The sequence below is a fragment of the Balaenoptera ricei genome, chromosome 3, assembly GCF_028023285.1.
Source record: "Balaenoptera ricei isolate mBalRic1 chromosome 3, mBalRic1.hap2, whole genome shotgun sequence".
Lineage (NCBI taxonomy): Eukaryota > Metazoa > Chordata > Mammalia > Artiodactyla > Balaenopteridae > Balaenoptera > Balaenoptera ricei.
The window spans coordinates 37,354,875-37,499,053 of NC_082641.1; the positions used below are offsets into that span (position 1 = coordinate 37,354,875).

At 36.1% G+C, this 144,179-nt stretch overlaps 1 protein-coding gene across 2 annotated transcripts; it reads right to left on the reverse strand.

The window, feature by feature from the left end:
• Positions 1-9,096: 9,096 nt before the first annotated feature.
• On the reverse strand, positions 9,097-88,413 carry FGF10 (fibroblast growth factor 10). Of its 2 annotated transcripts, XM_059919271.1 has the most exons (4): positions 88,199-88,413; positions 87,403-88,107; positions 13,800-13,903; positions 9,097-9,575 (listed from the first exon to the last, which is right to left on the reverse strand). In XM_059919271.1, the coding sequence occupies exons 2-4, from the start codon at positions 87,731-87,733 to the stop codon at positions 9,378-9,380; spliced, it is 633 nt and encodes a 210-aa protein (XP_059775254.1). In that variant the 5' UTR covers positions 87,734-88,107; positions 88,199-88,413; the 3' UTR covers positions 9,097-9,377. The 2 variants fall into 2 exon arrangements, with proteins under 2 accessions (XP_059775254.1, XP_059775253.1); XM_059919270.1 differs by having other exon boundaries at positions 87,403-88,413.
• Between the last annotated feature and the right edge of the window lie 55,766 nt (positions 88,414-144,179).

A 144,179-nucleotide genomic window follows, 5' to 3' on the forward strand; every position in this document is an offset into this window, starting at 1 on the left:
TCAGTCCCTCTTGGTTCTTAAACCAAACTTCCCACAGACAGTGTCATCTCCATAACTGAAGTAAGAAAACTATGTCCCTTTCTAAGTTATCTTGGCCTCCTTCGTTCTGATGCCTCAGAAAGCCCATCTTTCCAGGGGAGAAAATTGAGGTTCAAAACCAAAGTACCTCCTCATGAGCTTGCCTAGGACCCAGTAATCCACAGTGCTGAGAGAAGCATGATTTTAACATACATTGATGGTGTAGTCGATGGTCAGAAAAATGTTTCCTGGGAAGAAAGAAATAATACACGAACTGAGCCTGAAATCTGTGTAAGGAAGTAATCTCTTGAGAGAATGTGGAGATTTTGAAGGTGACTCAGACATTATTTTAACACATTAGGAAATTTTTTATAAATATTTACCATCGACCAGCAAGAGGGCAGAAAATCAACATGTACTGAGTACTTACTGCTTGCCAGTCATTATACAAGACAGTTAACTAATATAGTAACATTCAGTCCTTACTACTGTTGCAAGTGTTATGAACTATTATCCAAGCTTTTTGTTCATTCATTTTTTTTTAAATTTATTTATTTATTTTTGGCTGTTTTGGGTCTTCGTTTCTGTGCGAGGGCTTTCTCTAGTTGTGGCGAGGGGGGGCCACTCTTCATCGCGGAGCGTGGGCCTCTCACTGTCGTGGTCTCTCTTGCTGCGGAGCACAGGCTCCAGATGCGCAGGCTCAGTAGTTGTGGCTCACAGGCCCAGTTGCTCCACGGCATGTGGGATCTTCCCAGACCAGGGCTTGAACCCGTGTCCCCTGCATTGGCAGGCAGATTCTCAACCACTGCGCCACCAGGGAAGCCCTGTTCATTCATTTTTATCTTAAAAGAGGTAACTTTTCTATGTTTGCACTGCTAAAAAGTGGCAGAGCCAGGATTGAAAAATAGTCTCTCTGATTGAAAAGTACATGCCATTCCTCCCAAAAGAGTACCTATAAAGAGAAACGTGTCATTTAAAATAAAACACCTTCATTATCCTTAGAATTACATTTCTGAAAAGAATTGATAAAAAAATTGGGTTGTAAATGGTGTGGATCTGATTTTAAAAATTAATTTTTATTTTTTATTTTGGTAGAGTGCCCATATAATAGAGAGAAGAGTAATTTTGGAATCAGGAGATCTGCATTCATTTCCTGGCAGTGAGCTCTGGGAAAGAAAATGAACTTCAACTTTATCACTTACAAAATTAGGGTGTAAAAGTAGGATGTAAAAGTAGAATGTCAACTAATTTACTGCATTTCATACTGGAGACAAATCTGAACAAATCAGAACTATGTTGTGTCCCAGAACCAATCTGTGATATTTTGAATGTCAGGTACTCTTGTGGTTACATGAAACATTGGTTTAGCATTGGGTTATCCCAGAGTGATTTTATCTCTGTAGCAGACATCTATTTTTTTGAAGGCCTGTTAGCTTTTTGCTTGTTTATTGTACAAAAGAAGATGGAAGTTCAGATGGTAAAGAAAGGAGGATAAAACACTGAACACTGTAGAAATCCTGGATATTATTGGCTTCGCCAGTAAATGATCAGAGAAGGAGAAATAATTGAGGAAAGAAGGGTTGGCAAATGTGACAATAGTTACAAAATGTCCTTGTAGTTTTTTGGTACATAACACAAGCGTTCCATTGTTTTATACATCATTGATTCTGGATGGATTTACTAAAATTTTTGGAGAGGGCACCCGTTTTACCCACCCATCTTGTAGTTGCACACAGTAGGATGACAGGAACCTATTCAGTCATGTATTTGGATTCAAAAGTTGACTCTGCAGTTCTACTGGGAAGATTAAGATTTAAAAAATGGAAACTAGGGTTATAAATTAGTGTGTGTCCAGGTAACTACCTCTGGTGTAAACTGCTATATATGGGAGGAAACGGAAAGTCACTTGGATCAAAACATGCTTGGAAGGAGGTAAGAGCTGGGTAAGAGAGCAGCTGATTTCTAAGGTGAAGAATATTATTAATAAAAATATAGTCTCCTAATGTTCTACTCTGAAGTGAGCGATATTTATTTATATATATAAATTTTGATATATTAGCCAATTCCATTTAACAGTCATGTCTCCTTTATAGTCTAATTCCAAATATTTTTGAAATAAATATAATTATTTAGATGTTAACTCATAAAAATTGTTATAAATTACCAGGCATTAATGGAGGCTACCATAAATAGGTTTATATTTGTATGTACTAGTTTGATTTTGTTTTTTGTTGTTTCTCTGGTTAACAGAGAAGGTCAACGTTTAAAATTATAAGAACTCCCAATAGAATATCTATTCATCACTAAATTTTCTGGCCTACATAGAACTCATCTAAATTGCATATTGAGACTTAAGTCAGAGATAGTTATTTGATTTCTGTCATATTTGGGGTCATTAAGAAAACGATAAAATAAATTTTGTAGAAAAGTGTGACATGATTCTGGGTATATTACAATCTATGGGTTGATTAAGTAAAGATTTATTAAGCAAAACTGTTTATTGGATTTTGTGGTGACATGGCTTAGGAGTTTGTTGAGATTGCTTGATATGAAGGTTAGTGTCAAACAATTCTGTTGTATTGACAAGAAAGCCTTATGGTTCCAGATGTGCCAGAGCACCTCCTAAACTTGAGTTCTAAGGGTCTTAAGTTACAGACTCTGTATTAGTTTTCTCGGGCTACCGTAACAAAGTACCACCATCTGGTTGTATTAAGCAACAGAATTTCATTGTCTCACTGTGCTGAAGGCTAGAAGTCTGAAATCAAGGTATTGGCAGAATTGATTCCCTCTGAGCACTATGAGGGGGAATAGCTTCTAGTGACTTGCTGGCAATCATTGGTGTTTCTTGGCTTGTGGACTCATCACCCCAATCTCTGCTTTCATGTTCATATGGTGTTCTCCCTGTGTGCATGTCTGTGTTCAAGTTTCCTGTTTTTATTAGGACATCGGTCATATTGGGTTAGATGTTCACCCTAGTCTAGTTTGACCTCATCTCAACTAATCACATCTGCAAGGACCCTATTTCCTAATAAGGCCACATTCTAAGATCCTGGGACGTCAAACTTTACTAGGGCCTATGTTTAAATTTTGTTTTAATTTTTTCCCAGTAGTAGGAATGAATAACTTAAATGATTTGGAACCGTTAATTTTATCACTAGGGAATATTCATAAGCATGGAGAAAATATAACTTAAAAAAACCCATAGGAGTGTGCAACAATAATTTCAGGTACTCAATATTGTCTCCAACAATCTCTACTAATATTACTGTGGAGTCTATACTCATTTGATACAGCTGAAGTAGGTATTAGTTTAAATAAAGCCTATATTTTTCTTGTGAGTCTAATAAGGAAATAGATTTGACATAGCTATTTAATGTCATCTGGAGTCAAAAATTAGAAAGAAAGATAAATTCTTGCAGTTGAAATATGGTGATTTGACTATTTCTTAGGAGATCTTGGAGGATGGAATGCAGAACTCTCCTAGGGTAAGATGAGGAAGGATCACAGATACTGACTTTAAAATACTAGTATTTTTTTTTTAAGAGCGTGTTTTATTTTATTTTATTTTTTTAAAATTTATTTAGTTTATTTATTATTTTTGGCTGCGTTGGGTCTTCGTTGCTTTCTCTGGTTGCGGCAAGCGAGGGCTACTCCTCGCCGCAGTGCGTGGGACTCTCATTGCGGTGGCCTCTCTTGCTGCGGAGCACGGGCTCCAGGCGCGTGGGCTTCAGTAGTTGTGGCTCGCGGGCTCTAGAGCGCAGGCTCAGTAGTTGTGGTGCATGGGCCTGGTTGCTCCGCGGCATGTGGGATCTTCCCGGACCAGGGCTTGAACCCATGTCCCCTGCACTGGCAGGCGGATTCCTAACCACTGCGCCACCAGGGAAGTCCCCAAAATACTAGTATTTTAAAAAAAATACTACTTAGTTTCATTTGTTTCCTACATGAGGGTAAGCTTGCATTGTAAAATGCATTTTACATCCAATTTTCAATTTATCAGGAAAACAAGTAAGATGTTGTTTGTATCTTTACTTATTTGCGATACCATTTGTCAGTGTTTCTCTCTCATTTTTCTCAGTTGGAAAGCTCCCTAATAAACAGATATTTTAAATATCATTTTTATAGATATTGGCTTAAATATTATTGTTTAACATATTGATAGTGTCATGGAAAAAATGGCAATTGAAAAGTCTTTTAAATACCAGGTGTTTAAATACCAGATGTTAAAATATTTTTAATGTTGAATTGATAACCCTTAACCCAAATGCCTCCTGTAACCATAAGAAGTAGTCTTTTTTTGATTTATAATACCTCACGAAACACTGATTTTAATTTACTGCTCCTTGAAAGACCTCTCTGAGAATATTTGTATTGTCAGCAGCTTAAATTGACCACAGAAATGATCACTAAATAATTTCAAAAATTGTGAGATTATTTAGGCATTTAAGATGTGTATAAAGTAATTAAAACCAAACTTTAGGAGGGTTAGGGCCTTACCATAGTTGGTTATTCTACAACTGGGGTCACTGCCTAAGTTGTACGAAGGCCTATGCTCAATTTACAGTTGTAATGAGGAACATGGGATGTCTTGATTCTTCATTTGCTGTTCTCATCTCTAGAGGATGCAATTGCCTTTATTAAAACATGAACATAGGCTCTTTTGTGGAGGATAATAAAAACATGTAAGGTAATACATGCCACATGCATAGATGGTTGGCATATGGCTTTTCTCTTTGAGTATGGAATTGTTGCCCTTAGCTGCTATCATGGAACAGCCACATGGAAATGTTCATTATTAGTCACTTAGGAATGAGACCAGTTCCTTTGATCTCATTAGTTTGATCATGATTATTCCATTTTAACATGGTGTTTTGTAAAGGTGCTTTCAGTAGATTATTCACTTGCAAGGGCATTTTGTGTTTTATTATTTTCTAATCATCCGAAGAAAAGAGATATTGATGTTATAAAGCTTTTTTTCTCTCATACTGAATATATACAAGACATAGTGAGAGACATAGAGCACATTTTCACTTTTTCTTTTTTATTTTACAATTTTAAAAAAAACAAATGGCATGTGAGTTTCAGATTTTTCTCTTCACGTTGATATATTTGAAAATACTAGTACATACTCTTGGGATAAATATAAAGAAATACTTATAATGTCATGTTGTGATATAGACTGATATTCAGTATGAGAACCACCTTTTGATTCAGTGCAAACTTGCATTCATCTCAATGACCAGTTTGCAGAATTATAGTGAGCGTGCCTATATTCAGGGCCCTATTCTTGGCTTTAATACAAAGCAAAATGAATACAATTTCTCCCTTTTAAAAAATGCCTTTAAAAATCTTGATCTCTCTGATTTGAAGAAAAAGATGACGCCTAATTAGAATTAGCAAAAAATGCAAGATTGTCAGTAGTCTCATTTATATAGATGTAGCTAAGAACTGTTTTTGTTTTTACACCTGCTCCGCACCGCCCTTTCCTTGGTACACTGTTATTCACCAGTTCCAGTGGTATGGGCTGCCAAAATCCCCACGGTGTAGCTCTGGATCATGTAACTGAAGCTTGGCCCACCATAGTGCCCATATGCCTTGTCCTGCTGTTTCCTCTGAAAGTTGGTATCTTATCCAAACTTGGCCAATAAGAGGCATACCTTGGATGTTTCCGTTTTGGAATCTTGAGAAAAGGAGGTATGAGGTTTTGGGCTTTGGAGTTGGAAGAAATGAATTGGAGGCAAGCGGTAGCCAAGCAAATAAAGCCAATCAGCGGTAAGAGTGCCGGAGAGGAAGAGGATTTTAGTTGCTTCATGTCTCAGTTCTGGTGGAACTCAGAATTGCCCTTTTCCTTCCAGTATCTTTCCAAAATACCCCTCTTTTGTTCTTACAGCTTAATTTGTTTTAAAAGTCCTGTCTAGTGAAATAGACAAGAATCCTTAATCAACAGGATACTTGTTTGCATGTGAATGCGTTACTTCTAATGCTCTAGATATCTTCTCTTAAATATTTCATGGCTTCCTACAAATATCTATATTTAAACAAAGTTTGGATCAGCTAAAACATTCCCTGATAAGGCAAAGGTAATTTTTATTTTTGCTGAATAATCATAAAACCTGAATTAAGAAACATCCAAATTATTAGAACTGTGCATATTAATGATGATCTATTTAAATAGTGTCCACAATCTTGCTTGGACCCTGGACCCAACTTGCATTATTATGTATTTTTTTCTCTCTACTTTTCAAATCAAACTCATTGGCTTACTCTATCCCCTTGAAATCAGATTTTGCAGCCTCCTGGCTTTCCTCCAAAAGTCTTTCATTGTTTCACAAGCTATCCTTGTTTTTAATTCATCCTTCTTTATCCACTGTGCAAACTAGGTGGACCTGAATACTTAAGGAAAAATTGAAAGCATTTGTTTGTTATTAGAGTACGGATAGCTGACTCACACATGTAAAACATTAAAGAAACCTTACAAATGTTTGAGTGATTTTTTTTCTGTTGTTGTTGTTTGGGCCTGTGGGGCATTTAACCACATCCTGCCAAGCACACAACACATGAGCTTCTCTCTTTATTACCAGGTATAGTTTTAGGCTAATAAAACAAACAAGGCCAATATTTTCATTTTCTTTTCCCAGCATTTTTATTGATTCACTTAAATGTAACATACTATACACTGTTCAGCCTTTTGGGAGGTAGGAGGAGGGAGGGAATCTATATCTTTATGAGGAGTCTCCTCGAAAATCAACACTCAGACGGGCAAACATTTGTGGCTGACGCACCTTGACACTGTAGCCAAGGGTCACACTTCCTACAGAGACAGAACTCCCAAAATCATGATTTTCTTTTTAAACATATGACATTTAGGACTGGAGCTGCTTTTCCTTCAGTAGCACAATCCAGCTGCAAAGAGGACCAGAATTCTATCCCAATACCAAGCAAAGATGCCATTTTTAAATGTGGAGAATATCATTACTCCTTACCAAACGGTTTCTGTCTTTCTCTCTGTCAATGTGTGTGTTTTGGGGGTGAGTCAGGGGAGAGGTGAAGGAAATGTTTTCTATTTTTGGCTTCTGCAAGCTTTGATACATTTTGCTAGAAGCTGTTTTACTGTTTTGAGTACTATAATGATGACTGTTTACACATAGTCTCTTGGTAATCTAAATGGCTATGTGAAATACGAATCCAGTTTGTGCCCTATTTGCTGTTACCATGGTCATCTAATACTGTATTTGTCTCACCAAACATTTAATTTTGGTTGTGGGTGGTCCATGTTCATGTTTCAGGTGCAATTATTATTTTAAAATAAAACATTAAAGATAATCTAGTTCTCCTAGGAATGCATTACATTATAGCTCTCAGACTCAGTTACCAATTAAATTTTAACATACAGATTCCAACCACAAAATTAAACATTTTTAGAATCCCATTTGTCAAAAAGCAAGTTGGAAGCCAAGTACCATAAAATGCAACTTTAGCCATAAGGCAAAACACTCTGCCTCAAATGCATTTCCTTTGAAATCCCAACTTTTTAAGGAATGAGAAAAATATGACCTTTTATGGGATTACTTTATGGGAAAGTTTCTTAATAAAGCTAATTCTTAAATAACAGATTAACTGGAAGTGCTGGTTAAGCATTGACACAATTAAGTTATTAGAGAAGATCACAAAACACCAGCCTTTCTAGAGGTTAAACTTTAGTAAAAAGACACATTTAGTGAGTCTTTCCTTTGTACCAAAATACTGTGTCCAAACAATAAAAATAAACAGACCTTTTCAAAACAAGAAATATGAAGATAAAACTGCAGCATCAATATAATCTTATAGTTATCACTTAAAGTATTTAGAGCAAATAGTATTTTTCTACACTTTTAAAAATCACTACAGACACTGCAAATAAGGCTTATGTATTTATTTAGTGGAATACTATGTGACGATGACTGGTACGCTCTTATGTACTGTTTTCTATACCTGCTCTAACAAAGTGAATTTCAATAAGGTTACAATATGGAACCTTTCAAAGCTCTTTAAATTTACAGAAAATAAGTTTTATTGGGTTTTGTAAAGACTAGATCATACAGCTTGAACAGCTTGAACAGGTTTCAGTATATGGTTACACATATACCAGAATATATTTGCTCAGTTTAAGCCCCTTGGAGGGTTGCACTTCATACCAAATTCTTTGATAGTTCCTTTGGGGGAGATTCACTATGTGAGACTTATAAAGTGTTCTTATATATGCAGACAGCCTCTTCATCACTTACCAATGTGACATATGGCCAAAAAATCATTAGTAAATAATGAGGCTAGGCTACTAAAATGTATGTAACAATTAATTTTCCTTCTTTTAATATCTTGGAGACCCACTGATGTATTGAAAGAGAAGAATTTGGCCTTCTGGTCTATTTCTTAGGAAAGGAAGCCTTAGGAGTGATGTATGCTTTTAAATGATGGCAAACATCTCTCACTCAAGCCATGCCATAGCACTGTCATATTTATTGTTGATGGTTCTTATGGCAGAAGTGCAGATTAAGTCAACTGATAGCACATGGGGCACTCACACTTTTTCCCCGATTTTATCTCCTACTCTTGAAGTGTTTGCCAAGTTTTAAAAACACTTTGCCATGAACATGCATGTGGTGTGCTAAAGAAAAAGAAAAGGTAAATCAGAGGGCAGCTGATGAGGATACTCTTTAAAACCCCAAAGATATTTAACATCCTATTAAATAAATAACTTAGAAAGAAATAGAAAGGGATGAAGGCAGAATGCACAAGCATACCATACTATTTGTTTTGTTAGAATAGTTTTACACTACCATGTTTATATTTTTTAATCCTATCCAATTCTTCCATGATGCCACGCCCAAAGCTCCTTTGGTTGTGCATATGATATGACCCAAGTGCTTTCCAGTAAATGCTTGCGTGTCTTACTGCTCATTGAATCATTAGGCTTGAATGAGCAATGAAAGTCTTTGATATGAGTTCGTATTCCATAAATAACTTTCCCGAAGATCATTCAACAGACTGTTCCTTGTCCTTTAAGTTCTATCTCAGAGGTTAAAAACAAAAACATAAACAAAAACTTAACCCAAAAACTCAGCCACAATATTATTCACTTAGGAATAACTTCCATCCCATTTGATCTGCTTATATCTCAATTACAAAGCAGGACACAGAACTAATTAAGAGAACATCATATGTCAGCAGAGAATACAAAAACCTTCCAAAGCCTTCCTTTCTTTCAACCAAGCAGATACTTGCACTGTGTCTTTTCCTTCTGAGCTACTATCTTCACGAAGAATACCAACTATGCCTGGTAAAAGAGCCTTTGGTTATACTGCATCCACAAACCTTGCCTTCCTCTATGAGTGTACCACCATTGGAAGAAAATGAGCTGAGGTGTTTTTCCTTCGTGTTTTCTGTCCTCTCCTGGGAGCTCCTTTTCCATTCAATGCCACATACATTTGCCTCCCATTGTGCTGCCAGTTAAAGGATGCATAGGTATTGTATCCGTTTTCCTCAATCCTCTCCTTCAGCTTACAGTCATTGTTAAATTCTTTCTGCAAGGGAAAAACAAAATCTTTTATTCCTATAGTGATGATACTTGATTCTATTTCACACAAACCATCCAGAGAACTCCAGTTCCTGGGCTTTATTTACTGTTGCCATTTGTACATAAGTTGTGCACTTAATACAAAACGTCAACAACAGAAGAGTAAAACTCATAAAGACAAAACAGATTCTACATTAGAAGGCATGTGATTTATTTTAATCTGTCATCATAACCACATATTGGGGCCCTTTTAAAAAGCTGATGGGCTTTGAACATGACATGTTTAAGTGCCTAGAATGATTATTAAGAAGCAAGCATTCCAGTAACAATATTTGTGATGAGCCAATGATAAAGAATGTTGTTATAATCCTTTTTTTCAGACTAATAACTGGGATTCCATGGGAAAAACAGAATTACAGGAAAAAAGTGGTCTTATCAAGTTTGCAAATGTTATCTACCTATAAATCCACAATAAATACACACACGTTGATAAGAAAGCAGATCTTAAAGCAAAACCATAATAGCTCTAGATAACCAAGAGGCCCTGGGAGTGAGGGATGTCCCTCTCTTCCAAATACCAGATTTCTCAATTTTGTAAATTATTTACAATTTTCCGTAACTTGGAATTTTGACCAATTTTACTCTGAGGTTTAGGAATAGTTGAACAGTAGGACATGAGACAACCTTGCTTTGTGAATTTCCATGTCAAAGAAACTATAAATCTGGTGACTAGCACTGCTTATATTGTATAAGCCTGAAGACTTGGATCCTGGGAAATTCCACTTTACAGACAGTCCTTTGGCTTTGTTTCAAGTGGCCAAGTTTTTTAAGGGGATCTTTTGTGACAAAGATTGATAACTCATTCATTTTAGAAATCCAGATTCTCACTCTGGAGTTAATAACAAAGAGGAGATACCTCACTAATCTCAAAACTCTGACTTCAGAAATATCCCTTTCCCCTTATACCCAAACTAAAGCAGTTAAAAAGCTAAGGAATTGGGGCTTTTGCTCTTCTGGGTCTATCTTCTCTATGCAAACCAAGGGCATTGTAGGCATCTTTCAACTGAAACTTCTACTAGGCAGTTCAGTTTTTCTCACCTCAGCACTTTTGGAAATTTTGACTAAATTCCCAATTCCTGAACGTGTGTATATTTAAATATCCAGGTTTCTGCAGGCTAGATCCTAATTTTGAACATTATCACAACTGTAATGAGCAGGTATATTTTATGTTAATGTTACCAGTTTAAGCTTTGTTTTCTGGAATTTATTTATCTTCTGTGCTTCTCTTCTATAAAGAATATTTAAATGTAATGTTCAAGTAACGACTTATTTGGTTGAAAGTAAGAAGAAAAGGTAAATTATTTAAGGTAATGATTTTAAAATAAAAATTACGCCTTAGAGAAGATTTGAATCCTTAATTTGAGTTTATTTTTTTCTATTTATTCATCCTAGTCTGTCTAAAACTGTATGGTTTTCAAAGCAGAGAGGGTTTTATTTACATGAATAATTGTATTTTTTCAATAAAGAAGGCGTATTTTAGAGACTACAGAAGGATTGAGGTTATTTTAGCTGATTTTATATTTGAAAGGGAGCTATGTATAAAAAAGGTAGGAATGGATGCTAAATTATTTTTCCTCCCGAAAATTAATTTATAGAACAATGTTTCTGAAAGTGAATTACACCTGTATCAGACTCCTCATCTCAGGTGTTTTGAATATTTAGACCATTGGTCAAATTTTTGTATCAGAATCTCTGGAGGAGACCTAGGAATCTATTGTTTACAGCATTTAGGTGAATCATAAATATTAAAGTTTAAAAAAAAATCTAGGCTAGAGCAAGATCTCAAAAGTAGGGTTTTGGTAGTTTAGAAAAAGGTTTTGGATTTCCTCAGGATACCAGGGAAATTTCTTCGGTTTTTAAACCATGCCCTACAAGGGCTTGTCCTCTATACTTCAGTTTTATAATCTATTTACTTAATTCCATCTGTCAGAAGAAAACTCAGAACTCAGTATACAATAGTATACAATAGACACATTGCTCAGAGGGTGAATAATGAAAATATAAGAGAGAGAAATTTCCCAAAAGGGAATCAAGGAAAATATTCAAGAGAATAGAATATATAGCGTTGGTTTAATCAATCCCTCTGGGTTTTTGCCTAATTGCTATTTTCAAGAAGGCTATGGAATCAATGGAAATTATCTGAAAAAAAAAATAGGAATTACAAGAGTTGTCAACTGATACACAGAATATATAGGATGTGTACTCATGAATTTTTTTTTTTTGGTATACCCTTTAAATGCAAAGTTCCTAGTCCTATTCTGCTCTAAATAGGACACTGAATTTGAGTAGATTTTTAATTTAATTTTGAACAAGCCATACTTTTTTACTCTTCCTGGTGGTAATGCAAAATTACAATAACAGTACACTATGGTTAGAGAATGAGCTTCTTTCTGAGACAGGCTGAAAGTGGAGTGCATCGGCTACGATGGGCTGAGCTACTTGGAAAGGTAGTTAGGTTAATGCATTGCGCTATTGCGTGCTGAAGAAATCATGTGGGACAAGGCAAACCCTGTACTCTTGAAGTCCACAGTCTACTGGGAGAAGACAGTCAACAACCAACACATTATTGAGAGACATATCTGATAAATGCCATTGTAGATCATTAAAATGGTATGATGTGATAGAAAGCAACTGAGCATCTACATAAGAAATAGAGAGAGAATGAAATAATTCATAGGCCTTAGAGCTCAAGAAGAAGAATAGGCACAGTGTGTGAGCTATGTTGGGATAGAAGAAAAAAGTGGGGGAATGGAAGGAAAAGTATTAAATATTTTTATGACAGTTCATTTGAGAGCTATCCATTTTCCCTTGATGTCACCTTTTTAAAGAAATATACTTTATCAATTAAAAATTATTTCAATATTTTTTTGCAATTAAAACTTTTACATTTTCTCTCTCAATCTAAATTTTTATTAGGTTTTACTTTAAAGCATTGGTTTTGACTATGCATCAGTATCTCTTCAAAGAATATGTGCCTGGACCTCTTACTCAGTAATTCTTATATAAGAATTAGGGAGGGAAGGGACCTCAGTATGTTTATTGAAAAGAAAAACAAAAAAATGTCTCTAAAGTGGTTATGCTGTGAACTCCCAAATGGAACCACTTTTTAAAATGGTCCATTACTCTTCTAGGCTCATTAGTAGAGCTACCTATAATGGAAAAATTTAACTAAAAATTTTCTGACCCCTTCACCCAAAAAGCATTTATCCTAGTCAAAGAGGCTCACCCAAGGTATGCCTGACTCCCCAATTATAAGTGGATCTGATATGAATGAAATACAAGGCTATTGTATGTCCAGACCAATGATGGAATCAATTTCCAGTGACTCTCAAATTGTGGGTACCATACCAGGAGCATTAGGGAAACCTGGGACCTTGTTAGAAATGCAAAGTCTTACAGATTTGACTGAATCAGAAAATCTGGGAGTGTGTTTTAACAAATCCACTGAGTGATTCTGACACTTACTTAAGTTTGAAAGCTGCTTGCCCTAGGCAGGCACTGCAATCATCCTTATATAATCAACACAATAAGTTTATTTACACATTTTAAAGTGATATTCCCTGATACTTGCTATGGAACACAGGGATGTATGTACTCAAAGCACTGGCTGGGTACCAGCTCCGTAACTGAATTAATCATTATTGTTTAGGTAAATAAAATTCTGGAGTTGATTGAACAGCACAGAAGATGTGGAATTTCCTGACGTGTCTCCCCATTTCAGATTTTAACGGAATACAAAACACCCATGCCCTCGTTTTATCTTCAGCTATAACACATACACACAGAGTATGTGGTTTTCTACTCAATCCAAGATCTTTGTTTTCGATGATCCTTCCCCAAGTTGTCTGCAGCAACCATGACAATCTGACCAGGTGCTTCCGTGAGAGTCTGACTGGTTAGCTCAGAGCATTCAGAATATTAGCATTCAGAGCACTGACTGATGAATGCCAGCAACAGTCTGCGTGGTAGACTAATGGGTGAACAACAGAGGAGATTACAGAGTTGGAAGAGCTGCCTTGCCAGCCCTTGAAACGCTGGTGACCAGCCCTCTGTGGTTCTATTTACTAGCAATAGAATGATAACAAAACTATTTAATGTCTGGGGGAAACACTGCAAAACTGTGGTAATAATTTACTGAATTGGATTTTTCAAATAAAAGCAGAATACTTACTGAGCCATAGAGTTTCCCCTTCTTGTTCATGGCTAAATAATAGTTGCTGTTAATGGCTTTGACGGCAACAACTCCAATTTCCACTGAAGTTATCTCCAAGATACCTAAAACATACAATTTAAAAAGGCTAAACTTAAAGAGTCACATAAATTTAGTTGAAAGAAAGAAAAATCAGAAGAAATTATTGTTTATTTTTTGATGCCTCCAAAATCAAAAATTAAAATAATTGGGGGAAAAAACCCCAGCCTTTTCCACTGTGCATAAAAACACAGCAACAATATGGAAAAAAATAGTAAGTCTTTAAATGAATTCCCTTGCATTTTACTCTGTGCATATAGGGGAAAATATTGTTTTAATTAAAATGCTTCCTTTGCTAACTCTGCATTTTCAACCCCATAAATATTGAAACAGCTCTGCTCATCTTAGCCTAGGTTTCACAAAAACTTATCAGAGCACACATCTGTACTATGGTATTAAATTAAACCTATAGCATATGTCAATAATATGTCAGATTTACTTCAACCTGTAAAAACAGTGGTAAACTGTTTCTTCTTTGTAGGACTCTTAGATAAACTAAATCTCTTGGCTACATTTAAATTTATAAATTTATTTTTGGCAAATGTGTTGACATTCTGAAATACGGAGAGACTAATCCCAATATACACATTGTCTTTAAAATAGCAGAATCACTACTCTGGGTTGGGAGAAAATCCATTAGTATTTTTTAAAGTTTTAGTGTCTTGTTTCCTAGAAGGAATGAAAAACTAAGGGAATTAGGAAAAGATAGACAAGAGATCTTTTCCCCTAATAGACAAGTTTTGGTTGGTGCATCTAAAGATAATTTTCTCTGAAAAGTTGGTAGGTAAACTGTCTACTTAAAATGCCCACCTAGTTTAGGTTAAGGAGACCTCAGGTCCTAAACCTACTTCTTATTTTTAAACCCTTGGGAAAGCTTTCTCAGGGCAGAGAAGCAGCACTGTGGTTAGCAAAGTTCTCTGAATCCAGACTGAATTTGAATCCTGGCTTTGCATTTAGTAGTGAATGACCACAGAAGTCACTGAACTGCTTATGTCTCAATTTCATTTGCAAAATGAGCAGCATATTAGTATCTCCCTTATAGTTTTGTGATGATTAAATGAGATAGTACATATAAAATAATTAGAAATTGCCTAGAGCTTACTGCCTCCTTAATTATTATGAGAGGAAAGTTTTCCTCCAACAGTTACAGAGTTTGAAGCTTCTTCAACAAACTGTGTAAATCCTGAAGAGAACATATAAATTCCCACTGGCTTAGCCCATAAAATCTGAAAGCCAATATATGTTATCATTTATCCTGTACTTACTATCGTAAAAAACGCCATCCTAAATGTGGTCCACAAATTATGTTTATACTCTCCCTAGAGGGAAAGAGTGTCTTGTTCTTAAGACATGGACACCTTCTTTCCTTTCTTCACAGGTTGACAAGCCATGTCATGGCCAATAGAAATGCTTTCATGCCCCCAAAGCAAAGCTGACATCACTAGAGAGACTTGTGCCAGAACTACATGCCATAGAACATTCTGTTCTTATATCCTACAGCAAGCCTGTGACCTAACACAGCATACCTCCTCATTAATAGAGTGAGACAGATCTCATTTGGCAAGCTTAAACAAGGAAAGATTGTGAAGAGTGAGGGAGACAGTACCTGTATTTTTTTTGTTTTGTTTTATTGGAGTATAGTTGATTTACAATGTTGTGTTAGTTTCAGGTATACAGCAAAGTGATTCAATTATATGTATGTCTGTGTGTCTGTGTCTGTGTATATGTTCTTTTTCAGATTCTTTTCAGTTATAGGTTATTACAAGATATTGAATCAGTATCTGTACTTTAAACATCCCTTTTCCTTATACTGGTAGTTGCCCTCAAGGTACAAACACATACACACATTTATTTGCACATTTAAAAAAGTACTTTCTTGTACTTTATTTCTTTAATTCTCCTAACAGTCATCTAAGGAGGTATGATTATTCTCAATTACAGATGAAAAAATGGATGATACTGAGGTTTTGTAACTCACAAGGTGATAAAGTGACATAGGTCTGTAATGAGGGACCCAACACCTAAGCCTCTCACTTTCAGACTATTTTGCTCTCCATCTCTGACTATTTTGCCTCTCCATCATATCTCCCGCTTCTTTCCCATTTACACAAAGGAATTCTGCTAGAAAACCAACTGACATAATGACTCATTGAGATAATAGTCTTTAACAAACTAATATGCTTTTCCTCCCAAGGATCTGGCAGGCCACAGAGGATGATGCCTGAGTCTCAGAGAAGGAAATCTAATATACTTTATTTATGTCACAAGCAGAGGATATAGAACAAGGTAGTGATAAGAATCTGGGGCAAAATATTTAGGCTGCTATTTGCTTTGCCTGCCAAAAAGGCAAGTAAGTACTATCAGTAAATTATAAGGTGTTCCCTATGTATGCTTTTGTAACTGGAAATTGTTAGAATGAAAAAGGTGGATTTCAGCAAAGAATTAAAGACTTTTGAATGTGAACGAGAAGTAGTGGGATTAAGCTATAGTAACAGACTGAGTTGGCAGAAGCAAAAATGTTCTGGTGTAATAAATATTACCGAATCTTTGATTGGTTATTTCTGAGAGTGCGCTGCACATGGTAGATCATATTTATGCTCAGAAACCCTTGGGTTTCTTTCTGCCTTGCACAAAATAGGAACACAATATTCAAAGAATTCATCAATCAATTAACCAATTTTCTTACTCTGCAATCAGTTAAAGCTAGCTTGAAAAGGTTCAGTATGCTTCAAAATAGAAAGAGGAAGACCTGGATGATTTAAGTCCTTTTGAGTCCTGAAGATGAACTTTTGGATACACCATATGTCAGTAAGTCATAATTTGATAATCTCGTGGGTAATGGACAATGACATATCTTTATTGTAAATATCTGTGAATGTGTGACTTTCTAAGGAACTCAGGTCTAAAGGACTTGCCTATTTTTTCATGAAGAATCTCTCCCATATTCTCTGTTCTTCGGTGAGGATGATCAAGTTTGCCTATAAAAGTATTTTTGGAAAGTATGTTTGACAGTTGTTGGATTAATAACTTATAGTTCTATGGGTGTATAATTTGATGCAAAATTGAATGCCAACTGAAGCAAAGCCTGCCAGGGGAAAGTGAGGAACAAGGCAGGAAGTTGTCAGAAGTAAGGTTGGGGAGTTGTCAGTCTCAAGTTATCAACCATCTTCTACAGACTCTAAGAATTTTGGCAAATATGAAATATTTTATCTAAAAATATATAACTTTTAAAAGAACATATTAGAAAAAGCCAATTTTCAAAGCAAATTCCTTTAATAATAGCAATATATTAAGTTTATTTTGAATTATATTTGAAATCTTAAATAATAAAGTTTGATAATCAATATAACAAAAGTGATTGTGACAAAAATCAGCTCCTGTTAATTGGCAAATTCTACCTAATGAGGTAGCATCACCATAGTAATGGGGAGGATTTTGCAAACTGATGAACTCCAAATGGAAATAACCTAGACATCACAATTTTCACGTAAATCAGTTTTTCTTTTAACTTTAGGGCAAGAGTTATGTTTTGATGAACCACTGAGTTGTCAGTCTGAGGACGTAGCCATTCAAAAGCATTTTTCTCAGTTTATGCCTCTCATCCTTCTCCAGAAGAGAAGCATCTGACTTGTTTTCTCTCCAGCAATTACATTTGACCAAGACTACTCTTTTTGGGCTATGATAATAAACAAGCTATTGGCCTAGATGGTAACTTTCTCCTTAAATACCTTTTCATGGATATAACAGGAGAAAGAAAGTAAAAGTCATTTAAGAAAATGGATATATACAGGGGGGAAGTTAGATGTAAAAAATAAATGCAAAATCCCATTATCCTCTCCTAGATAAGCAGAACATGAATATATAAATAAATCCTGGAGATTATTTGAGTAAATTAATTCTGCTAGCATGTACCTAGCACCAATGTGCAGGGCTTGTGTTAGCTCTCACGATGGAGGATAAAAAAACAAACAAGACACCATCTTTACCTTCAAGGAGTTTTAAAACTGGGTAGCATAAAGACAGGAATAATTTAAGTAATTACAGCACAAAGAAAATATATTAAGTGCTCTATTAGAAATAAAATATGTTGCCATGGCTTTAAGTAGTAAAGAAGTCGTCCTGAAGAAGGTGGTTGGTATTTGAGGTGAAACTTTCAGGGGGTAGGATTTTAATAGGTGGGAATTGAAAAGTCGAGGGGAACATTTTAGGTAGAGAAAAGTGAAAGAGTAATGAAAGGCATGGAGGAGGGGAAAGAGCTCAGTATGTGCCCTAGCCACCGTTGGCTCTCCACACCGATTGCACTTTGTGGGGAACACTCAGTAAAAGTAAGGGTTCTGCTTCATTGAGTAGCAATGATGCTCTCCCAGGTGAGAAATGTACTTTTTTAAAAAAATTAATTAATTAATTAATTAATTAATTTGGCTGCATTGGGTCTTCGTTGCTGTGCACGGGCTTTCTCTAGTTGTGGCGAGCAGGGGCTACTCTTCATTGCAGTGCGCGGGCTTCTCATTGCGGTGGCTTCTCTTGTTGCGGAGCATGGAGTCCAGGTGCGCGGGCTTCAGTAGTTGTGGCTCGTGGGCTCTAGAGCTCAGGCTCAGTAGTTGTGGCGCACGGGCTTAGTTGCTCCGCGGCATGTGGGATCTTCCCGGACCAGGGCTGGAACCCGTGTCCCCTGCATTGGCAGGCGGATTCTTAACCACTGTGCCACCAGGGAAGTCCTGAGGAATATACTTTTCAAAAAATTTATTGTGAAACTTGGAAGCAGCTCAATAAATGTCAGAGCCTTATGAATTCAGAATCAGTCACATCTTACTTTTGTCTAAACATTTTAACTCGAAGTAGATATTAATGCTATATATAGTTTGATAGTTTTAGTCAATGTGCTGAAACATATCATGACTAGTATAAGATGATACACAAATCCTGTCCTCTCTAATCTAAGTCTCTTTCTTCCCCATGAATTGTTCTGTGGCCCGAATAGTTCTAATATATACTAATATAGAAAGACCTACGGAGTGCCTTGGCTTGTTGTCATATTTACACCGTATACCTCCGAGATTCTGTGGCCATACCCAATAATGAGGGGCTAAATGGCTCCAAATATGGTATTCAGTTTAGAATCACTGTGGGTCTATCTCCTTAATTGTGTATCTTTCTCAAAGAACTGTAGTAATCATAGTGGTCTTTTTAAGAAAATTATTAGAACAGTGCATAGTTCATAATATGTGCTCAATATGTTTTTATTGAATGAACAAATGAATCGTAAGTGGTCAGTCCAATGACTGGCTGAGGAAAGAAAAACTGGGTATTCATTAAATAATTTTTTTTTCTTTTGACTGTAATCATCTTTGTAAAATCTTGAGATGAATTAGCAATTCCACATCCAAATAAAATGAAATTAAAGTTAGAGGAAATGCCAAAATGTGTGCTTCAAATGAAAAGTTGGTGAATTATAAAATATAAATGCTTATTATTCCTTTTACGTAAATTATAACAAAGGCAATGATAAGGATTGTTTTACCTATTTAAATACTTTTCTCCAAAGTACTATTCTATTCTCAAAGTACTATACTATTCTAGCAAACACTTGATTTTTAGATTTCAAAAGTATTTTAGAGAAGTATACCTTTTAGTCCACACAAAGGAATTCACTTCCATACAGACTAATTTTCTAGGTAGCTAAAGTTTTTCAGCTCTCAGACTTTATTTATTAAAAAAAAATAACTTGGCTCCTAAATCTTCAAGTTCACTCATTTCCTTGTTCATATATGGAGATTACTAGTCACAAGTTTGTTTTTCTTGATGACATTAGCACTGATGGCTTTCTCTGCTGTGCAAGTACATTGCTCTCATGAGCTTCTACATTAAACTGCTAAATTAATATGTGATCTTGTTAAAATTGAATGAAAAATATGAGCAAGGTTTGGAGATTTTCTTTTCTGAGTACAGGACATGAGGCTTTATGTAGAAACCTTAGTATTTCTTTTTGATAGGCTCTCAGTTATATTCTGGAGAGTGGATATCTACACAAGTGTAATGTTAAAATTCTGGAGTAAACATAAAATATATAGCTTTAAGTCTAGAACAAACTGCATTTGTTTCATTATAGACATAAGATTAGATATTTTTATGTCTACGATGAAACACATGTAATTTTTCTTATGTAGTGAAAATTATAACAGCTAATTCACAAATAACTTAATGGAGCATAATTTTGCTTTATAAACACTAGTGTTGAAAAAATTGTACAGAAATTATTTCACCTGGTAGTTCATTTACACCCTGGAATTTGTTGACAACTTGATTCCACTCATGGTTCTTGAGCATAAAATGCTACTTTAGATCTAGAAAGTCCAACAGATTCTAGGTCTGTATGATCATGTCCAGAAAAAATACACAGAGGTTTTCAATAGCTAAATAATTGTCATCATATTAATTAGAAATATTTCAAATAATGTTTTCACCTCTCTTTAATGTGAAACAGAGCTAAATTAAGTGAAGCCTCAACACATTATGTGAACTGTTGAACTCCCGCACAGCACAAAGGACTTTCCTGAACACTCTGCTAAGAGACTCAGTCAAACTTTACCCTGGCTTCCAACCTCACTAGGCTGTGTCCCTAAAGGTGACTCCAGCCACCATGCTTAAGAAAATGCAATGCTGCCAAACTGAATTGTTCCAGCCCCCCTTGCCAAACTATTTTCAGTAATTCTCCATTCCATTCCCTTCTGTAATGTTCCATTTCCACATAGCCACTAGTCTCTTTTTTGTCCCCCCTTTATCACTTCCCCATAATCCCTTTTTGTTCCCTCTCTGTTCTCCCTTAAAAACTTCAGTCATCTTTGTCTTAGTTGGAGTTGAGCTCAGTTAATACTCTAGTCTCTCTCCCTTCCTGCAGTAGTCTAAATAAAATCTGTCTTGTAACCTTTAACAAGCGTCTGGTGATGGATTTTTTTGTTTGTTAGTTGGTTGGTTTGACAGTTATGTGAGATTAAAAAAAATCTCACAAGGATTATGGAGTAGAAAACTGTCACCAAAGTCAGGGGTAGCATGTGCAAGCAAAATAGTTCACAACTGGTATGTGTAAAAGGGAAGAAAAGTATGGTTTTTTGAAAACTGGGAGAGGAAAGCACCTAGCTGAAAGGTAACAGAACTATGTTAGTATCTCTTAGCTTAAGGGTCCACATGCTTTACACTTGTTTGGGATTGCATATTTGCTTGGAGACCCTAGCTTAACTGTATTGGAAGAATGTCAAAATGTACCTGAGTAATTGCTGTATATTGAGAGTAACTGGAACAACAGCAACATTTGTGATATTAATTTTTATCTTGTATCAGCTACTTATTTTCCCATCTCATTTCTCTCCATATACACTCCCTTCTCCCTCTCCATCCTCTCCTCTCTCTGTCTCTCTTACACACACACACACACAAATGCAATAGGCAGCTAATAACCACACACACAAACACACACACATTTTTTAAAGGAAATAGCAAAGTCACGTTTCATGTGATGAAATTAATAGAGGAGACACAGGTGTAAATGAGAGGGAAATATTGGAAGCTCTAAAAAGCAGAACTTGGCTTAATAGCTCTGCTTCTTAACTAGCTGTGTGACCTTGGATAAGTCAAGACTCAGAGTCTTGGTTTCCTCATTTGCAAGTTGAGGCTAAATGCCTACAGCTCATAGGATTGCGTAGAGTCTCAGACAGTGGATATTGAATAGATATTTACTGTCTGCTGAGTCAGAATGGTGTCAAGTTTACCAGTCTTCTACACCAGTGGTTCTAAAACTTGATCATGCACCAGAATCATCTGGAAGGCTTGTTTAAACAGATTGCTTGGATTTTTGATTTGGTAGACCTGGGGTAGGGCCAGAGAATTTAAATTTCTAGCAATTTCCTAGGCAGTGCTGATTCTGCTGGTCCAAGGACCACACAGTGTTCTATATACTACATTCAGAGACAGAGCAGGCCTTTGATATAAAAAAGCATTGACAGAAACATGTGCAAAGAAGCAAAACCACAAACTGGAATAGATGCAAATAATGGTAGCAACTTAACATCAAAGTAAAATTGTTAAAGAATGTGGAAAGAAGTACTGGGTTTTTCTTTTGCTTGTTTTTGATAGGTGTGGGATTCAACATATGCATAACTGAGATAATGTGGATTTGGAATTCGTGTACAAGTATAGTACATTGTTGTCTATAGTCAGTTTTTTGAAGACTTGCAATAAGATTATTAGCAGAATCTTTATTTTCTTCTCCTCAATAAGGGTGTGGAAATGCTGGTGGAAATGTTAAGTGCCTTCAGCTACCCCTAAAGAAGTATTTTATAGGCATTCTCATGGGGCTAATTGTGTTGACACTCTAAGAATTAAATGACTGTATGGCTCCCTTAAAATTATGCCGATGGCCAAGAAATTGCTACAGATCTGTAGGGATTCACTTGATCTTCCACCCTCTAGAATAATCTCACTACCTTTAAAGGGAAGATTCCAGAGTGGGCTAATCATTGATCTAGATCTGGTCCACCTTGTACTATTACAGACTCTGGCTGCCTTTTCAGCATAATGCAATAGAGCTATTTAGTTTTTCTATCAGCCACAGTTCTTTCAGATACCCTTGACATTCATTTAGAATTGCAGACAGAAACAGGACCTACATTAGCAGAAAATCTTTACCATCCCTATATAAGGAGATATATCTTTGGCAATTTGCTACAGTAGAAAATGACCTTTTACATTCTCACCTGGTACTTCAAGTCATAGGATAAGCTCAGTGACTAGCTTGGTCTTATTGATGAGTATGGTGGCAAATTCTAAAACATTTCTCAATTTAAGGCTATATTTTAATTGACCAATACTGTATGTAATTTAACCATTGTCATTGACCTAACATTAAAAGTATCAGAAGCAACACAATCTTCATCTCATTATTGTATTTTTATTACAAATGAAATGTGACTCTGAGATCTTCCACGATGATCGTTAGTCAATAAATATTTGCAGATGGCCATCTAATGTGGCTCTTCATGACACTGTACTAGATCAATAGATTTAGTAAACTTAGTATTTTCTAAGTTTTTTTTCCTCACTAGCAGAGTTTTTTTGGTTGTTCATTTAACTTTATTGCGCTGTGTCAGGACATAGACAATTACTAATATTGTGACAGTGCTGTGTTTTCAGACATTACTTCTGTGTTCTCAGGGTAGATTCACAATGAGACATAAATTACATGTTTCTAAGAATAAGAATTTATTTGAAATTCTTGAGAATTTTCCATAGTAAGTACTGATATAAATTTAATTTGAAAAATGAGAAAAAAATTGTAAGCCTAATTTTGCATGAAATAAAGACCTAGAAAAGCTTGTGTGACTCTGGAGATAGGAACCCTCGCTCTACTTCCAACTAACAGTAATCCTGGAAAAAGAACACTGGAAATACTTACATGTTTGAGTCGTTTGCTGTGACCCAAGATAATTGACATTGGATCCCATTTTACAATGGAATAAATGGTGGAAAATATCATAAAACAGAAAGAGAGGCTGAAGATACACTCAGAAAAGCCCAGCACGATGCATTTGAATGGTAGGTAATAAGGCCGTAATAAGGCAGAGAGTAAATACGGAAAATATTTCTTCTTGAAAGGTAAAGTTATTTCTGTGTCAGAAAATATATTTATATATAAAGTTTTATAAAGCTATTTTTCCCCCCATTTCCTTTAGTAAACAAGTTTTTCAAAAAATTCTAAAATGTTAGAATTCCTGATTTCTTGCCTGGGCATCCAGCCACACCCCACTTTGGCCCTACTCTTATTATGTCTCCTGTATTTCACATTTGGGGAAGAAGCCTGAGGGAATCCTTATGTGGTTTATGTCTCCTCACTGAGCATTGGAGGGAAGGAAATTTTCTTTCTTTCTTTCTTTCTGCTATTCTGTGTAGAAAGGTTGGTCTAAATATCAACCATGTGAAAATAAGGGACAATCACTGCAATCTTATTGCTGCTGGAAAAATCTACAGACAATGCAAAATAATACTAGAAATGTGTTATGTACTAGAAAAAGCCAACCAAGTCTCTAAATTAGATCTATCAAGATAAGGAGGCTTTGGTAAGCATATCAATTGTGATATTCCTCTTCCCCACCCCCCAAAATGAGTTATCATAGATTATTTTGAGAAATATTCTTGGTTCAAACAAAACTTCTGATCAGTCTAATTTAAAGCACAGATTTTAAAGCCTCAAAATCAACTAAAATTACAAAATAAGAAAACTTCATGTCATTTATTTTAGTGAGAAAAGTTCAGGTCATTTAAGGCTTAAGAAAAAGCTGGGTCTTAGCAAATTGTAGAGTCAGAGAAGAGCTTGATGAAATCTAGAGATTGTCTGGTTTATCTCTTTCCCTTCTGTAATAGATGACACCAGGGGACCTAGGGATATCCAGGGACTTATCCAAGCACCTCTAAAAGATTACTTAGAGCCTGAAATAAATAGTTAGTACATGTTCTTTCTACTACAACATGAGCCTCCTATAAACATTTAAAAACTGTTGGCAGCCAGGCAAAAGTTTTCTATCTACTTAATGTTTTATAGGCTAATTTATCTTGCTCGTTACACAGAAACAATTCATTCTAGTTGAGCTTGACCACTGTATATTTTATTTATAAAGGAAGAAAAAATTTAAAAGCCAACATAAAGGGTTAGAGTAATTATTTCATGACATATTTTGCTAAATGATCACCAAGTCAATATATTTACTCTAAAGTTATTCTTATAAAATGTCTATAACATTTACTAAAGTTTTAATGAATTTCTTTAATACAACTAAATGTAATATAGAATATCTTTTCTCCTCAATTTAACGAAAAGCAGAAAATGGGTCAGTAGAGCACATCTTTTTTTTTTTTGAATTTCTGAATTTTATTTTATTTATTTTTTATACAGCAGGTTCTTATTAGTTATCTATTTTATACATATTAGTGTATATATGTCAGTCCCAATCTCCCAATTCATCCCACAGTAGAGCACATCTTGATGTTGGATTTCTAATAAGAAAAAGTCTTACTTGATGCATTGAAGTGTTCACAATGTTAACTAAGCATGAACAGCCCTGAGTAGTTTAAAATACTTAATGTAGAACATATTTTAGAGTTCAAGCTCAAGGCTCACTTTGAACATGTATTTTGTAAATTTATAAAGCTTTTAGCACGATATGGAATGGTATATAATTAGTTTCTTTACTCTTTCAAAGATTCTTCCCATAGTTACTTGGGTAGTGGATAATTATAATACTAAGATATATAAACACAACTATTTAGTAAGTGTATTTTTATTTGATTATGCACAAAGACAATTTACCTATTTATATATCCTTGTCAAATTGAAACATTTGTTCATTTGCCATACACAGAATTATATATTGCAATAAGGAATTCTGACTTCTGCTGAAAAGGCGAAGTTTAATCAAGATACTCAGGGAAGGTCATAGCTCTCTTGACACTGACCAAAAGGATGTCCTTTTTTGGTCAAACACCAAGGTAGAAGTCATTTTGTCTCCAAAGTTCATGAAAATGCCCTGCCATTTGCCACACAACTGGCAAAGAAAACAGATCCCTTAGGTTGGAAATAGAAGACAGCATCACACATACATTTCTAGTCAAACACCAAGGTAGAAGTCATTTTGTCTCCAAAGCTCATGAAAATGCCCTGCCATTTGCCACACAACTGGCAAAGAAAACAGATCCCTTAGGTTGGAAATAGAAGACAGCATCACACATTCATTTCTAGTCACTAGTAAAGCACACAGTCAGTATTTTGCAGAGTACACTGGAGGGAATACTTTCATAGAAATTAATATAAGGGATTTTCCTGGTACTTAAAAAGAGTATTTTGAGACAGCATAAAAATTAAAATTAAAACTTAGTGTAAAAGTCAGACACAACATGGGAAAAGCAACATTGGGCTAGGAAGAGATGTTTTAAGAACAGATGTGCCTTAACTACGGGTAGCAGAAGAGTATTACTCCTTTAGTGAGATGCAACTGATGATTGATATTAGAACCCAACGTATATCCTTTATTATTCTTTGTAATTATACATGGGAAATGAAATATTATGTACGGTTTTCTAACTCTCACTGACTATTTTTGTTGTTTCACTGTCTTGAGTTGACAAGCTATAAAGAAATTACTAGACAGGATGAATTCTACCTGACGCATGATTTATCTTTTCCCATGGTTGACAAAGACCAGGAATTATCTTAATATAACATCTTATTTAAAAATCAGTGCTTAAATTGGTTTAAAATAGTATACTTTTGAGAAAGAACACACACCCTTTAAGAAAAAACACAAACTATTTGACCCAAGTTTGAAAGTGAAAACTGATGGATAAGAGAACGTTATATGTAGGTGCTGGTTCCAAATAATCAACAGGACCATATAAGAGAGCTTTAAAAACTGCCGAGAGGCAAATAAGTAGAGTAATATATAATGTGTGTGTGTATAATATATATGTATTTCAGACAAGTGTTATTTCATACTCATCTTGATGCAAGTCTTAGTAAACTGTTATGAATAAAACATGCTGAACATTCAGCATTTGAGAGTAGAAAATAGATTATAACTATTATGTACTTGAGTTCTCATGCATATAAGACATGCTTTCTGGTATCCAGATTACAGGGGAAAAAACAGAGAGAGGAAACCAAAAACTAAAAGTTAACAGAGAAGAACCACAGAATTAAAATTATTCTACCGACTTGATTTTGTATATCTTGCATTAAAATACATATCCAAGCCATGCTAATTGCAAATGGCTCACTGTATTCAATTAAATTTTATTCAAAATTATTAAAATCTTTAAAAATTTGGAAAAAGTATTCAAAGAAAAGTTATCTTAAACTTCTTTGTAGTATACTTCAGTTCAGCTGGATAAAACTCCATATATTATATTTTGAAGAACTGTTTCCACTTATGTTTATTTGTCAAAATCTGAAAGCATTTCCCCTAAAAGAAAAACTCTCAATATTATTTAATTCATATACTCAATTGCAAGAAAGTATTTGAATTGATTTGCTCAATTCTGACTCGCTTGTTTTGTCAAATAATTGTTAAATTCAACTGAAATAAAATAACTAATTTATAAAATTTATGGTGAGTAAAATTTTAGTGCATGGATATAAGGTAGAGAAAAACAGAAGCTGAAAAGGACAATACAAATTTGAAAATAACTTGTCAAATTGTCATCAGATTGGCAAAACACATTTAGGTAAAGTGGTTGGTTGGTTTTTTAGCAAGTCAGGTTAATAAATTACTGGAAACGTCTATAAAGAAGAATGAGCAACATTCAACAATTTCATACCATTCAATTTCTATTGTAAATGTTTCTTCTCCCACTAATTCTGGTAGGTCAGAAAAAAATTGTGATTGTAATACAATTGGATTTAGTACAAACGTTGAAATATTTCAGTGTATATTATTCTTGGGTAAAATTCAAAGTAAACCTTGTTTATTTGTTTTCATATAAGAATCTTTACAAATAGATGTCAAATATAGTGTCATAGTTTAAGAAGGGTATATATTTGATGCCTCCATATTTTACCAAAACAGACTTAGAAATTCAAGACCCATGAGATGACATACATTTCATAGTTACTGTTATTAAATAGATAGATGAATAGAAACATGTACATCTATCTTACATAAACAAACCAGTGAGAAAAACAATTTTTTAAATTTCAAAAAACTAAAACAAAAATAGACATTCTCTTAAAAAGCTTGAAAAGTTTGATTAAACTATGGCAGAACATGGAAATGGAACTCAGGATTAGAACTCTCAAGAAATTTTTAGTTATAGATAAGTTACAGCTGTCATGTAGCTGAACTTATTTCTTTATGCATTTTGATACAAGGACTAGGCATATTTTTATGTCAAGGAGAAGTTCAGTATGTAGATGAGAACTATGGTGAAGAAAGAGGAGAGTGCCTTTGGCTGGAGGTAGGAAGAGCCTCAAGTTGCCCTTAGTTTATTGAAAGCATGACTCTTCTATTTCTCCAAATGGGCCACATCTGTGCTGTCAGCACCTAGCCCATAGCAGGTACCAAACATATAATCATGGAACAAATTAGTAATTCATCTGAAGGAACTCATGTGCAAAGTACCAGTTTCAACTTATTTTCCTCTGGAAAGAGGAAGGGAAAGCTCTTCTCCATTGGCAGGTATTTGAGTGTGCCAACTCTACCCAGAGTACTCAGTGGGGTAAAATCAAAAGCCAGTTCATCTTCACCTTCCATGGCAGGAATATAGAGGAACATTCCACCCTCTGCACCCCCCATCCTGTCCCAATTTGTCTTCTAACCTCAAACATTATTTTATGGATGTACATTCAACTCGAAGTAAAGCACAGGTATCTTGAGGGACTGATTATCAAATGTGACCCTATGAAAATCACATTGACAAATATTTGATGCTTTCTGTGTATGAAAGCCACCTACTGAGCATAAAACGAACCACTGTGACATGTGTGTTATAGGAAGAGAAAGAATAAAATGGAGCCCCAAGCCTAAATTATTCTGCTCAGTCTTTTCCTACTAAATTCTACTCACTTCAACCACAGCAAAAGCCAAGAACCACTCTGTTCCCTTTCCTTTCATAGGTGTACAATCATGGGAACCTGTTTTAAAAGGTTTAAAAAAGAAGTCTCCTAACCACAAAGTCCAGTGTCTCAGTCCACAACCTGGATGTTTTTTGCCTCAGAAACTTAGTCAAGGATGTTAAGGTAATGAGGTCTGCTGCAAATGTCCAAATATAAACAATTGCTTGCTGACTCTAAAACCCGAGTGTTTTCATCTTGAGTGCTTAACAGCTTTCTGACGTGGTGGGAGATCCTATCTTTATTCTTCTAGCCAACAAAAAGCCTTCTCATCCCTCTTTGCCTTCTCAGTCAACACTTTAAGTCTGGAGGTTTGACAAAGTCTTTATGTGGAAAGTTAAAAGCTACTGAGAAGAGTACAACCATTTCACGCCCTTCCTCTTTCATCATCATCAGCTCCTCTTTTTATTGTTTCTCTAACATGCCAGTTGACAAAAACAGCCGCTAATAATTATGTTTGCAGTACTAGGCTATGTGATCTAATTGCACAGACTTGTGCCACATGTCTTGTCCAGTTACACAAACTTGATTTCCAGAAAGACAGCTTCAGAGACACTTTCTTAGCTGTCTTCCCACTCACAAACTTCAAGGGATGTGCACACTATGCTGTTAAATGGCTGTACCTGAAAACCGTTTTCATGTTTTTTTCTTTCACCTTCATTCAACCCCTCCAAGAATACTGACGTTTCTGTAGAGTGAGCAGTGTACTACTCTTTGGAATCTGATAGTTTTCTTTTTTAATTGCCCTTGCTAGCTAACTACTTTGTAAGGTAATCACATGAAAAGTCAGAGATATTTTTGACCTTTAAATTGAAGCAAAATATCAACACACTAACTTTTTTGGTAGACAAGATTTTCTGGCAAATTTAGTACAGGCAGAAAAAATATATAATAAGTTACTTTCTTTGCAAGATACTTTTTCAGATTCTTTACATTTCCCTTTTCCTTACTATAACCTGAAAATCTCGCTATGTTAATAAATAATTTTAAAAATATAAGGAAAAAGCCATATAAGGAAAATTATCTCAAGTAGATTTCTACCCAGAATAACTTGACTTATTTGAAGAACTGATATTATTGATGAAGATTTTGCTCTTACTGTTGGCAAATAAGTGCACCAGATTGATTTCTTATGACTTGGACCAAGTCTAGTTTTCATTGTTTGTTGAAGCAGATCTTTTCCTAATTGGCTGACATATTTTGATCATAGGCTTTTAGCTTGACATCACTGTCTTCTACTTTGACACCACTGATCTAAACCAGCACCCATTCCACATGATAATCCAAATGAAAAATATCACAAAATGAGCATGTATCCAATATCAGAAACATTTGCTTTGACATTTATGGCTCAGACCTTCTAAGTAGTTCTGGCATGGTCTAAACTAGACCATCTAGTTTCCAACACAAAACAGCTGGTTTAGGTGGCAAAATCTTGTCAAGTTAAAGCACCCAACCCTTAAGAATGAATAATTGGCAAGATCTTGTTCCAATTCATCTTTCGTCTCTACTGAATCTGGACAAATGACTGTAAATTTGCGCCAAATTCCTCTTCCTAAAATGGGCAGCCTGGCTTCCCACGGAGACATAGAGTTTCAGAGCATTAGTGTCCCCAGGGTATCTGTCAGTACAAAGCTGGTCTAGGATAAGCCACATTAATAGCAGTTTCCTCTTGTCATTCTTAAGCTGTCTTTTTATATTTATAAGCTCATCCATATGAGTTAAATGTTTCACATTTTTTTTGCTACTTCAATATTTATCTGATACTTATTCAAAAGCTGTAAGTTTTTTCATCCTTTAGTAAATAGCATTTCAACATTTCCCAAAGTATTGGATTTTCAAAAGAAAGTTGGCTAAAAGAGCATTATAAACAAGGTGCAAGGAGACACTGGTAGTTGATACTTCTCTTTCTCAACATATGGCTTATGTTACAACTGAGCAGGTTCCCAGCTTTTATCTCTGGGAGCTGTGAAGTTGACTGCTTATAAGGTCTCACTGTCTAATTAATCCTTACTTAAAATTCACCTAAGTAAGTCTAACATGGATAGGAAGTTGGTTTCTGTTACTTGTTCCACCTTTCACCCTACCACACATCTGGGAAATATTCAGTTTAAGATCAGGTCCAAGCCTTTTGGCATTAACTACCTCAAAACATTCAGATATCACCAGCAATTTGCCTCTGCATCAGAAAATTAAAAGCATATTTGAGATATAAACATGAGTATGCCACTAATATTACTGGCAATAATTGAGAGCTGTTCTTTTATTATAATGTAAAAAAAAGAATATTCTCAGATAAAATAAGTAAATTAAGTCCAAATGGTAATATTAACCTCCTAAAATAACTGCATATATGCTTTTATATGAATGCTAAAAAATAGTTTATTAAATGCTACTGTTTTTCTTTATTGTTGTACTGTTAATGGTAGAGAAAACACATATCTTATACAAATAGTATATAATTGGTTTATGCCTTAGGAAAATCAAAATTACAATTTAAGTTGTTTAAATTATAGATTATGGATTACTAGCTCAGTTGATCAGACATCATCATTCTTTTCCTAAGATTATTTCCTTTTTAGTTTAAAATGGGAAAGTCAAAACCTACTTAGACCTTTTACTTTAGACTCTGCTCCAATCTTAGCAGCTGTGTTTTGCATTTATATTCTTGATAATTAAAGTGAGCTTGTGGGTAACTCATTATAAACAATTATGATGTAAAATTATGACAGTTGATTAGGACATCATTTATACACTGCAGCTAAAGTTAAGAGGAGAGATGGGTAAATCAGGACTCTGAAAAATTTATTCGGGAGCTAGATTTAAATTTCTTTGTGAAGCTAGAAATTGAGCAAGATTAGATATTCCTTCAGGGAGATGAGCTCCGTGCTTTGTGACCACCTAGAGGGGTGGGATAGGGAGGGTGGGAGGGAGACGCAAGAGGGAGGAGATATGGAGATATATGTATATGTATAGCTGATTCACTTTGTTATAAAGCAGAAACTAACACGCCATTGTGAGGCAATTATACTCCAATAAAGATGTTTAAAAAAAAGTAGATACTCCTTAAAAAATTTATGCTCTTATTTTTGGAGCATTTTTGTTGCTGGAGTCACTCCACCAAAACTTTGCTTCACATTTTTTATCCTGGACCTTTGCTCAAAAACTGGAGCTCTGTCTAAGAAACTGCTTGTATTATATCCATCAACATTCAAGTGCTTATGCCTAACTAATTTTATGTGATTTTAGTTTTTATTAAATAATTGCATTGACAAGTTAGAGAAAGAGAAAAGGAAGAGGAAATTGAAAATGTGGCTCTTTGTGCCTTTAATTGGAGATTCAGAAATTCTTCTCATGCGATTTCCATGTTTGGCTCAATATTTTCTAAAAAGGCATTGATATTTAAAGCATTCTTTAAAAGGTCATTTTGAAGACATGTGAACAAGTTGTACTGAGGGTGTTATATGTGCAATTAGGGTTCATTTTTCTGTAAAGCCTTTCCAGCTTCTTAGGTGAATAAGGATCTGCCAGCTCAGTTTTCATTGCCTTCTGTATCTTTTGGTCTGACATAATGTTGATCTCATTTTGCATGCAAAAAACATATGGGGATTGAGAATTAAAAGCAGTTACCAGCCAAGCTATTATAACACACATAACTAAAGACCACCAAGAGCAGAAATCATGCTAGCATCATGCTAAAAGGAATATGAAACAGTACCATGAATATTATGATTACTTAATACTTAGTGATTGGTTGATATTTACATGTGGACACTTAAGGGACTGGAGCTAGAGACATCTATGCTGTGCTTTTTGTTTTTTTGTTTTTTTGATGTGGGCCATTTTTAAAGTCTTTATTGAATTTGTTACAATATTGCTTCTGTTTTACATTTTGGCCCTTTTGGCCCTGAGGCATGTGGGAGCCTAGCTCCCCGACCAGGGATCGAACCCACACCCCCTGCATTGGAAGGTGAAATCTTAACCGCTGGACTGCCAGGGACGTCCCTATGCTGTGTTCTGACAGTAATACAACTGAGTATAAGTAAGTGAAGGAAAAAAAAGACAAATGCCTCTGTTGCTATCTCCTCCCTCTCAGGAAAAAACTAACAATATTAAACCCATCATCTGTGTAAAGCACAAGTATGAACTCCATTTACCATGAATACTACAGAGATTTGTTTAGCATCTTGTTAAAATCTTTTTACTATTGGTAGGGAGTCTGTTGGTAGTAGTTCCAGCTTTGGCTTGGCAAACTGTGAGCTGTATGAATTTGAAAGGGGCAGTTAACCTCTCAGAGTCTCCTTCCTCATCTGTAAAATAAGGAGGTTGCCCCAGAGGTGATTATCAAAGCCTTTTCCAGCTTTACAATTCTATAGTCTATGAACAAGAGCCAACATTACAATTTAGGATTTGGCACCTGATTTTATACTATGCTAGTGCCATGGAACTGCTTATTTCATTAATCTCACATGTTGGATTTCTCTATGTAACCTGGTTTGACTTTGTTGTTTTTCCTTTAAAGGAACTAAGCATACTATCCCTTTGGCAATTGTGGGTAATTATAAGAATTTTTAATCATACTTGGGAAACACATGCAGTGCCTAGTGGTGCACATGTCCTACTGCCCTCTAGTGGGTGAAACCATATCTTCCCTAGATTACCTACAAGACTGGCTAAGATAGAGCTGCTCAAGCTTTATTCAAATCACCTGAGGTGGGGTTCCAGTTTCTGCAACTCCCAAGTAATTTCACTGCTGCCGGTCTTAGGACTACACTTTGAGTAGCAAGAATTTAAGTGACTAGTGTTCTTTGGCACATACTTGGTTGAAGTAAGGAAGGAAGCATATTCAGCATGGGCTAAGAAGTATGTTTCTAGCTAGTAGAAGAGGAAGGAGGAGGAGAAAAAGGAGGAGGAAAGAGAAGGGCAGGAGGATAAGAAGAAAAGAGGAGGAGGAGGAGGAAATCAATCCACCAGACTGAAAGGGCTCCTGTGGCAAAGCCACATTCCTCTTGCTCACTAGCCATCTCTAGGAAGTTTCTAAGTCTTAATACGACAGTATATGCGTTTGGACTTACGTAGTCTCCTTCTAATATTTTATTATATTTTCGTTAATTAACAGATAGGCCTGCAAAATAATTAGAACTAGTTGAACCTGTCAGGATTTTACAACTCTATAATTATGTAAAAACACACATTAAAGCCAATCTAGATAGAAAATATTCACCATATTTGTGTAACTTATTACATGAGTAGGCTGTATTGATGAAACAATGAGTACATACGGCCAGATGCACTGAACTCTTGCATAGTGGGATTTCTTTCCAGAAAGCAGTGGTCTAAGTTTAGCAGCAAAAAACTATCTATCTATGTTCAAAGCACCGTCCTAGGTACTAAGGGTATAGAGCTGAACAAGGAGGACAACAGTGGTCATGAGTTCATTTCACAGAAGGGAAGAGAGAAAATGAACGTATAACTATGATAAAAGTTAAAACTTATAGCTCCAATTTATAGGTATCCCTATGTACTTGACCCTATGCTTAGAACACTGTGGTCATTAACATTGATGGCTGCATTATATGTCCCATTATATACATAAGGAAGCTAAAATTGAAAGAGCTCAGCGTTAAGGTCCAAACTTATATGACATCAAATGTGCAGGCTCTGAAGCACTAAATGATGTTGCATTTCATTGGTTTTCAAAATGTTAACTAACCAACTCCCTCTGTGTGATTTGATTTCCATATTCTCAACAGCTGCCTCTTTAGTCTGTTAGCAATGGAAGGAGATAATGCTGAGGCTGCCAGTTTGAATAATAAAAGACGTGTGTTGGATCCCACTATCTCTGTGTTTGTATTCTATGTGTTGGGCATGTTATTGTAGGAAGAGGGAGGAGCTGGCAGGAGGAGGGAAGGCAGAGCCTGACACTCTCATCTGTATTTTAGATCTGGTTTCCTACTCCATCAGAGCTTTCCTTCTCTTACACCAAGTCTTCTGGGCCTTGCTCTTTTTTTTTTTTTTTTTTTCAGAAATAAATGGTCACCTGGTGCAAAGGTGATTCTCATCTCTCTTGCTCCTACAACTAGGAAGGGCAACACTTCTGTTCAATAATAGTAAATGTTACTTCCAATTTTTCTTACCAGTATTCCGCTTTCAGTAAACCTCAGTTACTTGTAACTTTGTGATGCCCTAAATCATTTTTCTCAATGAGGATATAAATGCCTTATCACTTTAGTCTTTGCATCTTCTCCCGTTTTACCTTATTATCCCTGCATTCTAGAGTGAGAACCTATTTGAAAAATACTGCTTTCACTGGCCCTTTCCTCAAGTGTGTTTGGAATATTTTTAGGCCACCTCTACAAAAATTTCTTGAAACCCAAAAAGAACATAAGTTTTCTCCCAATTCACTAAAAAGAAATGCCTGTCACTGCCTCACCCCAACTACGAAGGGGAATATGGCCACTTCATACAAGAAGAACTGAATTCAGAAATGCTTTAGAAGCTTATCAATACACATGTTATTAGAAGTCATATTAAAGAATGTCAATCATTTGGATTAGGCAGAATGACAGAATGGTTAAATGAATTACTTGGCTTTATACAACTGGTGGTTAGCCCAGCTGAAATTCCAATGCAAGTTTTTTCAATCCCAGCCAAATGTTCTTTCCACTAGCTCTAGAAAAATGGTGCTCTGCAAGGTAGTTACCATCTGAGGTGGTAATGCCTGGCAAACAGGAGTGCTGATGCCTGGTATTGCTTAGTTGGTTGGAAAATAAAGATACTGGTCATAAACCCAGGGAAAGCTCAGTGGAAATCGATCATAAATGCTGGGGAGTAAATCATAACTGACCATGAGAAAAATCCCCATAACAAGACCTTTTCTTTCTCTCTCCTAATCATTCTCACTTGCACATTCCCCCTGTTAATGCTGTAAGATTTTTAATAATATAATATTGTATTTGGTTTAATTTAATCCCTTCCACATAGTGCCAGACTTAGAATTTAACTTCAATGTAAAGAATGGTGAATAATAGCACGGGGATAAGTTAAAAATCTAAATACCTTGTATTTTTCTAACCATAAGTTATAAGAACTTATGCCTACAGGTGGGAATATGTAGATCACAACATGACAAGGATATTCATAACAATGGTCACTCACCAGGAGACACTCATGCATCTTAATGATGAGAGGAGATGACCTACTCCACTTTCCCTTAAGCAAGTGCTATTTGATTGGAAAAGTCTCCAGATTTCTTTTTTGTATCAAGAAATGTTGATAATTTTGATAATTGAAAAGCTTCCATTTTGGCTGTATCTCCAATCCTGTTCATATCTAGTGTTCTACTTAGTACATATCTTAGTATATAATAAAAACTCTCTTTTTATATTAAAGACACTTTATCAAAATAAAAGAATATTTAAACGAAAGTCTTCTTGGGAATTCTACTGGGAAGAAACATTTAGATTTTATGATCCCAAAGCTACAGGACACATACAACTTTTGACATGCTAAATTTATTCAGTGATTTACATCTTGAACATCGTTAATGGAGATCAATGAAGTTCTATTTAGGTCACTATTTTAATTCATTTTGTAATACAAGCTAATCATAGAAAACAAGTCCTCTATACAAATTCACATAGTAGTTAAGTTATATGCTTAGACTTTTCTTGTATGTTTAGCTTTAATTTACTGTTTTCTTCCCTATTGACTATACATATCAGAAGAGTACAAGTTGTGAAAATGGAAAAAAAATTCTGTAAACAAACTCTAGAGAATATTCTATATTACATATGCATACCCATTTTAAGAACTCATATAACTATTCATATTCTTGAATATTAAAAGCATCAGAATATAATTAATGAATGTTAATAATGATAATGACTTCAACACCAAAGGTGACCCTCAAACATCCTTAGAACCTATTTTCTTCATTACTTGATTCAAACTGAGAAAAAGGTCTACTTTTAATGAAATAAAATACTACCATTACTACCACTACTATTGTAAAACAATTTCTCCAATCCTAAAAATGGCTCTAGGAACCAGTGGTTATATTTGTGAAAGTTATTAAATATTCTAAAACAGGTAAACCCATGCTGTATTAATAATTCCAATTTATTTTGCCAAAAAGCATACCTCTGACACTGAAATATGATATAGTACAAAGAAAGCTACCGTTGAATCCTAAATAAACTACTAATTAGTTGATTTCAATAGCACAGTATAGGAAGATGTCATTATCATCAAGTGAGATTTATCCAGCAATTTAAATATAGTTTGATATTAGGTAAACTACACCCATTGGCAGAACTAGTATTTAACATTAACCAAGAAGTTCAGGTCAATGCAATACAGCAAAATTAGACAAAGATTAGAAGAATATGTATTGAAAAGAGTAAGCAACACAGTTATTACCTTTGAGTGATAGGATTAGCTACCTTAAATGGCAAAATAATCTACTGAAAACCTTAATAGTTCCTTACTTTGGACAATTATAGGATATTTAAAATTAATAGCTTTTTTAAAATATGCCAACCACTATTAGAAAAGAAAATGAAAATAATCCCCTTGTTTACAAGGGGAAAATAATCCCCTTGTTTTCATGAGAAAAAAAGCAAGAAATAATCATAAGAGAAACATGCAGCACTTATAAGAAGAAACATAAAATTTTGAGAGATATAGAAGAAAGATGAGTATAAAGAGATAAAATATTGTAAACATTTCAGTTTTTCATTTATTATGTGCTTAATACAATTTCAATCACAATTTCAACATTTTAATTTGGCAAAGTGGTCTTATATTTCATTGGGAAAAATAAATAGTTAAAAATAGTCAAATTTTCCTTTAAAATATGTAATTTTGGTAACATTTTACTTTCAGATAATAAAATATATTTTATAGATACAATAATTTAATCAATGTGAGAAAAGTACAGTGAGATTGATGGATGGAATAAATGGCTCAGACACTAATTATCCTATGTATAAAAATTTCCTCCAAGCAGAGGATGAGTGGACTTCCATTCAGAAACTTGACATGACCTTTTGACACTCTTCTATTTGCTCAAGAAAATGTCAGTTCTACCCTAACTCTTCAAATTGTTAATACTTGTTCTGCCCTCAGCTGGCTGCATTCATTAGTGGCCCCCCTGAGGTTGAATATTCTTGAATTTATGCCTACTCAATATCTTTCAAAAGCTTGTATAAGAGTAACAGTAATTATGAGGGATATGCAATACATTCTTAGGAATATTTTTAAAACTATACTTGAATTAAACTCATCAGAAAACTAAAGCCATGGGCTTGAAAATAGCAGGTTAATACAATGGAATTTTTAGTGTTGTTCTGTTTGTTATAAAGATATAGTAAAAAATATATTTCACCATAGTACATAGTGTTCTTCTTTATGGTTTCACTGGGCAGAAAATTTGTGATTTTTTAAAATTTGTGATTTTTAAGAGCATTAGCTTTTTATATCTGTGAATTCTGAATCCCATAACACACTAAACTTGCCTTTTCTCCCTAACTTTTTGAAAACCTAAGGGGCACTATTTATGGCCTATTCTTTGCATAGGTATAACATTTGAAGGCAGAAAATTTGTGTTAACTCATTCTTGACTCTATCTACAATTTCAATTATTATTTTTTCTTTGCTTCATTTTACTTATTTTGCCTTTCTTTTATCCTTTATACGTTTTCTTAAGTAATTTGGAACTAGACACAGTGTAAATAAATGATAAATAATAACAGTATGTCAAATATAGTTTACAATTAAGATAGCATAAAAATTAGAAATAGAGTCATTATAGGGTGCTGGATAATTACCTATTTGGGCAAAAAGGGGAGTTATTGGATCCTTTTCTCAAGTCAATAATAAACTCCAAGTTAATGAAAACATTACCTATGAAAAACAATACCATAATATGATCAGAAGTAAAAATATAGGGAAGTAGTCTAATCTCAGGGTATGAAAAACATAAAACACACTGACAAACTGTCAAAGTGAAAATTATGGATTTGAATATTAAAAAAGTTAATGATTCTGTACATCAAAATACATAATAAAAAGAAAAGGTTTTAAAAAAGAGAATATTCTCTACCACAAATTTGACAAGGGAACTAACCTAAGTCTTTAAGAGCTCACAAAAATTGATAAAAAAATGGTAAACTAAAACTCAAGAGAAAATTGAGCAAATAATATAAATATATAATTCAAAAGAAGAAAAATACAGGTTTTAAGCATATAAAATATTTAGTCCTCTAGTTAGTAAAATAAATCCAGATTAAAACAAGGTAAAATATTTTGCTTATCAAATTAGCTAAGATGAAAAAAATATAATAGCCAGTGTTGGTATTGGTTTGGTGAATTGCCGATAGGCCTGTAAACTGGAACATTTTTAAAGCAATTAAGCACTTGCTAGAATAGCCTTCAAACTGTTATGACCTTAACCAAATAATTTCAGTTTTAGAAATCTATGCCGAAGAAATGGTTACAATTGCCAAAACCAGATTTATGTATTAAATGTACATTGAAATTATTACGTAATACTGACAAAACAATCTAAAGTCCAACTAAAAGCGTTAGATAAATCATTCTTCTAACTTATGATTACATATTTTATTTCCACTAGCAATCATAGAAAATGCCAGAAACATGTTAGAAATAACATTATTTAATGATCTGAGGAATTGCTAATAATGTAAGCTTTAAACATGGTACTGTATGATCACAATTCCATAAAAATGACAATTCGACATATATAGTTATATATCAGAAAGGAGGAAGATAATCTAAAATAACAGTGATTATTTCTGAGTGTTGGCTTTATTGGTGATTTTTATTTTTCTTTATAATCTTCTGTATTTTCTACAACCAGTATTTAGAACCTTTTTCCCAAGCATAGAATTGACTTTTGGAAAAGATGACTTAACAAAGTTGAGTGATACTAAAAGAAACAGAAATTATGAAGTTCCATGTAGACCTTGTAGAGTCCCTGCAGTGACAGGACCTCCTGTCTGCCATTTAGAGGAGATAAATGCTATATCTCCATAGGAAGATGGGGCACAGATAATTCAGATTGACAAAAGCATCTGTCCAGCATGCTTAGCTTCCTAAGGCTTTGATGTGTTTAAAAGATCAGCAAAGCTTTCCCTTTGCCTTCCCTCACTACAGCACAAGTTCAAAGAAACATTTATTATGAAGAGGCTAAATTGTAACAGAAGCTTCTCTCTAGCTTTGAATTACAATGTAAAGTTTATCTATAACTTTATATCAGAAATGCCCCAACAGCTGAGTTAAAGTACTCTATTAATTTTCATTAGCAGTTTGTGATTTATATGTTCTGTTTCAAGTATCAAAGACAAATAATAGAGATATTTTATTGTTCTTCAGTGAGGAATGCAAGAAGATAACATAGAGAATTAATGTAGAAAAGCAAGCTATATTTAGGTTGAGATTGTCTAACCATCTACTTAATAATAAATTTAAAGCATGTTAAGAATGTCAATTAGAATTTGGATAGCTGTTCATGTAAAGCCAAATCAATGAATCTAATTTCCTGTTCTTTTAGGGCCAAATATATTTAATTTTAAAAAGCCCCTTTCTGTTTACTATTTTCCTTTCTAAAAGTGACCAAAGAAAACAATGAATATGATTTAAATATGGTATTTTTGAAAATTTCTAAAATATCTAAAGTCTCAAAACAGAGATTAAAATCCAAGCACAAAGAACATTTTAAAAATCTGATTATTTTTATTTGAAGCCTGTACATCTAAGGTTCTAAATGTTGTAAAGTGATGGTTGGAATATCTAAATCATTTTAGAATTCAGTAATACAAGTAAATGTAGATTAACCCACCCCTCAAATATGTTACACATAATTTAAGTAGGGTTTAACTTCTAAATGTACAAGTGATTCTGCCCTTAAAATATATTGAAGAAATGTGAGGTTGGGGAAAATAGAAAAACAAAACACAAAATAAAAATTTAGTATAAAGCATTCTATTATGGAAATTATCTCTTTTTTTTTATACAAATGGCTTGTGCTCTGCTCTAGCAAGAGAATTTTCCATGTCGTGTATTTGCAAATTATCTAAAATGCAGTGATAACCTCCTATCAACACTCTATATGTGAAACTGTAACCTATTCGGCCCATGCTGAGAAATTCCACTTATTTCTTCCTTTTTCACTTTGAAATTCTTTGAAAGGTGTCCTCTTATCTGAAAGGTCTCCTCTGGCCATTTGACGCCTATCTTTAATATCTTGCTTTCTGCTCTTTGTTCTTCAGCGCCTCACTTTCTCACTTTTGACTGCATTCTCCCCCTCTTACAGACTCCTTATTATTTTGAACAAAGGATACCACTTCAGGCCATCTGCCCCCATTCTTTTTACTCTCCTATCAACACCCACCTTTTGCCTCTGAAGACTCAGGTCTCCACTCTTACACACCTCTTTAAAATAAGGTACAACCTTGCTCATTTCCCTCAACTTTACAGGTCTTTCTCCACTATTTGGTTAAGAGGACAGAAAATGGTAAGAAATAAGAATTCATGGGAGACTGGGAGTGAGAGATTTTAGAATGCAGTCATATCTTTGCCCCACTCACCAATTGCTGGTCTTGCCAAAGTGACCATGAAATTTTCCACTTCACACACATCTACCACTTCGGACAATTAAGGAGGAGTGGCAATAAAGATGAGAAGGATATATTAAAAATGACATTAGCAGTTGAGACCAAAAGAGTAGGTGCAGGGAAAAAGCAGAACTATGCACCAACACAGAACTGGAAGGTGAAATGAGATGTGGCCCAAAGAACAGGAGTGACATGCCTTAGATTTGCTTCTTTTCCAATTTCCTCAAGGATTGCCTGAGAGTTATAAACTTGAGTGAGAGTCATTAACCTTTGAAATCTACCCTCTACCCATACAGTTCTCAGCTCTTAGGTTTTTGGTAATCCCCTTTAGCTCTTTAAAAAACACACCCCACTGACATAATATTAAAATATTATGAAACAATAAAATATTGAAAGTTTAAGAACATGGCATATACAGGCATTAAGACAAAGAGTGTTAACCCCAGGACACAGTTAAATGTTTCTTTATCATGATGGCTATAGGTATTATCTTTTGTCAAAGAGATAGTTTTTCTTTTCATTATTCCAACAATAGTAATATATAGATTGCTAGCCTGTAGTGTTCACGTTATCACTGGAGAGTGTTACCAAACATGAAATTCATTTGGGCTCCAATGGAATAGCTGTCCTATTTCTAGGATTTTGGATCTACCACATTGAATAAATTCAGAAATACAGAAAAGAAAATAGAATTAGAATTTTATGTATTCTCCCTTACCCAAAAGGGGAAAAAAAAGACATGGAAGTCAAAGGTAGAATCAGCCCAGGAAGAAGAAAATGCACTTCTCTATATAAATCCTAGAAGTTAACATGAGAACCATCCAAATGGGTTTACACGATGATCTGAAATATATCTTCTATCTAATACGAGAAAAATTTATTCTAATCAGTTCTTCCTTTGTTCTTATTTTTCAGCATCTCTGGGGTCTGTCTGATCTATAAGGTTCCAGAGTAAAAGGTTGCACATGAGTTCTAGGTGAAATAAATGGCAATAAATGTTCGTTAATATAATAACTATTATAGTATAATGTTTTATAATGGAATTTACTTTTTTCCTATTTATATTATACAGATTCATTGAACATGTGTTCTTGGAAATTTAATATATGTAATAAATACTGGGCTAGATAAAAATTGGTTGGATTTAGCTTTTAAGGAATTCTTAGAAAGAAGAATTAAAAAATAATAGAACTACATCACTCAATTCTACTTCATTAGGTTATGGATCTGATTTACTGAATAAGTGAAAGACCAACAACATAGTCCATTATTTTACATATGCAGGTAGGTATATGAATTATAGATAGATAGTCTCAGCTACTCATCATTAGAAAACAATGGCACAACATTTATCAGAGTTTACAAGTAAGTGAGTTATTTTAAAACTCAAGACATTGGACGAAACAATGCAAGTTCTATAATGTCCACATTATAGACCACCCCCACTATAAGGGAGTCATCTTGGAAGGGATTTTACACCATTATTTGAAGACCTAAATCAACTAGGGAACCGTTAGTGTTGCTCAGTACAGTCAGCAGCATGGTGGATCGGCTCCAGGAACCGTTGTAGATACTGGAATCTGTGGGTGATCAAGTCACATAGTTGGCCCTGACAGTTGGTTGGAGCTGACTGTCCTGCTATTATAGGACCCAAATGTAAGAACAGAAACATTTGTGAATATGAGCTGCAGTGACTGGGGGGAAATCATGGGACAGTGGATTGAGCACAGAATTTAAAACCAGATAGACCTGTCTGCCTTCTATTATTATTTGGGGTGATATTAAACAACCCTACTTCATAGGGTTTATATAAGAGAATAAATTATTTAATGCATGGAAAGTGTTCAACAAATAATGGATATTCTTATTTCTATATTCTAACTGATCCAGCAGGCTTTGCAAAAATACCTTTGGTGATGATGAAGGCAGAGCTGGGAAGGCAGCATTGTCTAACATAAGCTTGAAAAACTAGGCACGTATTCCTTAATAACCCCATTATACCTTTAATATTTGTGAATTTAATCCTATTTGGAAGTTAGTGAACTTATACTTTCAGTGGATACCACCTCTTGTTAGTTATTCCTTAGTTAACTGTCTCCTCTATAAAGTTATATTATTTTAGTCTTAAATTTGATATTCATAAGCATCACAGACAAATCAATGACCACTTGTGAAGTACCACATATGTATTACTTACTACAGGATACAAGGAAGTGGAAGTCACATTCTAGCATCTAGATCTTACTTTTAATTAAGCCACTCAAATTCACTGAACCCTGTATTAGGCACATTCTATCAAGGGGCAAAAGAATGTTTGAAAAGTTAATAAATATTAGATACAGATGTCCATATGTAATATATATGATGCCAAGTGAATTGCATAAAGAAGAACTTCAACAGGAGTTCAAGAGAACAAGGATTTTGGATTAGGAAGGTTATGGAAGGTTTTATGGGAAAAACAGAATCCATTATTCAGAGTATTTACTGACTGCCAGCTTTAGGTCAAGCACTCTAGTAAAACACAGGCAGAAGGAGGGAGACAAGGGACCCTTAAGGTAAAGGAAATGAAAATATGATGAAATTCTTTATAACCTCACCCATGTTAAAGTTCATCTACATTTTAAACAAATCAATTACATACTTTGAGATATTTCAAGAATTTTAGGTTGGGGAATGTTTCTCCTTAGAGGAGTTCAGTGATGTCTGCAGACTGAATGACGTCACTCTTTACTCTCCAAGAGTAAAAATGCTGCTGCGTGCAGACAGATCAAGGCAAGGCTATGACCAAGGAATCATGGAGGTGGAAAGATATAAATCCAGACATAGGACCAAGAGGACAAGCTAAGTTGGATGGTCAGAAATCTGGACAGAGAGCAAAGGGACATCTAAAGAGAACAATGAGAGAGGTGAGCATGACAGCACAGAACAGGTATCAGCTCTGAGGCTGAGGGAAGCTGCTTTCTCAGCCTAAGTACTTCAATGCATTCCACTGTCATAGTCCAGTTTTGAGGCTTAACCCAACTTCATCCCTGCGTGGCGATAAATTCAGGTAGATAATGACACCATGTGCAATTAAAGACTAACCATTAGCAGAATAGCATTTGTAAAAATTGTACTTCACACTAGGTTTGCTATAAAACCAAAGGATATATGATTTGAAATTGTTTTAAATATTAAATGAATGGTTTTTGTTTCCTAAATTTAAAACACCGTAAAAATGACAGATTTAAGCTGAGTGATATCTTGGGTAAAAGTTCATTTTTTTCTTTTTAGCAAAATTAGGGTTTTATAGTTTTGTTTTGTTTTTTAAACAACTCCCTGACTGATTTCTTCCTGGGACAAATATTTTGTATTTTCAATACTTAGGATTGAGAGATTACAAATTTTCTTTTAAGATGACTTTCTTTGAAACATTTGCTAATAATAACAGTAAGTTTCAGCATTGTTCTAATTTTATGGTATGTGCTGGGTCAGTGGTTTTTAGGGGTCAGTAGAGGAAAGGAAGTGTTTGGACTTTCAAAGGATTTCATTTGAAAAATAACTTTTTGAATTTGGATAAAAGCACTCATATATTCCTAGTAACTTTCCGGATTCAGGCTACAGTAGTATATACAATTATGTGTTGGCTTCTTTTCATATTGTATATGGACCTCCCTCCAATCTGCATGCCTAAAGGATCTCAGTTATTATGATCAATGGTCCCCTTGCTCATTGTCTGTAACCTGAATAAGCATCGTATCTAATGAATATACACTTTTTCTCAATAATTGTGGAAATTTTGTAGTGATACAATTGATTTTAAAGCATTTTGTAGTGATGAAATTTATTTTAAAGCATACCTACTAGCCTTCCATCATTAGGTAGTTATAAGATTTCATATGGGAGTCTAAAAATATATTAACCTTAAACAGAGTCTGCAAATGTTAAAAGGTTGTGAATTACAGTATATTATTTGATTATAGAAAATAATAAATGATAGAATGAGAAAATTTGATTTGAGAATACTTTGGGGAAAAATAAACAAAGTTAAACTGAACTAAGATTATAGTGCCTGAGAATATCAGATTTCAACCAGATTTTTTTTAGTCTTCTGTTTATAAGAATATTAATACATTAAAATTTTGCATTATCAAAAAATTTTGCATTATCTTTGAACTTCTGCTCATCTTAGCTCAAGCAAATGACCATTACCATCATCAATGTCTGCCCCAGTACAGGATCATTCTCTACAGTATGTCTGGGTATTGCTAATCTTCAAACATTCCTTTGACCTCAAGCTTTTCTCCAATTTTTCTCCATTTTTTTCTCCCCTTCTCAGCAAAGCATAAGTTGTCTACATATACCCATTTTTCACGTTTCATTCTCTTCCTCAGCTCAGTGAAACTGGGCTTCATCTTGGCACCCTTTCATCAGGCACCAACAAATTCCATGCTGCTAAGTTCTGGTGGTCTCTTCTAGTCTTACCCCAACTCCCGTGGCATTTGAAATCACTGTTCTTCCACACTTCTAGAAACAATTTTCACACTTGCCTTCTGAGAATTCGCTCTTTGGATTGTTCTCCTATCTCTTTGGTACTCTTTCTAAGTCATTCTTCTATCCTCTCCCCTTGCTCTACTGAATATGGAGATAATTGGGTTGACTTTGGACTCAGACCCAGCCAGGTATTCTACACTGTCTCCACAAGGATCTCTCAGTTTCATGACTTTAAATTCCATACATATGATGATGATACCCAAACATACATCTCCAGCCCTGACTTCTTTCCTAAACTCATAAACCTCTAACTATTTGCCAGCTGCTCTTAAATTTTAATAGTGATCTTAATATCTCCAAAATTAAACAACTGATTTTTCCTCCCAAAGCTGTTCCTTGCCCCCGCAGATTTCTTCATCTCAGTACAAAGCAATATCATTCACTCTTTCTCTCATCTCTTCACCTCCCACCCCCATTTACTGTCAAACATAAAGATTTGTTTGTTCTGCCTCCAAATTGTGTCTGGACCCTACTACTTCTCTACAGCTCTGTTGTTAGTGCAATCCAAAGCACTAACATTTTTTTCTACCAGCATAACGCTTTCATTTTCCCTCCAACTATCTCTTGTCCACAAATAAAGTGATTAAAAAAAAAAAACAAAACATAAATCCCATGATGTCATTCATATATATTAATTCCTTCATTGGCTTCCTATTAAGTTAGAATAATTGTCAGACTCCCGAGTATGGGCCTCGGGAACCACAATCTGCTTTTTAAACTTCTCCCACCATTCTCTCCTTCACACACCATTCTCCAGCCCCTCTGGCTTTCTCTCTCTTTCTTGAAAATATTGATTTCATTCTTCAGGACTCTTGCACTTGTGTCCTCTGCCTGAGCTTTATTTCCCCTGATGTTGACATGGCTGACTCTATCCCATCATTCAGGTTTTAGTACAAGTATCATTTCCTCATAGATAAATACTTTTATATAAAGAATCGATCTTAAAGTAGCTCCATCCTGAATTTCTGCAGTGACAGAAATGTTTGATAATCTGTGTTGTCCAATATGTAATTACTGAGCACTTAACATGGGGCTGGTGATAATCAGAAACTGAATAATTTAATTTTCATTAATTAAATTAATCTGAATTAAAATAGCTACTTGTGGTTAGCAGCCACCATATTGATTAGTGCAGTTCTAGCACAGCACTTCATTCTATTTTTTAAAAATATAATTTAAAATCATAGTATCATTTTTAAATTTGTTGATATACTTTTGAAAAAATATTTTTCTTCTCTACAGTATAAGCTTCATAGAATAGGAACATTTTTGTCTGTTTGTTTCTATGTACTCAGAACCCAGAAGAGGGCCTAGCATATAGTAGGTACTCAATAAATATTTGCAGAAAAAATAGATAAATGAATGAATGGATGAACCCATCCCCTCTGTTTCTGGCTGAAGTCAGGCTGGTGTTGTAGTATCTTTAGTTCAGACTATTGATAATAGTTTCCTCCCTGGATGACCTCATCCTACTTCTGCCTCACTCAAATCTCTCCTTCATGTCACTAAGTGATGATTTTGAGTTACTTCTGTGATCAAGTGACACACTCCTGCTTAAAACACTTTGGTGTAGGTCACTATCATGAGCATCCCTAAATGATATGGTGACTTCTGCATAGATGGCTCTCCCCACCTCTCATCTTACACTCAAGCAATACTGAGGTACTAGCAGTTTTCACACATGTTAGGCTGGTGGGAACAACCCTTCCTCTTCAGGTTTGGCAAATCCTCACGTATCCTTCAAAAACCCAAAGAAATGTTTTGTATGATGATTCACCTACAGCAAATCTTCCTTCTCTTGCTGAGGATAGCCCCTTTGTGTGTGTACATTTAATACCTTATTCATACTTTGATGGCCACATGAATATATTGTACTTGGTTTCAGGGACTGTGGTTTACTTTTATAACCTTAGCACAGAGCAAAATTCTAGATGTAGCACTTAGTAAGTGCTCCGTTGATAATTGTTAATTAAATTCAGCTCATGTCCTTATAGCAGGGTTCCATTGTACTGATGGATGGGACCCAGTGGGTCTGGCTCAAGGCTTTTATTTTTCCTACAGAAAAGTAATTATTTTCTTCCATTTTTACTACATAGAACAATTGTTTTTAGTGTCTGAGTAATATGATTTTTATTTATGTTGGGGCCATATTATATTTTTATTGAATTTAGAAGGTAAATATAGGAGTCCTCCATACAACCATTCTGCAATATGTCATTTTTCTTAAGACTGTCAGATTTTGGTGTAAAATGTGTATAGAACCTGTCAAAGTGAAAATATTTTACAACTATGAGGATAGTTAGAAGATCTCAAGGATTCTACTTGCCTTCTAGCTATACCATGGATGAGGTGGTTAGTAAGGCATAGCTAGTCTTGCAACATTTCTTTAAGGAAATGTGTGAACTATTCCAAAGAGTTGTGCATTTAAAGGCGGGCCAGCAGTGAGCTATTAAAAATGTAATTTTCTTATATGAAACCACTGATGATAGTAGGATGAAATATTCTATAAGTATTAAACAAAGCTAATGCTAATAAAACGGACTAATGGAATAATCCTACCACAACAGGAGCAGAACTAGAGACAGAAAAAAGGACACTGTTTTATTCTAGCCGGGCTGCTAACAAAACACTACAGACCAGATGGCATATAAACAGCAGAAATTTGTTGCTCACAGTTCTGGAAGCTGTATATCTGAGATCCGGGTGCTAGTGTGGTCGGATGAGGGCCCTCTTTTCAGGTCACAAACTTCTCATGTCCTAACAGCGCACAAGGAGCTAGGGAGTTTCTTAGGATCTCTTCTATAAGAGCACTAATCACATTTATGAGGGTGCCGCCCTCATGACCCAGTCACCTCCCAAAGACCCCACCTACTAATACCATCACCTTAGGGGCTTAGGATTTCAACATATGAATTTTGAGGAGATACATTCAGATCATAGCAAGCACTTAACATGGGATCTGTACTTCATAATAATTGTGACACTAACTATGCATATTTGTTTTTGCCCTATCCTCTAAATTGTAAAGAAAATTCAGCACAAATTTCTATCACTCCTGTCCCAGATAAGGCGTAACCTGTCATCCTTCCTGTTATCTCTGGAGGTTATTAGGAGTAAGTTGCAGATTTAGTAAATAAAAATACAGAATGCGTAATTAAATTTGAATTTCAGATAAACAATGAATGACTTTTTTAGTGTAAACATATCCCATGCAATATTTAAGACACATTACCTATGGCTCTAAATTCTTGTTTGCACTAAACTCTCAATCTTATGTGCCCACTAAAAGTTCAACCACACTTTCCATGAATCTTCTCTTCTTTATGCTCACACTGCTTGTGTGAGCTGTTTCACACTGTGAAACAGGGCTTCTTTTCTGTAATGTTCCTCTAAACTCATTCAAGGCCTTTGTGTATATAGTGGGCTTCACTTAACATTTACATTTGAAACTAGGGAGAGGATACAGGTCATAGCGGTTTAAATAATTTAAGATTAAATAAAAGATGTGTTTATTTTCTAGCATACTTTAATCACACTGCCTCCCCCCTTCCTACTTTTCACTATGACCAGTTGCTCACTACCCACTTGTCTCCATAGTCTTTTGTCTCCTATTTTGTTTCACCTCCTCTTTTTTTTTTTTTTAAATTTTTTAAAATGTTATTTATTTATTTACTTTTGGCTGTGTTGGGTCTTCGTTTCTCTGCGTGGGCTTTCTCTAGTTGCGGCAAGTGGGGGCCACTCTTCATCGCGGTGCGCGGGTCTCTCACTATCGTGGCCTCTCTTGTTGCGGAGCACAGGCTCCAGACGCGCAGGCTCAGTAATTGTGGCTCATGGGCCCAGTTGCTCCGCGGCATGTGGGATCTTCCCAGACCAGGGCTCGAACCCGTGTTTCCTGCATTAGCAGGCAGACTCTCAACCATTGCGCCACCAGGGAAGCCCTCACCTCCTCTTTAATTTCTTCAGCTTTCTCTCCTGTCTTGCTACTCAGCCCAGTAGCGGTTTCTAAGTTCACATGCAATGCAATTTCGCCATCTTATCTTCTTCACCATCACTTTATAGGTCACTTCTTCATGGCCTTAATCTTTTAACAAATAGCAGTTCTTCCCTAAGAGCTACCATACACACACACACACACACACACACACACACACGCACGCACCTTTGGCAAAAATCACTTTATTTCCCTTGCTGGAATGTAGTCTCTTTATTTTGAAATCAAATTAGACTTGGCCTAGGTGTATATGTCATACCAGTTTGACTCATACTAGGTTTTGAAAATAGTTTAATATTCTAATTTTACTCTGGTTAAATATCTTGAGAAAAAACTGAAAAGCTGTTTGGGAGTATGTGTTGGTAACTTTAAAAATTTGAATACTCTTTGACCTAAAAAGTTGGCTTCTACGAAATCATTTGAAGACAGTGAAGCTGAGTGGCTAAGAGCATCGTGTTTTGAATCATACAGACAATCCTTGTTTTGTCATCTACTAGCTATGGAAAATCTAAGTCATGTTTATCTGAGAGATTGGGATAACAAGAATATTAAACTAATAAGATTATTTTGAATATTTTAACTATTGACATATATATTTCCTAAATATATATCTAATAAATATATATTATATGTAAATGGGTAAACTATGATATAGATATGTCAGAATCTTATAGGAGTCTTAAACTAATATTTATGAATATTTTTAATAATATGAAAAAGTGTCCAAGAAGAAACAAAGTTATAACCAGGATAAAATATAGTATGTACAGTATGATATCCACTAGGAATATCTGCATAATATAGAATTATATAATCATAGATACAGAGAAAGGAATGAAAGGAAATTGACCAAAATAAAACAGCAGTCACCTCTGGGTAGTGAAATTATGAGGAATTATTATTTTAATAACTCCTTATCTTATATATTTCTAACAATGGACATGCAATAATAATAGCAATAAGAAAATCATATATGTGTATATATAAACACATGCATAACACATACATATGTAACATGAGTATATATAATATATATGCTCTTAAATTATATATAAGAAATATATTCAGTTTAAAATCATCAATAATAATTTTTGAAAGAAGATTATTTTTATTCTATCCATGGTTCATTACTTGAAAAAAAAATCAGTATGTTTAGCAAATAGCTTATTAAATAACTATAGTAATTCTTGGTTTTGATTCATGCTTTAGATGGCAATGCAGTTATATATATATATTTTTTTAGGAGAATGTTTTTAGTAGCTTACATGTTGAGAAAACTTGTTTATATTTGCATCATTAGGTAGCTTAGAAAATAATGCTAAATGAAAACTGTTATATGTATTACATTGCCCCTAAGAATTTTAAAAGTATCTAAGTAAATATTGAAATTAATATTGAAAATTAATCTTCTCAGGTCAGATTGCTTACTCTGGTTGTTAAATTAATAAAAAATAAGCTAATTCAATTTAGCCCATGTTGAAATTTGAATTCTCTTGGATTTTAAGTACTCCTATTCTATCTTGAGAGAAGATAATCCATGATATGAGTTTCTTATTTACTGACTCCAAATACACTAATCAGCTGCACAAGGCATGCTTTGAAGACATGACAGTGTCTATGAATATTCTTACATAAAAGACTGGCTTAAATTATCATCCAATGATAGACAGATTAGATAGAGAGATAGAGAGATGGATAACAGATAAAATGAGTTAGGGATTTGTTCTTATATTTGTAATGCTTAGAGTCTATGCTCAATGAAAGATAGTCTCTGATTTATTCCATTTGATATGATCTAACTTGTTCGTAAAGTTAAGTGGTTTTCCAAGTATTTAAAAACAAAAATCTTTTAAGAATTGAGACCTATAGTTAAAATTTGAATTAGAGAATCACAAATACCGTGTGCACTTAATTAAACAGAGATACATGCTACAATGTGTGCTTCCCTTCTGAAAACCAGAAGTATGTAATTTCCAGGAGATCCAGAAGATGAATTTCCAATTCATCGTTGGAATCTCATCTTCTCGAGGAAAGATGGCTTCCAGGTTACCACTGGCTAAATTTCTATACCATTTCTATTGATATTTTGCTACTACCAATAGTTTGGTATTTTGCAGATACTAGACTGAATCGTGTAAATTTCCATTTTTTTACATAAGATTTGGAAGAATATAGTCAATAATACATGATTCAACCTAACAATCTGTGCCAAAAGATGCACAACAGGTGTATTGCTTTCTTCAAATTAAAAGACACACACCATTCACACACATACATAATCTAGAGTTAAATATTTATTGATTTATGTCTTTTTTTTTTTTTTTTTTTTACTTTAAGGTGTGAATTTTCCAATAACTAGGAAACTGTGTTTTAATATTAATTCAGTGGTAAAAATTTAGAAGCTAGTGGATATTTGTAGAATCAATCAATTATTTTATTATTACTGATGCCATCTCAGGCTAAGGAGGGCCAGAACTTATAGTCCACGTAAGAGGAGCACATTTGGGGTACACTGACATGCGGGAGGGTAACTGTCATTCAGCCCTGGCCACAACATCAGGCTTGATGAACAAAAAGAACACCATGCTACTGACCCACTTAGCAGGTGAGGGCTTTGGCTTTTAGGAGCTTTTCTGAAGTTTCTGATGCACAAGTGCAGGATGTGTTGGAATCTACTGTCGGAACTCAAGGGTTCAGTAAAAGAACTACCTGTATACAATGCAAAACCTGCCACAGAGGAAACTCATGCCTGACACTCCACGCCCCCATGCAGCAACAATGCAGAGGTGGCATGGCCCTTACCTGGGCCAGGGTACAAGCCAGGCTCTTTGGTTTTGGAAACAAAGTATCAACTGTAGGAACTCTACCTGACTCCTACCAAGCTCCTATCAGAACTTTGATTGAGATAACTGATTTTTGAAATCGGTAGTCTGAAGTCCAGGAGTATCTATCAAGGTATTCTAAGACCCGTCCCTGCATTAATTCAGATCACCAGGAGTATATGATTTGGACATTACCCAGGAAAGTTCTAGGTTCTGTAATTATGGGAACCTAGGCCAGTTGATCCCTCTGTGACTCCTTTTCCTCATCCGTAAAATAGGGATATTAATAGTATCTAACACAAGGATTTTTCTCAGGTTCAAATGAGTTAATGTATAGTATGTGCTCAGTAAATGCTTGCATAAGTTGTTACTATTAAAAATAAATTCTCAGACTTCTTACTTAGGCTTGTTACAAGAATGGATAAGAGAAACTTTCTTAGCAAAAACGTTTTGGAGTTAAAAAGATTTACCCTTAATATGACATAGTGCCATGTGTAGGTAGAATGAAACTGCATAACTCAGTGTTTTCATTTTTCTCATGGAGATAATACTAACTCACCTCCTAGAGATCTTGTGATGATTATAAATTAGATTATGTGGATACAGTATCTAGAACAGTGTCTGGTCAATAGTCTTTTCTCGGTTAACATTAGTTTCCATATCTGTAATCCATCCTCCCTCTTCAGTATCCACAAAAGAATCCAATGCCAAGAAATATTTTTATTGTCCAGATGACCTCTCTGTTATTGTTGTTGTGGTAGTGGTTGTTCGTTTTTGCTCTGTTCATTTTACTTTGGCTTTTTGTTGAGAACTATGTGCTTTGTTCTGTGTTTTCTTTTTTCTTTACATTTTAATAAGTTTAGAGCTAAATGTTATGCTCAATAGCAAGCCCAAACATAGTTTCTAATAAAACTATTGCAACTAAGCCCTTATTATATAATCCCTATATATTCTTATTTCCTTATTTTAATGGTTTTGTTTTGCATTTGTATTTTATTTTAAATTGCTTTGAATCCTTTGGCAATTAGGTAGAAATAATAAAAGAAATCCTGAGGGTACTTTTCAAATATCATAATGAGAGCTTCTCAGATACCTTCTAAATTGGAAGATTCTGTTCGTAAAATTGGATGTATCTGGAAAATTTTTCTTTGGCAGAAGAAGCTGAGGGGTAAGGAATTTGTGGAGGCTCTACAATCTCATCCTATTAGCTTTAGGATTAAGTGAACTGTCTTCTAAGTCATCATTGGGGGAGGAAACTCAGTAATTTATCATGAAGAAAAAGGCTCTTATTTTCCTTGCTAGAATGCAGCTAAGCTTGAAAGGGTACTTTTCAAGTTTATCCAGCTAACTCATATGTTTCCATTTCTAAAATGAAATGAAATTGTAACAAATGCACTTATTCCATAAATAATTTGAGGATTTTTCCCTCTATCTTTGTCTCTCATACTAGAGCAGTACAACTAAGTAATAAAATAAAGAATAAAATAAGATGGTGAATAACAAGCTATAACTCTCTGGGATTCTTTTCTTAGTTTAGGTGGATTAGAGTATGTTGGATCTACCTTACTTATTAAATGTTAGAAAGTTCCCTTTTCTTAGGGGAATACAAAAAAAAAAAAAAAAAAAAGAAAGAAACAGACTGCTTAACAAAGAACATACAAGATTCTTAAATTGCATCTCTAGTAACATTTAAATCTTTTCAAGTAAAACTCGTAATGGGTGATGTGTTAAATGTCTGTGTTCTCAGTTCTTACATGTTTTTGTCTAGCATGCATGTTACCTTAATATTGTAATGAATGGCATTTCTCAGAATGGCTGAGGAAGGTACACTTTTAATTAGAAGTGCTTATTAAATATAAATTTAATATAATCTGTACTATGTTATATTTAATATATCTTCCCTGACTCCAACTACCTCACACTAAAGTGCAATTACATTGACTTTTATAAGTCAAATAATTAATTTGCTCTTAAGTCTAATTGTATCTGAAGACCTTAAGAGCCCTCAAATTTTGTTCATTGTCCTTGCAGAGCTGTAAACATCACCTAATGGATGGATGTATCTAAACTTTTCATTCCTTTCAGAAGGTATCCAAGTAGACCCCGGTCTTCATATAATATTAAAATCTCTAACAGTGGTAGTATGTTTGGTTATAGCACCAGGTTGTGTATGGGGATCTGTTGCATTAGAAAAGTTATATGCAGCTGGTGTTTTAATACTAAATCTGTGATGGATAAAACCCAGGGCTACTGGTTTGGCTACTGCCTGCCCTGAGTCACACTATCTCCTCTCCAAAACACATGTAACACATTAACAATCTGATAATTAGTGCACATTCCTGTCTGCTCCTTAAAACCTCACTCCCAGATGCAGCTTTGGTCAGATCTTGTTTTTATTAGCTTTCATGATTCACTACTGTTGTAATACTAGTTCCCTTTTCCATTCATTAGGCTTTCTATCTGGCTAGGCAGTGTTGATGTAAACTCAGGTCTTAAAAAGGCAATGACTTCATCTTCTTTGCATGTACCCAGTCTCCAAATTATGTGTCCATATAGTGTGGAACTATGGTCTGTCTCAATGGCATGAAAAGGAAAATAGGACTTACAAGAACATTTATTTCACTTGTATTTAGAGTTGGAAAAATGGTGTAGGGAAGGAGACAATTGATTCAAGAAGAACAGCCATTGTCTACTGGACTCTTCAGCATGTGTAAAGCCTCATCCTACCAAAACACTCTCATGTATGTGGCCCCAACCTAATATTACAAATGATCTTCTATGGGGGCATTTATAGAAAAGTCAAAGTATATTCCCTTTCTACATGAGATAATAATGTATTTGTTGTAGACATAATAAAAGATTGAACAGAAAGAGAAAACAACTTACAAGGATCTGACATGAATAGAATCAAGTAAAACAGGAAACTTGCTGAGGACTCAAAAGTGTGGGATATTCTGGTATATATTTACAATCTACATTAAAGTGGTACCATTTACTAAGAAAGAGAGAACTAACAAGCATCTCAGATTCCTGAGCTCAAAACAAAGAATGACTTATTAGGTATTAGTGCACAAAGGTATCATAAAAACAAGGAGAGTCCAATGGCCCATATTTTTCTGCAATACTTTAGCAACACTAAAATGATAACAGTAAGTACAACATAGCATAGACGAGAAAACTTCTTATATATGACTCCATGTGGCTATTTTGAGATTAGGGTGTGCTTATATTTAAAGCATCATGATTCTGTTTTCCTAATCTGAATTTTATAAGTAGGATAAATTGAGATAATTATCTTAAGTGGTACTTCGGGCCAAATATGCAAAGCACATCACTGCTTCTCCCAGGAGGCTTGAACCACTAATGCTTTAACAAGGGATTGCTGATCATACAACTCTCAGCCAGAAAAGGGTGGGAGGTGAAGCTGTTACAATCTCCCTTAGGAAATCAATGATTGGAATCTAAGGATTTAATTTCATCTCCATTCCCTAACTTTTACCAACTCCTTTCTGGCTCAGAGTCCATAGGTCAGCCAACGGGACAATAAAGAATATTTTTTGCCAACTTCATTTTAACAAATTTGAGAATCAAAATCAATTAGATAGATGACCATCAGCAATTCAGTTGAGATTGGCTAACTTCTCCCACTGCAAAGGAGTGTTTCTCATGGGCAACATCTAGGTAAGAGGTCTCACCGTCTATTATCAACAAAAAGTTGAGTATGTTTCAGTTTATTGAAAAATCAACTCTCTTTGTCCCCTTTGGGGGAGAGAATTAGACCCAAATTCAACTCAGATTTAAGTCTAAAGTAATTTTATTAGCTGATCTACCTAACACTTTATTACACTATGCATTCAGTGTTGTAAACATGATTTTTGGCAATCTCTTACTTTAGCTCAAGAACTGAGTTGGAAAACACTGGACAACATTTGGATAATGACAATCTCATCTTGTCTTCTTTGGAGAGTTATAATGTAAACAAAATGAGCTTTTCACTGGCAGCCAAATGCAGTGGAGCTTGTGTCTGTTCCTTTTCTAATATCAATGTCTCAGGGATATTTTCTGAGCATGTTTCTGGAGACAGAAATGTTCCATGTCTTTATTCAGTAAGGGGATCTTGTATGGCATTATCAACTGTTTCTCAGTCAGACTCTTCTAGTGAAAAGAATTTCTCAAGAAAATCATTAATATATCTGCTATTTTTAAAAGCAGTTCTAAAGTTCTCTGATACTTTAATGGAGGGAGTGTCCATGAAAAGGTGTCCAGGATGGTTTTAGTTGTTAGGAAGGGCAAGAGAGCCTTATCAAACTGATGCAATATTACTCAACTGCTACTCTGAAGAAGCAAGAATGAGGTGAGAGAGAAAAGAATTACACACTTCAGACTAACCGGGTGACCTTATAACCCTTTCCCTGCAATATACTTTGCTTTCAGAAATCTAATGTTTCACTTCTTCCTGCTCCAACTGCCAAAACTTTTAGAAAAAGGATTGTTACAAAGAAAAAAATGTATGTGCGTGTAGGTGAGGGATGCCATTTAGATCACTAACACTTATCTGTAATTTCCTAAGATTTTATGAAAAAACAAACATTCTGATGCAATTTGGAAACATGATGAGTTATTTTGGCTGGACAACAACAAATCTCTTGAGTTGGAGTAATTGGATGTTAGACCTGAAAGGGGCTATAGACGTAATCTACTTCAACCTCCTCATTTTACAGCTGAGGAAACCTGAACCTCAAAAGACCAAGTAATTGCATAGTCACACAGCGCGCCAGTGCTGGGATAGGGCAAAAACTTCTACATCTTGTCATCTGTGTGTGTTTCTTTTCTCACTAGTTTACAGATGTAAAAATTGATCTATATGTGAATTCTAACAGTGAACTTGATATCAGAGAAGTGGATGAAATTAAAAATTTCCAGTTGCAATTCTGTTTAAAGCGTACCAGGTAATACAGATCAAGTCATTTAACCATCTAACAGCCCTATGAGAGAGATACTATTAGTATCCTATTTTACTGAAAGATAACAGGCACCTGAGGTTCAGTAACGTGCCTGAGGTCACATACCTCATTAAGGTGAAGCCAGGATTCAAACTCAACATCAAATCCAGTGTCCTTGCTCTTAATCTTATGGTATTTCACCTCTCTTTATAAGGTGTTTAAGTAGCTTAATGACAAAGATGCCAATTTGGGACAAAATTCTCCTGCTTTCTCAACATCTTGGTGAATATAGGTTTCTTTTTATAGCTAAGTGCAGTCTCTTTTTCCTCACAAGCTACCCAATTTTTTTTTTCTGCCATGGAGGTTCTTAGGAAGACCTGTAGGAATTATATATTTCCCTCTATTGCCTTCAGAACTTATCATACCCACCAAATTATAAGATAATGAAACAGGCCATGCAAGGAAAAGTGGAGCTGGTGTACCCCAGAGTCTGAGTGACTTCAAAAACAGGAGGCTTGATGGAAGACAATTGTATTTCCAGGTCAAATTAGACTATTGGGTCCCCAGGTTTTCTTTGTTTGTTTGTTTGTTTTTTTACCCTTCCTTTGTTTAAGAACTGAAAGAGTGTTACAGATAAGAGGATTGTGACTCATTAAGAATTAGGAAGCTTCTACATGGCAGAAATTCCAATAGATAAGGCAGAACATACTCAAGGGAGAAGATCTTTAACTTATGCTTGTTGGCTAACTTCTTTATAAAACTCCTGCAGGTAAGGAAGGCTCTCAGCACTACACTGTGTACTTTCAAGTTTTGGGTCAACACTGGAATTCTTTCCCTGTGGTGCAGTGGACTGCTGTCCTGGGGCACATAATCTTAAATTAACAACTGTTCCTTGAGATAGAGAATTTATATTCAAGGTTTTGATCCCCTTGGCTCTTCATTATTTGGCTTAATAAAGCATACATTAAGCAAACAGAAAGGCTATTTGAGTCAGAAGCTCTGAAAAACAAAAGGACATTATAGAACAGACAGCTAGCTGCTTTCTTGCTCTGTTAATAAAGGACTCCGTCCAGATTGTTTATTTAGTGAGCACAGAGTGTCAACTGATGTGAATTGTCCTGGAAACTTTCAGATGTAATTAACCTCAGTAGCCTCATAATGCAGTTTCACCTATAATCCACAGCCCAGTCTGTACCCCAGAAGAATCTCACAGCTAACTCACCCCAGGATTGCAACATTTCATGAAGAATTTGTGATTAAAGCCAGACATATAGACAGTAAGAAACCATGTGGTGCATATTATCTCCACACATCAATTTTAATGGTACATGCTCTACCCATGACAACACTAAAAGTTAGTACATTGTATCTTAAATTGATGTATCTATTTTTAAAGCCATGAAAAATGGAAATTATATAATTAATAGATTTAGCTCCCCAAAATAGAAAATTTCAGAATGATATTCTCCAAGAGCAACTCTGTTTTTGCATACATTTGTTTTTCGTGTGATGCAATACACACAACCCCAAATGTCCAAACCTCAGTGTGCACAAAGGCTCAAGCCTTTCACCAGTTGATTATATGCAGTCTTATTATACCCCAATGAGAGCCTCCTACTAAGATTTGAAATCTTGTAAAGGTCGGGGTGGGGGGTGTGGTACCATCTTACACTGCTTTTGAACCATCCACAGTACCTTGCAGAGTGCTTATATCTAGTTTATGTGCTAGTAGAGTCTTGAGATTTTCTCCCTGCTATTAGGTATGCTCTGAACCTGCACATTTTTACATAAAGGATCTTGCAAGGAAAAATTATATTGAAATACATTGGCAAGATAGTATTAAAAATCAGATGCATATTCAAAGACAATGACATATGATATTCTGGATCTCCTAGGGAAAATAATCCTTAATTATTCTACGTGGCATTGTGCAGCTTTCCAAGGAAATCACAAAACCTTCCACATTACCTGGGAGAGGGGAATTCCATATTAGATAAGCCTCTTTTGGGCCAGTCCTGCAGACTGAATCAAAGCGAGGGTGTTGTTCATTGGACTTTTCAGTAGAGACCTATCCAACAGCACATGTAATCATTTGCATATGGCAGATACTCTTTAATGGTTGGTTACTTTGCCCCTTGGTTCCCAAGGTAGCTTGTGCTGGCTAAGTAATGGTGGTCTAATTTGACTAGACTGGAAAACCTAACTCCATCTTGAAAATTTGTGATCTGTGTTTAAACCTGTGATTGTTTAGAAAGTGCCACCTTCCTGGACTGAATCCCCTTCTTGGAATACCTGCACCCTTCTATGAACCCTAAGAATTTCCCCTTTCAAATCATCCCAATCCTCACAGTCCTGAAAACCACAAAAAGGCTTTGCATTGACAAGTGTTCATTTGATACTTTGGCTCATAGTGACATATAAAACTTCATGGGATGATGTTTGTCAAGACACATTTGGAGAATTTTGAAGTCCAAATGTTACAATTCATTGTTCCACTATAAAATGACATTATCTTAATCACATAAGGATCATCTTTAAAACAGATTCCATATAATTGTTTAAAATTCTCCATCAAGAAGTTTTGAAGGGTAAGACATTTAGTGTGTTGATTGAACTTTCCTACTTAACCTTACATTTGAGTTTCTCTAATGGCTCTTGACATGCCCATTTAGCTTTTCCTGCCAATCTCCCACACTCTCTTCCCTGTGGCAACCATTCATTCTCCTACAAGCGTCTGTCCTTGATCCCTGAGCATACTTGGCCACATTTCTCATTTAGGCCATGGCCACCACCTTGAGTTCCTTGCCATCTCAGACACTTGTCTAGATTGCATATTTCCTTCAAAGAGCACCTCTCAAGTGTCTGCCTCTATGGCTTCTTCATGCCTGCCTCTCTATTGATTTTATATACCGTTCCTTTTGTACTCAGTAATTAGGAATTTTTATAGGTACTTATTACATTACCAACTTCAATCTTATAAACTAGATTGAAGACTTAAGCTTGGGGGCTGGAATATTATGCCTGTTTATGTTATGCCTGCAATCATTATTATCACTGCCATTAAAAGTAGCAAGACACCTCTAGCAACCCTATCACCAATTGACTGATTGTCAAAGAATATTAAGGGTATGACTTTCTCTGGAAAATATACTATCTTAATGATATTTCAAGATTTGGGTCTTCTAAGGAGGCCTGGCGCTGATAAAAACATAGGTGAATTCCTAATTTTTTTCTAGTTTAAACTTCCAACTTTTTCTGAATAAATGTCCTCCTAGTTATCTCAGTGGCCTAGTATAGAACACAAACCCAAGTGCCCTGAAATATCTATATTAAAAGGTATTCTATGGACTTACGAGCAATAGTAAAAATTTTAAATGGAAAGACTTGCCTTGCAGAGGCAACTCTGTGTCAAGATTGTTCTTCAGTGTTGAAATCTTGACTGGAATGATGACAATCAGAGTTTGCTAGTTCAGCTAAAAACAGCTTCTGCTGTCCCACAGAAGCTCTATGGGCCTTCTTAGCTTGTAGTTTATTGCTTTCTGAGTTCAAAATTTTTTTTTAATTTGGAGAAATAACAGCTGAGATTTTTCAGACACTCACAAGAGACTTCTATTTTAATACTGAGGCATTTGAAGGCCACTCAAGGGGTCCACCCAATCCTATCCTCCCCAGAGGCAGTGTCATAGATTTGAGAATCTGACAGTCTCCAAGAACTACTGGGTGCATGGAGATGACCCATAGTGTTAATTAGGAGAGTAAAGCTTGGTGCATCACTCTGAAAACCCAATGAAGAGTAAGAGTTCCACTCCAGATGACTGTTCATCAAATAAGAATTTGGAAGGGGTCAAAGCATCTGGAATTATCTCTCCAGATAATAGCTCTGTTTAGGAGCTGAGCCAGGGAGGAGAGAGAAGTCTGTCTTGCATAGTCTGGCAAGACTTAGAAATGTTGGGCTTCTACAGATTCTTTGTGCCTTACAAACTCATTATTATGTAGCACTTAATAAATCTGCATTTGATATTTTCTGTAAGTTTACTTGAAAATTTTCACTGATTTTGGTTTGTCTGCTCAGCAGTTTTGTAATTTCCATTTCCGAAGCACCTAGATACAATTTCTCATTCCCCTTCATCTGCATTTGCAAAAAGTGTCTCAAATATACCTACACACAAAGCCACCTCCTACCACTCTCTCAGTTGCTCCCTTTACCAGAAAGGTGATCTGTATTTATTTTGTCCAAACAAATCCTATGCTTTTATACCTTCTGCTTCCATTTATTTTAGGTCCCTTGAGAAGGCTATAATCTCTAAAAAATCTTACTAAATCAGGTAACGCACATAGAAGAAGGACAGTATTCCATAGTGGTTGGATTCATGCAGATCCGGCTTGACATCATGGCTCTGCTACTCATTGTCCTCATCAACTTTCACAAGTGATCCTTTAATTCTTCTGAAAAATGGGAAAATATCAACTGTTCCATGTATTTTTTTATAGAATTAACCTAGACATATGTAGAGTTCCTGTAACCCAGCATACAGCATAGCAGCTCTTCTTATATTTCCTCATATTTGATAACACTAATATTATTCACAGTAGCCGATCCTGTAAACTTTTTGTCATATCCTCTGTCCTACGTAGAGATATCAGAGTATCAATGGATGCTATGTGCTAGAGGCTAAATATTGATAATAAGTAAGGCATTTTTAATTTTCCTAAATATGACGAATTGTTTCAATCCTATCTGCCCTTATATGTGCTATTCTCCCTCTATTTACAATGCTCCTAATATCTTGGAGATATTCTATATATGCTTTATCCTCTGCTGAAGAGTTTCTCCCTGGAGAAACTTGAATTGACATTACTCATTTCTGAGTGTTCCCGCCCAAAACGCTCTGAGGCAAAGTTAACTCTTCCCTCTTTTTGTGCCTCCACTGCACTGTTCTTTTGCACTAACTGTATTATATGATTATGTGTTTATGTGTCTATCCCTGGTTCTAGACTGTGAGTTCCATGTGGGAGACAGCAGTGACTAATTTTGTTGTCCCCAAAATATTTCACAGGACTTGGAATGTAATAGGTGGTCAATAAATGTTTGTTGAATAATGAATGTATTCCTGAATAAGTGTGCTCTGTGACTTTTCCAATTGTCCATGACAATATTAATTTTCCTGGACTTCATTTTGGGGAAAAACAACAGATGAATATAATTTACCTAAAAATTACATGTTATAAAAAAACATGTAATTTTGTTTCACTTGCCTCAGATCTCTAAATGCTCATCATTTAATGCACTATTAATACAGTTTTAACTTGCAATACAAAAGATAATGGCTCTTCAAGTGAAAACTTGCATTAAAATAACTGGTGTATCTCAGTTAAACATAATTCTCATTTAATAGCTAATTGTGAATGTCATCAGGACACTTAGATAAGTAGAAGTAATGAAATGGGTATTTAACCTTTCATAAGGATGTAAATTATTACTTACAGTGAACCAGCAAGACTTAGCTGTTAGGCATTCTTGAAATCAATAGCAAGTTAAAAAATATAGATTGGAAGCTTTTTAAGACATCTCAAATAAAGCTTGACCACTCTAAATTTTCTGTGAGAACCTTGGACCAAGCACGTTTCACAGAGCTTGGACTTTCACACCAATGATCTTATACACCCAAGGAGCACCAAAAAAAGATGTTTGTTGAAAAGTGAAAAATGAACATAAAGGGTTTGTGACTTTCCAATGAGGTTATTGACAATATCTTTCCAATGAGGTTATTGACAGTATCTTTCTTCATTGATTAATGAGACCCTCTTTACAATATAAAGGAAGTAATTTTTGGCAACCTGGTATTCATTCTTTATAATTAGAAAATTTATTATTAATTTAGAAGGTAGAGTGTCACTGACTACATATTCACTTGAAATCACTCATAATTTATATACACTTGTGGTCTATGGGAAATCTTAATTATTCTTTTTGCTTTCATTAGTTATTTTCTAGGTCACCCCAGATAAATTTTTCCTTCGTAGTTTGTCTCTTCAGCTCTTTCATATGCCCCCACTTACACAAGTAAGATAGCCTTGGATCACATAGTAATGAGGCAACAAATTAGCAACTGGTAATAAACACAACTTCTTTATATTTGAATTGAGTTGTAGAATTCACTATACATGTCAGAAACTAATAGCTTCAGAGAGTACTGCAAAAAGGAAAGAACACTTCAGGGCTCAGATCTTGGCTATAGACTGAGAACTTGGGCTTTGGAGGCTAAGAGACTTCCAAACTCATCTGAGTTACATCTTCTTCTTTTGTAGTTTAAACTTTTAAGAAAAAAAAAAAAACTTTTTGAAGAAAAAATAGTTTACTGTGACTCTTTCCAAAGTAAAGATGGAAAATTGTGATGGGAAGCTAAAAGCTTTAGAAGTATTAAGGGAAGGTACTAGATTATATCCTCTGTGAGTGGACAGGCACTCATTAACAAAAGATGACAATGCAACAATCCTATGAATATTAATAGAAAGATACACATCTTATATTTGGGGAATTTCATGATATCTAACAGTAATTGAATACAGTTATTCTCCAGATAGGATCAGATTGTCAGTCTCCCAGCCCATGGACTATGGCAATGACAATTTCTGGTTGTCACAAGTGGGAGAGGACTGTTACTAGCGTCCAATGGGAAGAGGTCATGTGTACTGCTAAACATCCTACAACTCATCGGGCAGCCTAGCACAGCAAAGAATTATCCCACCCAAAATGTCAGAAGTGCTGTGGCTAGGAAACCCTATTCCAGGAGAAATATAATAGTACAGTGGAAAGATTATTAATTAGTAACCAAAGGAAGAGAATTCTAGCTTAAGTGCAATATGATTAGTTTTTTCACATATATAATGAAGATATTACCACCTACCCTGCCTAATTCAAAGAGCTATTGTGAAAACCAAATAAGATTATATATATGAAAGAGTCCTGTAAAACAAATAAAGTATCTGAATGAATTCAGCCACAGTATAACTCCTTTTGATTCAAGGAAATCAAGATAGAAATGTGGCAAAATAATCTTTGTGGATGGTCTCCTATGGATGGTTTTTACAATGAAAATGTAAAGGTGCAGGATACAAAACCAACATACAAAAATCAGTTGCATTTCTATACACTATCAACCAACTATCTGAAAAAGAAATAAAACGATCCCATTAACAATAGTATCAAAAACAATAAAATGCTTAAGAATAAATTTAACCAAGGAGATGATAGACCTGTACACTGACAATGATAAAACATTAATGAAAGAATTGAAGACACAAATAAATGGAAAATGTAAAGATTTTAAGTAGGTCATTATAAAGATATTAAGTAGGTTACTCAGTTATCTCTCATGCTCACTGAGAAACCAAGACATAATGAGCTAAAATTAGAGAACCAGAGCTTTAAGATAAATTTTTAATATACATCCAGATATTATATCCAAACACTAGAATTGCCTATTAATGAGTGTCGTAGATTCTCCGATTATGATGATTATTGTCAAATACCAGTATGGGCTTGATATGTCTAAAACGACATAGAGTGGGTTTTGTGGAGGGAGAGTGGAGGTGATGTAAATGGCCTCTGAAAGCTTCTTCCATACCTCCAACCTTCACTCAGACTTTATACCCCAAGATTAGCTGTCAGCAGGCTCTAGCAGATTGTCCTGTAGGATTCCAGACATTGCCACATTAAGGAGCTCTTCAATCAATTGCCTCCTTTTCGCCTCTTCATGCTCCTTTCCTGGTGGTCAATCCAGTTCTCAAATTATTGGCCAAAAGAAAAAGCTTTCTTCTTGTTATTGTCTTCCTTTCTTCATAAATCATGATTCTGTAATGTTATTTTAAAAATACATTTGGAAGGAAACTCAAAACCTTCTTTTTGCACCTCCCCCTTCTTGCTCCATGAAATTCCCACTCCTCTGAGCCATGACTAACATGTACAGTATGCTTGCAATGAAAATTGTTTTTTCCCCCTAAATGTCCTAACTCCAGATTTTTATTCTTATGACTCTAAGCCTTGATTAAGACATATGTTAAAAGTAAAACTCTGTTTCATCCTAGGAAGTTTTCATCCCATTCCTAGGTTCCTTCCTTTGTCACTAGGTACTTGATAGGAAGGTCTAACCTAACTAAACGTTGCAGATAATTTCAGCATGGAGAACCACAAACAGATAATGCTATTAAAGTGGAAAAATACACAAGGTTAGAAGGGGGAAATTAACTACAGACATAATTAGCCAAAAATGTGTGGGTTGTGTGTATCTGGGCAATAAGAGAGAACATTTGACTGTCCCTCCAAAGTACAGAAATAAATGAGAAATGTTAAAAATAATATAGCTTGGGCATAATTGCCCACAGTTGGACAATTTCTGGATGCAAAGAATCAATATAAAGTCTTTCCCTCCCTCCTATTACTATTATAGCAATCATCTTTGATTTGATCCTTTTGAAAACTGCTCTTCTATCACTCCGGCCATAATATTTCCAGATTTTAGCCAATCTACTGTAAAAGTTCACTCTCACACCTCTGTAACAATTATTTCCTATTTTGTACTACTTTATTTTTTTCCTCCCTCCCCCTAATGGAAGCCAATTAGGATAATGAGGGCAAAGGGTTATATATACATCTGGTTCCCCCATTTAACATCTTGGTTTATCTTTTATGCTTTGTTGAGAACAATAGAGAGAAGTGGGCAGAAACACCTCCTTGTATATATTTTCAATGCCCCCCCCCCAAAAAAAGGATTCTACATTTTGTACATATGTGACATCTGAAATAACTCAGACATGGCAACATTAAGGAAATCATTGCTTCTTAGTTTCATGTTTAATTGTCAGAGCCAGGAAAGAAGGAGGTGAAGAAAGAAGGCAGGACTTGCATGGGCTGACACTCTTTGAGGGACCGAGCTGGAGCAGGCATGGCTTTCGTTATATTTAAGTGAATTAGTCTGTTTCCTTTAAACAGGAGAGATTAACAAGCCACCAAGGGCCTGCTGTGGGATTTTGACACTTTTAGTGGCTTGTGACATATGATTTGTGAATATCAATTCACCTTCAAAAGCAGAAAGCAAATCTGCCATTAGCATGAGGTATGTCAAAAGGTGATTTTAGGTTAGTTTGGTTGCAGTTCATTAGGATAAGATGAGAAAATAAATATTTTATTTGATTCACTATTTGGATCATTTTTAAGTTCTCCTTTGAGCTTAAAAAATGGCTACATGTAGATGCAGGAGTTTAATATGGATGACTTTCTTTGATAAGGAGAATACTTCAAGTCTTGAACTTGGAAACTATTGAGACATTAAGTAAAAGGGAAAAGATCAGCAATTCCAAGTAAACTTGTCTTAATATTTTGCTTTCTTAGTGAAAGAGTATGTCTTTGGGCAGTTTGGCATCCAGACAACTATTTCCCAAACTGCAAGAAAACAGAATAAATATTTTCTTTTCATATGTGATTAGATTAAAAGTATCATCTTTGATATTAAATGAATGATATAAAGAATTTTAAGCTGAAAGAATTGGTAGAAAAATGAACTCATACTATAAAATTTATTTTTGAAACATTTCCAGTTTGTCATTCTTTAAAAAGGTTACTACTGGAAAGGTTCATATATTTTTTGATCTGTTTCTTATTTTAGTCATTGTGAAGACAAAAGTGATCGGGGCCAGATTTTTTCAGCTGCAGGTACAAATCTGTAGATGGCAAGAAGAGATATTCTTTGGTCTTTATGTAGACAAAGTTGAGTCAAGAAGCATAGAATACTATATAAGGCTCCTCCAGCTATAAAATTTAATTTGCTGTTGTACCACAATGCCATTTGCCTCTGCTTGACTAAAGGATTTCAAACTGGACTAGTTACAGGTTGTATCTTATTGAAGGGTGCAGTATTATGGTGTTTAAGTATATGTGCACTATAGCCGCTCTACTATGGTTCAAATCCTAGTTCCACCACTTATTAAGTATAATACTTCAGTGAAGTTACTCAGTCTCTTAGTGGCTTCAGATTTTCCCATCTGTAAATTGGGATGACACTAGTATCCACACCCTAGGGTTGCTTGAAGATTAAATGAGTACACGTGTGAAGTATTTAAGAGTAGGTATTCAGTATCATTAGCTGTTATTATTATTTTATCTCATTCTAAAAACAGCTGAAACAATATCTAAAACCATGGCACTTGATATCAGTAGTTGAGAATAGTCACCCAGTTTGCATCAATCATTCAATGCTGACTAATAAAATCCCTGTTACCTTAAAAACAAAACAAAACAAAACAAAAACCCCTTTACCTGTTTATTCAATGGATTCTGCTGATGTCCAAAATGATTTTTTTAAAAAAGCACAACAATGTCGCATGAAGAACCCGTATGTTAATTAAAACTGAACTGCCTCACAACATTTTCCATGATCAACATAGAAAAACAAAAAATTTTTATGTAGTCAGTCTAAGAGATTTTAGAATATTACTGAATGCTTCATTTATTTTTAATGTAAAATAAGAATGAAATTAATAATAAATTTATTCCAAGTTCTAATTTTTCTTTCTAGTATCCGGCTCTGCTCCATCAAAAAATTTCACTGTTACTAGTTGAAAACATTGTTAGTTCAATTAAAGTGTTAGTCACTGAATAAGGACATGGGACGGTAAGAAGGTCTAGAACAAGGAGCTTTTATTCTATAATCATTGTCACCAAAAAAGAAAATAATATGGCAATTGATGGTGAATAAAATCAGCAGTGTTCAATTTCAGATTCTTTAATAGTTGAAATAATTTGATGCCTTCTTTGGAGCACAAAACATTAGGGCAAAAACGCCTTGGGCCAGTTGCTTCATATAGCACGACAGGATATAACAAATAATTTCAAACCCCAGGAAGTCTTTTTGGATTGTGAAAAGCCCAACCACACTAGTTTAGGTTGCTGAGTACAATAATGATCTCAGACTAATAAATTATGGCCAGTGTCAGTGCTTATACACTGCTAAGCTCAGCTGAACATATTCTGATTAATCTTATTAAATGATTTTGAAGCCTTCAATACAAAGAAAAAATATATAAAAAGAAAAAAAATACACGGAGGAAAAAAAAGATGCCTCCAAGGTGTGCTAAGTGTTTTCAATTTTATTAACATTTCCAGATTCATATTCCCTGTGACTTAGCAGTAGACATTCCATTTACATTCCATATGGACTGTAAATCTGGTCCAAGGTGTCTTTTGTAAGTATAAAGAAATGTCACTGACACCTGGAGGAAACCTATAGTTTGCATACTCTGGAACATCCAAGGTGGACATAGTCACAGCTTTTACTGTAGTGCCAGTCTCAGTCATATGAAGAGAGGGTCATACACAGGAACTGAAACAAAGGTACTTTCCACAGCTGAAAGAAAAAATTCCTCATGATAAAGAGACATTCCTCTCAATAACGCATAAGACATTAAGGAGCTGTGTAAGTTTGAAAGATCATTCCCGAGGAAACTATAGAATCTCACCAATATTCCTTTTTCACTTTTTCAGCTTTGGAAGCTGTACTACAAACTCAAGTGATTACTTTGAAGGCTAGGTTTCTGCCAACACTCTTAGGATTAGAGGCGCTTATGAACAAATTCCTGTGGCTTAAAAAAAAGAAAAACAAGTGAGAAGGATCCCTGAATCTCTAAAAGTTTTTTTACGCAATTGTCATTTGGTGTAGCACCCCCAGCTCTTCCTCATATATAGCAGTGGTAGAGTATTCTGACATGGTGAGTACACAGCCAGTTTTAGACGGGTACTGTCTCTTCTTGCCCATCACCCCAGATGTAGCGTACACACAACTCATACACTTACTGTAGTGAGCTGAAAACTGACTAATCTCAGATTTATCAGAAAATCTTCCGCCAACCAAGGGGTATTTAACTTTAGCATATGTCTTAACTTTAAAAATTACTTTCTCTTTACAGAATATACTATCGCTTTCTTCTTTCACAGAATATGTGCAAAAATGGAATATGTCCATGAAATTCATTCTGCCAATTTTTTCAGATTATCCCAAACTCAAAACACCTTTGGCCTTTCATTCCTCACCACTACACTTAACTTAGTGTCACCCTTAATTTTATTGTTTCTTAGAGGTTCATTGGCGTTAAGAATTGCTTGGGGTGTTTAATAAAGTTCAAATTCCTGTGTGTCCCCTCTTATCCGTCTCCTCTTTCCTTGTGCAGTACTTCTGGAATAGGACTCCTAATGTGCATTTTGAGCAAGCACCTGGTTCGTTCTCATCATGTGGTCCATAGGCCCAACTTTGAAAACTACCTAGCATTACCTATTATTATTAGCTGTTTCAAATCTGGCCTCTCCTTTTGCTTCAAATCTCTTTTCTAATGACTTATTAAAAGGAATCTTATTTTAATTAAGAGAAATGGGTAGGGGACTTCCCTGGTGGTCCAGTGGTAAATAATCCGCCTTATAATGCAGGGGTCGTGGGTTCGATCCCTGGTCAGGGAACTAAGATCCCACATGCGCGGGGCAACTAAGCCTGAGCGCCACAACTAGGGAGCCCAAGTGCCTCAACAAGAGAGCCTGCGTGCCGCAAACTACAGAGCCCATGCGCCCTGGAGCCTGCACGCCACAACTAGAGAGAGAAAACCCACACGCCACAACTAGAGAGAAGCCCATGCGCCACAACGAAAGATCCCACGTGCCGCAATGAAAGATCCCACATGCCTCAATGAAGATCCCATGTGCCGCAACTAAGACCCGATGCAGCCAAAAAATAAAATAAATAAATAAATAAATAAACAAATAAATAGATCTTTAAAGAAAAGAAAAAGAGAAATGGGTAGGGGCTGGATCTCAAACCATAACTCGCAACTGTCTCTCTGTCCATTCTACTGCTAAGAAAGTTTCAGAAGCCTGCTGTAGATCTGTATGTACCTATATTATCTGCCTGGTTTCAGAGACTATAAGTACCACCAGGGCTGGTAGGATTGATCCTCCCCATTAGCATGCTCACTGTGCTTGAGAAAGTCCTGGATCAGATCTTATACCCAGTTTCCATGTACCAGAGCCCTATTCCTAATTGCACTCACCTTTCCCATTTCACCACCATTACTTCTCTTCTCAAAATTACTGTAACCCCAGCACTCAGTTAACAATGAGTGTTAAGGATAAAAAGGAGTACACTCCATAACACTCTAAATTAGGAGATGCCACTGTCAGCCTCAGCTTGGAAAAGCCCCATTACCCTAAGACATGACAATAAAACATTTACTTATTGTCTACCACTTCATAGCTTCTATTACTGTGAGAGAAATTAATTTTCTGGAAGAGGAGATGCCAGTTTTAGAATCCTGCTTTTCCAAGCCTTACCTTAAAATTTCAAGATACAGAAACAGTCATGATAATAAACTTTAGGAGAGTTATACTAGCATGGAAACATTTTGAGATGTGAGAGGCTTAAACATGGGATGTTGCATGAATTCTATCCATAGTGAAAGAGGATAGATGATGCAGGGTATAGTTTCAATGAGAGCACAAGTATAGTAACTTCAACATATTTAAACATGAAATATTTCAGAAAGTACCACTTGCTTACATTTTAATTATACTAATTATCCATTTATAAAATAGATCTTTTATCATCCTTAACTGTAAGTTGGAAAGGTTCCCATGGTTTAGCATGCATCTTCTGGACAGTGGCTTTTGGACCACTGAAGAGGAAGAGAACAAATATTCTTTAATCCAGATTGAATTTACAACCCAATGGAAAAACAGACCACCTTTATAGCTAGGTTCTACGTCAAACAATCAGAGCTCTTCCTTTGGTCTTGTAGTGCCCAGCAGTCAAAGTACTAGGTGCAAATAAACTATATTTTTAGAATAATGTTTTACAGATATATAGTCATTTAAACTTGTCATCAATTTAGATTCAACTAAAATATGGGGTTCCATTATGAGCCTAGTACTTTTCTAGATATTTTTAGATAAATTATTTTAATCTTCATTGGTCAGATGAAGAATCAGAAGCTCTGAGACCTATCTTAGTCACACAAGTAGTAAGTGGTGGATCAAGTGTTAGAACTTAAATCTATTTGATTTAAGAAATCAGGAAAGCACTAAGAAAGTTTAGTGTTTTCTATTATAAGATACTGTTTTTGTCAAATCGCCATTAATATGGGCCACATAAATCTGTCATAGGTTACTGTATTATTTTCCTAGGGCTGCTGTAACAAATTAACACAAAGTTGGTGGCTTAAAACAACAGAAAGTTATTCTCTCACAGTTCTGGGAGCCAGAAATCCATTATCAGTTTCATCAGGCTGAAATCAAGATGTTGGTGAAGTCATATTCCCTCTGAAGGCTCTCTCAGAGAGAGACTCTTCCTTGCCTCTTCAAGGAAGGCACATTTCTTGAGGCACATTTCTTGGCTCATGGCCTTTCCTCTATCTTCATAGGCAATGGTATAGTATCTTCAGATCTCTCTCTGCTTCCATCATCAAATCACCCTCTACCTTCTGTGTGTATGTCAAATCTCCCTTTGCGTCTATCTTATGAAGACATTTGTGATGGTATTTAGGGCTCACTTGGATAATCCAGGATAATCTCAATCTCTTCATCTCAAGATTTTTAATCTAATCATATCTGCAAAACTTTACTACATAAGATAACATTCACACATTTCAGTGATTAGGACCTGATATCTTTGTTTTTGTTTGTTTTTTTGTTTTTTAAATTTTTATTTTATATTAGAGTATAGTTGATTAACAATGTGTTAGTTTCAGGTGTACAACAAAGTGATTCAGTTATACATTTTCATGTATCTATTCTTTTTCAGATTCTTTTCCCAATTAGGTAGTTACACAATACTGAGCAGAGTTCCCTGTGCTATACAGTAGGTCCTTCTTGGTTATCCATTTTAAATATAGCAGTGTGTACATGTCAATCCCAAACTCCCTAACTATCCCCCCCCCCCAACCCTTCCTCCTGGTATCCATAAGTTTGTTCTCTAAGTCTGTGAGTCTGTTTCTGTTTTATAAATAAGTTCATTTGTATCTTTTTTTTTTTTTTAGATTCTGCATATAAGTGATATCATACGATATTTCTCTTTCTCTGTCTGACTTACTTCACTCAGTATGACAGTCTCTAGAGGACCTGATATCTTTGAATGGTCATTATTCAGCATACTACAGTCCACCTTCTGGGCTGCCAAAATTTATATCCATTCCATACATAAAGTATATTCACTCCACCCCAACATCCCCCCAAATTTCCACACATCATAGCATGAATTTCAGTCCAAAATCTCATTTAAATATCATGAGCTCAAAAATCCCAAGTCTCATCACCTAACCTAAATTAAGTATGGGTGAAACTCTAGGTATGATCCATATTGGGGCTAAAGTCCTCTATATCTCTGGATCTGTAAAACTTGAAAATAAAGTATCTATTCCCAAAATACAACAGTGGGAAAGGCATAGTACTAGTGTTACAGACATTCCCATTACAAAAAAGGGAAAGGGAAAAATGAAGGAAGAAAAGGGTCACCAGTCCCAACTAATTTCAAAAGCCAGCAGGACAAATTCCATTAGGTTTCAAGACTTGGGATTAGTCCTTTGTGGCTGGAGGGTCTTGCTTCTGCATCTGTGGTTCTGCCTTCTCTGCCCAAGGCTCTGCCCTCACCATGACCCTTCCTTTTCTTGAAAGCTAGTATGTGTTTGCAGCTGAATGGTTTTGTCAGCCTGTTTCCTGCTTGTAGAATTTGGGGAGTCTGACGGTTTTCCTTCATTTTGTCCTATCTCAGTTTCTTTCAGTCCAAGCAGGCAGTGTTTCTGCTGATACAACGTTCTCAAAAACTTTGTGGGTCTCCTGTGTATATCACAGGCATTCATGTCAGTAGACAAGATGGTGCTCCCCAGATCTTTGATAATTTCTATTTCTGGCTTCTGTTGAGGTGGCTGAGGGAACCCGTCAGTCACATGCACTAGCATAAGCTGTTCAGTCACACCGTTGGCCTTTTCTTTAGAGCATACTTTCCGAATAGTGAATCTTTTAATTTAGCATCTTTTGCAGTCTGGATAAGTTGAGAAGTTCCCAATCAAGTGTTGGTTCCATTTTACTTAACAGTTCTTTCTTCACTTTATCTCTTTCCTCTCACGTTTTACTGTAAGCAGCAAGAAGAAACCAGACTTCACCTTCAACACTTTCCTTAGAAACTTCCTCATTTAAATTTCCAAGTTCACCACTTACTGCTTTCCACACAACTATAAGACACAGTTCACCTAAATATCTGTCACTGTATAACATGAATTTCCTTTCCTCCAGTTTCTAATAACGTGCTCCCTATTTCCCCTATCTCTCATCAGCAGCATTTTTAATATTTCTATTTCTACCAACATTCTCTCTATGAAGATACAGGTATTCTCTAAGATGACACAGGCTTTCTCTACTGTGCTCTTCACTTCCTTCTGAGCCTCACCAAAGGGCCTTTAATATCTATATTTCTCCCAAAAGTACATTTAAGGCAATCTAGGCTTTTTCTATCATGTGCTCCAAAATACTTCCAGCCCATACTCATTACCTAGTTCCAAAGTCATTTCCACAGTTTTAGGTATATGCTACAGCAGTACCCCACTCTGAGGTATCAAAATCTGTGCTGGTTTCCTGTGTCTGCTGTAACAAATTATCACAAATTTGGTGTCTTAAAACAATAGAAATTTATTCCTTCACAGTTCTGGAGGCTGGAAGCCTAATATTAGTTTCACTGGGCCCAATTCAAGGTATCAGTAGGGCCAAGCTCCCTCCGTGGGCTCTAGGGAGAAAATCTGTTTTTCTCCTCTTCCAGCTTCTATAGCCACATTCCTTGGCTCTTGCCTCCTTCATTTGTCTTCACAGCCAGAGCTTTGCATCTTTATGTCTCTCTTTGTCTGCTTCCATCATCAAAGTGTCTTCTGCTATCTAATCTCCCTGTGTGTCTAATCTCCCTGTCTCTCTTTTATAATAAGAACAAGTGATAGCATTTAGGACTGACCTTGATAATGCAGGATAATTTCCTCATCTCAAAATCCTTAACTTTATTACATCTGCAAAAATTTTATCATATAAATGTAACATTCACATACTCTGGGGATTAGGACCTGATATCTTTGGGTGACTGTTTTTCAGCATACTATAGTTATTATCTCCTAAAATAGGTATGCTCCTAGAATCTAGTCCTTAACCTTGGAAACGATTGAACAAAAATATTTTAATAATTGTATTTGGTTTAATATACTCATTTCATAGATTAAGTTTCTGAGGCCAAGATAAAGTAAATGATGTGCCTGATTGCACAGCAAATGTTTTGACACAGCCAAGACTATGAACCATATCTCTTTACTCCCACTCTTTTGCAGTATGTTCTTCTCTAAATGAATCACCAAGAATTGCTCATTTCTTAATTGTCACCAAATTACCCCAGAACCCAAATACAACTCTGAAGCTATAAATAACTATCCCACAGTCAGCATCAATTTTAAAAGAGAGTAAATTCATCATGTATCTCTATTGAACAGTCAGTAGTAACCTGAGGCAAATTGGAGAAATATGGGAAACAACCCATTTCAAGGATTACACAAACTTTCATTCGGAAGTTTGTATGAATGCAAGTATTTAGCATTTAGTTAAGTAATGAGGCCTGATTTATTTTTCTAAGTTCTCAGAATTGTAGAACTTAGAACTCAATGGAATTTTAAAAGATAATTTACTTCAACCGCATTTTTCAGGTGGGTAATATGTTAATCACACTTTCCAGACCAGGTGACGAGACCAAGGAAAGTCTTAAGTGTCTTGGCTCAAGGACACGCGGTTAAAAAGAGAAATTTATCTAATAAACATATAGAGAGGGCCCATTATATTCCAGACAGTATATTAAGGGCTGGCAGGCAAAGGTCAGTGTGACGCATACAGTGCTCACCCCCAAAAAGCTTTCTGTGTGTGAGGAAACTAGGTGGGTAAATTAATCAAGTGTGAGATTGTGTTAAAATACTAGATACTGAGTGTTGGGTTCTGTGGAGACAATAGAGTGGTCAGGAAGGTTTCCTAGAGATGACATCTAACTGGGACCTGAAAGAAAGGGGACAAGGGGCAGGAACATCACTCCAGCCAGGCCTAGGAGTGTGTGCAAAGGCTGCATGTGAAGGAACAAGGTATGTTCGGGAGCTAAAATCAACTCAGTATGTCTATGATGGGGAGTACAGTAAGAAAGGAGGTGGGGGTGAGGGCTTAGGAGGAGCAAATCCTGAGGGCTTTACATGACATGCAAAGAGATGAAGTTATTATTCTGAGGGTACTGGGAAGAAACTGAAGTATTTCATAGAGAACGGGCTTGTGTAGATTTGTGCCTTACACAAATCAGAATGGCTAAGACTAGGGTGATTTTGTAATGCGGTACTTTGAGAGTGAATAGGGTGCTACTGATAACATGCCAGAACAAGAGGCACATCTGAGACTGCTCCCGGCAAACCAGGACGGAAGGTCACCCTAGCCAAGGCTGTCCTAGGTTTGAATCCTGCCTCACTTACGGTAACTATATAACTTCAGTCCGGCACCATAACTTTTAGACTCAATCTTCTCATCTAAAGATAGTATGGGGGGAACAGTGACTCTTTTACCCATTTCAAAGAATTTTTCTGAGGTCCAACTGATGAAAACATTAGAATTCTTTATAAACTATAAAATAAAGTAAGGTGGTATATGATATCGCTTTTCTGTTTAATTTTTTATTATCTTATGACTTAGGGGTCTTTTCAGAAAATGGGATAATTAAAAACAACACAGTAGTCACAGCATAAAACAGTAATAAGAGCTAACATTTTTGAGCTCTTAAAATGTGACAGACCCTATATTGAGAAATTTACATTTGTAAATTTACAAACTCATCCTTCTAACAGTGATGAGGTAGGTGATATTATTATCCTCACTTAACAGTTGCACAGATCAAGTCCCTGGGAGTCGTTTGTCCAAGGCCACACAACTATGCAGTTTTAGAACCCAGATTCTACATCAAGAAGTTTGTCTGCAAAGCTCATGGTCTTAATAGTGGGTGCAGTTGCATATATGCTGTCAGCAGCCTACTCCCTTGAAAGACTTAAGTATACTCTTTCGCAAGAAAAAGAGCTGTAGTCGATTTTTTTTTTTCCTAATCACCTAAACCAAGTAAATCTGAGACAATTTAGAACGGCAATGACAAGAAAAAATATACAAGTGGAGCAAGTAATATTGATGCCTCAGTAGTTCCCTTTGGGAATCTGCTGTGAAATTGTAAAACCCCTTCCCAGTGATATGTGTTAAGTTAAGAACTTCTGCAGGAGGAGCTATTTTAAAATTTTAAGTAGTGATCATTTAGCAAATCAGGAATGCTAAAGATGATGCCATTTGGTATAGATCACAGGAACTACTTTTTCATGTCCCTAGTATGAAAGTAGTTCTGGGTTTTTTTGTCAGATCAAGCTACAGTTTTCATATTTTTAGGTTATGTCAATTATACTATAATTTATACCCTTTTCAAGTATCTCTCTGCCTTCTCTTTTTTCTTTACTTCAAAAAGTAAAACAAATATATAATAGAGAAGGCCGATTTTAAATGCAAACTATATAAGTGTAATATTTTAGCGGGGAACTTAAGTCCTCAAACCTAAGTATATTTACATACTTCCCTCTCACATGATGGTACATTCTAGTGTATTTTGCTTTGTATTTCATAAGATACCCACCAATTTGTAAATTCTGCTCCACCCCAGTGGCCTGCCTGTTGTTTCCTGAAAACTTCATGTAAGGTTCTGTGCCTTCTTTTAGAATATTCTTACTCCTTTCTTCTTATCTAATTCTATCTGGAGTCCCTTATCCTCAGTGTGATACTCCCCTTGTCATTCATCCCTCCCTCAGTTACAGGTTGCTGTTTACTTAAATTCCATCCTGCTTCTTTGGAATTTAGTATAAACTGCCTTATATTACCTTCCAGCCGCCTGGGAAGATCTGTCTCTACCTCTAGATTGCAAACCCTTTGAGGGTATGGGCCAAAAAGTTCACAGTCATGGGATGAGAAACAAGAAGTTTAACTACAGAATATCCTGAAAGCTGAGCACCTGTGATAATTCTGGTTCAAAACCATATCATAACTTGAAATATAAGATTTATTTTGAAATATTTAAAAATTGAGTCACTTTTATTTTTTCCTTTAATGCAGTAATCTGTCTTCTTCTAATCTTCATGGTTACCTGTTTTGTCCTTATTTTTTTGTTGTTGTTGTTGTTTTTCTTCTTTTGTTCTATTTTATTTTTGTGTCCTTGAACACATTTGTTACCTTCTATTCTTTATTTTTAGTTCTTCACTCTCTCCTCGTCTTCAGTTTTCAAATGTCTGCTACTAGTCTCTTAATGAACCAGACCTCTGTGCTTCCCCCAAACTGCAGAACATTATGGATACTACAATTCCAAATCTTAAATTATTTCAGATATTCTAATATTTCTGTTTTTTAAAAATGTCAAGTGCATTCCTCATTCCTTCTTCTTTTTTCTAATATTTATAGTTTCCACTTCATCAAGTAATCTGCTGGTTGCTTTCTTGATACTTTCCCTTGAAAAAAGAGAAGCATCACATTTACTTTTCCTTTATATAATACCCATTTGATGAGGGCACCATTAAGCTACTACAAACACTAACTTCAACTTCTCCAAACTTCTCACCAAACCCCAGGCTCAGTGTGCCTTTTCTGTACTTCTTGGAGGAGGCACCAAACTCTCCCCAAGCTGTTCCCTTCCTCCTACCTCCCATCTTCAGAAGGCTTCTCTAGCCTAGAATAGTTCCCAATTGTTTTCTGTTAGAGTACCCTGCTTGTTTTCCATACAGTTACCCCAATTTTTCATCACATATCTCTTTATTTGTTTGTTTGTTTTGATATTGTCTGTAGAGTGAAGCTCTGAGAGAGCAAAACCAGCATCTTTGTTCAGCATGTATTTAAGTGTCAGACAGTATCTGACACAAAGCAGGCACTTAATATATTTCTGTTAAATGAATAAATGATCTCGTTTAATCTCTACCATGTAGAAAAGAGATAGGTATTGTTAATATCCTTGTTTTACTGATGACAACTTGCCCAAGTGATACACTATTGTCTGGCAGTTTGGAGCCTCAAATGCACCCACTTCTGTGTCTACAAAGCTTACTTTTGATCCAGGCCCATAATTGTAATCACTTTTAATCAAAGCCCACACTTTTAACCCCTCTACCCTTCTGCCTCTTTAGCAGAAACTCAGATTTAGCCTTCCTTACTCTGATACCGTGGCTGCGATTACTTCTGTGGGATTCCTTTTAGATCACAGGTTCTCATTTCAGTTAATTTAACATCCAGTTGAATGCCAGGGATTGGGTTATATTTCCCTCACACCTTTCTTGTCATGTCAGCCCTTTTGCAGCGCTACTCATTAGCTTGATCTCCTTCCTGAGAGTTCAAAACCCTTGTCTTCATCACTCCAGCAAAGCATCTCCTCCTCCTTTCACAGTCTATGTCTAAATGCTCTATGGCCTCTTCTGCTTTTCCTCTGGCTTCTAACATTCTAATTATATGTTCTTTACCATCTCTCTTGCTTCAGCTTTAAAGCATTTATGTAGTTTCATTCGCCAACTTTTTATACCATAATCTGATTAATATCCCTAGCACTTTTTCTCTTCATCTTTGTGGAATCACATCCTTTTATGGAGACATTCCAAAAAATGCCCTAGAAATCTGGCTTACTACATTGCTAACTACTGTTATTAATAACATTATAAATATATCTCACTTCAGACCATAAATAGTATAAAAATTAGTGTCATGTTTCCTCATGTTGCAGAATATTAATTTTTCTTTTAATAATTCTATCAATAAATCATAGCTATCCCTATAGATAGATGGAAATCCATCTGTCTATATCTGTATCGATCTATCTATATAATTTGAAACAAACTGTAAAAAGAAGTTGGCTTTTAATTATTATTAGAGTAACAAACCAATCTAACATACGTAAATAGTCAGATTCTGCATATAATAAAAATAAATCTAATTCAGCAATCAGTGCCAAAAAGTTCTTTCTTGAGAGAAGTATGTGAATACACATATGCTATGAATTTAAATTTTAACTCCTGTCAGTGTCTCAATGTTTTCTAATAAAGCTATGTGCATTTCTATATTTGGTCAGCCTGAAATACACATGCATGTACGTTTTACATTTTTCCCCTTTGATAACCAGTATTAAAATGAGAACATTCGTTTCATTTTAAAGACCTACAGTTGGCAGGGGTGTACAGAGAAGCTTTATAATCTAAGTGAGGTTCTGGAAGTTGGAAATATTAAAGACCTCCAAATTAGTGTTCATCTCTTTGAGGTAAATGATGACTTCAAAAAGAAGCAAAATAATTATGTGATTTCCTAAATCATCTTCACTTTCTTCCTCTTATAGGAGTCCAGACAAATGCAAAAAGATCAGAAAATTGACATAGTAATTAGTAAGTGTTGCATATACTGAAACAACTTTTAGAAGAAAGGTGAAATGAATGTGTAGGGAGAGTTACTGGGAACAGAATATTTAACCTGAAGGGAAAATGCAGATTGATGATTTAGTAACTAGACAATCAGCATCCATTCTCAGAAGATGCTTATTCGTGGTTTGCCCACTTCACTAAAGGCAAAGCTTTAAGAAATTGGTCTGAGTGCTGGGATAATGGGACTTCACTGGAGATTCAAAATGAGAAGAGGCACCTGATGGAAGAGGCACCTGATGGAGTATGTTGAATTTGCATTGCTGAAGACTTTTTTGCATAGAAAATAAACTACATGTTTTGGTTGCTGATGTGCCCAAGTGATACATCCAAAAACAGCTAGGCTACTGGTTCTAAATGTAACGTGGGATGCTAAGGCATGATAATGGATGACTTTCCCTTGCTTCAGAGGTATGTAAGGGGTTTAGACATGAGGGAAAAGGAAAAAAGAAAAAAAAGAAAAGAAAAGGAGGAGAAAATAATGAAGTGGTGAAGGGGTGATAAAATATCAGGGATTCACAGTGCCTCAGATGGCTGATATTTCAGATGTCTAACTGCCTCAAGATAGAACTATTAGAAAGCAGTTGATGGGTCTTGAATTGTAGATTCTATGAACATGTCAGGTTATCCTCAAACAGGGGCAGTGCCTCAAAAAAGGTTAAGGATGAACTAACACATATGTTTATCAGTAAAACATGTTAACCTAAGGTCCTTGAAAGAAAATAATAATGATGATAGAAAATAATAATTATTATGGAAAAATGCCTGTTTAAAAGAATTCTTAATTTTGCAATTAGGATTAATTAATTAGAATTATTAAAGTTAATAATATTTTTAAAGTTCTTAATTTTGCTCTTTAGAATTAAGTTCCAGTTAACCCCCACTATTCATAATTAAGTTATCATTGTAGTGAAATTATTAGGTTATACTTAGTTGACAGTTACGTGAAGTTGGGGATATATTGACTTAATATTTTCCCTCATCTATTATGGTTAATTAAATGATTCATTAATATCTTAATGTCATTGCTCATTGTAGGAAGCATGCCAAACATTTGAAACTTCCTCATTAATGATAACACACATACTGACAGATTAGATATAGGTAAAGGTAGACAGGTTTAGGCTGAAGAATTATTAGGTGAAGTATAAAATGAGGCAATACTTTACTGCCAGCACCATGAATCTATCACATGGTAATTGGATGCACGTGTTAGCAGCAGTAAAACGTCACTGTCCAGTGGTCCACCTTACATGGGAATCTACTCTGAGTGTCATCTTTGATTTATTGTTCCAATTAGGACATAGCGTTCAAAGAAAGAATACAACTGACCTGATTTAAAAGCAAGGAAATCTTTAAGGCCATTATTTTGTGGGTGACCCAGCTCCCTTTTAGATATCTTGAAATTTTCTATTTGTGCAAAATCTGTACTAAATAAATACTTGGTTTTAAACTAATTCTGTAAAACATTGACACATTTTATTCATTAATTCGGTACCAGAGTGTCGCTGGTGGCTTCCCAAGATGCAGGTATATTTTCTTACACTAATTTTAAAGGCACGTTTCTAGGTTATCACTTGTTATACCGACTGACCAGCACAGGTAGAGGTAATAGGCACTGAAAAAACAAGTCTCAATTATGAAAAGTAAATATTTTTAATCTGCCAAACCAAGTAACAAACACCATTTGTCAAATGGCAAAGGTAAATGATCTTAAAACATTGCAATATATCAATACATGAAAAATTAAGATACTTCTGCATAAAAAGCTTGAGACAAAATGAGTTTCATTACTCTGCTAGATTGTAATAAAACTGTATTAAAATTAACATAAATCTTATGCCCAATTTTACTGGAAAATTAAAGGACAACTTTAATTTCTGGGAGGGAAATGCTAATGTTTTACTTACACTAAGCAAACATCAACTATTAATGCTGACAAATGTTGGAACAGTAATACTAAAAATGTCATCTGAATTACTCTTCATTGCAAAGTTCACAGAATTAATGTTAAGATAGATTAAAATCACTTTGAACTAATACGCATGTATTATTCTTCCTTCTGAAGCATAATAAAGACATATCATTTGTACTGCAATTTTGGATAAGTGTACAGACATTTAAGGCTTAGGAAAGATGGAGATATTCATAGGCAGCCCATAAATGTGAGGAACATTAGCTCCATTTCAAATGAGCCGTCAACTTTTTTCCAACATTTTGGCTTGTGGAAAGTCAGACATTTGGATAATAAATGGGGTTTGCCTCTGAACATTAAGGTAATTGTGTAGGAATTTAAAGTGCTCATTCAGGTTCTACCATAAGTTCATTAAAAAATGAAGAAATGAACTGGAGTAAGGCTTTTCGCTCTAAACTGGGTAGTAAAAATGTAGAGGAAAAATGCATGCAATGGAGTTTCCTTCATTGTATAAGGCACAATTCTTCTTCTTTTAAGTTCTGTGCTTAAACATCATTTTGAAAACACCTGCTTTTAAAGAATGGTACATGCCTTTCGGTAATAGATTACTAAAATACTCAAGACCTAGAGATTGGTGTCTCTGAATTCTCATACTCCGGTATTTGGCATGTGATTTCTGCCAACTGTTTTCTTGAGTTTCTTCTAGTAGATGGTTATAAATCAGGTTTATAAAGAGGAAACTCTCTGTAATTGTGCATTTTTAATGGATTTATGATAAATCCATCAAAGTGGAGGGTCCATATGGTAGGAATGCAGTAAAGGTAACAGGACAGTGTCATGTAAACATTAAATAGTGCCTTCCACCTTCATAAATCCTCGATCCTCATGATTAAATGCTGCCAGTTATAAATTATGCAACCAAACTCTAGAAACAACCACAACTTACATGAGACACCAGTGGAAGCCATAAGTTGTATATAGGTTTTCTTCCCAGAAAACTGTTGTATATTTATTAGGAGATAATATTCAAGTCCTTATTTTCCTCAAAAATGATTTTCTTATTTAACTTCCTAAAATAAGCTCTAGTCCTGATTAAAAAGTAATAATGTAAACCTTATTTACAAAACAATAATCAGTCATTTCTATGTGGTGAAATACCTTTTTGATTTGCGGAGTCATTTTAAAGCTTTAGGTCTCTAAGATTTGCTCCTTTTAGAGTCATACATCAGAAGTTTCTTCAACAGCCCAATTTCACACTTGTACTTACAATCAAATTGTTTTATTACATGTGGGAACAATTAAACATTTGGCCCTCAGCTGTAAACAATTACTATATACAACGATATTCATGGATTTTTCTTAGTCATGTATTCCTACTGCCTTCTGTGAGATGGATGTATGTGTACATTGTGTGTCCATGAGCAGTTACATTCTCAAATATAATATCAAAAGAGAGATTTCACCTAGAGAATGCACTGACATTGTCTGATACCATGTAGACACCTGCAATGATAACTTTAACATACTCACTCTGTTCCACTGTCATTTTACTGCTCTTCCAATTTCCTTCTGATGAACAGTTGGTGTGCATAGCAAAAATCAATTAAGGATCTGGATAACTTGTTTTTTAGAGTTTTGTGGTGTCTACTTCTGATATATTGACATCAATGTTGTCAGTAGTAGCGAGGTAGAAGAAATAAGTAATGATAAAACCAAATCGACTTGAGCTTGAATCTGGCTCTGTCAATTTCTAGTTGAATGACCTTGGGTAATTTACTTGTTTTCAGGGTTAGTTTTCATATTTGAAAAATGGGGATAGTCCTATCTAAATCACAGAACTATTATGAGTGTTAAATGAGGTATATATTTAAAGAAATAGGGCACATACTGCATACTCAGTGCACACTGATTTCTCTAATGTCTCACATACTCCTTTCCTGAAAAGACTCATAAGCACTGTGGCTTTCCATTTTGAGAATATCTATCCTTGGCTCTCTCAAGGTTAGGGATACATTTTCTTTTCACTAGACTCCCCTTTTCTATAAGTGACAATCAGGGGAGTAGCCCACAGCTGTTTTACTCACATGGACAGAAGTAAGTCCACCGGTCCCAGTTGCAAGGGTACCTAACAGCTGTATCCAGCCTTTCTAGTAGGCCAGAACTGGAGCCGAGTGGTAACGTTTCAAGGGCAAAGCTCTAGATGTAAAGAATGATATAACAAACCTAAATGAGCCCGAGCATATCTAGTGACAGATATGCCATGGCTATTCTAAATTATTCAAGCTTTCTCAGACTTCTAGCAGGAGAAACATAATTCATCACTGTTCCCTTTATTCTACTCTCATATAATGGCAAAGGAGCAAACAAAAAATACCCCACCCCTAAAAATTTATAATAATCACTCAAAATGGAGAAGAGTTGCTCTAGCACATGTAATATTTTTAGAACCATCCAATTTCTGGGAACCAACTTTGGAGGTAGAAGTTAAAAATGATTTTTCAGTGCTCATGGGTGATTTCCTTACTTCTCTTTTGTTAGCATTTTGCTGGCAAAAAGCCAGTAAAACAGTTGTTTAATTACCCAGGACATCACAAACATGTAACCTCTTAGATAAGCTGTTACTGTATTTTAGCAGCAGTAATACTAGGGTCAAAAGTAACAAAGAAAATTAAGCTTCAAATAAGCAAACCTTAAAAGAACAGCTTCGTGTATTGAGAATAGTTAATAACTTTTTTAGGAAAATGTTACTGAAATGTGGTTTTTGGACAAGGAACTGACACTCTTCAGAGGTTAGATACCCTAATATTTAACAGGCTACCATTTGGTGGGCTGGCTGGCTGGTTACCCTGTAGCATAGCAAAGTTTGTTCTCATGTAATTATGCAACATTTAGACAATATCTTAATGATACCATGTAGTTCAGCTGAATCAGTCCAGCTGGAAATTGTAGGAGCATTCTGATTACCCAGCCACATGTGAAATTAAAGCTGTTTCAACCTCTACTATTCACTTGCTATGTCTTGATACAGATGTTCTTGGAAAACCTAAATTATTTATGGTTTGACATTATTTAACATAGCAAGCTCCACCCCCTTTCATTTTCAACCATTGATTAGGATTGCATTACTATATAAGATATTATAATTTTAACAGGGACTATTAGTTATCATTTATCACATGGGAGACGTATTAGTATATTTTAGACAGGGTGAAAATTTTCCACACTTGTTTTTACACGATAAAAATCGTATACTTTTCTCTTTGCAGATAATTCTTACTGTAAAAGATATTTGAATGTGTACACTGGAAACCATTTACTAAATGGTTCATCACACAGTGATCATTATTTTAGAAAATAGCAATTTAAGTTGCATAAATAAACTACTATAGATTGCTCCTTACATCACATCATAAAGACACTTAAAATACAGCAATAGCAAAGTCAAGTTAGTGTAAAACAAAATTTGCTCAAGGTTAACACTCTGAAATTTTATTATATTTCTTTGAGTTATTTCCATGAACTAAAAATACAAAGAATTTCAGTCCCTGTGAATTTTTTTTTTTTAACTCCCAGCTCACTCTTCAGTAAGTGTTCGGGCCACTTCTTCCCCATCGTCCTACCTGGATGATATCACAACTATTTTGTTTTAGAAGTGAATAAAAGTATTAAAATTTTAAATTAATAACCATAACATCTATACATCATATCTAATAAATTCAGGTAACAAATTACTTTGGAGCAAAAAAAAAAATGACATTATTTCAGCCACTTCTTATGAATAAGAATGGAAAAAATATAGTTAATGGACTATAGGTACATCTCTGGTAGTAAACATCAAATGGAATACTTTAAAACACTTACACAAATCTTGTTTATTACTTGTAAACATATTGTTAATTTTAGTAAATGGAAATAGCAGCTGAGGAGGAACAGAAGTTAATGTTGAAGGTATGTGAGTCCCCAGATAAGCAAAATGTCTTATTTCTTGTAAATCTTTATTTTAAAAAGATAATGCTAGGTTCTGGTTAACTGTCTTTCCCATTAATACCAGATACTTTCTAGGCTAAGGAATCATGAAGTATATGACTCATGTATTTAAGTTAGCTAGCAAATATATGCTTGGAATTCCCAAACAACTGACACAAAAAAATCCTTTGAAAAGGTGACTTGGAACTACCATTGAGATAATGCTAAATGGTCATTAAAGATGTTTAAATGTTATTGTCTACTGTCTTCAGTGTGCCATTACATAGCCTCAGGATCCTTTCAAATTGCAATCAATAGAGGATGAATAAGTCTCACCACTTGAAAGTAAGCAGGAAAGGAAGCCAACAGAGTAATCTGGCTTTGCTGGACTGATTCAGGAAGAGACACAATGTTCACTCCTCCTCTTCTAGTTCTCCCTCCCCCTACCCAACCCACGTCCCTGCAAGAAAGAAAGAAGAGAAAGAGCTAAAGAAGGAAAGAAAAGAGGGAGGGAGAAAGGAAAAAAGCAAGAAGTCCAAGGATGGGGCATAATTTGCACTGAGGTGAAAACCTCATCCTATGGGATAAACCAACACCATGGAAACAGACTTACGACTTTTACTTTGAAAATAAAAGAATGACAATGAAATTTGTGTGAGGTCTGTGTGACTCCAGTCCCAGATGTTTACAGTGCTGTAGTACTATGGCTCTGCAATATGAGAGGTTTCAGAAGAAACGAGTACAACAGGACACCACAAAGCAGCGCATATGCTATTGACAATGCAGACATGAGCATCATGTTACCAAGAGAGAAGGCAGGCAGAAGACAAATAGCAGCGGTGGTGCCTGAAAAGCTAACTTCATGGACTGCAATCACTCAAACCAACATGAGGGACCAAAAAAAAAAAAAAAAAAATCAAAACCAGAAAAATGCTTTTGCTCCTATCTAGAGGGGTGGTAGGGTAAAGGGATGGGGGTGGGGGAGAGTGAAATTGACTTTTCTTTCTTAAATAAAGTTCCCATAAAGTCCCTATAATTGACAGAGGATAATTATTTTCAGCTTGAGGAAACTGTCCTGAAACTCTTAATAAGATTGCCAGCCAAAAGAACAAAATGTGTTTACTTGAGCCATTTCCAGAAGGGAGGGAAAGGAGACCTTGAGATGAGGTGGGGAAGGGCGATGGAGACAGAGAGGGGCATCTATGTACTGCAACAACTCTTGGGCGCCCTGCGTGGTCCCGCGAGTGACAAGCCAGAGAGACGGGGCGGGTAGGGTGGCGAAGAGCCTGGGGGTGGGGAGGGAGCGCGCTGCGGGGAGGGGGTGAGGCGGCGCAATGTATACACCCGGGGTGGGGGGGGGGTGATTTAGTGTGAAAGTATTCCACTTAATCATTTTACAGGAGTTGGGGACGTAAATATTTAGCTGGCCACATCTGGAACAGATTCCCCCCCCTCCCGCCCCGGGGTGGGGTGGGGTGGATAATTGGAAGGAGGGGAGCGCGCATTTGTTACTTACTGTACGGGCAGTTCTCCTTCTTGGTACCGCTGACCTTCCCGTTCTCAATCTTGAGAAAGTACTTGGTGAAAGAGAAGAGCTTTCTCCAGCGGACATCTCCTTGGAGGTGATTGTAGCTCCGCACATGCCTCCCCGCACTGGAAGGAGAGGAGAAAGACGAGGAGGACGAGGAAGAAGAGGAGTTGGTGGCCTCTGGCGACACCATGCCCTGACCAAGGGCTTGGCAGGTGACAGGGACGGAAGACACTAAGAACAGCAACAAGAAGCAGCAGCAGCAGCCGGGCAGGTGGGGAAAGGCTGAGGCACAATGTGTCAATATCCATTTCCACATTGTACTGAAACTCTCGGCACTGGAAATTGTCTCATCAGAAGGAACATACTGGAACGGTAAGACCCGGTGCGAGGCAAGGAGACAGCTGGAGGTGGCGGCCGCTGGTTAGCTCCCTCTGGGCTCGGATCTGGCCAGAAGTGAAAGCACCAACATCCATAACTCCTCGGAAGGGCCGGCTGCCTCTTCTCGCTCCTTTCTCGGATCCGCTGCCGCGCGCCCCTCGGTCTCCCGGTGAATGTGGACGTGGGTGGCCGCAGTGGCAGGAGCTGGTGGTGGCCGTCGTGGTGCGGGTAACCCTCGATCTTCGCTCCCCCGGGAGTTACTTTGTTCTCCTCTTCACTCCTTTCTTCACCATGTTAGATGCAGAAAAAGGTCTGAAAAACAGATGACAGCACGGTGAACAAAACCCAAAGGGGCTGGGGTGGGAGGCTGGGGGAGGTATCTGCGCCCTTCTGCGGTTGGCACCTTGTGGTCCCTCTCCGCACAGCCCCAGCTTGCCGGCCAGTTCTAAAAGTGAGTCCCTTTGGGTTGTCAGAACTGGAGTCAGGGGCCCGGTCGCCGTTGTTCTCTTCCCCCTCTTGCTTTCTCTTTTTGGTGGTGCCTGTTGATTTGAAGCCTCCAGAAAGTCACTTCTTGTTTGGAGGGGATGGCGGTTGGTGTTTTGTTTGGCCCTATTTCCCTCCCCCCGCCCCCCCACCCCTTCCTTTGGAAAGCCCGCTTGTAAACAGGTTGAAGCCTGGAGTCTAAATGTCAGTGATTCTAAGCCAGAGGTGGGCTCTGCCTCTGCTGGCCAAACCTCATTTGCAGGGGTGGAGAAGCGGGGGGCGGGCGGGGGGAAAGGGGGTCAAACGGCGGTGGGACATCTGAAACCCTCGGCTGCTGGGAACGCCGAGGAGAGGGAGGGGGGAGGGGGCAGGGAGGGGGGAGAGCAGGGGAGCGAGGAGAAGGGAGCGCGATGCCTCTGCCTGGAGCTCGGGGGCTGCGGGTCCCTTCCTCGCCACCCGGGCCGCCGCAGCCTGCAGCCTCCGCCAGCGCCTCCAGCTTGGGCTAATTGCTGCGGAAGCGTCCTTGTGCTGCAGCGCTGGTCACCGGAGCGAGCAGTATCCTCACGCTTTCCCAATTTTGCTGTCTTCCAGTCTGAACCAATCCCCTCTGGGGAGCCCCTTTCTCACTTGTTTTCCAGTATAGGATTTTTTTTTTTTTTTTTTTTTCCTTTTGGCAGTGAAGTACTTGAGAGCCACCTGGAGCCTGGGGCTTGGCTGACTTTTTTTTTCCCCCCTCGCTCGCAGAAGCAGGGGAGGGCTGAGGGAGAAAACAGAAGATGCTGAGGATAAACCCTCCAAGGCAGTGGATTATAAACTGGTGGGAGCGAGCAAAGAAAAGGAAGACATAATTAGCTTCCTTTCCTCCTCTTCTGCCAGCTTCCAAGGAGGTCTCTGCTTTAATGAATCACTGATTTCTCGCTTCCTTTGCTGAAGTAAAAAGTTCACACTTTGGCCCTCTCTGACTTTTAAGCTCAGGGAGATTTATCACCACCCTTAAAAGTCGCCTCTCTCGGCGCAAATGAAATCAGGGACCGAAATGACCGATTTCTGATTGCTAACAAGGGTCGTTTACAGAATAACGCGTGCACTTCAAAGCGAACTCACTTTATTGAGATTGCGAAGATTTAACCATACAATTTTGCCGAATATTCTGCTGTTTTCTAGGCAATTTCCTTTGCACTTTGCCATCAAGGGAGATGGCCCTTTCTTCTGTCTTCAAATTTTAATGTTTAAAGGGCTCGATTTTACAATATAACTGTACCACCAGTCTCCCTCTCTTTTTCGCATTCACCACCCTGAAACTCCTTCATTGCTAATAAACTTGCTCATGTCTCAGGTACAGACAGAATCAAGTCCCTGGCTAGGCAGCCTTTGCCAAGGATTAAGAGGCACAAAGGAGATACTGTGATAATCCGTTCCAACCTGAGTAAGAATTCCTAGAGAATCTCTTTAAGAATTACTCTAAACTAGGGACAGCCTGACTGGAAGAAGTGACTGAAGATGTATTGAAATAAAGTATTTATGTTCTGTAAGGCAGTTGGACCTTTGTGTTATGTTGAAGCATGTGAAATTGCCAATATTTTATGGTTTTTGACCTTCAAAAGTGGCAGTTTCATATGGTTCAACCTAATTTTTAGGCAGCTATCCTAAGAGGGTGAATCACTTCAAGGTGAACTTGGGAGTTTGACCTCTGCAACTGTAATTCGGAGGGAACTAATCGGGCGAGCTTGTGTATATACTACAAGCCAGAGTCCCTGCAATGTGCATTTGGTCTCAATCTTCATTGAACAGGAGAAAAGACAAAGAAATTAAAAAATCTAGCTTTGGAAATGGGCTTTAGGAATATTGCCTAATTATGTTGTTTGGTGACTTGAAAAATGACTTTACACACGTGCTCTTATAGTTTCCTGTGCATTCAGAGCCTTTGAAACAGAACATCTTAATACTAGAATCAGGATTTTAACTGCATTATTTATAAACCATTGCAATGCTTATTCAGAAGACTTTGACAATGTGGTGAACACAGTAGATTTTTATATTTAACGTAATTAGCTCTGATTTCTGTAGCTATTAATTGGAGAGTTAAGCAAATAAAGAGCATATGTCAAACAAGTCTGGCTCTTTCATTAAAGCATGGATATTTAAAAATAAACTCACAGTGCTAATTTCAATTTTCTAGTTCACAGTTTTACACCTGAGCTGAAAAATGCCTAAAAAAGAGTGTAGTGTTTCTAAGGAAATAGAGTTTCAGCCCAGTTGTTCAGCAGAATGCAAATGTTTGAATTGACAAGTAATTAAACCTACATGTTTTTTGGGGAAAAAAAATATGTTTGATGAAACCGTACAATAAAAATCCTGCCATGAAAAGTTACAAAACACAGGAAGTTATTATTTTGAGGTTTCTCTGCACCAGGCATCAACAGTATTGGTGCCAACTTGAGATCCTTTCAATTCTTTTAACTCACAATAGACAACCCCCTACCCCAAACCTCGAAAGTAGTCTCTCTGTCTCTCTCTGCCTCTGTCTCTCTCTCTCTCTCACACATTCACTCTCTCTGTCTCTCTTTCACACACACACACATCTACCAACTTTCTTCTCCAGTAGAAGAAGCTGTTCAGACATTTAAGTTAGAGGTTTTGTGTTTTTATTCTGTCCTAAATGGGAAAGATACATCTTTAAAACTGCCATACTAAAATCTGGTTGCAGCAGGTGCAGTGTTTAAAAATTCTAGAGCCCTTTCGCCTCTCTTCTGTACAGCGTGATGACAGGAAGGGCATTTACAAAACAGCGCAAAGGAAAAGCTGACATAGCTTTTTAGATTATATCTCATTCTTCTTTCTCTTTTCTGTACAGCCTTTCTTTTATAGCACAGTTGAATCCCTAAATACTCCACTGCTTTGCATTGTTAGGTCACCTCTTAGGTTAGCCCGAGAAAGCCTGAGAAAAGTTCCCCAGGAAAGATGCACTATTTAACGGAATTCAATCTCTCCCAATAGATTTGAATCACTAACATAAATGTATGAATGTAGATTATATCTCTGTAATGAGGCCTGAATCATTCTCAGTTACTTCAAAGGACTGAAATTCTACCTTCCTTTTTTAGCAGCAATAATCAGGTCTTAATGGATTCCTTTATTAATTGTTTCTCTGCAACGATTGAAAAGGACAGTACAAGCTTCAGATTAGAATGGTACCTACTAATTCTAAAAGGCAGTTTTTCTCTTTTTTCCAACCTCTGGAAGGCATGCTTTATTTCTATGCCCTAAACATATCCAGTAGTGTTAGGCTAAATCTTTACTGGGGGAAATAGATGTGGCCTTTCGTTAAACACGATGTCTTGAGAAATTATTGAGGCTTTTAAAAGCAAGACTATGGCAGCAGCCATTGCAGAATCCTAAAATGTGGTTATTTGACCTTAGAGAAGCAGTTTGTGTATTTGCTTCCAGATCCTTCAGTAGCTATTCTGTTGAAGCAGTTTACATTTTAAGTGTGTATTTTCTGGATTCTTTATGTTGCCTGGCACTATCTGTGGTTCACTTACAAGATGTGTGTTCTATTATGTGCGATGTTATTGGCAGTGTCAGTAAGCTGCTTTAAATAATACTAAGTCAGGTCAAAAGTCAGCCAGGCTGTTCTACAAAGTAGACATGTGCAGGCCTCATTTTTGAAGTTTGCAGTGCAGCCTTTATGAGTATGTACTCCAGCTCATTTTTTCTTTTGGATACGGAAGATGCCAGTTTTAAGGCTTTGTTGGGGCTTGTGATCTTACCAGGATGCAGCTAGAGATGATGCTAATAGTCATAATATCTGGGGGAAAATAAAATAGTGGTATCTTATTTGTTTTTAACTAGGGGTTTCAAATGAAAGGAAAAGAGGTCTTACCTCATGGAGAGTAGTGTAATACTGCAGAGCCAGTGGGACTCTTAGCAATAATTGAATCTAACTCATTCATTTCATAGGTGAATGAACAACTGATGCCCAAGTCACTCAGTGGTAGAACAGAGTTTGGAACTCAGGTACTAGGTTATGGGCTATTGTCCTAATTTTTTTTTTTTTAAATAAATTTATTTATTTATTTTTGGCTGTGTTGGGTCTTCGTTTCTGTGCGAGGGCTTTCTCTAGTTGCGGCAAGCGGGGGCGCCTCTTCATCGCGGTGCGCGGGCCTCTCACTATCGCGGCCTCTCTTGTTGCGGAGCACAGGCTCCAGACGCGCAGGCTCAGTAGTTGTGGCTCACGGGCCCCGTTGCTCCGCGGCATGTGGGATCTTCCCAGACCAGGGCTCGAACCCGTGTTCCCTGCATTGGCAGGCAGATTCTCAACCACCTCGCCACCAGGGAAGCCCTATTGTCCTAATTTTTTGGTAACACCTGTCTTGTCTATTTTCTCTTTTCCCCTCTCTGCTCCTCTTCTCTTTATCATTGACCACTCATCACTCTAATGTCTGAGATGCCAGCGGGGAAATGATAAAAAGGGTTCGGAGGCTTTACTTATGGAAAACCAATATTTCTTTGTTACAGTAGATTAGCCAGAGAAAAGTAATAAAATAGTTTAGTGTTGAATTATTAAGTACCAGTTGACTAGCCAAATAAATATTGATATTTATTTGGCAAAGGGGGCTATTTTATCGAAGCCTGTGAAATGAACACAATTGGAAAGCAATGTATATACGTATTTCCAGAATATTCAAGGATTTTTTAAAATGTATAATCTGACTTTATAAGTTATCCGCCAGAAAATTTATGGCAACTTCTAGAAAAGTAGACATAATTTGATTCTGCTTTCTGTATTCTACTATTAAGTTTCCATAAAGCGGTATGATATTTCAGAGCACAGGTATTGGCTTAAACAATTTTTTTCAAAGTTTGAAACTAATGTAAATTTCCTATTCCCTAGCTTTCAGACAGACTTAATGATCTCTTATTGAGAAGGAAAAATGGCCAAGATGGTGAAAAGGACCTTTTGAAGGAAAAAATATTCTATATAAGGATGTTTAAATCATATAATAAATCGCCAAAAATTCCTGGAAACTGAACTCTGCATCTTGGCACCAAACACAACAAACATATTTCCACAAAGCTGCTGTTTGTCTCCTTCCAGCTGATGGTAAACAGAACCTTCCCTTGACAAAGCTGTGAAGTCTCTGAAGAGTTCTGTTTGTTTTCTGTGTTCTCAGCTGTCCCTTTGTCAAACTGTGCCTCCTTTCACTTCAAGCTCTCTAGGTTTCTTAGTCCTGTATCCTAGATCAAAATTTTAAACATTTTGATCTCAGTCATTTATGTTTGTGAATTGATTGGCAGGTCGTAGTGTTTTCTTTAAAGTTGCAGTGTTTTATAACAACAGACATTTATGGTATCTTCATTTCTCCATCCATTCACTAATTGGTTTTTATTCGACTAATGTTTATTGATACCTATTGTGTGCCAGCTGGGCATTGTACATTTTGCAGGATTTTACCAATAAATTAGAGCAATTTACCTTGCAAAGAGCATGAATGAATGAATGAATGAACAAATGAATGACTTTAGGCACTTTATTATTGATGGACAAAACAGGGTTATCTTAGGACTCAGACAGCAAATGGAGAGATTGAGAAGAGAAAGAAGAGCCCCTGAAATTTCTTTCTGGTTGTTCTACTCCTTACAGGAAGAGCTGAAGGAAACCCTGAACTCTATTCTCAGCTTCATGAAGGGGCAAGCCTCGATCTCTGGCGGCTTTACGGCCCTGGCACAATCCCTCACAGTTTCTCCTGCACTCTGGGGACTTTGGCTATGTCCTTTCTGCTAACTAAACCTGACTCGGTTTCTTTTCCTTCTGTTCTCAGACTCCTGGATGCACACTTTGTGTTTTCTAGCTCATTATTTTAATTATTTCCCACTAAGAGTTCCCTAATCTATCTGCTGCCGTGTGCTTCCCATTAAAACATACATATCATCAAATATAATTTGACCTAACATCCGTTCTCCCTATTTGACAAATTTTTCTCTGATAAACAGACTTTGACAAAGATTTACTATCAATGAATTAGTATTCATAGAATACTACAAATTAGTATTAACAGAAATATTATTGTTTTGGAGGAATGCAATACGCACGGTGCTGGTTTTTCTTGGGTTAGTCCCCAGACCGATTTTCTGCCCTTTTCTGCTCAGCTCTATTCTGACATCTGTGCATCAGGAGTGTCCCTTGGACGGATGACTTGCAGTTGGTTTTGGCAGTGGGAGAATGGGATCTTCAGAAGATTAGAGAACTTCTGGGTATTTCTTCCTCTCCTTCTCTTTGTTTCAGTGTCACTTTTCTAGTAGTGGCTGTGTCCCTCCAGATCCTCTCCTCCAGGGCTCCAGCTACCACTGGAGTTCCTACAATTATATTTCCTCCCCTCGCCCCTTAAGTGCAAGGAGTGGTAACAGTTCCTCTCTCTTGCTGATCTGCATCCTCCTTTGCTCTTTCCTTTCACATACATACACCTCTGTAACTAGTAATTTTGTTCAAGTCTCTTCACATGAAGCAGTGAGGGTAAATTTTGTGTCCTAGTCAGGACACCAACTACGGTATATATATTCTGATAACCAGCGTATAATAATATACATTTTGTATATATGCAAAACTCCACAGGAGAGTGTAATTTAATACAAAGTACCTTGGGGAGCATCTAGTGCTTGCTTGACGTGCTATATTCCTTGAGCTGTATGAAAGATAACGACACATGTCATTTGCCCTCAAGAAGTGTAGAATCTAGTATTAAGTTTTGATTGATTATCGTGGAAGTTTTTTGATTTGGTGAATGATTCTGAAGTACAAAATTAAAGAGTAGAACATTTTGGTTACCAAATGTGCAATAGAACAATTTTACATAAATAAATTTAGAAAAGGAATTCAGTAAAGTAGAAATTGTGTTCATAAAAAGGATATGTATTTGTGGAAAGCTGTAAAAAGCTCTATATTAAAATTAGCTTTCTTCTTTTTAGTTTGGTATGAAAATTTAACTGTTTCCTAATTTAAATCTTTACTAATCTTTAAAAATCATTAATTTTTTGTGAGTAAATTTGTTGTACTAACTGACCTTTGCTTATAGTTTAGTAAAGAAAGGAGGGAGGGGAATTAATAGTATTATTTTCTATTTTTGTTTTTATATAAAGACAAATCTTTAAGAACGGAGATGTAGGCAGCCTTGAAATATACAGTTGGGCATAAAAGCTGGTTATGGTACCAAAACTCCCCAAATTAAATACATATACAGATAATTTTGTGGGCTGACCACCTTTCAGACAATTCCACAAATTTGACAGAAGTATAATTTCTTATAGAAATCAGTATAGCCTAGAATATATGGCTCTCAGATCAAGGATTTCACTTTTATCCTCTCACTTTATCACCCTGAACAAAGATAAAGCTTTATAGCTGGAAAAGACTTTTAACTTCCTTAGTTCTTTATAAGTGAAAAAAGAAGAAGAAGAAGAGAAAAGGCCTGGGAAGATGAAGCAAACTGTTCAGGATGACAGTGATGGGCCAGTACGTATGCACTAAAACAGCAAATTGCAAGAATTTCAGCTTTCACGTACTTAATGGATATAATTTCCTTGCAAGAACAACAGTGGCCCCTGCTGAGGCTGTGGGACAGGGAGGGAGAAAATGAACATTTCAGAATCTCCAGGGCATTTAGCATGCTGTTTGGAGAATTCTCAGGGTTTATTCCAATGCGTACCTTTAGAAGAGCAAGTCCCTGTGGTTAACATATGAAGTTACCCCTGAATTAGGAGATCATCTACATAAATCCTAGCTAAGGGGTAAAGAGATTGCTCTTGGAATAATAGTTCAAAATATGTCATTTTAAAATTAATCAAGAATCTAGGGCTTCCCTGGTGGCGCAGTGGTTGAGAGTCTGCCTGCCAGTGCAGGGGACGCGGGTTCGAGCCCTGGTCTGGGAGGATCCCACATGCCGCGGAGCGGCTGGGCCCGTGAGCCACAATTACTGAGCCTGCGCGTCTGGAGCCTGTGCTCCGCAACAAGAGAGGCCGCGATAGTGAGGGGCCCGCGCACCGCGATGAAGAGTGGTCCCCGCTCGCCGCAACTAGAGAAAGCCCTCGCACAGAAACGAAGACCCAAGACAGCCATAAATAAATAAATAAATAAAATTAAAAAAAAAAAAAAAAAGAATCTATAAGGGCTTCTTCTTGTCTCTGCTATTCTGGCTTTTATGTTCCTATTTCAGTTATCAGTGGAGGTTTAGATATTTTGGTTTGATATATTTAAATTTTATGGGCAGAGAGAAAAAGGACTTAGAAATATTTCTTGGGCTAACTTGTGAGAAAGAAATATTATTTTGTCTTTAACCCAAATAATACTCATTTGTGCATGGATTAGGGTATGCTCTTCCTACTTTATAGCATTACATTTTCTGGATTTATGTATTTATCTAGTATTGTTTTTACTGTTTTACCTATATTTGCCATGGTTAAAAAATAGGAAAATATATATGAGAAATATTTTAATCTCATATTTTCTGCAATTAGAAACTTAATTGTGGGAAATCACCTTACCCATTCCCTCATTCCTATCATTACACACACACACACACACACACACACACACACCTTTAAGCACTTCTTGTTAGCTATCTAGTTTTGTTTTGAATTATTGAAAAATAAAGCCTGTCAGATCATTTAGAATTGATTGAAAAATAATTTTTTTAACTCCAAAGCTTGAATTAGGAAGATGGCCAAAAATTACAGTGGCTCATTTTCATTATTTTCTCTTTTATTCCAGTTTTATTGAGAAATAATTGACACACATCTCTGTATAAATTTAAGATATACAGCATGATGATTTGGTCTACATATATTGTGAAATGATTACCACAACAGGTTTAGTTAACATCCATCATATCATATAGGTAAAACAAAAAGAAAAGAAAAAGAAAAAAAATTTCTTCTTGGGATGAGAACTCTTAGGATCTACTCTCTTATCAACTTCCCTGTATATTATACAGTGTTAGCTATAGTCATCATGTTGTGCATTACATCCCTACTACTTATTTATTTTGTAAACCTTTTGACCACCTTCCTCCAAATACATAAACAACTTTTGCACTAGTTCAATATTTACCTATAACAGATTTTTGTTATTTATACAAATTAGTACTGGATGCTCTCTGTTTTAGAGGTCAACTTCTAGATTGACAGAAATAAAACTAGCAAAAGAATTGCTTAGTGGAACAGAGAAAGTAGTCTATTGTAATTGGAAGGCAACTATGAACATTTGGTTTATCAAAGAAAGTTAAATGTTACAGTAATAGAAACTGTAGACAAACTGTGAGTTCTTTGTCATCAATGAATAAGATAGCGGAGGAAGTAGAAAGGAGTATTGACCTTAGAAGTACACGTTGAAGTCCAGGGAGGTGAAGTAACCTGCCCAAATGGCAGGATTCCCACACAATCCTGTGAATAGAAAAGCACTGGGTACGCAGATTGAGTACTTTGAACCTCAGAAATGCCAGTTAGCAAAGTTTGGGGTTATCTGTTGGGAGGATCTAAGGGGTAACAACAGTGGTACTTTGTAATGATGTCTTTTTGTATATTTCTTTTTTAGATACCTCATTTTATTATTTCTTCCAGAAAGTTCAGGGTTCTGAATGTAGGCTCAAATGAAAGCATGTCCTCTGCTTCTTTATTCCTTTTCTAAGTGCAGACATTTGTTCTGCACAACTGCTTCTTCTGCTTCATTATTGATATTGCAGCAGTTAACAGTAAAGAGAGCCTTTTCCCGTAACTTGGGGGCTGTACTTTATGTGTTAAGTTGCCCTTCTCCTTTTATCCCTTGGGGGCAGAGACCTGACTCCTGAGCTAATTTTGTGCCAAGATAAAAAATAATTTGGTTATTTTGCTTAGGAATTGAAGGCTGATGGCTGCACATAGATTCAATATAATTAGTGGAGAAAAAAATTTTCGAACTATTTGAGGACATTCCTAGTGAGCAACTGGAACTTCCTTTGGTGAGGATTCTTAACACAAGACCCCAATGTGACCATTAAAACCTGAGGCATGATGCCAAATCATTTTTTCAGAGAACAAACGGGGCCATGGGGGTAAAAAATCCCTATTTACTCATTGCTTAAGAGTTAGAATTTAGGTAACAAACTGCTGCCATTTTCAACTTTGCTTCTGTATTTTGAGTTTGTCAGTTGAATTTTTGTTAATGTACTTTTAAATTAAGTAAAACTTTAAATTAGAACAAACATGGAAAACCTAAGGACAGGATCTCCCATTATCAAAATCCAAAATAAAATTGACTGTGATATTAAAAAAAATTATAACTAAGCAAAGCCAGTGGGAAAAAGTGACTAGTTTATCTTTTGGTAAATAAGCAAGGGAAAAGAAATACAGACAGCAAGGAAGCCACATATTTGGTAAAGAGAGAAACCTCAGATTTTTTTAAAATAAAGCAGTTTTCAGATTTAGCAATATAAAGTATAATTAGTTTTGGTACGTAAGAACATTTTATTGATAAACACTACCCTTGTAGGCCTACTGAAAATACACAAGGCTATATCCACATGACAGCAGATAGATGTTTTAGGAAGAAATTAATTGCTGTATAAAGTTTTGGGAGCCAGTTTCATTTACATCATTTTTTGTCTTAAAGATATTTGCTTCTGTCATTTGGAAGGAATTCTTTTTTTCCTGTTTGAATTGTCTTTATTACCAAGTAGATTTTCCAAAGCTATTCTGCTGAGTGACTATTAGGGAAAATTGGAAATCTGTGCCTGACACTACGTTGGTAGATGGAGCAAGGAAAAGCTCTGTACCCTCTAACTTCCATCAGGAAAGAGCAGAATCTGGAAGTAAATTACTATTAAGAAGGGATGAAGGGAAGGTGAAATATTCTGTCATACAGGCTGTTCACTACTAGGGCCCAGTGATGGGGGATGGAGAGAGCCCAGCCACTCTGCTGGCATGCACATGGAGGGGGTTCTGATGCAGATCCCTGCCTTTCATCAAAGCAGCTGTAAGACCAAGAGCCTGAGCCTTGGCACTTTCCTCTTTTGGTGGAGAGAAGTAGACGAGGCACTGTTCTCAATTCTAAAGGTGTGTGAGGTTCAGTGGAGGAGGCTGGAAGGTTAGGTAGGAGCATGACGGGAGGGAGTGGTTGCTCCTTTGGTGCACATGTTTTAAAAGCAAAACCACTTTCAGAACCCTAACATAAGTCATCACTCTTTTCTTGTAATGTTTTACTTTCAGCACTATTGTATGGATATTATCAAAGTTAGTAATAGTAACATGCTTTTGTTTAAAAGGAGGAGAATCTTTTATAGAATGAGAAAGTAATGTGTTTGAAACTGGGCAATATATGGAAACTCAAATCAGTCTTTGCCTCAGCAGATGTTGTGTATGCTATGTGCTGTTGAACATTATTTTGGGTTTATTTTCTGACAGAGGTGTATTTCCTGGAACTGTCTCTTATAGGAAAATATGCAGTTTCTCAGCCTTCACTTTCTATACTTTCACATTGCTGGAGACTGCCCAAGTCTGTCCAGATGCAAGTTAGATGTAGAATGGCAAATGCTTGTTAATCTGTGTTTTAATTATCTCTTCTAATAGTATCTTCTACAGTTGTTCATGTGGGGGGAAAGAATAACTCAGAATATTTGTCAGGCTTTTGTATATTATTATATTTATAAGTGTAATCATTACAATTATTACATTTGCAGGTGAATAGGAAAAGAGGGAAGGGCACTAGCCCTGGAAGTTAGGAAATCTAGATTATATTTCTAGTTCTAACACTAATAATTTTGAGGCCTAGGACTAATATTTAGGTAAAAGAGTAGATACCCTTTGGCTCTAAAATCCTCTAACATGTGAGACCCAGAATAATGAAGGATGTATTTTACCAGTACTGCATATGGCACTAGTAGGAACAAATAGCATTTAACATTGAAAGTCTGATCTTGTCACTTGAATTATTTGTGGAATCATGGAATGATAGAACTGAATGCCCATTTACTATCATACTCTATTTTCATTTTTTTCCCTACAGTTGCACAGGAGGCAACTATGGTCCAGAAAGGAAAAATTACTTGCCCAAGATTATCCAGCTAATTAGTGACAGAACCTGTAGAAGCTGTGTGCCCCAACTTTCCAATATTCTTTTCTCTACACCCATCTTTTGAAGCAAATGGAATGTAAAATTTTTGTTTTTAGAAAGATAACAAGTAATAGAGTGAGAAATGTAGTGAGTAAGTGCAAATGTAGATAAAGGGGAACTCTGACTAAATGGATTTTTTTAAAAAATCTTATGCAAGTTACTATAAAAAAGACTTTGGCATAAATCTAGCTACTTAGGATGGGAAGGGGTTGGAAGTCAAGTCCATGGTACTTGATTAAAGATAAGAAATCAAGAATAACCATAGGTGACACTGATGGGATAAGACAATTCTGTTTGATTACTTAATAATAATTATATTTTAGAGTCCTCAATGATACTGAAATAATCTGCAGTTGAATGTTCTCAGCCAGTAGAAATTAACTGAAAAGAAATTATCAAAAAACTACATGAATGAGCAGAAAAATGATAAACTCTTTCATCAGGTGATTTCTAGGAATTTACCCCAAGAAAATAATCCTTGGCCTTCCCTGTCATCTGTGGAAAGATGACTTAAGTTTTAGTACCTATCTCACTCTTGCACTAACTGGACTTCAACCTTGCATATTTTGGTCCTGTCTCCTCTAGGATACTTCTTTAAACACAGAAGTTTGCTTTTATCATCACTTTGTAGTTTTTGTTTTTAATATGCTTTTGTTTTGCTTTATTTATTTTGAGAAAACATAGACTATGTATAAAATCTTAGTCTAATGATTTCTCTTTATCCATATATTTTCTCAGTATGATTCTATACTACTCCGTATAATTTCCCCTTAGAATGCTCTCCTTATTTCTTATATATCCATGCTTAGGGGGTTCATACATTGAATTCTTAATCAACACTAATCTCGCTTCCATTTAAGTGGCTCTTCCGTTAGCTGGAAATAAAACTGATTTTCACTTTATGAATTTCCCAATCCCATTTTCATAAAATTATCTAGTAATTAATTTTAACAGCACCACATTGCACAATTCTGGGGTCCATCATTCCTGTGTTAGTCTATGTGAAAAATGTCTCCTGGTATTTTGCAATGCATTCGCAATGCTGAGATTTATGTAGTAGACACTACTGGCTGCCGATCCAAGAACAATTGCCAACCTTTCTCTTTGTGATATAGTTGCTAATTTATTTGGTAAATCCACCCTCCTCTTCAGGGCCATATAACTCACTGAATCAAACATAACATACTATTGTTTTTGTTGGTGATTGGTTATAGGATGGGCATGTGACATAGTTCTGGAATAAGGGAAGACTTCTGGCAACCTTACTGATAAATAAAGAGATACCTTTTTTCATATGCCAGCCATTGTCTTATGTAGATGAGGTCTCTGGAACAATGGCAATTTGTGTCTGTGAAGGGAGGTGTAGACTACAGTAAGCAGCCATCTGCGGTGACTGAAACTCTGATGGAAAACCACAGGCTTTCTAGTCTGAAACGCCAAAATACAGAGTGATGACCTTAACCATTGGAAAGTGAAGGGCAGTTCTGGAAAGTGAAGAGTCAGAGAATTGTAGTCCCAAGTTTTCTTTACAAGCTCTGCATAATTATCTGGCTAACCACTGAAACATGCATGTGTGGAACAGACCCTAGCTAAAGATAAAATAACTGAGCTGAGATCTGAGCTACTGAAGAATTTGTACTTTGAATCCAATCAAATTATTTAGCCAGAGAAATATAATAGAATCCACAGCATATCATTTCCAATGTCCAGTGTATAACCCCAAATCACTCAACATATGAAAAATCAGGAAAATATGACCCTTTCTCAAGAGAAAGGACAATTAGCAGATACCAATACCAAGATAACCCAAATGTTGAAATTAGCATAGAAGGACTTTAAGAAGTTACTCAATGAGGCAAATTAAGGTAAAGAAAAATATGCTCACAATGACTAGAAAGGTAAGAAATCAAATCATAGAGATAAAAACATTCAAAAGAAAAAAAAATAGAAATTCTGGAGCTGAAAAAGACAACCACCTCAATAAAAATGTCACTTAATAATATAATGGATATTTCAAGGAAAATAATCAGACTCAACTGGGTGAAGGCAATTATCTAAAGAATATAGAGAAAAAGATTTTAAAAACATAAAAGAGACTCTGGGGCTTATAGAATAATATTACTAGTTCTAATATATGTGTAATTGGTATCCCTGAGGAGAGAAAGGAGAAAATATGGCAGGAAGAAGGAGGAGGCAGAAGAGGAGGAGGGAGAAATAGTGGCTGAAATTGTGAAAGACACAAATTTATAGATTCACAGCAGCTCAGTGACTTATATGAACAATATCCCTAGATCTCTTAAGTAGATTGAATTATTATAGAAAATTTTATCATGGAATAAACTGCAGGCCCAGAGGGTTTCACTGATAAATTCTAAGAAACATTAATGAAGAAATAACCCAATATTACACTAAACATTTCATGAAAAAGAGGGAAAATTTCTCCCAAATTATGATGAGACTAATAGAAAGTCTGACTAAGGCACTGCAAGGGAAAAAAAAGAAGAAAGAGACTAAAGAACAATATCCCTTGTGAATATAGATGAAGTATATATGCTAATAACGAAGTATTAGCATAACAAAACATTAACATAAAAAGCACATTAAATCTTGACTAAGCAGTTTATCTTAGGAATGCCCATTTTAACATTTAAAACCTATTTTATTAACTATATTAACAAATTACTATATTAACAAAATAAAGAAAAATTATTTCAATAAATGCAGAGAAAACATTAGAGAAAATTCATCACCAATTTATGATAAATATTCCCAGCAAACTAGGAATAAAAGGGGATTTCCTTAATCTGATAGAGGACACATGTAAAAATATACAGCTAATATCATACACATTGGCAAAATATTGAACATTTTCTCCCAAATATTGGAAACAAGGCAAAAATACCCACAGTCACCCTTTGCATTCAACATTGGTTGGTAGTCCTAGTCATTGAAATAAGACAAGAAATAAAAATTTTAAGATGTAAAGATCAGATAGGAAGAAATAAAATTGCCTTTAATTCACAGGTGATATGATTATTTGTATAGAATATCCTAAGGAATCTACAAAAATTACCAGATATAATAGTTAAATTTGAGAGTGATGCAGGATACAAGCCTGATAGGGAAAAAAACACAAACAACAATAAAAAACAACCTATTGTACTTTTACATACTAGCAGTAAACAGTTGGAAAATAAAATATTAAAAAACTGCATTTGCAATCATATCACAATACACATAATACTTAAGGATGAATTAAACAGTAAATGTATGAGATCTCTGCACTGAAAACAACAAAACATTCTTGAGAGAAATTAAGAAGACCTATACAAAGAGATACTCCATGTTCATGAATTGGAAGACTCAGTATTTTTAAGATGTTAATTCTCCCAAAATTGATGTATAGATTCAATGCAATCCCAACCATAATCTTAGCAGATTTATTTGTAAAATCTACAGATGATTCTGAAACATATATAGCAATGCAAAACAATTTAAAATACTTAAGGCACTCTTCAAGAAGAACAAAATTGGATGATTTAAAGCCTTACTATAATTCTGCATATCAAGACAGCATGGGACAGAGAAAAAGACTGATAATGGAACAGAATAGAAATCTCAGAAATAGACCCATATTTGTATGGTGATTTGATTTTCAGCAAAGTGACTTAAGCAATCCAGTGGTAAAGGAAAATATTTTCAACAAATGATGTAATAACTGGGTATCCAGATTAAAAATAAAAAGAAACTTAGTTGAGATTGAGGGTTTGGAAACCAGAGTGTAAGCTGTTTGGAAGTTACCACTCCATCCTAACAACAAGGAAAAAAACTGAACAAACTGAAAAATCAACAATTCTTCTTAGATCTGTTAGATATTCCGAGGTCACAGTCCAAACCATTACCCCAAATATTGAAGAGACAGACAGGTAGATAGAGAGTCACAATTTATGGAAGCAGACATCCATCAGCAGAAATCTCCACAGGAACAAGTGCCAGGGTAGAAAAATGTAAACTGTAATTGGCAAATTGCTGGATGATCAGTGTGTATGACTTTGAGAGTTAAAAACTCCATGGGAACCCAGTCATAGGTGTGCTCCCACACTTCTGGAAGGAGTTTTACTTCCAGGAGCTCTACCAGATGCTCAGAGTAAATTTTGGAGAAAAACCTTATGCTTCTGCAAGGGGAGGAAAAAGGAACCATTTTGAAATATGCCAGAGCATTCTGGTCTTCTTAATGAGGACTTCTCTCAGGAAAAACTATTTTATCAGAGCCTAACCTTCTGGGTTTTATCAGAACCTAACCTACCCAGGGGAAAGGAAATATCCAACTCTGGCCAGCTCTAGCCTTCCAGGTAGGAGAAGGGAAATACCCAAATCAATTTTCCTCTACGCATTCTGTCCCACCTAAGGGCAGGGGGATGTAGAATTTAGAAGTAATGATGAAGTTCACAGTACAGCAGATAGATTCACCAAAAGACTGAGACATAATCATAGAACTATAGAATGCTTCTTCTCCCCTCCACACACTGAGGGAACTTCCAAATTTTGATAAAGAACAATTACCAAAAACCTATAGCTAACATCATTCTTAATGATGAGAAACTTGAAGTTTTCCCATTAAGATCAGGAACAAGGGAAGAATGTCCCCTATTACCTCCTGCTTTTCAACATTGTACTATCAGTTCTAGCTAGTATAATAAGACAAATAAAATAAAATAAAATACATACAGATTAGGAAGGAAGAAATAAAACTGTCTTTGTTTGCAGATGACAATTGTCTATGTAGAAAATCTGAAGAAAAAAAAAATCAACGACAACAAAAAAACACCTCATGGAGATTATAAACATTTATAGCAAGGTTGCAGGATAAAAGATTAATATACAAAAGTCAATTGCTTTCCTATATATCAGTAATTAACAAGTGAAATTTGAAATTAAAAGCACATTTATATAAGCATCCCCCAAATAAAATACTTAGCTATAAGTCTAACAAAATATGTACAACATCTATATGAGGAAATCTACAAAATGATGGTGAATGAAATCAAAGAAAAACTTAATAAATGGAGAAATATTCCATGTTCATGGATAGAAAGACTCAACATTGACAAGATGGCAGTTTCCCCCACTTGATCTATAGATTCCATGCAATTTCAATCAAAATCTGAGCAAGCTATTTTGTGGATACTAACAAGTAGTTGTAAAGTTTATATTTATATAAAGAGGCAAAAGATCCAGAAGAGCCAACACAATATTGAAGGATAAAACAAAGTAGGAGGACTGACACTACCTGACTTCAAGACTTTTTACAAAGCTACCAGTAATCAAGACAGTGTAGTATTGGTGAAAGAATAGGTAATATATCAATGGAACAGCCCAGAAATAGACCCACATAAAATAAATATAGTCAACTAATCTTTGACAAATAAGCAAAGACAGTAAAATGGAGTAAAGATAGTCGTTTTAACAAATGGTGCTGGAACAGCTGGACAGCCACATGCAAAAAAGTTAATCTAGATATAAACCTCACACTTTCCCCAAAATTAACTCAAAATGAATCATAGGCCTAAATGTGAAATACAAAACTATAAAACTCCTAGAAGATAACATAGGAGAAAACTTAGATGACCTTGGGTATCGCAATGACTTTTTAGAAACAACACCAAAGGCATGATCCATGAAAATAAACTATAGATAAGCTGGACTTCATGAAAATTATAAACTTCTGCTCTGCAAAAGACAATGCCAAAAGAATGAGTAGGTAAGTACAGACTTTGCAAAAATATTTGCAAAAGACATATGATTAAGTACTGTTATACAAAATATACAAAGAACTCTTAAAACTCAACAATAAGAACATGAACAATCTGTTTTAAAAATGGGCAAAAGACTTTAACAGACACCTCACCAAAGAAGATATAACAGAGAGCAAGTAAAATATAAAGAGTTGTTCAATATCATATGTTACTAGTAAATTGCAAATTAAAATCCAGAATGCGAACAAAATCCAGAATGCTAACAACACCAAATGCTGATGAGGATGTGAAGCAACAGGAACTCTCATTCATTGCTGGTAGGCAGCCACTTTGGAAGACAGTTTGGCAGTTTCTAACAAAACTGACCATATTCTTAACATATAATCCAGCAGTCATGCTCCTTAGTATTTACTCAAATCAATTGAAAACTCATGTCCACACAAAAACCTGCTCATGGATGTTTATGGCAGCTTTGTTCATAACTACCAAAACTTTGGAGCAACCAAGATATACTTCAGTAGTAAGTGGACAGATATACTGTGGTACATCTAGACAATGAAATATTATTCATCACTAAAAAGAAATGATCTAAATCAAGCCATGAAAAAACATGGAAGAACCTTAAATGCATATTACTAAGTGAAAGAAGCCAATCCAAAATGGCTACATACTGTATGATTCCAACTATATGACACCTTGGAAAAGGCAAAACTATGGAGACAGTAAAAAAGTTAGTGGTAACCAGGCTTTAGGGGGAGGGAGAGATGAATAGGTAGAGCACAGAGGATATTTATGGTAGTACTGTACAATACCGTAATGGTGGGCATATGTCATACATTTGTCAGATGCCATAGAATGTGCAACACCAAGAGGGAACCCTAATGTTAGCTATGAAGTTTGGATGATAATAATGTGTCAATGTAGATTCATGGATTGTAATAAAAGTACTCTGGGGCAAGATATTGATAGTAGGAGGAGGTTATGCATATGTGGGGATAGGTTGTAAAATGGAATTATTGAGAAATGCAGACTCATGCATTCAGTCTTTTGACCCCTCACTCAGTCACCAAAAATGGGCCTTGGTCCTAGAATTCTTCCTTACCAACCAGTAAAGGGCCCACACAGCCCGTGCAGGGCTTATAGCTTTGTGTGGAACTATCTTTCCCTTTCAGGAGCAATGAGCATTCCTTTATGCTGCTTAAGCATAGGAGTCAGTTGCCCTCAGGTATTCCCCCAACTTTCAGTATTTCATATTCCACAGGGGAGGGGTCAGGGTTTCTTCCACAAAGGCTAGAGAAGGATGTGAGTAAGCAAATTGTTCTACATTGGCTGCCAGGAGAGACCTGTTGGTTATGGGATACCCACACCAAATATTGAAACTGATCTTGCTCTGTCTCTTCTCTATTTAAATGAAGTATCATTCTATCCAGTGCTCGGCTGTATTGTGTTTCCCCTGGTGACTCTGATACAAAGATGCAATGGGCAGAAGTGTTTGTAGTCTTGCCCTGTGATTGGTAATTGGTGTTACAGAGCACTTTGACCAACAGGAACTCTCTGTACTTTCTGCTCAATTTTGCTGTGAACCTAAAACTGCTCTAAAAAATAAAATGTATTACTTTAAAAAAGCAGCTTAATCTCTACCTCACCCTACACACAATAATTAATTGAAGATGGGATATTGACCTAAATGCAAAAGCTTAAATCATCAAACTTTTAGAAACAATATATAAGAATTTTCTCATGATGTGTGTATAAGCAAAAGGCAAAAGTTTCTAAGGTTAAAGAAAGCAGTAACTATAAAATTGATACATTATACGTTATCAGAAGTTAAAAATTATGCTTATCGAAATACACAATTAAGGAAATGAATAGTCAAACCACAGATAGGGAGAAAATATACACAAACGTATGTCTGACAAAGAAGTGGTGTCTAGGATATACAAAGAAAATCTGTAACTCAATAAGCAGAAAAGGAAACAACACAATTAAAAATCAGCAGAATATTCTAATAGACATTTTACCAAACAAGATATACGAAAAGGGCAGTAAGCACATGAAAAGGTGTTCAACATCATCAGACATCAGTAAGGTAAAAATTAAACCTGATTTCTCAGATTTACTGTGAAATGTATCAAAAATAGGATAGCTGATTGGCTGGATGGAATGAGGAAAGAGATGGAGACACATGATAAAGCAAGTAAAGTAAAATATTAATGGTCAAATGTAGGTGATGAGTACTGAATGTTTACTGCAAAATTCTTGCCACTTTGTTGTATGTTAAAATTTTTCATAATGAAACCTTGGAAAATGTAAGGACAAAAAATGCAATGATAAGAATTGAACATAAAAAATGATTTTCATTCAATTATAAGATATCCAAAGTGATCTGGAATATATAAATTATACATTTTATTTAAATGTGATAAATGCTATAAAAGAATAAAGCAGGAAAGAATATAAGGATTGGGATGTGAAAGGTGATTAACAATTTTAAATAGGGTTGTTATAGAGTTCATTCTGAACACTTGATCTGTCTTAAGTTAAAAAGAATTAGCCTTGCTATGTGTTGAGAATAGATTGTAAGGTAACAAGGGTAAAATAGACCATTTTGGCAGATAGGGCCATGATCTGGAAAAATAAATAATAGCTTGGACCAAAGGTTGTAATATTAAAGGTAGTGAGTGAGAAGTGGTTATATCCTGGATACATATTAAACTATAATCAACCTGATTTGCTGATTTATTGTATGTGTAGCATGAAAGAAAGAGAATAGTCAAGGATGGCGCTAAGTTTTTTGTCTTGAGCAAATGGAAAAGTTGAGGAGAGGGAGAAAGAGGGGAGCATTGCTAGAGTAAAAATGTCCTTGAGTAGGACATGAGATTCAGTGCATGAACAGATCAGATTTAGAGAGGAGAATGAATACATCATTTATGATGGGAGGGAGGACATGGTATATGATACAGATCCTGGCCAATTGTAAATCTTAAATCTCTTTGAAGCAGTTTGTGAAAGTTCACCTCTGATTGCTTCTATTTTCTCAGTAAAATGGGAGGAAAGGTCATCAACTGAATTCTTTTTAACTTTTAATATTAGAAATCAGCATATGGGCTTCTCTGGTGGCGCAGTGGTTAAGAATCTGCCTGCCAACGCAGGGGACACAGGTTCGAGCCCTGGTCTGGGAAGATACCACATGCCGTGGAGCAACTAAGCTCTTGCACCACAACTACTGAGTCTGTGCTGTAGAGCCCACGAACCACAACTACTGAAGCCCGCGTGCCTAGAGCCCATGCTCCGCAACAAGAGAAGCCACCGCAAGAAGACAGTGCACTGCAACGAGGAGTAGCCCCAGCTCACCGCAACTAGAGAAAGCCTGTGCGCAGCAACGGAGACCCAACGCAGCCAAAAATAAATAAAATAAATAAATTTATAATTAAAAAAACCCACCAGTGACACTAAAAGAACTCAAAACCTCCACACTGTTTAAAAAAAAAAAAAAAAGAGAAGAAATCAACATACTCTTTGACCCAGAAATCCCACTTTTAGGTATCTATTTACAGAAATAAAACACTGGCATATAACGACACATGTACAAAATATTTTAGTGTAGTATTATTTATAGAAACATCTTTAATGTTAATCATTCATAGAAAAATAATTTAATACATTCTGGGTTATCCACGTTACCGAATATTTTCTCTTGGTCTGGTGCGATGCAAAGGTATGAAAGGCAGCTTTCTCGCCCTGGAGCAGGATAACTCTTAGGTATAGCCTATAGGGGCAGGGTCTTTGCTGAAACTGCATTCTTGCTTGGCTTTCCTCCTCCCTGTCCTGCTTCTCCCACTCCCTTACTGGTTTTCCTGGGAGTACTTTCTTTATAAATCACTTGCCCATGTATTCTTGTAGCTGTGCCTATTTCAAGGAAATTTGATCTAAGAAAGATATACTCAAAAAATATGCTTTTAAATTCTCACCCTGTCATAATCAAATCTTCACTCTTTAGTCTTCTGTTCTGATAGCCAACAACTAATTAAACTGTTCCAAAAGGGGCTTGATGACTTCGGGTTCTTTTAAGTTTCTCAGATTTTATATAAATTTGCTTTTAATAATTGCTTGTTGTCCAGCAGTGACTTCAGTGTTGAAAATTCAAAGCTCTATTTGAAAATTGAGGCAATAAAGCACATGTTTAGGAAGAGCCAAGTCTATCAGCTTTTTTCAAATGAAGTTACATTTGTTACCACTTATTTCACATTCCTAGAAATCTTCTCTGGTAGAATTAATTTCTATACTAGATAGTTTTTAAAGCCAATTTGCTTGCTGTCTGCTATGTCCTAGGTCCTTTAAATATACTGGTTTGTCCACCTTATACCCCACCTAGAACAAGGATAGCCAAAGGCATTAATCCTGGTCATTACCTCCTAGTTCCTAATTCTGTCCTGTTGTTTCTTGGTGTAGCCTTGCCTGGCTTCTTGGCTGTCTTAGCTTTGACTATCAGGCTTTTTTGGTCTGACAGCACAATTGGACACATTTCTGCAAACTGACCCTTGGCATCTCTTCTTGGAACACAAGTGGTATTTGGACTCTGGTGCCATGCACCACAGATGCAAGCAAAGGCACTTCTACCTTCTGAGGCGGCCCCTCAAACTCCAGCCAGCTGGGCCAGGCCGGTCTATGCTGTCCTTCAGGAGGAGGATTGGAGAGTTGCTGCTTACTGACTTTCCCAAATGTCATTGCTTAACCAGTGTTCTGAAGACTGAGTTTCATGAACCTTGGACTGTTGCCTATGGTTATAATTCTAAAATATATTATCCTTATTTTTAGTTGTTTGTTTCCTGAATCTTGAAAACACCTATAATCTATTTACATTTGTTCTAATCTTACTTCTGATCTTGATTTTAAGAGAAAATCTAATATCTAAGATCTATAAAACCCCCAAGTGTTATTTTTGAGTTCTAAGATGTACTTTTAAATTTTTAGTGAAAAGGGCTTTGTAATCAATTCTCTGGAGATTACCGAGAAGACAATAGTTAGCACCTACCATAACGTAGTTTGCAGTCTATATAAAGAATATTATATCTGGTTTACAAAGTGACAAGTCATTTTATTTTTCTGAGCCTCAGAGCTATATATATTTGATGAATAAATGATTTCTTCTCAGTCTTTGTTCAAATTTTACCTCTCACCTAGAATTCTTTCTTCAGCCCCTATGCCTACATAAGTTCCAATTAATATTCAGGTTCATCTCAAATTTCTAGCAAAGATTCCAGAAAAGTTGGAGTTGAGGTATAAGGTAGGATTGGCAGGTATTTTTTAGCAACACGATTATCAGAACACATGTATTTGCTCCAAGTGATTTTTTTTTTTTTGAGGGTTGAGAAGTTTCCTTGTGGGGTGAAAAACTGTACTTTATCCAAAATGTTAAACATACAGGTGTAATTAATGGTTCAGTAGAAAGCTCTAAAAGCCAAGGTACATGGAGAACCTTGAACCCTTGCAAAAGTTTTTAGATTCAGCAGCATGGACTGAAGAGCAGAATGGAATGGCAGTTCTCAGTTTGGTGTGGTGCTCAGTCCTAAAACCAGTCCCAATCTAACTACCCTAGAAGCATGTGTAGAGCCTGAGGACATGAAGGGCTGCTTGTGTGGATTGGAAGAGCTATTCCACCACCTTCTGAAACACTGTGAGCTGTGGCAGGCATAGTCAATTATCCTTCAAAATTTCATGAGTTGTTACTGGAAAGTGACGTCTAGCATAACATTTCCCAGCTCTCCGTGTCTTTAGGTATTAGCATGTGACTGAGTTCTATCCCACTGCATATGATAGGAAGTGATAGTGCTACCTCCAGGCCTGCATCATAAAACTCCCTATGGTGCTCCTCTGTGCTCTTTTCTCTTTCCTACCACCTATAATGGACTTCCCAGGAAACTTTGGAAACCACGTGCTGAAGATGGCAGAGCCTTCATCAGCCTGGGTCGCTGAATGACTATATGGGAGGTGGTTGCCCTGCCAACCTGTTGTCCCACCTAGTACTGTCACATGATCAGAAAACACACTTCTATTGTTTTGAGCATTTTACAATGTTGAATCTACATGGTATAATTGTGAGTCTACTCTTACTAGTACAAATGCCCAACCCATCCTGCTGTGGAACCCCATCTCTTCCAATTGACCTTAATATAGTGGGATGGAACATTGCAAAGGCTGTTGACATATTGCAGTACTGTTAGGGTTGAGAGCATTAATGTTGGAAATGAAAAGGTAAGGATATGCACCTTTCTGAGATTAGAGGTTTATGTGAGATAATCAGCAGTGAAGGTGAATGTAGAGCTTGGAGTAGCAGAGAATAGTGGGGAGTTACAGTTCAAACTGATGTTGGAGCGTATAGAAGACCCTTCTTATTGCCATAGCAGTGGGGAGGGTCAAAGCATTTGAGTTCCTGAATGAGCAGATGGGATTTTGGAAATAGCAATATCCAAGCACTAATATTAATGTGACCTAAGATCTGTCGTAGATTGGTATCATGCTGTCCTGTAATCAGGCACAAAGCAGGCATTCAACAAGTGCTTGAATCAAAAGATGAATGAGTGCTGTGTTGATGACAACTGAAGACATATATTGAGAGTTTGCTAGTTACATAGACCTGTACTCTGCAATAGAATCTATGCTCTTAGCAAAACCTAGGCATTCAGATCATTCTATTATTTATAGACATAGTAACATGTCAGAACCTAACTACTCATTCATTCACTCAGGTGTTTAAAAATATTCATTGAACATTTGTCCTGTGTACGACATGGTGCTAGGCACTGGTGATACAGGGAAGATTAGCACAGTCAAGATCTCTGTCTCTGCCTGGGGGGAGCTTATTTGCTAGTAGGGAAAATAGACAGCATAAAAATTATTAAGTGAGATGATAAATGTTGACATTGGTATTATGAGGGAAATAAAAATGACTCTTTAATAGAGAATATCAGGAAATGTGAAAATAAGAAGGTATCAGACATGAGAAGAATGTTCTAGACAACAGCAAGCACAAAACCACTGTGACCGGAAAAAGTTTGGAATGTCCAAGGAACTTGGAAAAGGCTGGTGTGGGTGGAACATAGTATATAAATGCTGGTCAATATAAAATCGCAAATGTTGCTGGGACCAGATCAGTAAAGACCATAAGTCATGGTGAGGATATTGAGTTTTATTCTAAAGAAAATGAAAGTTTTAAGCAGAGCGGTGAAATGATCTGAGAGTAAAGTAAGCAGTTAGGAGTCTATTGCCAAAAATAAAACAAGAAATGATGGTGACCTGAAGTGGTAGTAGTAGAGATGCAGAGAAGTGGATGAACTTGAGGAATGTGTTAGAGGTAGACTCAGTAGGATTTACCATGCTGGTTAAAGGAAAGGGGGAAGTCTAGGATTCCTCTGAATTTCCTGCATTGTAGCTGGGTGGATAGATGATTGGGGATGGATCAGGTGTAGGACAGAAAATCAAGTTGTCTTTGACATGTGTTTTCCGAAGTGTCTCCCAGCAGAACACAATGATGTTGTCATCACACCTGTGCTGTCTTTACAGAGAAGGTTTAGCCTTATGATAGACTGTATCTATTAACTCCATTTAAGTTTGTTCACGCATTTAACTCAAGAGGAAAGATAGATGCAATACACATACACACACACACACACACACACACACACACACACACACACTCACTCTATTGATTCTGTTCCCCTTGAGAAACTTTACTACCATACATAGCTACAGGTGAGGTGGCTGTCTGTATCTCCAACCTCAGCTAACTATCTAACAAATTAATGTGCGACTGAAGATGGTGTAGGGAAAACTCCCACTGGCATTTGAAAAACAACTCAGTGAATTGGCTGTATCGTAAATACGTAAATTACCAGCCCATTCCTGTAAGAATTAACATCTCAGCAGAAAAACATAAATATTCTCCATGTGATACAATAAAATTTATTTATTCGATCTCAAACCTATCACTGAGACCAGAGTGTTCTCAACTTCGGCAGACATTAGCATCATCTAGGGAACTTGTTAGAAGACACCATTCTCTGATCCCTACCCCAGACGAATTGATCCAGCTTTCTGGAGGAGGGGCCTAGGCACATGTAGTTCTGTTTTGCTTTCACTCATGCAGTGACTCTAATGTGCAACTAGTCTTTAGAACCACGGATTTAGACTAAAAGTTGTGACATGGTAGTCATTAGGCTTAACCAAGCCTGTTAACCTGTCTTGCTGAGCTAGCTCTGCGTTTTTAAAAAATAATAATTTGAATGCTTTGCAGTATGTATCTATTTTGCAGTTCACCATAGGTCCTGCTCCTCTCTGTACCTTACACCTGCCGGTTTACAAATTAACATTACCTTCCATGTCTCTGATGGCTTTTGAGTTCACGATCCTCGAACTCAAGACCAAAAATTATATCATTCACAAATAAATGTCTCAGTTGAAATTTACTAAAATATAAAGGATTGCAAGATAATTTAAAGTAATTGTTTAGCATGCTTACATTAATACCATAAAGATCTTGGTTTTCTGATGATGATGCAGGAGGAGGGGATGAATGTTCTGAAACAGGATTGTGTTGGCTATTAGTTTACTCCCTGTTTATTATATAAATTAAATCTGATGGAGTTGTAATAATGTGTCAATTCTATGGTCTAATAAAAAATACATTTTTGTTAGGAATGTGTGGTTAAAAATCTTCCTTAGTGTTTAAAGAGACTCAGAGGTGACATTGATAAGATGGCTTAACAAAAAAGATGCAAAATCTGGGGTAGTTACAAATCTCACAGCTTTGTCATTTAACCATTCTTTGCCATTTTGGCAATAAAATCTATCCAAAAACCTTACAAAATTCAAAACTGAATTAATGACAGCTTTTAGCTGGACTTCCCAGGCGGTCCAGCGGTTAAGACTCCGCTTTCCAGTGCAGGGGGTGTTGGGTTGATCACAGGTCAGGGAACTAAGATCTCACATGCTGCGCGGTGCAGACAAAAAAAAAAAGAAAGAAAAAAAGATAGCTTTTAGCTGAATGTTGTTCACAGAAGTTTTAGTTATATAGCATTTCCCTAAATCAGGTTGGTACCTGTCATTAACAACATTTACCCATAGCACTGCTTTATATCTATAAAGCAACAAATTATATTATAATGATAGTTAGTAGGGGCTGTAGTTAGTGGTTTGGTCATGAGTTTTGATAATATGAGAAGAGTTTCTCAAATTTTAGAAACCTATTTTGACACCAAGTTCAAAATTATCTATTGTATAATGAGTTAAATCCTGTTACTTATACTGCATTTTAATTAATGGGGAAGGGCCAAATAAAATGCTCTTTGTTTAGAAAAACTTAAGACTTTGGTGGGCTCAGTGTAGCTGACCCCAGTCAATGGCCAGAGCTTTGGTTTAATTTTCTAATGGTATCAAATAAAAGTCGAGGCTATAGTTCGTGATATCAGTCCTTTTCCTAGATCTAATGTTGGCAAAATTATCTGCTGCATTTCATTTCAAACTAAAAGCATGTGGGGGATTCTTGGACAATTCATTTTATGCAGTTGCTCGTTTATCCATATAGAATGAGTCTTTGAAATTCTGAAGCATTTTGCTTAGTCTGTTCATTCAATTAATAGCTATTTGCTTTGGTAATCAGTGCCTCCCTTCCATGCTTAAATATCTCGTGAGCATTATCATCAAGTTCTGGAGCTTTAATATTGTCTTGGCCCTGACAGCTATAATAATCCTTTCAAAACAAAGGAAATAAATAATTCATAAACTGGAAAATAGGCCCCTGGATAATTGAGTTCATAACATATTTGAATAGATGTTAGGAATCAACAGACCACATTCTGTTTTAAAGTCTCATTATGGTACATAGATATTAATGTACACTGTATGACTCAGAGACCAAGACACAGTTATTTAAACTTAGAAGTATAACCTTTCCAAGAAAGGATACTTCCCCCCTACTAAGATTCTTCTGAGTTTGGCTCTAAAACTAATTGGGAATTTATCTGTTTAATCATGATGCATATTGATTAACAAATTCTCTGAATTTTTATTAAGATTCAAATGGATAATTGAAGCATCATGATATGGTATCTTCTGTCTAGCATTATTTAAAATGTATGCAATATGTTTGGGATTAAGAAAAAGATTCTAAAGTACAGTTATATATTCTATTTTCCTTTAAATTGCAAATAATTTTAAAAGTATATAAATAAAAACTGATCATTAAAATTCAAATGAATACATCTTTTCATCACATTGCAAATTATTACTAATAATTAGCTCAAAGAACTTTATTTACATAATGTGACTGTGCATTGGTTGTCCTTTTTCATCAAGCAGAATACTTATGCCAAAAAAAAAAAAAGGCATTTGAAGAGCAAAGAACTCTAATATCATTCATGTAGAGGATATTTAAAAGGTATGACAAGCAATTTTCCAATGTCACCATCCTTTGCCAGAAACCAAGAGTTTCCAAGAACAAGGTGTTCCCAATTATAAGATGATATGCTAAGATATAAAGGAATAAAGCTGGTAATGACTCTTTCTCATTTCAAGATTTTGGCTTTACTTTTTATTATCTTATTGTTATTATCTTTATTATTTCCATCTGTAAATTATAATAATAATACTAATTTGTTTAATTATTTCTCAATTAGGATGAAATGGGAAGAATCTCATGGCTGATGATCGTAATGTCTTATAAAGTTTATATAAAAAATATATTGTCTGTATTCAACTCATAAGAATTTTCATTCACTTTTCTGGGAATCCGACAGAACATCTCTATTTTTAAAATCTTTCACAGCCAAGGTTGAGAGCCATTGGATTAGATTATCTAGAGTATGGATAATGAAAAAGAGGGAAGAGATACAGTTACATAAAAAATGAAAATTTTATTAGCTGAAAAATACTTTTAAAAGTTGATTACATATGTTTACATATTCAGAGTAATACTATGAGAAACAAATTAAAGGGTAAGTGAAGTAAGCCAAGGTGGCCAGTTGAGGGTCGCTCACCACCCCTGGATTCCAGGAAGCAGCAAGGAGGAAACTGAACATTGGTTTCTGGCAGATTTGGAACATGATCTCATTAGAAATGTGAAATGTGTGTTTCTATGGCAAGAAAGCCCAACAAAAATCGTCTTATATCTTTAACCATTACACAAGACGATTCAGGAGGGTAATTTTGGCAGTATGTTGGGAGAGAGATTTTAGAACTGTATACAACAACCTCAGATTAATGCTGCTAAGCAGAGTTTTATGCTAATTACATTTATTAACATAACTGTTCTAAGAGAACTTGAGAAATATTGCCTATATAGAAAGAACATTTACTAGCTTAGTATACTAGATATTTTAAGCCAGAACATATACTAAACATTTAATCTGGGTCTGTTACTCTGGGTCTATTCAAGCAGTTGATGATAGGGAGTCCTAATATAACTGTTAAACAACAAATGTTGTATAAAACATGCTATTCTCTGTTAAACAGATCTGGACTGTTTAATAGATCCAGAATGAATGGATCATTCTCCATTTTCAATTGATATAGTCTGATTAAAAGCAGCTGAGACAGTGATATCACAATAGTCTTTTAGAATAAAAGGGAAAAATTGGAGGGATGAGGCAGCACAGTTAAACAGAGTTAAACTATTATAATCAACATTCTGGAGAGGATTCTGAAGAAGCAGGTTGGGCGGGGGAATAAACAATCAAACATAGAGAGGAGATATTGCTTTTCAAGGAAACTTCTTAGGCTAGGCTCTTCCAGAAGGGATGATGTTTCTTTTAAAACCAGAGTAGTCTATCCAGCACAAGACCAGGCTTCTAACAAGAGGAGTAACCAGAAGGACAAAAAGCTCACTGGATAAAGACCCAGCTATGAATAATGCTGCTGCTAATGATGATGATGATGATGATGATAATGATGATGATGGAGGATAACATTTACTTTGTGCTAGGCACTATTCCAAGCTCTTTACCTATATTAACTCATTCAACCTTCATAACAGCACTATGGCATTAGGCACATTATTATCCCCGTTTTACAGAAAAAAAAAAACTGAGGCATTATTTCATTATTTTATTCATTAAATGAATATTAAGAATGTATGAGGGAACAGAAAAACATTCTGATGAGAAGTTAACTAAAAAAGATAGAAAAGATGGTGACACTACTATTTACATTTCATTTTGTCCTAAAATTTGATTCATTCAATGAATAATTGAGTACTTAATGTATACCAGAATCCAATCACGCAAGAGGTACACGATTCAGATATGGTTCCTAAAATTCCTGGAATTTATGATATTTTTAGGAAGACATGTAATTTCACAAATAATTAATATTTGTTCACTTTTTTCATTGCTAAATTGAGCCTCAAAAGATCAGGAAGAGTCACCAGCCTAGGAGATCAGGGGTTTGCTTAATATTTAGAAAATTGTCAGGTGTATGGTTCTCAGTGTTAGTGAATTAAAGAATTCTGTTTGATGTTTTGACACTGTGAATTGATATTTATTTATTTTAAATTTTTTAAAAAAATTTTTATTTATTATTTATATTTGGTTGCATTGGGTCTTTGTTGCTGTGCGCGGGCTTTCTCTAGTTGCGGCGAGCGGGGGTCACTCCTCGTTGCGGTGCGTGGGCCTCTCACTGCGGTGGCTTCTCCTGTTGTGGAGCACGGGCTCCAGGCACGTGGGCTTCAGCAGTTGTGGTGCGTGGGCTCAGTAGTTGTAGCTCACGGACTCTAGAGCGCAGGCTCAGTAGTTGTGGCGCACAGGCCTTGTTGCTCCGCAGCATGTGGGATCCTCCTGGACCAGGGATCAAACTCGTGTCCCCCGCATTGGCAGGCGGATTCCCAACCACTGCGCCACCAGGGAAGCCCGATATTTATTTTTAATGTAATAATTTGTTAAGACTCCATATGAAACCCAAGTGTAAGGCCATGCTTGCAACCAATAGCAACAACTCATCCCTAATGGCCTCCAAGTAGAGAAGGACAAAGTATAGAAAACACTTAAAATCTGTTTTAGGGTTTATCCCTAAACACACCCACATATACACATGATAGAATCAGTCATAACATCTTTGAGTCTAGCAAGATTTTAAAAAAACAAACTGTGCTTTTTTTTTTTTTAACATCTTTAGAGTATAATTGCATTAGAGTGGTGTGTCATTTTCTGCTTTATAACAAAGTGAATCAGTTATACATATACATATGTCCCCATATCTCTTCCCTGTTGCATCTCCCTCCCTCCCACACTCCCTATCCCACCCCTCTAAGTGGTCACAAAGCACCGAGCTGATCTCCCTGTGCTATGTGGCTGCTTCCCACTAGCTATCTATTTTACATTTGGTAGTGTATATATGTCCATGCCACTCTCTCACTTTGTCCCAGCTTACCCTTGCCCCGCCCCGTATCCACAAATCCATTCTCCAGTAGGTCTGCATCTTTATTCCTGTCTTGCCCCTAGGTTCTTCTGACCATTTTCTTTTCTTTTTTTTTTTTTTAGACTCCATATATATGTGTTAACATACGGTATTTGTTTTTCTCTTTCTGACTTACGTCACTCTGTAGGACAGTCTCTAGGTCCATCCACCTCACTACAAATAACTCAGTTTCATTCCTTTTTATGGCTGAGTAATATTCCATTGAATATATGTGCCCCATCTTCTTTATGCATTCATCTGTCGATGGACACTTAGGTTGCTTCCATGTCCTGGCTATTGTAAATAGAGCTGCAATGAACATTTTGGTACAGGACTCTTTTTGAATTATGGTTTTCTCAGGGTATATGCTTAGTAGTGGGATTGCTGGGTCCTATGGTAGTTCTATTTTTAGTTTTTTAAGGAACCTCCATACTGTTCTCCATAGTGGCTGTATCAATTTACATTCCCACCAACAGTGCAAGAGGGTTCCCTTTTCTCCACACCCTCTCCAGCATTTACTGTTTGTAGATTTTTTGATGATGTCCATTCTGACTGGTGTGAGGTGATACCTCATTGTAGTTTTGATTTGCATTTCTCTAATGATTAATGATGTTGAGCATTATTTCATGTGTTTGTTGGCAATCTGTATATCTTCTTTGGAGAAATGTCTATTTAGGTCTTCTGCCCATTTTTGGATTGGGTTGTTTGTTTTTTTGATATTGAGCTGCATGTGTTGCTTGTATGTTTTGGAAGTTAATCCTTTGTCAGTTGCTTCATTTGCAAATATTTTCTCCCATTCTGAGGGTTGTCTTTTGGTCTTGCTTATGGTTTCCTTTGCTGTGCAAAAGCTTTTAAGTTTCATTAGGTCCCATTTGTTTATTTTTGTTTTTATTTCCATTTCTCTAGGAAGTGGTTCAAAAAGGATCTTGCTGTGATTAATGTCATAGAGTGTTCTGCCTACGTTTTCCTCTAAGAGGTTGATGGTGTCTGGCCTTACATTTAGGTCTTTAATCCATTTTGAGTTTATTTTTGTGTATGGTGTTAGGGAGTGTTCTAATTTCATTCTTTTACATGTCGCTGTCCAGTTTTCCCAGCACCACGTATTGAAGAGGCTGTCTTTTCTCCATTGTATATTCTAGCCTCCTTTATCAAAGATAAGGTGACCATATGTGCGTGGGTTTATCTCTGGGCTTTCTATCCTGTTCCATTGATCTATATTTCTGCTTTTGTGCCAGTACCATACTGTCTTGACTACTGTAGCTTTGTAGTATAGTCTGAAGTCAGGGAGCCTGATTCCTCCAGCTCCGTTTTTCTTTCTCAAGATTGCTTTGGCTATTCGGGGTCTTTTGTGTTTCCATACAAATTATTAAATTTTTTGTTCTAGTTCTGTGAAAAATGCCAGTGGTACTTTGATAGGGATTGCATTGAATCTGTAGATTGCTTTGGGTAGTAGAGTCATTTTCACAATGTTGATTCTTCCAATCCAAGAACATGGTATATCTCTCCATCTATTTGTATCATCTTTAATTTCTTTCATCAATGTCTTATAGTTTTCTGTATACAGGTCTTTTGTCTCCTTAGGTAGGTTTATTCCTAGATAGTTTATTCTTATTGTTGCAATGGTAAATGGGAGTGTTTTCTTAATTTCACTTTCAGATTTTTCATCATTAGTGTATAGGAATGCAAGAGATTTCTGTGCATTAATTTTTTATCCTGCTACTTTACCAAATTCATTGATTGGCTCTAGTAGCTTTCTGGTAGCATCTTTAGGATTCTCTATGTATAGTATTATGTCATCTGCAAACAGTGACAGCTTTACTTCTTCTTTTCCAATGTGGATTCCTTTTATTTCTTTTCCTTCCCTGATTGCTGTGACAAAAACTTCCAAAACTATGTTGAATAATAGTGGTGAGAGTGGGCAACCTTGTCTTGTTCCTGATCTTAGTGGAAATGGTTTCAGTTTTTCACCATTGAGGATGATGTTGGCTGTGGGTTTGTCATATATGGCCTTTATTATGTTGAGGAAAGTTCCCTCTATGCCTAATTTCTGGAGGATTTTTATCATAAATGGGTGTTGAATTTTGTCAGAAACTTCCTCTGCATCTATTGAGATGATCATATGGTTTTTCTCCTTCAGTTTGTTAATATGGTGTATCACGTTAATTGATTTGTGCGTATTGAAGAATCCTTGCATTCCTGGGATAAACCCCACTTGATCATAATGTATGATCCTTTTAATGTGCTGTTGGATTCTGTTTGCTAGTATTTTGTTGAGGATTTTTGCATCTATGTTCATCAGTGATATTGGCCTGCAGTTTTCTTTCTTTGTGACATCTTTGTCTGGTTTTGGTATCAGAGTGATGGTGGCCTCGTAGAATGAGCTTGGGAGTGTTCCTCCCTCTGCTATATTTTGGAAGAGTTTTAGAAGGATAGGTGTTAGCTCTTCTCTAAATGTTTGATAGAATTCGCCTGTGAAGCCATCTGGTCCTGGGCTTTTGTTTGTTGGAAGATTTTTAATCACAGTTTCAATTTCAGTGCTTGTGATTGGTCTCTTCATATTTTCCATTTCTTCCTGGTTCAGCCTCGGAAGGTTGTGCATTTCTAAGAATTTGTCCATTTCTTCCAGGTTGTCCATTTTATTGGCATAGAGTTGCTTGTAGTAGTCTCTCATGATCCGTTGTATTTCTGCAGTGTCAGTTGTTACTTCTCCATTTTCATTTCTAACTCTGTTGATTTGAGTCTTCTCCCTTTTTTTCTTGATAAGTCTGGCTAATGGTTTATCAATTTTCTTTATCTTCTCAAAAAATCATCTTTTAGTTTTATTGATCTTTGCTATTGTTTCCTTCATTTCTTTTTCATTTATTTCTGATCTGATCTTTATGATTTCTTTCCTTCTGCTAAAATTGGGGTATTTTTGTTCTTCTTTCTCTAATTGCTTTAGGTTTAAGGTTAGGTTGTTTATTTGAGATGTTTCTTGTTTCTTAAGGTAGGCTTGTATAGCTATAAACTTCTCTCTTAGAACTGCTTTTGCTGCATCCCGTAGGTCTTGGGTCGTCGTGTTTTCATTGTCATTTTTTTCTAGGTATTTTTTGATTTCCTCTTTCATTTCTTTAGTGATCTCTTGGTTATTAAGTAGTGTGTTGTTTAGCCTCCATGTGTTTGTATTTCTTACAGATTTTATCCTGTAATTGATATCTAGTCTCATAGCATTGTGGTCGGAAAACATACTTGATACGATTTCAATTTTCTTAAATTTACCAAGGCTTGATTTGTGACCCAAGATATGATCTATCCTGGAGAATGTTCCATGAGCACTTGAAAAGAAAGTGTATTCTGTTGTTTTTGGATGGAATGTCCTATAAATATCAGTTAAGTCCATCTTGTTTAATGTATCATTTAAAGCTTGTGTTTCCTTGTTTATTTTCATTTTGGATGATCTGTCCATTGGTGAAAGTGGGGTGTAAAAGTCCCCTACTATGATTGTGTTACTGTCCATTTCCCGTTTTATGGCTGTTAGTATTTGCCTTATGTATTGAGGTGCTCCTATGTTGGGTGCATAAATATTTACAATTGTTATATCTTCTTCTTGGATCGATCCCTTGATCATTATGTAGTGTCCTTCTTTGTCTCTTGTAACAGTCTTTGTTTTAAAGTGTATTTTGTCTGATATGAGAATTGCTACTCCAGCTTTCTTTTGATTTCCATTTGCATGGAATATCTTTTTCCATTCCCTCACTTTCAGTCTGTATGTGTCCCTAGGGCTGAAGTGGGTCTCTTGTAGACAGCATATATATGGGTCTTGTTTTTGTATGCATTCATCCAGTCTATGTCTTTTGGTGGGAGCATTTAATCCATTTTCATTTAAGGTAATTATCAATATGTATGTTCCTATTACCATTTTCTTAATTGTTTTGGGTTTATTCTTGTAGATGTTTTCCTTCTCTTGTGTTTCCTGCGTAGAGAAGTTCCTTTAGCATTTGTTGTAAAGCTGGTTTGGTGGTGCTGAATTCTTAGCTTTTGCTTGTCTGTAAAGCTTTTAATTTCTCCATCAAATCTGCATGAGATCCTTGCTGGACACAGTAATCTTGGTTGTAGGTTTTTCTCTTTCACCACTTTAAATATGTCCTGCCACTCCCTTCTGGCTTGCAGAGTTTCTGCTGAAAGATCAGCTGTTAACCGTATGGGGATTCCCTTATGTGTTACTTGTTGTTTTTCCTTTGCTGCTTTTAATATTTGTTCTTTGTATTTAATTTTTGATAGTTTGGTTAATATGTGTCTTGGCGTGTTTCTCCTGGGATTTATCCTGTATGGGACTCTCTGTGCTTCCTGGACTTGATTGACTATTTCCTTTCCCATATTAGGGAAGTTTTCAACTATAATCTCTTCAAATATTTTCTCAGTCCCTTTCTTTTTCTCTTCTTCTTCTGGGACCCCTATAATTCGAATGTTGGTGCGTTTAATGTTGTCCCAGAGGTCTCTGAGACTGTCCTCAATTCTTTTCATTCTTTTTTCTTTATTCTGCTCTGCAGTAGTTATTTCCACTATTTTATCTTCCAGGTCACTTATCCGTTCTTCTGCCTCAGTTATTCTGCTATTGATCCCTTCTAGAGTATTTTTAATTTCATTTGTGTTGTTCATCTCTATTTGTTTGCTTTTTTAGTTCTTCTAGGTTCTTGTGAAACGTTTCTTGTATTTTCTCCATTCCATTTCCAATATTTTGGATCATCTTTACTATCATTATTCTGAATTCTTTTTCAGGTAGACTGCCTATTTCCTCTTCATTTGTTAGGTCTGGTGGGTTTTTATCTTGCTTCTTCATCTGCTGTGTGTTTCTCTGTCTTCTCATTTTGTTTAACTTACTGTGTTTGGGGTCTCCTTTTCCCAGGCTGCAGGTTCGTAGTTTCCGTTGTTTTTGGTGTCTGTCCCCAGTGGGTAAGGTTGGTTCAGTGGGTTGTGTAGGCTTCCTGGTGGAGGGGACTAGTGCCTGTGTTCTGGTGGATGAGGCTGGATCTTGTCTTTCTGGTCGGCAGGTCCACGTCTAGTGGTGTGTTTTGGGGTGTCTGTGGCCTTATTATGATTTTAGGCAGCCTCTCTGCTAATGGATGGGGCTGTGTTCCTGTCTTGCTAGTTGTTTGGCATAGGGTATCCTGCACTGTAGCTTGCTGGTCATTGAGTGGAGATGGTTCTTGGTGTTGAGATGGAGATCTCTGGGAGATTTTCACCATTTGATATTACGTGGAGCTGGGAGGTCTCTTGTGGACGAGTGTCCTGAACTTGGCTCTCCCACCTCAGTGGCACAGCCCTGACACCTGGCTGGAGCATCAACAGCCTGTCCTCCACACGGCTCAGAATAAAAGGGAGAAAAGAAAGAAAGAAAGAAAGAAGAAGATAAAAATAAAGTAAAATAAAACAAAATAAAGTTATTAAAATAAAAACAAATTAAGAAAAAAAAAATTTTTAATTAAAAAAAACAAAAAAACCGGACTGACAGTACCCTAGGACAAATGGTAAAAGCAAGGCTATACAGACAAAATCAAACACAGAAGCATACACATACACACTCACAAAAAGAGAAAAAGGGGAAAAAATATATATATCTTTGCTCCCAACGTCCACCTCCTCAATTTGGGATGATTCGTTGTCTATTGCGGTATTCCACAGATGCAGGGTACATCAAGTTGATTGTGGAGATTTAACCCGCTGCTCCTGAGGCTGCTGGGAGAGATTCCCCTTTCTCTTCTTTGTTTGCACAGCTCCCGGGGTTCAGCTTTGGATTTGGCCCCGCCTCTGCGTGTAGGTCGCCTGAGGGCGTCTGTTCCCGCCCAGACAGGACGGGGTTAAAGGAGCAGCTGCTTCGGGGGCTCTGGCTCACCCAGGCCGCGGGGAGGGAGGGGCATGGATGCCGGGCAAGCCTGCAGCAGCCGAGGCCGGCGTGATGTTGCACCAGCCTGAGGCGCGCCATGTGTTCTCCCGAGTAAGTTGTCCCTGGATCACGGGACCCTGGCAGTGGCGGGCTGCACAGGCTCCCGGGAGGGCTGGTGTGGATAGTGACCTATGCTCGCACACAGGCTTCTTGGTGGCGGCAGCAGCAGCCTTAGCGTCTCATGCCCGTCTCTGGGGTCTGCGCTGATAGCTGCGGCTTGCGCCCGTCTCTGGAGCTCCTTTAAGCGGTGCTCTTAGTCCTCTCTCCTCACGCACCAGGAAACAAAGAGGCAAGAAAAAGTCCCTTGCCTCTTCGGCAGCTTTTCCCGGACTCCCTCCCGGCTAGCTGTGGCGCACTAACCCCTTCAGGCTGTGTTCACGCCGCCAACCCCAGTCCTCTCCCTGCGATCCGACCGAAGCCCGAGCCTCAGCTCCCAGCCCCGCCTGCCCCGGCGGGTGAGCAGACAAGCCTCTCGGGCTGGTGAGTGCTGCTCGGCGCCGATCCTCTGCACGGGAATCTCTCCGCTTTGCCCTCCACACCCCTGTGGTTGTGCTCTCCTCCGTGGCTCTGAAGCTTCCCCCTCCGCCACCCGCAGTCTCCGCCCGCGAAGGGGCTTCCTAGTGTGTGGAAACTTTTCCTCCTTCACAGCTCCCTCCCACTGGTGCAGGTCCCGTCCCTATTCTTTGTCTCTGTTTTTTCTTTTTTCTTTTTCCCTACCCAGGTAATGGGGAGTTTCTTGCCTTTTGGGAGGCCTGAGGCCTTCTGCCAGCATTCAGTAGGTGTTCTGTAGGAGCTGTTCCACATGTAGATGTATTTCTGAGGTATTTGTGGGGAGGAAGGTAATCTCCGGGTCTTAGTCTTCCGCCATCTTGAAGCTCCTCCCAGACTGCTTTTAAAGGGGCTTTGCCTTTATCCCTTTTTGGTTAAAGTTTTATTTTGTTTTTTAAACATATATATTGTGGTTTCTTTATATCTAGTAACATAGTCTTGGAAAAAGTTTATTTCTTCCTTTATCATAGGTAAATATTGATTTCACATACTTTTGCCATTAGTGTTTTTTCTTTTTTCTTTTCTAAATGTAGAGTTGCCAGATATAACACAGGTTGGTCGGTTACATTTGAATTTCAGATAAATTATGATTTATTTTTATTATTATAAGAAGATTTTTAATTTGTTAAATCTGGCAAACAAATTGGCTTTCATAAGCTATATTTCCGCTATCATTTGTTAATTCATTCTCTTTTTTATTCATGTATTTAATATTTATTGAATATCAATTACATATCAAGTACTCTAAGCACGTGGGGATATATCAGTGAAAAGATAGAGATTTTGCTGTCATGAGGCATATATTCTTATGAAAGGAAAGACAAAGGAGAGGATCCGTAATACTGAACATTTTGAGAGATTAGAGGATAAGGATAATTTCTAAAACATTCTTATCTTTCCCACAGTGAGCAGAGTATCTTCTAATTACAAAACTTACTTGGAATATACAGTTTATTGCCCACTTAAGATTTGTAAATTATTTTATCCCTAATAAACTTGCAATATCTAATGTGTTATCAATCAACCCATTAATCAATATTTTATTTTATTCTTCATATAATCGATGCCTGAAAAAGTAGAATAAACTCTTCTATAAACCAATTAGGTTTCATGTGAAGGAAATTTCTCTTCTTCGCCCAGTGTTGTTATTACTGTTCAATATGGTTTAAGTGGGGTGACAGCTCTTGAGATATTCAAGCACAGGCTTTTTGATGCCCTGGTGGAAGAGTCATAGAAGCAATCAGATGGGCAAATGTCCTGAATGGCCTATGAATCTCTTTTGTAGGAAAAAACGTATTTGCACAGCATTCCCCTGAACCCAATGCCAAAAAACCTCATCAGGGTGGTATAAAATTTATGTCTTCATTCTAGGTTAAGTCCACATTTTCTAGTTGCTTGTTCTAATCTTTCAATTAATTCCCACATGAAAATTGAACATAAAAAAAAAAAAACCTGAATAAAACAAAACTGAAAATTAAATAGTACTCCAGCATGAATCATTTTAAGTAATGCTCACATTTTTGTGCCATAGGTATTACTGTTATCTCCATTTTACAGAGGTGAAAGCTGAGATTTTAGAAGTTAAGTAGTTTTCCTAAATTCAGAAACGGAATGTAGGAGGTCTGAACCCACAGTTGCTGGCTATCAATCACCAGGACCTATCATCTCTCCTAGTGAGGGTCTTTGTACCACAAGCTTGTATTTTTCCAAATGATTTTCCCGAGAAGCTTATATATCACATGTATGTAGGCAAATAGATAGAGAGATAAATCAATTGATTTACTGATATAGCACCATTGAACTGAAGCCTAGCATACATTTATTTCAGATGAAAATTTGGGACATATGGTGCAAAATTGGCAAGTACATTCTCAGATTTATATAGTCTATACTCATTAAACTTTACATTTTAGAATGCTCTGTGCAGACATACATATGCAAATAAACTCATGTCTGGGAATAGCATACAAAAAGTCACCGAGAAGCCCCAGACATTATATATTCAAGATGATGTGACTTTACTCCACATGTTTTTCACTACTTCTTCTTTGTCAAGTACTCTACTTTATACTCTTACTTGCGAGCACACCCCTACTCATTCTGGGGAATACTTTCTTTTTGTAAGTGAGAGAACTTCTTTAAAAAAACAGCTCTAGAGGAGGAATTTGGCAAGCTGGGTTCTAGCTCAGGATCTGCAGTTAATTAGTTCTGTGTCTACCTAGGGTCAAATTTCTTCATTTTTCTGGGCCTCAGTTCCTCAGCTGTGAAATGAAGGGGATAGAATTCAAGCATCATATGAAACAGCTAGCCTAGCCCTCCCTGCCTTTCAATGATTCAATCTCATGTTTATCATCCCTACCAGTATGTTCTCTAAATCCTGCTTAAATACCTCTAGAGACATCATCCCATTCTACTTACTCAGTATGAAAAAGGGTTTTTCTTGTGGTTGTTTTTTGTTTTTTAATTTGAACCTAAATCTTTCTCTTTGTCGTTTCCAATTTTGGTTCCATTTTTGTTCTCTTGAGTGTCCTAGATCAAGGGTACTCATTTTCTTATTTTTGAAGACAGCTATACTGTCTCATGTACCCGTCACCCTTCTCAAATATCAGTTCCAGCCTAACAGCTTGAGATATTTTAATTTTCCTTAAGAAATGATTTTGAATCTTTTGCTCTCTTGATCATTTGTCTCTGGACTGGGCTACTTATCCATGGTGCTCTTAAAATGCAGCACCCAAAATGAATCATAGTAATAATAATGATAGTAAACAATAGCTAATACTTAGTACTTATGTGCTAGCCACTGTTTTTAAGTGTTGTATATATACGTATATATATTATCTCATTTAATTGTGCAGCAGTACTATCATTGTTCACATGGAACCTGAGAACAAGAGAGGTTAAACAACTTGCCTAAATATATGCCGTAGCTGGTAATGTCATGAATCCAGGTAATCTGGGCAGCAGAGTCCATGCTCTTAATTACTGGGATAAACCACATTTTCTAAAACTTATACTTGATATATAGTTTGTGCAACACTCGGTTGACCAGGACTTAACATCTCTCTTATTCTAGACATTATATTTTGATGAGTACAATTTACGATTGCATCAAATGTGTATGTTCTATGTGTTCAGACTCCAATTTTGAAACCTCTATTAAATATCTACTATATATCATGTACTATGCAGAACATAAGGATTTTAAGGATAAAAATAAGCCATTCTCTGTCAGGTTGGAAAATAGATATGCGAATAAGAAACTAAAATATAATGTTAAATACAGCTAAATTGTTAAGTAAAGTAAGAAATTTATTCTAAGGTTAATGAGAATCCAAAGAGTATAACCAACTCTAAGAAAATGGGAAATTACTTCAAGGAAGTCGCATTTGGATAAGTTCTTTAAGGATGAGTAGGAGTCCATTGAGCAAAGAAGAAAAATATTGGAAAAAATACTTTGTCTTTATTAATTATCTTTTTAAAAATGTCTTAAATCCAGCCAAGGATTAGCTTTATGTCTGTTAGACAGTGCTTCATGGAAACTGCTATTAAAACAAGTAGCACAAGGTTTGGTGATTTAGGGTCTTCTAGAACTTTTATGTTCATCGTGGTTTTGCAAAGATTCTGTTCAGCAATCTCTAATTAATATGAAATATAATCTGTTGAAACGGAAACTCTTGACCTCATTTAGTGAAGTTGTGTGCTATAATGCAGTAGTCCCACCGCTAACTAGTTTCTTGTCCATTGTACCAATTTTAATTCTCTACTTTCTAGATTGTAGATCGTGGTTAGAAGCAAGCTGAAAACTGAGGAGTTTGGTGTTCTTTCTATAATGTGTTGACAAGTTAATCTTTTTATAGAGAGCCTATTTCATTGTGTTCTTCTTATTGTAAAAGTATCTCTAAAAATTAATTTTATAGGAATGATATACTGTGTCTAAAATACGAGTTGTGGACAGACACATAGTATGGCTAGGCTACTCTTTTCCTCTTACAATGGATATCTTCAAAATCTTCATTCCATTGGTTATTTAGATTGGGGGTATATTAAAGTATACTTAGAGATTATTAAAAATCTAGGGTTTGCCGGGGTTAAGGAAGGGGATAGCGTAGAGAGGAATGTGTGTGACTATAAAAGAACAATATGAAGATCTTTATGGTGATTAATGTGGTGATAAAATATTTTCAAATAAGGTCATATACTGACATTCTAGGTGGATGTGAATTTTGGGGGGACATTATTCAGCCCTTTATTCCTAGTCTGCTTCTTTTCTTGCCATGATTCTTCCTGTGGTTGCTCTCCAGTCCTTAAAATAATTGCTTTTATATTGTTTATATATTTTTATTATTGTTTTTGGATGAGTGGTAAGTCTAATACAAGCTACCTTTCTATGAACAGAACTGGACTTTCCACTCCAATTTTTCTTTTTGCAAAGAGAAAAGAAAAGGGACACCTGATAGTTGCTGCTATCTATCAGCTACATTCCCCAGAGTATGTCGCACAATGCAGTACCTATGATAGAGTCTCAAATAGAGTAGGTGCCTCCATGCATGTATCCATTACTAAATTAAAATATTGTATTGCAAAAAAAATTAATTTTAGGTGGCTTTAGAAACCTCAATAAATTCTAGGATTCATCAGCTTACCAATATCATTTTTTCAGGCCTAGACTTCTCTTCTTATTCCTTAGTTCTTTTTCTTTCTTTGATTTTCTGTGTATGCTATTTTTTGAAATTGAAGCTGTGGCTATATAGAAATCCCCTTCAGGATTATTTGAGATTACAGAGTCAGAATTTCATTTTTGAAAACTACATTTTATACCATTGGTTTTGAATTTGTGCCATCTTCTTTTTGGGCTTTGATCCAGGGAATCTTACCAATATTTCTGCTGCCTCTGACATTGGCCTTCCTGAAATCCATGTTACATGTCTGACATCCTGCCATGTTTCCTTTACTCATTTGCAGTTATTCTGTGGCCTTTCTATTCAAAGTGAGGTACCTGGACCAGCATCATTAGCATCATGGTGGGGATTGTTAGAAATGCAGACTCTCAGGCCTCCGTGCTAGGCCAGCTGAGTCACAATGGGCATGTTAAGAAGACCTTCAGGTGCCTCCTAAGTACATGGAATTAGAACAGCACTGCTTTCAGATGACAGGGCAAGATAACTTTTTCCAAAGGTCTTCGCATTTCCACCTCTCTAACCAAGTCTTCCTTAAGAATGATGGACTTCTGGTAGAAAAAAATTTACTTCAAGGCAAATAAAGAATTTTTCAGATCATTTCCTTTTAGCTGAATATTAATCATAAGAGTAGACTAATATTCATAGAGGGATTGCTATATACATGGTAGAAATCTTTAAAGATTTATTTAATCTTCCTGTTATCACAGTGGTGTATTTACCATTATTATAATTCCTGTTTTACAGATGAGAAATTTGAGGCCAATGTAGAGATTAATTTCTTACCCAACATCACAGAGCCCTGCAGAGCCAGGTTCCAAATCAAGCCTATTTGATTCTAAAATTTATGCTTCACATGATGATGTCAAAATGCCTTTTCTCATAATGGAATGAGACTTTTAACAGATTGCAGGGAAGCTGAAAATTCCCCACACAATTTTGTTTGTCTTCTTTTTCAGGCCCATGCTCTCTGAGTCTTTTAAGCTGCTGCCTCTGCCACCGGTTAATATTCCTGCCCACACCCACCTCCCATGCACCAAACATCCCCTGTGATGGTAATACAAACACTCTCTTGCTCTCTATTGCTTTAATTGTGAATTGCTTATCACAAACTTTTCCATAATATACTAGCTCACCCTTAATCCTTCCAGCTTCTGACTGCTCCTCTTTTCTGCCTTGTCTTGATCTTTAAATCTGCCATTCAATACTGTTTTCCTTTCAACTAAGATCCAGTTTTTCTTCCAGTTACAAGACCTTTAACTTCTTAGGTAAACACTGTTCCCAATATGACTAGCCCTGGACCCCTACCTTGGGGCCATCCCTGGGCACAATTCCAGGGTCCAAGCTCACTCTAGTTCTGAGAGCAGGACCAAAACCTTCTTTCAATAAAGGCTGTAGAACACTCTCTCTAACATTTTACCTTGTTCTCTCTCTTCTTTTACCTTCACTGAGATGTTTTCTTTCATGTTTTCAAAGGCAGAATTAAAGAGTTCCACACAAACTTACATCTTCATATGTGGAGTTCATCTACATCTTCTTCTTCCAAGGCTTTACTAGAACAAAGTACAACTTTGTTACGATCATGTTTTAAATCTTAGTGGTTTACTATCTTGAATTATACTCCAAATATTGTTGATGCTCTGGGCTTTGAATAGCCAGTAGAATTCCTGACCCTCTTTTTAGTCATTTTAATTATGAATTCTTTTTTCTGTACCAATGGCATAGCTTGTTTTATTGTCATGGCTGATGACCTTCATTATATCTAGTTTTATAGTTTTATTTGACAATGTTATCCATCCCCCTAGACTTTGATTTTAAAGTTAGTATAAACCTGGCAGACTTCCAGATGATTCTGTGCAATATATTCCATAGCCAGGTGTTCATCAATCTGGAAGAATAATCCCTGGTGCAGCAACCAGATCCTGTCTGTACCTCTATTTATTTAGCTAACCATTATTTTTCCAGTCTTCTTTCTATCTACAAATTCCCCAGCTCTTCTAAAATGGGAACATAGATGAGACCTTCCTATCAACAAATCCTTTAGTTTTCTGCTTAAAGCTCTAATTCCTAGAACTGTTTCATAAATTTCTTCTGTTAATTTCATTTATCCCTATTCAACATTGTAAGTAAGTGATGGTGAGTCAGAGCATTTATTCATTTATTTATTCTACTTCAAACTACAGTTATTGAGTGATCATTGTTCCAGGTACAGTGCTAGGCCAGTAAATTGGTATGTCCCAGTGGGCTCTGCATGGAGATGATGGTATTCATTTCAGGAAGCAAGAACAACTACTGATTATCTATGTAAGTTATACAAATTGCTATCTCCATTCTCCTGTTTCTTCCTTGTAGATCCAGTAACTAAGTTCTTCGAACTCTAGAAGACCCTTTTGTCTTTTCAAAGAAGTAGGGCATATTGCTTTCTTTCCAGAAATTATACATCTCTTCCCAAAGGATCCCTCCAGTGGATCAAATTTCCTTCTCCTTCCCTTCTTCCTTTGTGTAAAATTCTTCCATTGTACTTGATCTAGTTTAATTCCCCTCTGCCTTCTCAAAACCTCTTCCCTTTCCATTTCATGCTTAGGCTGCTTCTTTATGTTATCCAGGAAGTCATTTTTCTTTCAATATAGCAAAGGATAAAAATTCATTAATTTTTAAATTTCATTAATTTAATTACCTTACAGCTACCAACATAATTTTTTACTTCTTCCAGAAAGAAGCCTAGTAGAGTCTTTATATCAATTTCCCCTCTCCCCTACCCCTAGGAAAACTATATGAGCAAACAAATAAGATGTGGGGTTCTTTTAGTTGGTCTTAGTGCCTTCTCATTTTCTGAACTTCCTGTGTGATTTTGATCAGTACCTACCACTAGTATGACAGCTTTTAAACTGTCAAATGTTAAATACAGTCAACAAATAGAGGCAGTTAATTAACTTTTTAAAAAAATACTAATTTTTCCTCCTGTTTTATTTCTCCTAGTTTGCTGGCATCTGTTGCATGAGCTCCTTTGACTCCTAAAATTCCTTCCACTCTTAAGTGTTACTTTTTCGTGTATGGTGGCTGTTTATGAACCACTTAGGCCACTATGTGGTTGAAAATTACATATTCTCAATTGAGGACTGACACTTTAAAGAGAATTTTATATGGTATAGAAGGTACCATTGGGGCATGTTAAAATGAACAAATGTGTAATTACTGGGAGGCCAGTTTTACTGTAATATTTTGTTTCAAAAGAGGAAAATAATTCCCTATAAAACCTGAAATAAGATTGCCACTGCATTAAATAAACTGAAAATTTTTATATGCATTTCTAGTGGGAAGTTGATTCTTCTTTCTTTATATGGCCTTTGTAACATGTAAGCTGCGCATTCCTTTAAATTATATACTATGCCCACAACCTGATGATAGAGACCCAAAGTGTCTGCATCAGATCAGATGTACCTTGTGCTGGTCATAAATGGTAAGCATGATGCACAAACCAACTTTGGCAGGATACATTTAATTCAGGAAGCTTTATGTCCATAATCCCCATCACGCAGCTCTTTTTTACATATGAAAGGAAATGGAAATTACAAAATGCCTACATTTAAATAAAATTAAGAATGTAACACAACTGAAGTTGACAAAAGAATTTTTTATTTTTTTCATCAGTGTGGTTTCAAAAAACTGGACTGAATTTCGAGGTCTCTGAATCTTTTGTGACTTAATTTAAAATATTTTATTTATTTTAAATGAAGTAGATTTCTTATGATGTGAAAGGAGTAGTTGAGGATGGAAAATTCTGAAGTACATAAGCATTATAGTTTTCATAGAATTGGAAGTGCTTTAAAATCGACCTAACAGGGACTTACGTGTTTGATTGGTACAGTTGGAAGCGTGTTTCATTTAGCCAGAAACTTCCATTCTAAAAAGTGCAATAGTTCAGAAAATGTGTTTACTGCTTTACAAAAGAATTCTATCCTTAGTTACTAGCATGCAAACAAGTCCAGGATCAAAGTGTCTTATCTCCCGTTCAAAGTGTGTCCCCAGCTCTCTTATTGGTTTTGACATGACTTAGAGTGCTGTACAGTTAACAGTACTCTTTCCCACTTGAGAAAACTAAGTTCTGAATAGGTTAATTTTCTAGCTCACAGATATGTAAAAAGGATATTGAAGGATGTGTGCGTGTATGTCTGGTTTTTAGCTAAATTCGCAAAGTTATGGATAATAGGCATTAAGAATCTCTGTATTCTAAGGAGTTTCAAGGAGATGCCAGACACCACCTCCAGAGCTAAAGAAGAGGTGACCCACTGGGTCTTTCAACTCTTATCCTCAAGATGACTCTCAGGCTATATGAACAGAAGACTGGAACTTACTGAAGAATAGGTTTATGTATTTCATGAGTTTTCAGCCTAGTGTGGAGTCTGGAAGCATTTCATCTTCTCTTTAAGGAAAGGACAGTGGTTGCTCTCCCGCTCACAAAACAAAGGATTCCAAAAAATGCCAAATAGTAAACCGAGAGTTTCCTAAACAAGGGAACACTGGCATTTCATTGGATGTTTGCTGAGCATCAGAAACTTTTAGGCCTATTTCTTGGTGCACCGAGTAGATCATGATAAGAAAGCGCTTTGGAGAAAGTGACATCTTGAGTTCAGGGGCAGAATGAGCATATATTCTAGTTCTTGCTTATTCCTGGATAATTTTAACTGTGTGAGTCAGGTTAAAGCAGCTACCAATAATAAGGTGAGAAGAGATCGTAGCAGAAAGAAACCATGCCTTCCTATTATTTGGCATGAAAATAATGTATGAATCCAGGGCCAAGTAGATGTTGTGAACAGATATCAGGTATTAAGTAGATGTAGTGAAAGGTAGTCATTTTGGAGCCAACTTGAAAATACTTCATGCAAGACATGACATGACAAAGTGAAGTTGCTGCAATCAATAGTTGAAGGCTATGGAGTGTGTTTCCTGGAACTAACAATGAAAGAGGTCAGGGTGTAAGAGGTCATGGTGGAAGGTTGTTTTATTTGTGCAAAATATATCTTTTCCTACCTAGGAAAAGGGTCATATTTCTTGCCCTATAGACTCCATGCTTCTACATTGACTCGCTTTGCTAAAGGAATGTGAGCAGAAGTGGCATGTAATACTTCTCAGTTAAAACCTTAAGGGTCATCTTGTGTTTCTTCTGTAATGGCAGCAGCAGTTCGCAGATAAGGGCTGCTTCTTCTTTCCAAATCCCCGAGTCCCAGAATAAAGAAGCTGGGAGAGAAGATGATGCTAGCAAACAGAGGACATGTAATGTAAATTAGTTATAAGCTTTTATCATTGTAAGCCACTGAGATATGAGCCTGTTTGTTGCCACTGCACAACCTAGCAAAATATGACAAATATAGTCACCCAGAAAGGGCATCAGTGGGAGAATAGTATGAATGTTTTCTATGCAGGCCTCTAAAGAAACCATATGGGTATCCCACAAAAGAGCATGAATTTGGGTGCCTGCCCATTGGAGTCATCTGTGGCTACCTGTCAAAAAGGTATATACATAAGACTTTTGTTCTTTTTCCTCCAATATCCTTTTTCTTCCCCAGAATACCAGTGAAAAATGGGATATCTGGAGGCAGGGGAGTGAGTCAGAAAAATATAACAAAAGATCTAGAAAGAGTAAAAGAGCAAAAGATCTTCTTACTTCTCTCCTCTGCAGTATGGTTCAAGCCTGAACTTGGAAGGCAGATAGAGGCTTTTATTTGGAGATGAGATGAGAATTGACATTTAAAGTGGACTAGACTAGGTTTTATAATAGACAAATGAGTCTTAGTGACCAAAATGGGACTCTTCATATCACATAAAAACCTAGGAAGCCAAGAGGTCTCAACCAAAATCTTATTAATCAATGCAGAATGAAGATCTAGGCAGAGGTTGGAAAAAATTGTACTGAGTGTACCCGACAGGGTGTAGCTTGTTCAATTTGCTTGTTATTGCTTATGTAATTTGTTGGTGACAGAGTTGGGACCAGAATCCAGGAATCCTAACTCCAACCACAATACTATTTTGAACATTTATTTCTTAAAGGATATCGTCTATGGGAATTACATCAATCAAATAACAAAAGGCAAACTCAGCTTTGAGCGATGAATCATTTGACAGGACATAGTGTGAAGCACTAGAGTGAGCAAAATTTTAACACATCTTTCTGCCAGTGATTGCACACTTTGGCTCCCTAGAGTAATAATGCATACCTATTATATTATGATTATATTAAATTTCTTTCTAAGGAAAAAATATTATTACCTATGTCCAGAATTGTGTCTATTAGCTGTTATACTTCTATTTGCTAAAGCAAATATTTGCTAAACAAGTATTAAGTGCAATGCTGTATTGGGTAATTTGTCTCTGTTTCTCCTTCCATTTGATGATATTGCTGCTACAGCAATGCACTTCTAGCCAAGAACATTGTGTGATTATTGAATTTCATTTTAAACTTCAAGTATTGCCCACTGCTGTGAGGTACAGTTTGGTATTAGGATCTAAACCAGAGGTCTGAGTTGGAAAGACATTTGATAGGGTAAAACCATTTTACTTTATTCCCCTGCCTAATGATTTTCTGCATTGAATGTTAAAAAATTTATGAATCCTGGCCAACAGGACTTTTAAAAAATATGTTTATAACATGTTCTTTCCCTAGCTTGTAAATAATTATCAACTTAAAAAAATTATCTGACTAAAAGAAAATAATAAGAATAATTTTAACCTTTTAACTATAAAGTAGAATAACTAAAAACGGTTGCATGGAGTATCTAGGCACCCTGATGAGAAAGAGAAAGGGTTGCTTAATGTGTAAAGAAATGGTTGAAGAATGTCTGGACTCATTTCTCTATTCAAAATATTTGTTTAGTTTCCACTGTGCCAGATGAATATGTCAAAATCTCTTCTCTTAAAGAATTCAATCTGTAGGGGATGAGTGGGTGGGCAGGGAGACTCAATGAAGGTAGAAAAATGTCCTGGTAAGCACCACAAAAGAGGAGGTGGCAGGAGAACAGAGGATGGAAATCTAACTCTTCCTTGAAGTATTTCACGGAGAATGCCATACACACGTCATAATGGATAGGTTGAAATTACCCAGTGAATGATGGTGGAAAAGCATCAGCCAGAAGGCCACCAAACACAAAAATATATTAGCATGTCACAATGAGAGAAATGAATTGTAGTAAACAGGAAAGCAGTGAGAAACAAAAGTGAAGGAGTAAATAGCCAAAAGCATGTTAGGTCTTATATATTATGCTCTTTGTGTTTGATACCATAGACAATGGGTGATAGATCTAGAGTGTAGAAATATTATATGATTGTTGTGTTAGTTTGTTAGAGCTGCTCTATCAAAGCACTACAAACTGGGTGGTGGATTAAGCAATGGGAATTTATTGTCTTACAGTTCTGGGGGCTAGAAATCTGAGATCAAGGTGTTGGCAGGGCTGGTTCCTTCTGACAGCTATGAGGAAGAATCTGTTCCATGCCTTCCCCTAGTTTCTGATGGTTTGCTAATAATTTTTGGCACTCCTTGGCTGTAGGTATGTCAACCCGACTGCTACAAGTTCACATAATGTTCTCCCTGTGGACATATGTCTGAGTCCAAATTTCCCCTTTTTATAAGAACACCAGTCATAATACACCCTACTCCAGTATGACCTCATCTTAAGTAATTACATCTGCAATGACTGTATTTCCAAATAAATTCAAAATCTGAAGTACTGGGGGTTAGAACGTCAATATATGATTTTGGAGGAGACACAATTTAAACCATAACAATAATATTATATTAAACATTTTCAAAAGATTATCCTGGTGGCATTATTGCAGCTGGCATTTTGGGAACAAGATAGGTATCAGCGAGATCAGTGAGGAACCTCTTGTCATAATCCAAGGAAGAAACAATATTGGCTTGAACTAAGGTGGTAACCACAGAGTGTGGAACAGGTTTTAGAAATATTCAAGAGGTAACACTGACAGAATGCAGAGACTAATTTTATATAGGGTTTGATAGCATAAAAGAAAGCTGGAATGATTGAGTTTTCTGGATTTAGAAATTGAACAAACTGTAGAATTATTAATAGGTGAAGGAATGTTGTAGAAGAAGGTTTGAGCAAAGATCATGAGCTTAGTTTTAAGGTGCCTATGGGACATCCAGGTGGACGTGTTAAGTGGACAATAAGATATATGAGTCAAAAGCTCAGGTTAGAGATTATACATTTGGAAATCAGGATAATCAAGATGGTAACTGACACTGTGAGGAGGTAAGAGAAAAGAATCAAAGAAACAGTAATATTTAAGAATGGTTTCAGGAAAAGAAACCCATAATGACTCAGTATAAGTACCATAGAGGTAGCAGAAGAATCAGAAAAGAATAGTATTCTAGAAACCAAGAAAAGATAGTGTTAATAGAAAGGGAAATTTGTAGTAATGTTAACTGTAGCAGAGTTCCAGCAACTGAAAATAATCCATTGGTGAGGTTAGCATGGGCAATTTCAGTGAAGTATGGTGAAGATACAACACATGTGCATTTAACCTACTTGAACTCAGTTATATGCCCTCATTATTATCAACAAAAATAATAACAATTACTATTATTATTATTTAAATACTGTAGGCAATTCTGCCTGACATCCCACTCAATGAGAATATGTATAAACGTCCAGGAATAAACATCAGGAGATATATAACTTTGCTGATCTCCCGATCAGATTGGGTTTTATATGGTTCTGTAAACTGAGAACCTTGTCATGTTATATAATTCCAGCGTTATAAGTTATTTTAATTTTTGTTAAATTTCTTTGACCCTTGGCCTTCAGCCACAAGTAACCTACTTACCAGCTAAAACAAAACAAAACTACCAATTCTTTCAATATTGGGAGAAAAACAGGATGAGATGGATCTATTGAGACAGCAGAACAGTCTTCAATGTGGTGATCTCATAACAGGTTTGCAGCAAATTTGCCTCTGAGATTTTTACCTTGTGTGATGATTTTAGAACTTAATCTCTCTATATAACTCCATTTTACTTACAAATGGTGGTGTTTACTAATTGGTAGTGTCAGAGGAGTTACAACCAATCAACCTCTGACACTGAGAGCAAAAAGAAGGGAATAAAATAGATGGAAAATGTGAAAATGAAGTGAAACAAATAGAATAATTGGTTTATATAAATCAATTGAGTTGGTTGCTTGACTCAGTAAAATAACCTAGCCTTTCAACTATTTCTGATAATGCTATTCATGGAAGGAAAGTGTTGTCATCGCCAGTAGCACTCATTTTTTAAGGAAACTTAGAAGGGTTTCATATTATGGCAGAATCATGTTTATAGTATCCAATGTTCAATTTCAGCACCCTAACACCAAAAACTGTAGGTACTCCTTTTTCCACACCTTTCCAGAGTCTTGGAATCTGAAGACAAAAATAAGAACTGAAAATTAGTTTATTTCTTTGTTTTATTTTAAAATCATTTAAGAATTAATCACTCTGGGATAGTTTAATCTCACAGGTAAGGACATGGACTACCTTACCTCAGAGGAATTTTTTTCACTTTCATGATTCTATGAGAATGTTAATAAAAATGTTAGAATTTTCCAAGAAGGATAAATAATGGTGACTTCTGAATATTCATGAAATAAGGAATGAAGAATGAGAATGGATAGCTAATTCTGAATATAGAAAGATGTTATAAGGGTGTTTCTGTGGGGATAATTGGGTCAAATATATTAACAATAAGAGTAGCAATCGGAAAGAATTTGTTGATGACAAACTGTTTAGCCTAACAAGGAGGAAAGGAAAAATATCCCAGAGGAAAATAAAAAAGAATAATTGATAATACAATAGCAGTTAAATTCAACACAGACCAGTACCATGGAAAGGTAATTACAAAAAGAAAATCAGATAGTTTATATATGCTGGTAGTTTCTTAATGTTCTGTAACCTTCCTGCATAAACATTTATGACCTTTTGTGGTCACAATGAAAACAACTACTCTTTAAAGTAGACTCGTTGGAGAAATAGATGAAATATTTATTTATAAAATAAGTGAGATAAAGGAGCTATAGTGGGATTTAGTAATATGCTAATAAACTATTTGTGGAGATACTGAGATACTTAGATTAGTTCATACCATGATGCTCCAGAAATTTTGTTTCTATAGAACAACAGGAGAAGGTAAAGGAATCCTAAGAATGGGTAGGCATCTCTACAGAAAATGCCTGTTTCCAATCCTCAAGATTTCAAAATTTAAGGAGAATTTTACAAACGTGTCTCAACAGATCTTGAGAATGACAGTGGGAAAAAGGAGGGGACACAGCAGAAGAAATTATCTTCACGATATAAAGAATTTAGAGAAGCTTCCCTAACTCTGGGATTAGAAGGCTCATTTTATTCAGAGTTGACATCTAAATAACAATAGGTTTTGCTGATTGAAATTTTTAAGTGTGGAAAGATGCTCACACAATTTTTTCTCATTATTTTAGTTTTCAAGTCTCAAAACCAAACCACTATAACTCAAAACCAGCTTAAATTTTCAAATGAACATTTGCTACCAATTAGTTCATAATGAGTATTTGTCTGAAATGTTTAATGACCATAAGAAAGCTTTTAAAATTGAAAAACTTTTATGTTTAGGACTTACGTTACTCCGCCTGACTTATTAGTGCACCAAGTTTGATCACCCAAAGAGTTCATAAGGTTTTAAATGTGAGGGCTTGTCTCTCCAACAGGATGACAGAGCTCCTGCCCCTGTTTAACATCTTGCATAGGAAATCTTTTAAACAAAGGGTGGATCTTAATTGCTTGTTTTGTACTTAAACCTCACACTAATCCCATTGCCATCAATAGAAAGTCTGTGTGTGGAATTTGTGGGCTGCCCATTCACAGAGCTATTGAGAAAAGGAAATGCCCCTTTATTTCATCATTAAGGCCAGTTTTCTTAACTTTTTTTTTTTTTTTTTGGTCTAATTAGTACCTCAAAGAATCCCTCCTGACTTTATTGGGAATGCTTCTAAAGTTTCACTATTAAATGCAATGTTTACTCTAAGTGTTTCTGTTCTTAGTTGATTAAGACTGTTTTTTGTTTTTTACTCACAAATGAGTAATTTTATTGAATGCTATATGGCAAACATTTACAAGGTCATAGGATTTTTCCATCTTAAACCATTCAACGAAGATCTTAGAATAACGGATTTTCTAATTTAGACTTGTGGGGGAGGGGGATATCCACCCCTCCCCCCTTCTATTAGTTCTTTTGGCTGGTCAAATGATTAAAATGACGTAAGACAGATTAACAGGAGAATATCAAATTTATTACATAGGTATGGGTAATTCATGTAAGTTTGATTTCCGAAGATAGTAAGGCAAGATGAGATATTTACATCATTTGGGACTAAGGATAAGGAGGTAGTGGTCTGGAACTTCAAAAGGAAGTAAAATAATTTACAGGAAGACTGAAAGAATTAATGTTTGTTAAATGAATGTTTGCTGGGCCATCTAGAGACAATGGGACACAGAGAGAACTTTGATCAAAAGGACCTTGCTATGTTCCTTCCTATCTACCACACCTAGTTCATACTTTACGACAGTTATCTATGGTGATAGCTCCTTCCTGGAACAGGCCTTCTATCTTAAGTTTTTTTTTAAGCAGTTAGGGGGAAGTTCAAAGGTTCTTCCTGAGTCTTTTGGGTCTTGCTTGTTTTCAGCTTGAAATAATCTGCATGCCAGAGTGGTACATCTCTCGGGATGGCCTTCCCTAAACCCCGGCAGAATCATCCTTGCATTATTTGGAAAACCCACTTGGTCATGACTTTTTTTTACTGACATTTCTGAATTTGATTTGATAATATTTTATTTAGGATTTTTGCGCTTAAGGAAAACTGACATTTAATTCTGCTCTGAATATTGAGTTTGTTCTAGTCTTAAAAATAAATTGAATAGCCTTTCCTATTTTTTCATCTAAGAATTCAAAATTATTGGCATAACATTGCTTGTAGAACTTCCTTATATTTTTAAATTATGGCCTTATCTATAGTTATGTTCTTTTTCCTTTGTAATATTTATTTGTTCTTATCCTTTTTTCCTCTAATCAATTTTTCCAGAAATATATTTTATTAATCTTTTCAAAGGTTAAGCATAAAAAATGATCTCTCATGTTACTTTACTTTCTACTTCACTAATTTCAATTCTGTTATTTTCTTACTATTTTCATTGAATTTACTCAGTTTTCCTTTTTAGCTTCTTGAATTTAATGTTGGTTCATTATTTTTCCATTTTTCCCTAATGTATTTATTGAAGGCTATAAATTTCCTTTTAAATAATAGTTTAGATGAGTTTTAATCTGTACCATTTCCAGTATTTTATATCTCTAGATATTTATAACATAAATACATTTTAATCCATAACTCAATTAGAATTTTTTAAGAGTAATACAGTAAAAATTTTTCTTTTGCTGTCTTTCATAGATTAATATATGATCTACGTTATATTATCTCTGGATTTTGCTAAAAGTTCCTTCTTATGCTGGCATTTCAGCAATTTAAATAAATATTCAATTCTTGAAAATAATGTGTATTCTTTATTTTTTAAGACACAAAATTCCCTCATACAACTATTGGATTGATAGATGAATATATTATTCAATTCTTTTTTGTACTTATTTTATGCTTTTTGATGTATCACTTCTTAAGAAAGATTTAGTGAGACTCTTTTTCGAATTGTCCTTGTAATGCTATTGATTTTATTTGAAGTATTTCAATATCACATTGTTAGGTGTATAAAATTACACGATGAATATATCTTCTTAGTGGTTTGTTCCATTTATCATTATGTTATATCCTTAATCCCCATTGATGCTTTTTATTCAAAAGTCTGTTTTTCCCCAGTTTTTATGCTAATAAAAGCATTTTCTTTTGATTAAAAAATACCCACTTTTTCTTTGATAGCTGCTTGCTTGGTCTGCCAGCATTTAATGGGGGCTGTCAGTGAGGAAGGAAGGAAGGAAGGATGAGATAGGGCAGTTCTTTCTTAGTTGGGTGGCTTTGCGCTCTCTGCATCTGGCAGATGGTTAAAGCTGATACTCTTGTGGGATCTGAGATTCTGGATCTTTCACCTGTAACTGTCAAGCATCAGGCAGAGCATTCTGTTCCCCACATTTAGGGGTCCTCCGACAGCCTTTACTTTGCAGGTGGTCTGCACCACACAGCTCATGCTACTGATCCCCCTCATTCTTCCTCTCTCAAGGCAGTTTTCTGGGGTAATATTTAAAATGGCCCTAGCCCTGCTCTCTGTTCATGTGGTCCATATCTGGTCCAAGAGAAATAGCCATAAAACCTAGACCTATACAGACCCTTGGGAGGGTGGTCCAGTCCTGGGGCAGCAGCACATTCCTGCCTCCAGGACCACTGTTAGTTTAG

Excerpts from the sequence above, each read along its gene's own strand:
- FGF10 (XM_059919271.1), bottom strand. The coding sequence starts at position 87,733 with ATGTGGAAATGGATATTGACACATTGTGCCTCAGCCTTTCCCCACCTG. Across the intron at positions 13,904-87,402 it reads GAAGGAGAACTGCCCGTACA|GTATCTTGGAGATAACTTCA; the intron begins GTAAGTAACAAA and ends TGTATGTTTTAG. Across the intron at positions 9,576-13,799 it reads AGGGGAAACTCTATGGCTCA|AAAGAATTTAACAATGACTG; the intron begins GTAAGTATTCTG and ends TTTCCCTTGCAG.